Source organism: Hyaena hyaena, unplaced genomic scaffold (genome assembly GCF_003009895.1).
Source record: "Hyaena hyaena isolate Hyena2069 unplaced genomic scaffold, ASM300989v1 scaffold_91, whole genome shotgun sequence".
In the NCBI taxonomy this organism is placed as follows: domain Eukaryota; kingdom Metazoa; phylum Chordata; class Mammalia; order Carnivora; family Hyaenidae; genus Hyaena; species Hyaena hyaena.
In genome coordinates this window covers 1,009,012-1,127,923 of record NW_024080725.1, presented here as the reverse complement: position 1 = coordinate 1,127,923, position 118,912 = coordinate 1,009,012, and the positions used below count along the sequence as shown (strand labels likewise).

Here is a 118,912-nt window from a genome sequence, read left to right as displayed (position 1 = left end):
AAAAAAAAAAAAAAAAAAAAAAAATTTAAAAAAAAAAAAAAAGATATGTTTCTTGGGGGCGCCTGCGTGGCTCAGTTGGTTAAGCGTCCAACTCTTGATTTTGGCTCAGGTCACCATCTCACGGGTGTGAGTTTGCATCCCACATCGGGCTCTGTGCTGACAACATGGGGCCCACTTGGGATTCTCTCCCTCCCTCGCTCTCTGCCCCTCCGCGGGCATGCTCCATCCCCCTCTCTCATCTCTCTCAAAATGGATAAGTAAACGTTTAAGAAAAAATGTTTCTCACAGGGAGACGGGTGAGCAGTTGTGACGTGCCTTCATGGATCCGCTAAAAGTGAACACGGAAGTGACAGCCGTGCTCTCCTTATCTGCAGTGTAATCACTTTTCCCTCACAAAGGAGGGGAAAGGAAGGCTGGAATGAACTTGGGGTGCTGGATCCCCCCTTCTGGGCCAGCAGAGGGCCTGGCGCATGGTGGCCTCCGGGGAAAAGGAACTGGAGTTATGGTTCCGAGAGCCTGCCTCCCGCTTCCGCGACTCCCGCGGTAGCCACTGCCCCCGACCCGTTCGGCCACCCCAGCTTTCATTCGCCTCCGCATCCCATCGCTGCTGGGTGTTGAGTGATGGCGGCAGATCCAGCGAATAAAAATGTAGGGCGCCCAGTTAAATGTGAATTCCAGATAAACAATGAGTTTCTTTTTTCTTTTCTTTTCTTTTTCTTTTCCTTTTTTAGTGTAATATGTCCCAAAGAGCGCATGCCCTACTGGGACATGCTTACAGTAAAATGTTATTTGTTGATACTTGAAATCTAGTTTCAAGTGGGCGCCGTTGTATCTGGCGACCCCAGTTGTGAGGAGTTGCTGTGGCTGGTGCCTGGTGCTGCCGGTGTCTCCCTCTCCCTGGGGCATTCCCCACGGGGACTTGGTGGGTGAATGAATGATGCAAAGTGCTGCTTTGCACGGGGGCTGGGTTAGCCTTTAAGAACAGTAAGTGGGGGGGGGGGGGGGGCGGGGGGGCTCGGTCAGTTGAGTGACCGGCCATGATCTCGTCGTTTGTGGGTTCAAGCCTCACGTCAGGCTCTGTGCTGACAGCTCAGAGCCTGGAGCCTGCGCTGGATTCTGTCTCCCTCTCTCTCTATGCCCCTCCTCCACTGGTTCTCTCTCTCTCTCTCTCTTTCTCAAAAATAAATAAAGATTTTTTAAAAATTTTATTTAAAAGAGCACTAAAGAAATGGGTTTCACAGACCCAAGTTCCCTTGTGCCCCTATCATACTGACAGCTAGGAAATGGTCATTAGCAACATTTAATTGTCTAACGTATGTGAATTGCCTCAAGCACACTGTAGGTCCTGTCCCTAAAGAGTTTTGGTTTCATGATGGAAAGACAAATCCCAGAAAAAAATGTCAGGATCAATGAGTTAACGAAGAGCTCTTTTAAAACTGTACATATAGTCTGATAACAGCTACGCACAGAAAAAGGCATGGAGGGAATACATCCAAATATACTTGGATAATTATGGGTTGTTATAACCCAGATGCCGTCAGTCTTACGAGCTTCTGCAAATGAATGGAGTCACGTTAACAAACACAATCTAAACGGTTTCGCTGATGCGTTCACAGGGATTCATGACCCCTTGGCAATGACCTTTTGCCTCGAGTGATTCCTAGAGTTCCCAGAGGGATATTTTCCAGTTGCTTCCAAACCGGTCTGTAAGCTCGGGTGGCTCCCTGTGTCCCCGGTGTTTCTAGCCCCCGCTCGCTAGCGTGTGCCGTCCCCCAGATGCTTGGCGAGCCAGGGTCCTTACCGAGGCTGGGACCCTCAGGGGTCGCGGGGACTGCTTCCGTGCAGAGGTGAGAGAGCAACCCTGCTCTGAAGCCCCCGACCTCCACCCCGGCCACCACACCTCTGAAAGGGGCTCTCGGGATCAGCCGTTACTTAGCACCGGCTTCTGGCTCTCTGGCTGGCGGCCCAGGACTTATCCAAGAAGTCTTCGTGCCAGCACTAACTCTTGCACCAAGAACTTTCTGACACTGTCATCCCCCTAGTGACATTTTATTTTTAAAAAGAAAGATTATTACTGAAAAACATATACATCGCCCATTTTTCAATGTTACCCTCTGGAAAGGTGAATTCCAGCAATGGCTACGATGTACATGGACACAAAGGACCACGGGGAGCAGCAGAAAGCAAACGGGAGGGACTGACATCCTGGCAATTTTACCCTAGAATCAGGTACGAGTTGAGAGCTTTCTTCTGCAGAGTCTTCATCTCCTCCAGCACCTTGTCTCCTGTCTTCTCCACTGGCTGGGCTGGTCCTTTGGCCTCCCTGCATATCAAACACCGAACAAGGACACATCAGGGCATTTGGGAAGAGCTCCAGTCACCCACCCATGCCCTTCTGCCGGCTCAGGATTGCAGGGATAGCTCAGTGAAGGCTGGAGGACTTGTACATGTTTTTATGTATGATTGATAGCACGTATATATACATATGTACTCACACATATGTATATATATGATTGTGTATGCATAACTACCTGTATATATAAAAACCTATATTTAGCGATAACTTAGTTACCAGAGAAAACACTTGGCTGTTATGTGATTCAAACCTGGCTTCCAGTCTTAGCTACGCACGCGCGTTTCTTAGCTCAGCCAAGTTCCCTAATTCCGGCTCCGTTTCCAGGTGTACAGACCGTGGTAATTCCCACCTCCCGGTATTGTTGAGGGAAATGAGAAATCACTCCTAGACATCTCAGCACGATGTCTTCTGAATGCTGAGTCAGAGTTAGATGCTTCCTCATGTGTGTCAATAAAGTAGACGTGTAATCTCTCCACCTCTGACGATGGCCCCAGAAGTGGGGGGGAACCAAGAGCGGGGGTTCTGCACCTGGGTCACATGGTGGCTGGTGGGGGCCGGATTCTTGCTGGGAGTGGCAAGGGGGTTGCTGGGTAGGAGTTTCCAAATATCGGGGAGGGAATGAGCCAGTGCATTTGGTTGAAAGGACAGATGTCCGATGATTGTGTGCTCAGCTAGATGAGGTGCCTACGTCGGAGAACACAATATAAACTGGAGTGTTTCTGGAACACTTTCTGAACAGGGTAAAGTGTAAAGTTCTGGCAAATGCCTGGCAGTTTTGAGAAAGCAGAAATATGAAAATGAAGAATTAAAATGTTCCCTGATGCGTGTTATAAAAATATTAGTTGGTATCATTTAACGGAATCAATCTTAGGGGCTCCTGGGTGGCTCAGTGGGTTGAGCGTCCAACTCTTGATTTCGGCTCCGGTCACGATCCCAGGGTCATGGGATCGAGCCCCGCGTTGGGCTCCGTGCTGAGTGTGGAGCCTGCTTGAGATTCTCTCTCTCTCTCTCTCTCTCTCTCTCTCTGTATCTCTCTCTCCCTTCCTCTGCCCCTCTCCCCTGCTCATGCTCTCTTGCTAATAAAAAAATTTTAAAAATTTAAAATACATATGGGTCATGTCTCCCTTTAAAGATACTAATGGTTGAGTGATACCGTGAAAAATCTAAGAAGTGTCAACTGATGTGTCAGCAGCTAAAGTCACCCTCACCGTTTCTTGGACATTGTGCAGGATTCCCCTTAGGGTGCTCCCGGGGGCTGAGCTCACCACCAGGGCAGCAAAGAAGCTCTCTGGTTAATTACAGCTCTTGAGGGAGAACACGTGATTCTTTGCATCCATGAAAACAGAATTTCCCAGAGACCAAATAGAGAGCAGTCCTCATGGGAAATTGTACACCACTGATGTGTGCTTTCGGTTCCATCTACCTTCTGGTTGAGTGTGCCTGACGGTAAGGATGCAGGCGGCTCCTGCCTGAGGTTGAAGAAGGTGAGGAAAAGAACGAGTGGGGACAGAGGAGACAGAACAGCACCGAATAATGCTTGATATGAGCTGAGGAGAATTTGTGAACCAATGAACTTTCTAAAACCGTCTATGGGAGGAGCGCCTGGGTGGCTCAGGAGGTTGAGCATCTGACTTTGGCTCAGGTCCTGATCTCGTGGTTTGTGAGTTCGAGCCCCGCGTCGGGCTCTGTGCTGACAGCTCGGAGCCTGGAGCCTGCTTCGGATTCCGTGTCTCCCTTTCTCTCTGCCTTGCCCTTGCTCTGCTCATCTCTCTCATAAATAAATAAACATTAAAAAAAATAAAACCATCTATGGGGTATCAACCTGCTGGAATACTTTGCAGCCAATAAAACGATAATTATGTTGATCATTTTGACATGTGAAACATATACATAAAATAATTTGAACAGAAAAATAGGTGAATTTAAAATGCCACAATAGGTCTATCGAAAGTGGGTCAAATGTGTATTTTTAAAAAACTTTTTAAAGTTTATTTAGTTTTGAGAGAAAGAACCTCTCTCCTCCCATATCTGTACATTTTGAAAAAATTAGAAGCTAATTTGATGTGCAGAAATGTTTAGAGTTCACTGTTAGCTTATTTTTGTGGTAAAGTAGCTGAAATACATAAAAAAATACCACTTTGGGTGAATATATAAAGTAATAACTTCAATTTCATTTAATAATAATTTGATAATCAGGTGGCATTCAACGTTTGCTCTGTCATTTAAAGGGTGAAAAAGCACATTTAAGAGCATGTGAGCAGAGAGGTATTAGATATTACTCCATTCATGTGACAAGCCATTGTTTGTCCAGGGGCAGGTTTTAAACTAGTAACAAAAGGGGCGCCTGGGTGGCTCAGTCAGTTAAGCGTCGGCTCAGGTCATGATCTCACGGTTTGTGAGCTTGAGCCCCATGTTGGGCTCTGTGCTGACAGCTCAGAGCCTGGAGCCTGCTTCAGATTCTGTGTCTCCCTCTCTCTCTGCCCCTCCCTGGTTGTACTCTCTCCCTCTCAAAAATAAAATAAACACTAAAAAATTTTTTAAAAACAGTCTCTTAAAAAATAATAAAATAGGGGCGCCTGGGTGGCTTAGTCAGTTAAGCATCCGACTTTCGCTTAGGTCATGATCTCACGGTTTGTGGGTTCGAGCCCCGCGTCGGGCTCTGTGCTGACTGCCAGCTCGGAGCCTGGAGCCTGTTTCAGTCTCTGACTCCCTCTCTCTCTGACCCTCCCCTGCTCACGCTGTCTCTCTCTCTCTCTCCTAAAAATAAATAAGACATTAAAAAAATAATAATAATAAAATAAAATAGAAAAAAATGGGCTTATATAAACTCTCAGTCAATTGTTTGAAACCTGAAACAAATGCAACGCAAAGAGCATCTGTTTGTTGAAATCCACAAGACTTGACAGGCTGTGTCGTGTAACATGATAGTTTGTTGGTAATTAACTGATCAAAACAGGCTCTGTGAAATTCTATTGAACAGTTTTATATCCTAAATTTTCTTTTCCTAGAAACTGCTAAAAATTTCTCCGAGGAGTGTCAGTTGCTGGAGGCCTCTGGAGCCATCACAAACACGCCAAAGCGACTGCACACTAAGACATGGGGGGAGAGTTCCTTTGCAAAGGGGCAAGGCCTCCCCAAATACTCCAAAGTTACGAGACAAACTGAGAAACTTTTAACGCATCTAAGAAAGGGTAATTATCCGTAGAGTATGAGAGACTCACATAAACAACAAACAGATAAATGCTTCCTACAAAGAAGGCAAAGCGAGCCCCTCGTTAAAGAAGAAAAACAGGCGATAAGCATGGGAAAACATATAACGTCACTCGCAAACACAGGAGTTAAAATGAAGACAATGAGAAGGTCCTTTTTGAATCTATCCTGTTGCTAAAGAAGAGGAAAAAATGATGGTTTTCCATGTTACTCAGGGCATTTGAACGTGGGCAGTCCTGACCTCTGCTGGTAGGAGGTTGGTGGATGTATTCTGAATGGCAATTAGACTATATATAGTAAACCTTAATATGCACACTGTTCTAGCATTTGTGTTCCTAGGAATTAATCCTAAGGAAATAGTCCGGTGAGTTTGCAAGGAATTATGGCACAAGGAGGCTTACTACAGCACTGTCGCTAACAACAAAACACTGAAAAAAGATGGTTGGTTAAATAAATTATGGTGAAATATAATGTATACCCTAGCTTTAGAAATATATGTTTATGGTAGATTGCTAAGTAAAAGTGCAGAAGATGAAACATTGTGAATAATGTGATTAAGTTTTAAAAAATTCTTTAATGTTTTATTTATTTTTGAGAGACAGATAGAGACAGCATGAGGAGGGGAGGGTCAGGGAGAGAGGGAGACACAGAATCTGAAACAGGCTCCAGGCTCTGAGCTGGCTGTCAGCACAGAGCCCAATGTGGGGCTCAAACTCATAAGCCATGAGATCATGACCTGAGCTGAAGTCAGATGCTTAACCAACTGAGCCACCCAGGTGCCCCTGATTAAGTTTTATTAAAACATAATATGCAATCAATATGATTTATTAATATATATTAACATATCATATACATGGAGAATATAGATATTAAATAAGTAAATGTTTGGAAGATCATATAACAGAGTACACAAGTTACTGTCTCTAGGTAGTATTATTGTTTTTATTTTTTGTATTTCTGATTTTTTAATAATAAAAAAGGCATTTTAAAATTATTTTATTTTCTTGTTTTTATTTTTTTATGTTTATTTATTTATTGAGAGAGAGAGAGAGAGAGACCACATTTGAGAGAGCAGGGGAGAGGCAGAGAAAGAGGGAGAGAAAATCCCAAGCAGGCTCTGCACTGTCAACCCAGAGCCTGACACGGGGCTCGAACCCATGAACTGTGAGATCATAATTGGAGCCGAAAGCAAGAGTTAGACGTCTGACTGACTGAGCCATCCATGAGCATTTTTTTTTAAAGAGAAAAAGACTTTTTTTTTTAGAAGAGGCATTTTTTAAAAAAGAAAAGGCATTTTTTAAAAGAGAAAAACATTTTAAGCAATTTTTTTTTATGTTTGAGAGAGGTAGAGAGAGAGAGTGAGCAAGCAAGCGCGAGGGAGGGGCAGAGGGAGAGAGGGAGACACAAAATCCGAAGCAGGCTCCAGGCTCTGAGCTAGCTGTCAGCACAGAGCCCGAGCAGGGCTTGAACTCACGAATGGTGAGATCATGACGTGAGCCGAAGTCGGACCCCCAACCGACTGAGCCACCCAGGTGCTCCAAAAGAAAATGACATTTTAAAAGCACGCTTGGAATTTCAAACTTATAAACCGTATGAACTATATCAGGTTACTTCCATTACAAAAATGTTCATTGAAACCAATTTTTTGAGGGATGATGGTGTTTGTGTAGCACGTTGGCCCCTGACGGAGAGGCGAAGGGAAGCGCTAACGTTTGCTGAGCGTATAGTTCAAGTCCAGCAACTGGCAAGACGTCCTCACATTGGTGTCTCATTTAATCCTCACTCTGCCTGTGAGGGAGACTAGTTTCCGCACAGTCTGAACACCACGGTAAGCAACGTGGCTGGATCTCACGATGGTGGGGCTGAGACTCGGCCCGGGTCCCCTCCAGCTCCAGAGCCTGGGCTCCTTACACTGAATGAAACGCAGTCAGTTATGGATAAAATAACACAAGCACACCTGTGAAATCAGATGATAAGCAAATGGAAACATCGGGTTCAATTTTTAAATGTTCACTTACCAACCACATTTGAGGGCACGTAATTGTGCATAAAATAAGATACATGCAAACTTCTCTTTTCTTTAAGCGTGAGCTGTTGAGATTCAGACAACGGGACACTTCTGCACATCACGGAGGACACATTCTGTCAGAAGGCTGCCCCCTCCTAAGCATAAAGCATCTACTCACTTCTCCTTTTTGGTGTCCTTGTGATCCAACATAGGAAATTCGGCTTCGATCATTTCTGGAGTCAGTGTGACATCTACATTCTGTTCGCAGAGCTCACTGAAAAGGGAGAAGACGCTTAGCTGTAATGGATTTTCCTTCCCCAAATAAAATAGAGAAATATTGTGATCGTTTAAGAGTTACACGATTCTTGTGGCTTTCGAGCTTAGGTCTACCCACTTTTGTTGAGTGTATGTTAAAAGGAGCACAAGGCTCGGGCTGCCGGGGGGCTCAGTCAGTTGAGCGTCCGCCTCTTGATTTTGGCTCCGGTCATGATCTCATGGTTGTGAAACTGAGCCCTGTAGCTTGCCTGAGATTCCTTCCCCTCCCCCTGCCCCTCCCCCTGCTTGTGTGTGTGTGTGCTCTCTCTCTCTCTCAAAATAAATAAACTTTAAAAAAAAGATAAGCATAAGGCTGATAAATTGCTTTCCACCAAAAAACAATGGTAGGAATCATTATTTATAACCAGAGAATAAAAAGTAATTTTTAAAGCAGGGTGACAGACTTCATATTCTTTTCAAGGGCACATTTGAAAATGTTGGGGCGCCTGGGTGGCTCAGTCGGTTGGGGGTCTGACTTTGGCTCAGGTCATATCTCACAGTTTGTGGGTTCAAGCCCTGCTTTGGGCTCTGTGCTGACAGCTCAGGGCCTGGAGCCTGCTTCAGATTCTGTGTCTCCCTCTCTCTGCCCCTCCCCTCCTCGTGCTCTGCTTCTCTCTCTCTCTCAAGAATAAACATTAAAAATTAAAAAAAGAAATAATATATTGCTAAATAAGCTGTTAGTAAAAGAAGACATGAAAGGGATCAGGGTGATATTTATCTTGTGGTCTGCTCTCTGCAGGGCCAGGGGTCAGCAAACTTCCATACAGGGATTTGCAGATCATATGGCCTGTTTTACAACAACTGCTTTTCTGTATGAAAGGAACTATAAGAAATACATAAATGAGCAAGTGTGGTGATGTTACAAGAAAACGTAGTTTACGAAAAGGTGGCGGGCCAGCGTCGGCCATGGGCCACAGTTTGCTGAGCCCTGGCCTAGGGCTTTGTTGGCTCATGGTTAAAGCTGGATCACTCCACATATGGGTTCCAGCCGGTCCAGAGCAGGGAGAGAGAATGTGCAGGAGAAACACTCCCTCCTTCGAGGGTCCTGATCAGAAGCGGAATATCTCACATCTCCTCACATTCCTTGGGCCGGGGCCTAGTCAAATGGATAACTTCCTTACAAGGGAGCCTGGGAAATGTAACTTCTGGTTTCAACAACTCTGTTGCTTCAGAAGAAGAGAGTGGATTTTGTGATAGTGGCTCGGTGAAGAGAAATGCTTCTGAGATCAACAGAAAGGCCTCCAAGTTTGGAATGAGAAGCAGAAACACCATTCAGCACTGACAGACAGAAGTGGCACAGCAAGTCTGTGTGATGAAAAGGACCCTGGAAAGCCACAAAAGCTATCCCCGTCCCATATGATTGAAAACTCAGGATTCCTAAGCAGCCACAGGCCGGGGCTCTGCAAACACCATCTTCTTGCAAGTCGTTTCCTGTCTCTGAATTGGGGATGATTGGAAGACCTCATCTCGGGAAGTAAATGAGACTGTGTACCAAGTGCTGCGCCTGATGCACAGGTAGTGCTTTTGATGTTTGTTATAATTACCACCCTGTCATCGGCATCAGCATGAGCTCCTGCAGTTTTGACAACCCACACAAAACAAGTACTCTTATTCTCCCTTCACAGAGGCAGACACTGGGCCACGATCGTCCCCACATCAGTGCTGAGCGGAGCGTCGGCTAAGTTCTGGCCTCCTGGGCACCTCCCCAAGGCCTCTGAATCTCGGGCAGATGTGTCCCGTCCCGCCCGGGATGCAGCATCCTTAGCGATGGCCACAGACGGTGGTTTGCACAGAAGAGACTTCAAGCTTCACATCCAGACCTGGGTTCAGGGTTTCAAGTGCTCAGGTAATTGCCAACTGTCACTGCGTGTGGGCAGGTCCGAGTACTGGATATCTGCCTCAGATACTTAGGATTTCTCTAATGGATTCTTTACACGTAAGAATATTGAAATGGGCACAGTGACAGAAGATTCAAGGGTGTATTTCTACTGGCTGTTGGATGCTCAACAGTGAAATCAAACTTAAGCGCCTGGGTTTGGGGCCTATAGTTTTATTTTTTTATTAAAAAAATATATATTTTTTTAACTTTAGAGAGAGAGTGTGGTGGGGAGGAGGAGGGGCGGGGAGAAAGACAGAGAGAGAATCTTAAACAGGCTTCATGCTCAGCGTGGAGCCCGACGCAGGGCTCGGCTCGATCCCAAAACCCTGGGATCATGACCTGGGTGGAATTAAAGAGCTGGATGCTTAACCATCTGAGCCACCCAGCCACCTCCTCTTTATTTTTTTTTTAATTTTAGAGGGGCCTATAGTTTTTTATGCTTCTCCAAATCCTACCCTTTTTCAAGTACTAACCCAAGTCCACATAACCACTGAAGCCTTCCAAGGCCACTTAGCACCCCCTCTGCTCTCCGGCTCCTTTGAGCTCCTGGGGCACCTAAGGATTGTCAAACATGAAGCTGCAGAGACTGTCTGTTCCTGACCGTGAATTCAGCGTGTCATCCCCTCAGTAGGGTGGGTGGGCGTTAGCCTGAAGTCATTTGGGTTGGCACGGTGTGCTCTTCTGGAGTCAGCACCTAGTGTATTTTCGTAACACAGACCACGTTAGAAACCAAAGGTAAAAAAGTACCGTTCTGCTGTTTCCAATCTGTCTTCTTCTCGTAGGGCCTCAAGAATGGCAGGGGCATGTAGAGGAAGCATGACTGTGTTGTAGGGGTCCCAGCTGTGGAAGAATCACACAGTCAGCCCGGGATAAACGCTCACATTCACAGTCTAGGGATCCTGACATAACTTTCTAAAGCACTTTTACTTTACCACTGCGGAGGACTTGACCATTCTGTCCCTCACTCCTGAACCGCGCCCCCCCCACCCCCCTCCCACCCCCGTGTTTCCCTACAGACAAATGCAGGGGGCACAACAGGTACCAGTCAAATCCGCGAGAATGTGGCCAAGTCAGCCATTTCCCAGAGTTTAGAAACAGAACTTTCAAGCTGGTAGTATCTAAAATAATGTCATTTCCTGGGGGGCATGGGGTGGAATTTAGATAGTTCACTTTTTATTCTTTTGATTTTTAATGTTTTATTTATTTTTGAGAGAGAGATAAGACAGCATAAGCAGGGGAGGGTCAGAGACAGAGAGAGAGAGAGAGAGAGATACAGAATCTGAAGCAGGCTCCAGACTCTCAGCTCTCAGCACAGAGCCTGATGCAGGGCTCGAACCCATGATCCGTGAGATCATGACCTGAGCCGAAGTCAGATGCTTAACCGACTGAGCCACCCAGGTGCCCCTCACTTTTTATTCTTAATAATTTTTTCCCATCTTTGCAGTCTCCCTTTGTTGTTCTATTCAATTTCAAACCTTCCTCCAACCCTCTTATATATTGGTTGGTATTACACATTTAGAGCTTTATATAAAAATTTCCAGGTATCGAGCACATTAATATTAAAGAATTTTTTAACCTTTTTATTTATTATTGAGAGACAGACAGAGCATGAGCAGGGGAGGGTGAGAGAAAAGGGGAGACAGAATCTGTAGCAGGCTCCAGGCTCTGAGCTGTCAGCACAGAGCCCAATATGGGGCTCGAACTCACAAACTGTGAGATCATGACCTGAGCTAAAGTCAGACACTTAACTGACTGACCACCCAGGCGCCCCGAGCACATTAAAATAATTTAAAGAGGGAGAAAAAATACTGTTATTTTAGAAGTTGGGGAAATTAGGAAAATACATATATTCTGATTAGCATTAGCAAAACTGGAAGAGTAAGTCAGAAGACAGAGCTGGTTACTGATAAGGAAGGAGGGAGGTGGCCGGCGCGGACACTTCTCTGAGGATGCTGTTTTGTGTAGTTTTGAATTTGGAAAATATGTTATTATTCTACATATTAAGAAAAGGAATGAGAATAAATGAATAACAGAGGGAAGGGGGAAAACCCCAAAGGGAAAGCAAACTGAAGCAAATGATATTTTACATGACTTCCACAATCACAGTGGAGGGAAAGAAAGAAAGAAAGAAAGAAAGAAAGAAAGAAAGAAAGAAAGAAAGAAAGAAAGAAAGAAAGAAAGAAAGAAAAGAAAAGAAAAGAAAGAAGGAAGGGAAGGAAGGAAGGAAGGAAGGAAGGAAGGAAGGAAGGAAGGAAGGAAAGGAAGGAAGGGAGAAAAAGAAAGGAAAAAAAGAAGAAAAGGAAGGAAAGAGAGGAAAAGGAAAAGAAAGAACTAATCCAAGAAACTTATAAATACAGTAGTTGATGGTCCGAGCATAGTTTTGGTGGGATGTGGGCACAAGGCAAACTGGAAATAAACTTGAACTCCATTTATCATGCTTATTTATTGAAATGGTTATCGACGCAGCAATTCTGAAACTATCTTGGACGTACTAGGAAACTGAGTAATGAGCAAATGCGTTGGGAGCCAAGGTTCTCACAGTGGAAGAAGGGACAAACAAATACAGAATTACAGCAGGCAATAACTTCATGGATAAGACTGGTGTTAACAAGCATTGCTGCGAATTCATAGTTTCTAACATGTGTGTACGTGTGCTTATGTGCACACGTATATGTGCGTGCATGTGTGTGTATTTCCCCATATACACTCTCTGGCGTGTCTGCTAAGGAGGCCAAGAAACAAACCCCCCAACTAGCACTGTGCGCCCCTAGCACCCAGGTTTTGGTTTTAACACCATTTCTTACTGAAGGGGACCTGGGTGCCACCACCCAGGGATTAATTCTATTTACTGACTTCATGACAAAGGTCCTAACAGACGAGCCCACTCACTGCCAGTGTCACAGGGGATTCTGGACAAGAAAAGGGACTGAGAAGTGGGAAGCTCGGATCCCTCTGTCCGGAGAAAAGGCTGCTTGGGGAACATGGCCCGGCAAGCAATTTTCATGAGACCAAACTATCTGATTTTTAAATTCTGAGACCATATTCCTTTTACTTTTTTGTGTGTACTAATACGTTCTTCTGAAACTGGAGTGGTGGAGACAGTTGATGGTGATTGGGCGCTTTCTTTTGCTTTGCTTTGTTTTAATGCCTTTCTTGGCAAAGCAAAACTCAGGTGGCTGTAAAAATGGTTCTCAGAATTCTTCTAGATGTTTCACTCGTCTATAAAATCCAAAAGTTGAGGGGGGGGGGGCGCGCCTGGGTGGCTCAGTCAGCTAAGCAACCAACTTCGGCTCAGATCATGATCTCGTGATTCGTGTGTTCAAGCCCTGCATGGGGCTCTGGGCTGACAGCTCAGAGCCTGGAGCCTGCTTTGGATTCTGTATCTTCCTCTCTCTCTGCCCCTCCCCCACTCATCCTTTGTTTCTCTTTCTCAAAAATAAACATTAAAAAATTATTTAAAAAATCCAAAAGTTGAGGTGCTACTGGATTAGGTGATTTCTTCCACTGCTGCCTCTCACGATGTTTAGGGAGGTCCTAAAGATGCAAAAAATTCACCCTGAATTTATTAAAGAGCAGAGAAGCCAAGCGAGCTATTTTGATCATTATGGATACAAAAATGACTTGGAATAAAGAAGCAGTAAATAACTATATCGCATGGTCTTAACAACAGATAGTTCTCAGGAGCAAAAGAAACATCTCCTAAGTAATAGGTAATTTATTGAAGCAAAATGAATGCAAAGTTGAACTATCATTAATGGATCTGTAAGAACTTACAAAAGAATACCAGTAGTATTTTGTAACTGCCTTTAAAAATAAAACCGCGGTCTGGAATCTGACATCATGGAAATCCATGAGAAGGAAATGTAGAATCGTCTCTTGATTTTATAATCTGTTACGCAATTATGGTTTATTTTGAAACAAACTGGCCCTGCAGAGCACTCAGTTGAACTTCACAGAAGTTGAAACTAACAACTCAGAGTTGGAGGGTTTTCTTTAATTCATGTAGAATTCATGTTTAATTCATGGTTGATTCAAGCCCAGGGTAACTGCATTCTGGCTGCATTTTGAAAGAACAGCCTCAGGAAAATTTTCCAAGGACATTGGTTTGGGAAAATAAAAAAAAGGATTTTTCCTCCTTAACTCTTGAGACTTGTGCGTGCCAAGGGTTGGTGGACCATTTATCCATTGGTCATTTTGCTTATTCAGCCTCCTGATGGTACCACAGCCAGCTATGCCTCGCTTACTGATGACCTGAGCGAGGACAGCATCCTCACTCCACACCAAGGGAGGCAGTGCGTCGAGGTGCTGGCAGACCATCGCCATCTAGTGGCAGCATAGTCACTGCAAGATTTAGTGGCGGGGGTGGAAGGTAGAAGGGCCCGGAAGAATTATTATCAAGGATTGTGCTAGACGTTTCACATCATCATTTAACTTTGGTCTGCACAAGAGTCCAGGAGGACACCACTGTTCTCCCTGTTTCACAGGTGAGGGAATGATTGCTCAAAGGGCTTCAGTAATAAGTAACTCGCCCAAGGACACAGGGCAGGTGACCTGCTAATGGGTTACAAAGCCAGGTCGCCAAGGCGTTCATTCTCTCTACCGTGCCATTGCTTCTCCTCATTCTGGAGATTTCAGGTTTTAAAAATATGCTTCGGTGAAGAACAAAGATGCGGAGTTTATGTTGATGAAGTATGGATGAACCCACAGAAAAGGAACTAAGATTCTTGAGCGCCAACCAGATCGCAAATCCTAGGCTGGGTGGTTTTTTTTTTTTTTTTTTTTTTTTTAAATAGTACATGGAAATGCCTGGGGAAGTGTGGCTGAATGTTGCTTAATTCGGGACCAGCTTTTCTTCCGGCAATGAAGAAAGAAGTAAAATTCAGTGGGCTAGAGTCACACACGGGCTTTCACGGATCCCCTCGACTGCCTGGGGAGGGCGGGTGGATGGGTAAAATACACAGGGTCACTGCACATCCAGGGAGCTCTCTCACTCCTACTAAAATAAAAATGTCCAGGCTGAGCAGGGTTTTTACCACCATCCAATCCCCTGGTTTTAATGGACAAGAGGACGGGGAGCTGTGGCCCAGTGGCCCTGGCCCGGGGTGGGGGGGGTAGGGGGGGTGGGGGGGGCAGGGTCAGGGTCTTGAGTTACTGCGTCTGGGAAGATCAGGAAATCTGGGTGGAAGTCAGGGGGTGGTGCTCACCTGCGGATGCTGGATAATGGCAGAGGTCAGGTTTCCCTGGGGGTGGCCTCATTTTGGATCAAAGAACTTGAACTCGAATGGAAGGTGACTGCTGATAGCCATCATTGTGGAAAGCAGTCACATTCACTCACCAATAACCTATTATGCTTGTAAGGGCAATGGACTAGAGAAGCAAGTTCAGAGGCTCAGGACTGCATTACTGATCGGCCAGAGTCCCAGAGAAAAGGCACCAGCCTCCTTGTCTGAGGTCTTAGGGCTCTGAAGAGGTGCTAAATAAGCAAACGAGCGAACATGTGGTTACTCTACATTTCTTCTTTCTTTGCTCCAACAATATTCTCATTTACCCATCCTGTTTCTGCAGCTGGGGGACCTCACAGGGAATGCCAGGCTGGGGCAGAGAGAGTAGTACGTGCCCTGGTATTGGATAGGGAAGTGTTGCAAGCTCATCCCGGCAATTAAAAAAGGTTAAAAACCGGCCCTGAATATTTCAGCTGAATCATAGAGATTGGTCGTCCACGTTTATTGAAATACGGCCAATCAACCACTTGTGACATTCGTGGTTTTTTTTAACAAGTAGATTTCAATTATGATCATTCAAAACACGTGAATCAGCCATACATCATCCTATTTCTCTAACTAGCAAACTTCCCTCGTGCACATAAAGGTGAAGTAGGATTTGATGCATTATTGGCATTTAACTTTGAGGAGCTCAACCTCTGTAATCCGTAGGGCAAACGCGCCCCTGGGAGACAAACAGATGAGCTGTGGCTTACCGCTGTGTGGTGTCTGTCTTCGAGGTTTCAGGCAGGAACGAGATGGCCAGGGGCTGGAACTTGCGCCACTGCATCGTTCCGGGAATGATGTCCTGTAGGGAAAGCCCGCATAGGGTCTGACTTAGAAGGGAACTGTGTGGTGGGGTAAAGTCCAGGAAGGACTTCTGTTTCAGTCGACTGGCTTTTTTTGCAGTCTTGAAAGTTAACCTCCAAATTTTATTTATTTATTTTCAATGTTTATTTATTTTTGAGAGAGAAAGATTGCATGTGAGCGAGGGAGGGGCGGGATGAGGGGGCCAGAGGATCCGAAGCGGGCTCTGTGCTGACAGCAGAGAGCCTGACGTGGGGCTTGGGGCTTGGATTCACGAACCGTGAGATCGTGACCTGAGCCGAAGTCGGATGCTTCACCGTCCAAGCCACGCAGGCGCCCCAAACCCCCAAATTTATAATTTCATTAAGTTCGACTGATGTTTTCCGAGGCTAAAAGACAACTTCTCTAGCAAAGGGCACTAAACAATGCTGTACGGAACTTAAGTAGGGATGACGGAGAGCTTTTCTCTCGCATGATGCACTAGGCAGACAAGAAGATTGTCCTGGCGATGGAAGACAGATGGGTGACTGTGATACTTAAGCAATATTCAGAGTGATGGAGGCTCATCAAGGGGCATTCCGGGCAGGGCGAAGTGCCCGCAAATGCACAGAGATGCGAAGGAGGGCACTGTCAGGGTACCACTAGTGTGGCTGAGTGCAGGGTGAGATGGGGCCTGGTAGGAAGTGAGTCTGGACAGGCAGGCCAGGCAGGAAGGGCCTGGGGGACAAGCCAATGCGCTTGGAGCGCGCCCTCGGGCAGGAGGGACCACCGAGGGTCATTGCACCGGCAAACAACAGGACCCAATTTGTGTCAAGGGAAGGTTTCCAGGGAGGGCCGATTGCATGGTCAATCCTTGGGTTGAAGTAGAAGGAGGCTCACCTGTTGCGTGGGGTAGACACGGGTCCAGTGATGGACAGGTACAGGGAAGGAAGGAGAGGAAGGGACTAAGGAGCACATGGGTCACTGCACATGAACACAGAGAACAGAAAGGCAAGGGGGCAGCCAAGGAGGGGGAGGCGGTATGAGGTGTGGCTGGCAGACACGCAGGGCAGAGATCATGATCTGAGTTAGGGACTTCTTGACTTTGAAGGGCCTGAGGGCCCCCTATAAGAGATGTCTCTGGACATTCAGGTCAAGTTGGTCACCTAAGAGGGGAGGGAGTTTCCCAGGAGCCTCGGTCACATTACCACCTCGCCCTTTCAGATGTTTCTATCCTTGTCAGAGCCAAAGAAAGAGGAGATCAGGTTGTGGAGTTACGCCTGGCACGTGACCATTTTCTACATGGTTGAAACAGGGATAACAATGAAGAGAAAATGAATGGCAGACGCAGCTTTCATGGGTAAAAGAGGGCGATAAAGTTGAAAGAAGGGCCACACGCAGCCCAAGAGGTGGCTCTGGACAGGTCACTCCAGCTGTGACCCTCCCTCCTTGTCCCCTGCCCTTCCCCGGCCAGCCCCGCCAGCGCGCCCACCACCGGCATTACCGTGTGATGGAGAAACTGCTTTTGGGTGAGAGGAATGCTGGACCCGCTGTGGCACTCCTTGGTGAACTTGTACTTGGGGTGGGAGCACAGGTGGTAGTCTATCAAGGTTTCTGCGTAGGTCAGAGGATGCATCACAGGAAATAATCCTGGGCTGGGATTCTGCAGGACAGAGACAGAGACGGGGAGAGAGAAAAAAAAGTCTCTTTTGTTTACCAGTGTCTGAGTCAGGCACAGGCCAGGCGACAGCGAATGTTGTCCATGGCCCCCGCTAGCACTAACATTCTGGGTCCTCGTCAGCTCGTCTGGGAAAGAGAAGCAGAAGAGACGCGCCTGCAAATTCGCGGCAGCCACGGTCATTCATAAATGTCACTTTTCTGGTTTAAGAGCTCCAGTACACGCCGTGTGGAGCTTACTGAGTTCTCGTGGAAACGAGTCCAACTGAAATCATAGCTTAGAACAGCTTAAAGTTCTGTATTTATTTCTAAATTTGATGAATTAGGGGAATCTATTAGATAAGCAAACTGGCTTTAAAAAGCAAGTCAGCTTCTGGGTTTGGAAACAAAAATAGCTTCTTAAAGACTACTTTGAAGACAAGACAAAGGAGGATGACATGTGATAGATCAGGAAATGTCAACCTTTAACATCGTTCTGGTAATGTTTTTAATTCAGGAAGGCGCCATTTGCAAGCAGTATCTGGTTTTAAGGGAGATCCTGTTTTTTCCTCATTTTCCGACAGAACTAATGGAGGCCCGGAGCAATTATATCACAATATGAAAATAGAGAGCCTTTTACTGTCCCTTCCGGGGCTTGGCCAACAAACCCTACTCTTGTCCCCCACACCCATGGAGATTTGCCCTCCCGGTTGTTTAATTTCAGATGTTTAAGAACCACTAAGTTGACACTTGGTGTTTTTTGTATGCTCATCTGATTTTTTATTTTTCCTTTATATCTATGTATCTATCTATCTATCATCTATCTATCTATCTATCTATCTATCTACCTATCTTTAATATTTATTTATTTTTGAAGGAGAGAGTGTGTGCACAAGCAGGGGAGGGGCAGAGAGAGGGGGAGACACAGAATCCGAAATAGGCTCCAGGCTCCTAGCTGTCAGCACAGACGAGGGGCTGGAACTCATGAACTGCAATCTGATGACCTGAGCTGAAGTCAGATGCTTAACCAGCTGAGCCACCCAGGCGCCCCCTTTATACTTTTTTAAGTTTGTTTATTTAAAGAATCTCAGAGAGAGAGAGAGAGAGAGAGAGAGCCTGAGCAGGGGAGGGGCAGAGAGAGAAGGAGGCTCCAGGCTCTGAACTGTCAGCACAGAGCCCAATGCAGGGCTTTGAACCCATGAACTGTGAGATCATGACTTGAGCCGAGGTCGGATGCTTACTTAACTGACTGAGCCACCCAGGTGCCCCCTGTTTGTACGATTTTTAAAGATATTTTTTTACAAAACAACAAAGTTCCACATGGCTTATAGAAACACAATCTCACTGCCGAGAAACAAACGTGTCCCACAAAGAAGAAAATGCAGCTAGTCAGGTGGGGAGGGGTTGGAGGAGAGGGGAGTGGGGGGTGGAGGGGGAGGGGAGGGAGAAGTAGGGAGCACTAGCACACCCGGATGTCGGATGTCGGGGGTGGGAGAGCTGGCATGCTCTGTGGCCTGCTAATCAAATGTGGCCCGGACACGAGCGCTGCCAAGTGTATCCGCCTTTGGTGCGGAGAGGCTGACGTGCAGCTAGCTCGGGGGAGAAGGTGCGGAGAGGGCCCCAGCCCGTACTGGGGGGCACAAAGGAAGGCACAAAGGCAGCGAGAGGGAGGGTGCCCACTGATGGAATCTGCAACTCCCACAGCCTTGTAGAAACAAGCAAACCCCTCGGTGAGCACTTGCGGTTGAAGGAAGGGTTAGGGTACATATCTGCATATACTTTTTTGACAGCAGCAGATTCTTTTCTGGTTCCTCAAAGCACTGCGTGGGGTGGGGGCAGAGACGGAAGAGAATGTAAACATTGGGTTCTACCCCCTGGAGCTCAAGGGAAGACCTCTTACCCGGTCAGGGGCTGGAGGGCTGGAAGGGAACAAGGTGGGCGCCCTGGTGGGACAAAGCAGGGAGGTCTGAGAACACAGAGGAAGATGGGTGAGGAGGAAGGATGGTAAGGAGGGGGTGGTGGTGGAAGTGGGGGATATTTCGTGTTCCATCCAGTGCATTTTGGAAGGAGAACCCGAGGACACAAGACAGAGCAGCCCCCCAGTCCTCACTGGGCGAACCAGGTCGTGTGTATAATTACACCACAGGGATGCCCAGAAGTAGAGCAAGGAGAACTTTGGCCACCCCCAGCCAGGAAGTGGGGGTGACCGGCAGGCCTGGAGAAGGGACAAAGCAACACAGCCTCACCTCAGGGGTAAAGGGGGCGACTGAGGTGTAACAGGCTGATAACTGCCGACTCCCACCACCAGGGGTCACTCCTGACGAGACAAAAGTCCAATCAGGAAAGTGCCTGGGAAGAGACTCCAGTGGGAATTGGGCAGGAGGGAAGGAGACCTCGGCGGGGCTGGGCCCCAGTGAGACGAGGAGCCAGTGTGATGGGGGACGGGCTGGCCGCACCCCAGTCAGGTGGTGAGGAAGGCAACGGTGCTCAATGCCAGGGAGGGGACATGAGCTGCGTGGCCTTCAGGAGCCTCTCCTACACTGCCTGAAGCCACTGTGTGGCCAACTCTCTTGGTACGCCTTGGCCAAGGGTAATGAATGAAATGTTTTTGGAAATGGCACTATCACTATCTCTAATCGTCATACTTCAGATTCCCCCGGGTGGCCATTGTCCATGGAATAAGTGCTCTGAGTGGCTATCCCGTAATTATTTTAATTGTAATTTTCCTCAGACTGATGCATGCGTGTGGTAGCAACTCATCCGGATTTGTGATGAAAAGCAATGGGGCTCCTGAAGGCCATTTCTGTCCCCGGGCTCATATCCCAGAGGCTGTTTCTTTCCATTAATTCTGAGTTTTATGCCTTCGATGGCCATTACTCTAAACATTATGCCTATTCTTCCAATTTTGTATTACCAACCTCAGCCAATAGCCACTGATTCATTCCTATGCGAGATAAGGATTCTGCTCATGTACACAAATGCTAATTCTGAGCTTCTCCCTTCCAATTTTGAAGAACACGTTGTTATTTTTAGTTCTGCTCTGAGTTATCTTTGTGACTTGAAATGATGCATTTATACCCCTTTTTGTTGTTTCATGATCTTTTGCTGAGTATTTCAACTCCTCCCTCACATGAAATGAAAACATTACCATTCCTATGCTTTCTTGTACCCCCACCTCCTCCCTTCCACAGTCTTGCTTTTATGTCATGGAGATTGTTAACATCAACCAAGACCTCCATAAGGTTCATACGTTGTTTTTGAAAGTTGGCAAATGGGGGCGCCTGGGTGGCTCAGTTGGTTGAGCGTCCGACTTCGGCTCAGGTCATGATCTCACGGTCTGTGGGTTCAGGCCCCGCGTCTGGCTCTGTGCTGACAGCATGGAGTCAGTATCCTCATTTAGGATACTCTCCCTCCCTCTCTCTCTGCCCCTCCTCTGTTCACACTCTGTCTCTCTCTCAAAAATAAAACAAACATAAAAAAAAAAAAGAAAGTTGGCAACTAATAAACAGCATTTCTTTTCTCTTAACTGTGTAAATATGTTCTCTGCCAGGCCAAGTAGAAGCTCAGACTATAGTTTGTGTGTGTGTGAGTGTGTGTGTGTGTGAGTGTGTGTGTGTGTGTGTGTGTGTGTGTGTGTGTGTGTGTGAAGGTTCACTATTGGGTCACTGACAGAGAGGAGCCCCAGTAGCAAAGCTGATTGGATTCCATTTTTTCTTTTATTTGCCGGTTACTCTTAAAAATGACATCAAATTTTATTTCGGTTTCCTATTTGGGACAATGTCAATTTTTAATTGATTGTCTTCCCCCCTAGGGTTTATAATGGCTGTTTCTTTTGCCTGAATATTGTACCTTTCTCAGATCCTTGATATTTCTGCACTGTTAGCGTGTGGGGCCACCCTTTCCTCTAGACCGCTTTCCTAGGGCCCTTTACCTTTCCTCCCACAGGCTGAATGTGCCAGTATCATTCCAGGACCTCACTACAATGCTTTGCAACTGGTATTTCTTTCCTTTGCTTTTTGTTTCTTTACTTAGGGTTTCCAAATTCCTTCTTTTATAGCTATACTGATGTGGAGCTGACACGCAATAAACTGCACATATTAAAATTATGTAACTTGATATTTTGATATATGTTACATCTACAAAACCATCAGAAAAATAATACCTCAGGGGTGCCTGGGTGGTTCAATCAGTTAAGTGGCTGACTTTGGCTCAGGTTATGATCTCACGGTTCAAGAGTTTGAGCCCCGCATCGGGCTCTGAGCTGTTAGCCTGTGTCTCCCCTGCTAGTGCTCTGTCTTTCGCTCTCAAAAATAAAATAAGCATTAAAAAATTAAAAAAGAATAACGGACATCTCAATCACCTCCGCCCCCCCGCCCCAAATTTTCTCTTGCCCCTTTGTAAGTTCTCTGTCCTTCCTCTCTGATCCGTCATACCAATCCACCCATGCAGTCAGTAATCTGCTTCCTGTCTCTATAGATTACTTTAGATGTTCTAGACTTTTACACAAATTGAATCAAACAGTCTGTACTCTTTTTTTGGTCTGATTTCTTTTCCTCAACATAATTATTCTGAGAATCATCCATGTTGTTACATATATCAAGAGTTCACTTTTCTAGATTACAGAAAGAAAGAAAGAAAGAAAGAAAGAAAGAAAGAAAGAAAGAAAGAAAGAAAGAAAGAAAGAAAGAAAGAAAAAGAAAAAGAAAGAAAGAAAGAAGAAAGAAAGAAGGAAAGAAAGAAAGAAAGAAAGAAAGAAAGAAAGAAAGAAAGAAAGAAAGAAAGAAAGAAAGAAAGACTGTATGATCCAGTAACTCTACTTCTGGGTATTTATCCAAGGAAAATGAATACATTAGTTTGAAAAGATACATGCACCCCTGTGTTCACTGCAGCATTTTTCACAATAGCCACCATATGAAAACAGCCCATGTCCATCGATAGATGAATGGATAAATAAGATGTGGTACATATATACAAAGGAATAGTAATCATGAAAAGAATGAAGTATTGCCATTTGCAACGATATGGATGGACCTAGAAGGTATTATGCTAAATGAAATAAGTCAGACAGAGAAAGACAAATAACGGAATGATTTCACTTACATGTGGAATCTAAAAACCAAAACAAACAAGAAACCAGACTTTAAATACAGGGAACAAACTGGTCATTGCCAGAGGGGAGGTGGGCAGGGGGATGGGTGAAATAGATAAAGGGGATTAAGAGGCAGAAACATCCTGTTATAAAATAAACAGGGACGTCTTGGTGGCTCGGTCAGTTAAGCTTTCGACTACTGCTGGTCATGATCTCACGGCTCGTGGGTTTCAGCCTGCATCAGACTCTGCTGACAGCTTGGAGACTGGAACCTGCTTTGGATTCTGTGTCTTCCTCTCTCTCTCTCTCTCTTTCTCTCTCTCTCTGCCCCTCCCTCACTCATGTTCTATCTCTCTGTCTCTCAAAAATAAATACACATTTAAAAAATTTTTAAATAAATAAGTTATGGGGATGAAAAGTACAGCATAGGGAATGTAGTCAATAATACTGTGGTGACCCTGTACAGTGACAGATAGTGACTATACTTATTGTGGTGGGCACTGAGTAATATATAAATCTGAAACTAATATAATATTGCATGCCAACTATACCTCAATTTTTAAAAAAGGAGTTCTGCTGTCAGCTCAGAGAAGGCAAAGGTACTACTGTCTTCCATTGTCCCAAATCCAGGTTCATCCAACACCAGCTGCCTCCACCATGTGGCCCAAGTTCAACCCCAACGAGATCAAAGTCATATACCTGAGGTGCACTGGGGGGAAGTTGGTGTCACATATACCCTGGCCCCGGAGATCGGCCCCTTGGGTAGTTCTCCTAAGGCAACTGGTGATTGGAAGGGCCTAAGGATTACAGTGACACTGACCTTTCAGAACAGATAGCCCCAGATTGAAATGGTACCTTCTGCCTCCGCCCTGATTATCAGAGCCCTCAAGGAACCACCAAGAGACAGAAAGAAGCAGGAAAACAGTAAGCAGGGCGGAAATATCACTTTTGATGAGAGATTGTCAACATTGCCCAACAGATGCGGTGCCGACCTTTAGCCAGAGAATTCTCTGAGCCATTAAAGAGATCCAGGGGACGGCCCAGTCTGTGGGGCAGCAGTGATGATGGCTGCCACCTTCATGACATCAAAGATGACATCAATAGTGTTGCAGTGGGATGCCCAGCTGGGTAACAACAACAAAGGAGAATATCTCAGTAAGGGATCCTTTGGCAATCACCACCACCACCACCGTCACCACCAATAACAAAAAAGAGCTCATTGCTGTCTATTACTGAGGAGTATTCCATTATATAGTGATACTACAGCTTGTCCATTAACCTAATGGTGGACACTCTCTTCCAGGCTGAGGAACACATAAAGCTGCTGTGAGTATCCTTACGCAAGCCTCATGTTTCCGTTTATCTTGGGTAACTACCTAGGACCAGAATGGCTGGATCATACAGTAGGCATATGTTTTCTACTTTTTACCTCATTGTAAGCGATTGTCACACTGTTGTTCAAAGTAGTTGTACCATTTTACATTCTCACTAGCAGTCTTTTTAATATTAGATATGTTAATGAGGTATCTCACTGTGGTTTTAATCTGCATTTTTGCTGCTAATGCATTATTTTGAGCACCTTTTCATGTGCATATTTGTCACCTGTGTATCTCTGGTGGAGATCTTTTGTCCATTTAAAACTGGGTTGTTTTGTCCATTTAAAACTGGATGGCTCAGTCAGTTAAGCATCTGACTCTTGATTTCAGCTCAGGTCACGTATCTCATGGTTGTGAAATTGAGCCCTGAACTGGGCTCTGTGCTAGTTGTGGAGCCTGCTTAAGATTCTCTCTCTTCTCTCCCTCTCTCTCTCTATCTCTCTCCCTCTCTCTCTCCCCCCTCACCGCCCCCCCCCGCCTCTACCCTACTCAGTGGTACGCTTGAGCTCTCTCCCTCTCTCTCAAAAAATAATAAATAAATAAAATTGGGTTGTTTTCTTAGTATCGAGTTTTGAGAGTTCTTTCTATATTCTGGATACAAGTCTTACCAGATATGTGACTTTCATGTATTTTCTCCAAATCTGTGATTTATCTTTTCATTTTCTTAACAGTGTCTTTAGAAATGTTGGAATTCTTACTTTGGACAGTCCAATTAATCCATTTTCACTCCATTGATGGACTGTGGTTTTGGTGTTCTAAGAAATCTTTGTCTAACCCAAGGACACACAGATGTTCTTTTATGTGTTTTCTAGAACTTTTCTGGGTTTTGGTTTTATATTTAGGTCATGTTCCACTAATTTTCGTAAATGGTGTGAGGTACAGATTGAAGTTCTTTTATTTTTATTTTTGGAAAAATAAATGTTCTAGCATTATTTCTTGAAAAGACTATGTTTTCTCCAATGAACTGTCTTTGATCTTTGTCAAAAATTAACTGGACATATATGTATGAATGCATTTATTTCTTAACTCTCTATGAGAGAGAGAGAGAGAGAGAGAGCACATGAGTGGGGGAGAGGAATAGAGAGAGGGAGAGGGAATCACAAGCAGGCTCTGCGCTGTTAGTGCAAAGCCCAACGCAGGACTTGAATTCACAAACCATGAGATCATGACCTGAGCAGAAATCGAGTTGGATGCTTAACTGACTGAACCACCCAGGCACGCCTCCAGGTTTTTAATAGATACTCTTCATCAGGTTGAGATAGTTCCCATCTGTCCCTCACTTACTCAGAGTATATATCAGGAATGTACCTGTAGAGATGCTCATATTGTTTTTCTTTTATTAGTCTGTTAAAATGCTGAAGTACCCTGAGTTTTGAATGTTAAACTAATTTTGTGTTCCTGGCATAAGCCCCTATTTGCTCATTATACATTATTCTTTTTGTATGATGAATCTGATTTGTTAAAAATTTGTAATTTCTTGTTTGTTTATGTATTTATTTGCCTCTATGCTCATGAAGGATATTTGTCAATCCATTTCCTATAAGGTCTCCGTCTGGCTTTGGCATTAGAATAACACTGACTTCTAGAATGAGTAGAGAAGTAATCTCTTCCCTTTTCTGGAAGAGTTTTTGTGGATTTGGTATTAGTTCTTCCTTAAATGGATTGCTGAATTCTCCAGTGAAGACATCTGTACCTAAGAGTTTTCTATTTTTAAAATAAATATAGGGGCGCCTGGGTGGCTCAGTTGGTTAAACGTCTGACTTCAGCTCAGGTCACGATCTCATGGTTTGTGGGTTTGACCTCCAGGTTGGGCTCTGTGCTGACAGCTAGCTCAGAGCCTGGAGCCTGTTTCTGATTCGGTGTCTCCCTCTCTCTCTGACCCTCCCCTGTTCACGCTGTCTCTCTCTCTCAGAAATAAATAAAACATTAAGGAAAAGTTAAAAAAATTAAAATTTAGAGCTAGCAGAGTTATCTGCCTCTTCTTGAATAAGACTTAATGGTTTGTACCATTTAAGAAATTTGTCCATTTAACTTGTTGAACTTACTGGCATAAAGCTTTTCATAATATTACCTTATTTTTTAATAATCTGTAGAATCTGTAGTGATGTCACTTCTCTCAGTCCTGATATTGATTATTTATGCCTTTTATCTTTTTTTCCCTAATCAGTTAGATCACAGGTTTATACATTTTATTGATCTTCTCAAAGAACTAGTTTTTCTCTATTGTTTTTCTTTTTTCTATTTCATTGGTTTTCAATCTAATCTTTTTTTTTTTTAGTGTTTTATTTATTTCTAGGAGAGAGAGAGACAGCGTGAGCAGGGGAGGGTCAGAGAGAGGGAGTCACAGACTGAAACAGGCTCCGGGCTCTGTGCTGGCAGTCAGCACAGAGCCCGATGCAGGGCCCGAACCCACAAACCACGAGATCATGACCTAAGCGAAAGTCGGACGCTTAACTGACTAAGCCACCCAGGCGCCCCTAATCTAATCTTTGTTATTTCTCTTCTCTGCCTAGTTTAGATTTCATCTGCTCTCCTTTCTGAGTTTCTAAAAGAGAAGCTGAGGACATAAATTTAAGTCCTACGCTTACTTTCTAATGCAAGTGTATAGCATTATAAATTTCCCACAATTTTTTTTTTTGTTTCCATATTCATTAGGTTAAAATACTTTCCAAGTTTTCTTTTGATTTCTTCCTTGGACTACAGGCTATTTAATTTTTTTAATGTTTATTTATTTTTGAGAGAAAGAAAGATGGTGCATGAGTGGGGGAGAGGCAGAGGGAGACGGAGACCCAGAATACGAAGCAGGCTCCAGGCTCTGAGCTGTCAGCATAGGGCCCGATGTGGGGTTCAAACCCACAAACCACGAGATCATGACGTTAGCTAAAGTCGGCTGCTTAACTGACTGAGCCACCTAGGTGCTCCAATATAGGCTATTTTAAAGCATTTAAGTCAGCTTCCCAATTTTTTTGGTGGGGCTCTAGATATCTTTAGGCTCTTCTTTTCTGATTCAGTTTCATCGAAACCAGAAAAAATACTTCATATGATCTGAATATTTTCAATTTTATTGAGACTTGCTCTATGGTCTCAAATAAGGTCTATCGTGGCAAACCTTCTGTAGACACTTGAAGAGAATCTTCATTCTATTGCTTTTGGGTAGAGTATTCTAGCAATGCCAATTAGGTGAAGTTGATTAATAGTGGCATTTAAGTTTTTTGTTTTTTTTAAACATTTTTAAATGTTTTATTTATTTCTAGGAGAGAGAGAGAGAGAGAGTGTGAGCAGGGGAGGGTCAGAGAGAGAGGGAGTCACAGACTGAAACAGGCTCCAGGTTCTGAGCTGGCAGTCAGCACAGAGCCCGACGCGGGGCTCGAACCCATGAACCGGGAGATCATGACCTAAGCGAAAGTCGGACGCTTAACCGACTAAGCCACCCAGGCGCCCCGGCATTTAAGTTTTTTATATCCTTACTAATTTTCTGTTTACTTCTTCTATCAACTATTGAGAGAGGGGTGGTGTTGAAATCACCAACTATAATTGTGGATTTGTTCCTTTTTTCCTTTGCAGTTCAGTGAGTTTTTGTTTCATGTATTTCGAAGCTCTGGGTATTAGGTGGATAAATACTTAGAATTGTTGTGTCCTTCTGATGAACTGCCCCTAACCTTAGGTTCCTAACCTAAGGCATGCTCTAAGTATTTGTAGAATTAATGAGTTAATAAATAACTACTGATATTTTCCAAGGAAGTATGAGTGTGACTATGGAAAATTCTGGTAACCCCTTTAGACCAATTTCCTCTCTTTTAGAATGGGAGGGGGTGGTAATGGGTGAACCTTGGGGGGACAAGACATTGAAGAGTGTTTTTCAAACCTTGCTGTGGGGGACCCCACGGGTTTGTAGGGATACCTTCCTCAGGAGAGCCTTCTACCCCATGGCCATCCCAGCATGTAAGTAGGACTCTAAGTCATTTTACCTATTGCCTTTCGATGTAATATTTCAGCTGATGTGAGGACCGTAGAACTAAATCCTCTCAACCAATGCGACTGTGAGAAAATGTCCCATAGTGGCCAAGGTAGGAAAGCAGCACAGTTCAGAGGAAGGGCCCTGAGGCAAACAATCAGGAAATAGGCAGGTTACTGTCCTACCTCTCCCACTGGCTGACTGAGACACCTTTGGTGTGAGTGTCAGCATCTCTGCCCACGTTAGTGGTAGAGGTTCTCATTTGGAGAGTCTCCAAAGGAGACTTTCTCAACTAGTATCTAAGGCTGTTCTTGGTTCTATGTATGTGTGTTTGTGTCTTTAAAACATAGACCATAACTTGGGCAACTACTGTGGCATCTCACTGATGATCCCATCATTACACAGAACCTCACCAGATTTCCTGTTAGGGTTTCATCCCTTTAGGACTTGGGTAGCAAGAAATATAAGGGTAGGAGAGGGGTCACCACAGGGGCAGATTGGCATACGTGAAGGCCTGGGGAGGGAGGAAAGGGCATGAAGTTTGGCAGGGATTTATGCAGGGGCGCAGAGAAGGGAGTGTGGTTTTGTCATTGGCCTCACGCAGGCTTGAACTTCCTTTGGAAGAAAATGGGGAGCCAATGAAGAATGTGGAGCTGGACAGTGGCATGGCTAGGCTGTGCTTTGGGGTTGTTAATCAAGTGTGGCTACAGAAACAGAGTGAAATAGAAATCTGGGAGACAGAAGGGTGAGTATGGAAGGGATGCTCAAGGAAGAAATAAGGTATCCAGAGAGCTCTGAGTGATGAGGTTTGGGTTGATTTGGCTTTCTCTCTCTGTTGGGTTTTCTTTCTTCTTCTTCTTCTTCTTCTTCTTCTTCTTCTTCTTCTTCTTCTTCTTCTTCTCCTTCTCCTTCTCCTTCTCCCTCTTCCTCTTCTTCCTCTTCTTCCTCTTCTTCCTCTTCCTCTTCTTCTTCTTCCTCTTCTTCTTCTTCTTCTTCCTCTTCCTCTTCTTCTTCCTCTTCCTCTTCTTCTTCCTCTTCCTCTTCTTCCTCTTCCTCTTCTTCCTCTTCTTCTTTTTGAGAGAGGGAGAGAGTCGGGAGACTGCAAGTGGGGGAGGCAGGGAGAGACAATCTTAAGCAGGCTCCATGCCTACTGTATAGCCCTGACTTGGGGCTCGATCTCACAACCATGAGATAACGACCTGAGCTGAAAACAAAAGTCAGACACTTAACTGAGTGAGCCGCCCAGGCACCCCTCTTTCTTTTTAACAATCCACATGTACATGTGTGTATATATATAATTATATGAAATTAGAAAAGACAATGAAGGTATTGTCATAAACAGAAATAAATTCTGGAATTGCTAAAAGATGGGAACATTGATATTCTTCAAACAGTAAATGCTGGCAATCAATTTCAAAGGTGAGATACCGTTTCACGCTTGAAACTCCAAAGACAGAAAAATATTCCCAAATAACACTTCTGTTTTCTTATAGAGTAACTCTTGAAATAGAGGAATGTAAACATGAGACTTCAACGGTTGTCACTTACAAAAATGTAAAGCGGGTCATAGTCCGGAGACCTGGTTAAGGCCTCAGGTGGTTTCATGCCCAAGACCGAGGCCTTGCCTGGGAGCTGAGGTGCAGAGTCCTGCTTGGGCAGAGTTATGATGGTGGTGGCTTCATCCTGGGAAGGAACCAAGCAGTATGTGAGTCTTGACACGGGCACAAGAGGGGAAACATGAGAGCAATTCTTTTTTATTTTTAATGTTTATGTATTTATTTTTGAGAGAGAGACAGGGAGGGAGCGCATGCAAGTGTGCAAATGGAGGAGGAGTGAAGAGAAAGACAGAGAGAGAGAATCCCAAGCAGAATCCCAAGCCTGACTCAGGGCTCGACCTCACAAACCATGAGATCATAACCTGAGCCAAAATCAAGACTCAACCCTCAACAGACTGAGCCACCCAGGTGCCCGTGAGGGAGAAATTCTTAAAGGTGGGGGCTGTGTTACCTCAGCCCCTTGCCTCAGGGCCCGGGCAAGCTTTTGAGGTCTGTAGCTTGTGGATGACTTCTGGACACAGAATGGTTGATACCCTTTAAGTTTGTACAGCTGAGGAACCTGAGGTCAAAGAAGACAACTGATGAAATGTTCTCAAGACGCCCGTTACCAATTCATGGGATCTAATTCTCAGCAACAGCACTGCTGAGTTGCCTGGCACTAAAAGGAACATGAATACCTGGTTGTGGCCACCACCTTGTGCGGCCACTGTTAGTTTGGCCCAGCACTGGAGGGACATGGGCTCCAGTCCCAAGCCCTGTTCTGGGTCCCCACTCTGGGTCCCAGCACACATGTACATTTACCACGACTCTCCTCTACCACAGGGCTTATTGGTAGAAATACACCGAACACTGGTTAATAAACCGGTGATTTAAAATACTTATATTTTCAAAACCAGAAGTGGCCGTGATACCTCAAGAAAGGCCGACTGACTTCTGTTCACGTGATCTTGTGCTTTTTCTTAAAGTTTATAATATACATAATTCAGGTGGCTTCATGTACGCGTAATATATCGCATATCCCCGGAGTAAAGAGAAACCACATTACACCTCACACATACCATCAAATAACACCAGAAGAATACGCACAGTGTGCTCTAGTGTATCAGCTATAAATGAACGAAACTGATAAAATAATGCAGTTCAAATTCAAGAATAGTTTGTTCACTTCATAAGAAACCCGTTAGCTAATACCGTATGACAGGTCTGACCTGCAGGCTGAAGAAATAATAGTTCTGCTTGATTTGAATTTCCAAAGATTTAATTGGGACTGGTCCAAGGCCATCAGGAGCCTAAAATGCGGAAATTCAAAAAACATTGACACATAATCAACGTTGGGTGAAAGCGGCTGCGCGTCTATTCCCGTACATTCCGCCACCTTTCCCGTGACCGCAGTTGCTACTTGAGGCAGCGCTGGCCAGGCTCTCGTTCTTGTCTCATAGTATCTGTGATCCTTCTTTCTTTTCTGTTGTTTGTGGGAGCTGCAACATGCTACCCAGAATCCCCTGCAGCCTCAACCCGTTCAGTCCTCCTACTTCAAGGAGTCCTCTTAATGGAAACAACTCTCGGGGCGCCTGGGTGGCTTAGTCGGTTAAACGTCCGACTTTCGCTTAGGTCATGATCTCGCGGTTCGTGGGTTCAAGCCCCGCGTCCGGCTCTGTGCTGACTGCCAGCTCGGAGCCTGGAGCCTGTTTCAGTCTGTGACTCCCTCTCTCTCTGGCCCTCCCCTGCTCACACTGTCTCTCTCTCCTGGAAATAAATAAAACATTTAAAAAAAAAAAAATGGAAACAACTCTCAGGGCTCAGCCCTCTTCAGGAGCTGCCTTGGTTGAAGGGCGCGGCCTCATTCAAGGTCCTATGCCTCCCCACCCCCCAGGGCGGCCTGCCTCCAACTGCAACTTGGAGGTATCAGTGGTATAAATGCCAGCTCCTCTCGCCCTACCCCAGCTTCAGAGCCCCTCATGAGTTCAGCTGGAGCCCCCGTCCAGGATGACAGTTCTCTCTCGGTCCACACCAGCTCCCGCTGCTTCCCTTCCCCAGGGGCTGACCCCCAAAGCATGACCTTCCTGCATGCTGTCTGCCTCCGTCACCCAGAGGACCTGGAATAGTGCCTGACACACTATGGACACGCGGTAAATGCTGTATTTCACCTCATCAAAGACGCCATCATTAAATGGATTCGATGCAATGCTAATATGCCATCCATTAGAAGACATTTCCCAATTTCAAAGATGCTAGTATAAAAAAGAATTGATGAGATAAAGTATCTATGGAATGAATTGCAAAATTCATTATAAATGGGAATGCTGAGCATTCTGTCTTTTTTTTTTTTGGCAATTAAAGGTTTTTATTTTTTTATTAATTTTTTGAGCATTCTGTCTTTTATCAACCCCGAATGGAAGAGAAATCTTAGTAGGACTAAAGTGCCAGATGGAAGGAAGAGAAATCTTAGTAGGACTAAAGTGCCAGATGGAATGTGTAAGATGGGAACTACTGAAGAAAAATGAGATGGGCCCCACAGCACAGTGATCTCTTCATCCCTCTTGCCCTTTGCACCCCATTAATTATTAAGTGTGCTCATTAATGCTTGAAAATCACCAGTTTATTATTCCCTAGGAATTCCGCAGTCTGATCTTTTAGGTCATTTAATTATCTAATGCCGAAAACATGGAATTTCTAATGTCAGCCCTGCAATTCTTGAGTAGATTAACCTGCAATGCATAATATATGTTGTAGGATGTGAATGGCAAGTTTATTCTTTAAAACTAAAAAATTAATTTGCATGGGCACTTTCAACATCAATTTATTTAAAAAAATATTTTTAATGTTTATTTTTGAGGTAGACAGAGAGACAGAGCAGGAACGGGGGAGGGGAAGAGAGAGGGAGATAGAATCTGCAGCAGGCTCCAGGCTCTGAGCTGTCAGAACAGAGCCCAATGCGGGGCTCAAACCCACGAACCTGAGATCGTGACCTGGGGGAAACTCGGACCCTTAACCGGCTGAGCCACCCAAGTGCCCCTCAACATCAAATTAAACATGCCTTTTACTGTGAAGGACATGAACTTAGGCTATATTTTATTACTGGCCATGTGAGCTTGTGTCTCGTTTCCTCCTCCTCTGTAAAACAATAAGCCTGTCACACAGATTCGTTCAAGAGTAAATGAATTGATACAAGTGAGGCATTTCAGGCCCTGCTTGACTCATGGTAAGTGCAATGTTAAGAGTCAGTATCATTTTTATTTTAATGCATCATCATGCCCATAAGGCAAGAAAATGAACTGTCACACCTCTTGCCAGAGAGAGAGAGAGAGAGAGAGAGAGAACTGAGTCTCATGGGTTAGAGCATTAGATCGCGGGGCCACCTGTCTCTGGCCACTCCATTGCTCATGCAGCAGAAGGACCCAGGCGGGCGGGGCACACCCTCCCCGCCATGCCCCACCAGGCCAGGCCTTCTTGGACTCTCTATCTGCCCTTCTGTTCCCAGGCCCAGTTCCCTGGGCTGTCAGGAGGGGCTCTTGCTGGGTTCCAGGCTGGGGAGCACCCAGTGCAGATTACAGGGAGCTCCCCACAGGTATGTTAGGGCCAGGCAGGTGGCAGTAGGTGATCCCTGGTTCCCCACCGGTCACAAGTCCTTGGGCACGGGCGTTTCCTGGGAGCTCCTCACGAGGAGGTGAAGGGACAGAGCCTGAGGTCGGGTTTGCCTTGGCGTCTGCCTAACACGCACCTGCCCCGGCCCCACGCGGCCACCCCACGGCACCTACCAGCTCGCTGGAGCTCTGAGGAGGACTGTAGGATGGGAAGGCGAAGGGCAGTACTTTCCTGGGCGAGATGAGCCCAATCGAGCGATTGTCTTGACCAGTCTGAGGCAGAAAGTGTCTGGAGGCATTCTTGTCTGTGGGTGCAGAACCAAAGGGCGCTTTGGGGGAGCGCTTGGGGCGTCTGTATGTGAAGCTGCCATCCTCAGTTTCGTATCTGCCGCCCGCCATTTGGAAAAGGATACAGGTCTCTGCCTACAGTCCCATTTGTAGTTTTCTTTTGTGCCTTGCCTCACCCCCTTTTCCAATTTTTAAAACTTTCTCATTTTTTTTTTCACTTCCAAAAAACTATACTTCTTAATGAAAGGATCTCTAATGAGTAGTCTTTGTCCTTGTCAGCAAATAAAAAGATCACATTTATAAAAAGCAAAAAACATATGAAGGGGGCGCTTGGGTGGCTCAGTTGGTTGAGCGTCCGACTTGGGCTCAGGTCATGATCTCAGAGTTTGTAAGTTCGAGCCCTGAATCTGCCTCTCTGCTGTCATCGTAGATCCCGCTTCAGATCCTGTCTCCCTTGCTCTCTGCCCCTCCCTCACTCATGCACGCATGCACACGCGCATGCACGCTCGTTCTCTCTCAAAAATAAAACTAAACATTAAAACATTAAAAAAACTTTAAAAAACCCATATGAAGACATTTTACAGGAGTCCATATATAATTAACAGGTAAACTTCACAATGCTTTAAAAAAAGGGGCATCTGGATGGCTCAGTCGGTTGAGTGTCTGACTTTGGCTCAGGTCATGATCTCATGGTTCACGAGTTGGGGCCTGGAGTCCAGCTCTGTGCTGAGAGTCCAGAGCCTGGGGTCTGCTTTGGATTCTGTGTCTCTCTTTGCCTCTCCCCCACTCGAGTTCTTGTCTCTTTCTCTCAAGAATAAATAAACATTAAAAAAGTTAAAAAACAAAACAAAACAATACTTTAAGAGTTTCTTTATTAGAAACATCAATACTGGGGGCGCCTGGGTGGCTCAGTCGGTTAAGCGTCTGACTTCAGATCAGGTCATGATCTCACGGCTCGTGAGTTCGAGCCCCGCGTCAGGCTCTGTACTGACAGCTCAGAGCCTGGAGTCTGTTTCTGATTCTGTGTCTTCCTCTCTCTTTTAACCCTCCCCCGCTCACACTCTGTGTCTCTTTCTCTCTCAAAAATAAATAAACATTAAAAAATGTTAAAAAAAAAAAAAAGAAACATCAATACTGGAGATCAAAATAATATAGGAGGGGAAAAAAGGCATAATTTAAGAAAAATGTTTTATTTATTTTTGAGAGAGAGTGAGAGAGAGCATGCGCATGTGCACGGGCGGGAGGGACAAAGTATTCAAAGCAGGCTCTGCGCTGACAGCACTCAAATCACTAACTATGAGATCATGACCTGAGCCGAAGTCTGATGCCCAACTGACTGAGCCGCCCAGGTGCCCCAAAAGCATAATTTCTTTTTAAAGTTCATTTATTTATTTGAGAGAGACAGACAACGTGAGTGGGGGAGGGAAGGAGAGAGAGGGGGAGAGAGAATCCCAAGCAAGCCCTGTGATGCCAGGGCAGAGCCTGATGTGGGCCTTGAACTCGCCAAACCCCGAGATCATGACCTGAACTAAAACCAAAACCTGGACCCTTAACCAACTGCGCCCCTCAGGTGCCCCAGAAAAAAGCATAATTAAAGTACAATAAAATGTTGTGAAAAACCAAATACCCATCTGGATCTTGAAGGAGAGGAAGAATGAAGAGCTAGGCTTGGGGGCCTCAGGCTAGGGAGAGCCAGAAGGGTCTGGAAGGAGAGGGGCCTGCCCGTGGGTCTGCATGCAAGCTATAGATGGGGAAGACGGTCATGCAGCTTTTGGGCTCCCAGAAGCCACCGAGAGCACGGCTCCAACAGCCCAGTCACCTCGGGCATTCTAGGACTGGAATTCCTTTAAGTAGCAAAGATAATATAAGATAAAAAAGATTTTTGCGCAAATGCTATGCTGAGATAGCACCAGATGCAGCCCACCAGTCAGCAAGTACGGATACGGGCCATCCTGGCCTTTCTGGTGACCAGACAGAGCAGAGGCCGCAAAGCAAGACATCAAGCCACGGCCACCCCTCACGGGCGTTATGGCTTGGCAGGGCGGTTGGCCCTGCTAACTCTCAGTTGGGCATTCCAGCCAAATGTGGCAGGGAAGTCTGATTCATGTCCTGGGCAGGTGGAAAGGCGCCCCCTCCCCCAAAGATGTCCACATTCAGTGTGTGTGTGTGTGACTCCATCACCTTACATGACAAAAGGGACTTTGCAGGTATGATGCGGTTAAAGATTGGTTAAGAACTGGGTAATTCCAGGAACCATGTGAGGGGGACACCGGGGGGTTACAGTCAGAGGAGGTGTCACAGAGGAAGCAAGAGATCATAGTGGCGTGAGGAAGGGGCCTCCGGAAGCTAGAAAGGCCCGAAGAGACCCTCGGCTGGAGCCTCCAGAAGGGGCCAGCCCCACTGACACCTTGATGTTTGACTCCTGACCTCCAGCAATGTGCGATGATACATTCATGTTGTTTTAAGCCATTAAGTTTGTGTCATTTGGTTACAGTGGCCATAAAAAAAAAACCCTAACAGATGTGATTTATGAAACCGTTTTACCTCTATGCAGCTAACTTCATGACACAGAAGAATCACGCTCAGAGAAGTTATGGCCAAAGCATCGCTGCACTTGACCTCTGTGCTTTACCTGATACTACTGACTGTCTTCCTTGACTGAGCTTTCTGATTACGGTCTCTCTGTCCATGTTATGAATAGCACTCAGCATAATGATTAACCTTCGATGAACCATGACCTAGAATGAGAAGGGACAGATTCAAGTTATTAATTGGTACGTGCTCATTTTGATGTGCAAGTTGATTCACTTTCCCCAACCACGACTGAGGGCTGAGGCCCCACCTCTCGGTCAGAATTTACAGGGAGAATGCACGCTGCCCCAGACTGAGGCCACAGGGACTTCAAGGTCTCGACTATGTTGACTTGTCCAAATGCAAAAAAAAGACCAAGTTGTCATCTGTCCTTGTCCCACCCAATTTATGAGCCCTGTTTTTCTATTTCCAGAGTGGAAAGAATGACGAGTTCCGCATCCCTTCTTTTCCATGTATCTGACTGATCATGCTCCTGCCGTGTTATTTTCAGAGGGGAGGGACCGAGTAAACACATGGTGGTGTAGGAACGGGGCTGTGGATTTCGGGCAATGCTAACTGCGTATCACTGTGCTTTGCACCCAGAGCACATGTGACCGGAGGTGAGTGCTATCTGTGCACAAAGCGGTGGCTGAAGGGACCATTCCTTCCATAATGAATACCCCTTTCCATCCTGCAAAGGACTCTCATTTAACAAATAAACAGTATGAAGTGTCAGTGCTGTGGCCATTCTGATCCAGCTATTGCGGATACCATGAGATCAAACAATGGTCCTGCTGGCACAGAACTGACGTTCTAGGTGGGTTGTGTGCATGTGTTGGTTGCGGGGGGGTGGGGGAGGGACAACAATAAACAATTAAATGAATCCAGAGGATAAATACCACGAAGACGGTAAGAGAGAGTAAATGCACGAGGGCATGAGCGAGGAGCTAGGAAAGGGGTGCTCTGGCCGCTGGTGCAAGAAGAATTAGGAAGGAGGTGAGGCTTGATCTCAGACTTGAGGAGGAGGAGGAGAGAATGACCCTGGGAAGGGAATTCAGAGCAGAGGAACCAGTGAATATGAAGGTCCTGCTTCAGGAACAAAGGAGACCTATTTAAGGGACAGAGAGAAGTCCAATGTGGCCTTGGCCTTGACAGGAGTTGTGCACTTCATTCCAATTGCAATGGGAAGTCTCCAGAGGGCTTTACCAGGGGAGAGGTGTTGTCACCTTTAAGCTTTGGGAACACTAGTCTGGCTGCCACGGGGGCACTGGACGCAGGGAGAGCGGCTGCACAGGTCTGGAGGGTTGGGGGGACGATGGGGCCGTGACCGATCCAGGGAGATGGTAGGAGTCATCAGACTGGGGACATATTTATCCACTGAGCTGACAGTCTAGCTGGGGAGTGAGGGAAAGACTGAGCCGTCACTTAAAGCAAAGCTCATAACTGCTGACAATGCTTTTTCACACTGGAGGGCTCAGCCCGGAAGGGCCGTATGGTCCCACTGCTGGGGAAGCCAGCCAGCCTGGCCAGTCCCACTGTTGTCTGCCCACTGCCAGCAGCTGTGCCCTTGTCCCTTGACAGCTTCGTGCTGCCTCTTTCCACCACGCTCTTCCCCACTCTGGAGTATCTTGTGGTCACCTCTCTTCTGCACATATGCAGAGCCCCCCCACCCCCACCAGCCATGGTCCTCCAGGGCCCTGGGGAGGTCACCCATCAGTGGGTTCTGCCTCTCCCCCCATAGATTGTCATCAGTCCAGAATGAAAACACTGCTTGAGAGGCACCTGGGTGGCTCAGTCACTTGTGCCCAACTCTTAGTTTCAAGAGTCACAATCTCACTGTGAGTTCGAGCCCTACATCAAGCTCTGCACTGACAGGGCAAAGCCTGCTTGGGATTCTCTTTCCATCTCGCTCTGCTCCTGGCCTGCTCTCTCTCTCTCTCTCACTCTTGCTCTCTCAAAGTAAATACACAAAACTTTATTCTTTTTTAATTAAAAGAATTTTAACTTTTATTCATCTTTGAGAGACAGAGAGAGACAGAGCATGAGTGGGAGAGGGGCAGAGAGAGAGGGAGACCCAGAACCCAAAGCACTCCAGGCTCTGAGCTGTCAGCACAGAGCCCAGATACTGGGCTCAAACCCACAAACCGTGCGATCATGACTTGAGCCAAAGTCGGATGTTCAACCAACTGAGCCGCCCAGGCGCCCCAATAAACAAAACTTTAAATGAAACAAGACACTGCTTGAAAGATAACCTGTGACACAAACTTTTGGAGTCCCCACTTAATGTTTACAAAAACACTGTGACACATATCTGATTGTTACCCTCAGTTACAGATGAGGAAACCAAGGCACAGAGGTTGTATAACTTGTCCAAGATCAGAAATCTCATAAGTAGCGTCAAGAATTAGGGGCAGGCAGGGCGCCTGGGTGGCTCAGTTGGTGAACCATCTGACTCTTGATTTCAGCTCAAGTCATGATCTTGAGGTTGTGGGATCGAGTCCCATATTGGGCTCCATGCTGAGCGTGGAGCCTGCTTGGGATTCTGTCTCTCTCCCTCTCTCTCTCTGCCCCTCTCCCACCTCTCTCTCTCAAAATAAATAAACATTAAAAAAAAAAAAAGAATTAGGGGCAGTCGCCTTGTTCCAGAGTCCAAGTCTCAACCGCTGCTCTTGAGTTACGGCTCTGCTCTGCGAGGCAGCCACACACCAGTGCCTGGGACAAGGGACCCATGGGCAGCAGGAGATGCAAGAGGCAGCACGGATATCACGCCGTGCTAACTCTCACAAGGAGGACTGCTGCTTGGAGGAAAGTAGACAGGCGCTGTCCCAAAAGTCACGTGTGCACACATTGGGGGAGACAGAACGGCTTCTCAGTTGGAGGGTGAGGAGCAGAGACACGGGCTCGTAGCAGGGAACAAGCTGGTATGTTTGGAAGAAGACAGTACGGGGACCACACAGACGATGGAGGCGGGGCACGGGCTGTGCAGCTGGAGAGGTGTGGCTGCAGCCAGACCAGGCACTCGCCCGAGATCCCGTGTTTCTATCCTGATCATGGACAGCCACTGGAAGCTACAGTGTGCTGGGTGGAAGGCCACTGCGAGGGTGAAGAAGTCACAGCAGTGAGATGACACACCTCGAAGGGGAAGCCATAAGCCCAGATGAGACAAGATCCCACAGGAATTCTCAACGGTTTCCTCTAGAAGTAACTGATCAAAATCCAATTGTTCGAGAGTAACCATACATAGGACCCAGCAAATTTCACTCCTAGGTATATGCCCAAGAGAACTGAAAACACATGTCCGTAAACATGTGCGCAAATGGTCACAGCATTATTACTCATGAAAGCCAAAAAGGGAGAATGCCACAAATGTTTCATTTTCATGTGAAATATTCATTTTCATTTCATATTCATTTCATTTCATATTCATTTCATGTGAAATATTCATGAAAATATTCATTTTCATGTGACGAATAGGCCTAAGATGGTGCATCCACACAATGGGACAGTCTTCCAGGAAGAGACATGAAGTACCAATACAGCTTACAATATGGATGAACCTTGAAAACACACTGAGTGAAAGAGCCAGGTACAAAAGGCCATGTGCCTTATGAGTCCACGTTTATGAAATGTCCAGAAGAGGGGCACCTGGGTGGGCTCAGTCAGTTTAAGCGTCTGACTTCGGCTCAAGTCACGATCTTGCAGTCCGTGGGTTCAAGCCCCGCATCAGGCTCTGTGCTGGCAGCTCAGAGCCTGGAGCCTGCTTCCAATTCTGTGTCTCCCCCTCTCTCTGCCCCTCCCCGCTCACACTTTGTCTCTCTCAAAAATAAATATTAAAAAGAAAATGTCCAGAAGAGGCAAATCCATAAAAACAGAAACAGATCAGTAGTTGCCAGGGACCAGTGGATGGAGAGGGGCGGGCTCCTAATGGGAAACAGGTTCCCCTTTGAGGTGATAAAAAAAACATGTTCTCAAATTAATTGATTGCTATGTCGTACACCTGAAACTAATAAAACATTGTACGTCAGCTATACTTCAAAACATTTTTTAATGTTCTTAAGTTTGGCTGTACCACTCAGTAAACATATTAAAACCCACCAAACCATATACTTTACAAGAGTGAGTTTTATGATATATATCTCCATAAGGCTGTTATAAAAAAAGAAATTCACTGTTTGATTTCCTTGTGCTGAGAGCTACCCAAATGGAAATTTCCATCTGGTGCCGGGACTCACCTTGCGTGCTGCCTGTTGAAATCTCCTTTGTGCCCTGAACCTGTTTGTCCAAGTGTTATTAATGAGTGGATCGAAATTAGGATGGAATTCCTTGGTTTTCTGTGAACACAGAACATAGGCACATCTTACACTTAACATTTAACTCCAGGTGGGAGCATTTAATAACAATGTTGAGTTTGAGCCCAAAACAACTTATTATTTATTTGTTCTGCTACTGAATGAGCATTTATTCAGCACTTTTCATGTACGTAGCAATACAGAGATTTCTTCCTGGGGGGGAGGAGAAAAGTGGGATTTGAGATTTGAGTTCTAAACAAATTTACAATCTAGGGGCGCCTGGGTGGCTCAGTTGGTTAAGCACCCGACTTCGGCAGGGGTATGATCTCGCAGGTCCTGAGTTCAAGCCCTGCGTCGGGCTCTGTGCTGACAGCTCAGAGCCTGGAGCCTGCTTTGGATTCTGTGTCTCTCTCTCTGTCCCTCCTCCGCTCACACTCTCTGTCTCTCAAAATAAATTAACATAAAAAAAAAAGTTTAGAGTCTAGTTAGAGAAGGTCAAGCAAACACGTGCAACCCGGAGGAGGAAGAGAGTTGCAGAGAAATAGGTCGCAAGTGCTGGGTGCTGGCACCGCCCACACTGGGAGGAGCAGACTCTGTGCCCCGCCTCCCCCAGGGCAGAAGGGGGAGCGCTCTGCTCAGCCCTGCGCGCAAGCACCGCACAGTGCTCACACGTGGCCCAGTGTGCATGGACTGGGGAGCAGCGGGGACTGCGGGTGCACTGACAGCCAGACTCTCAGGCACCGTAGGCTCCTGAGCAGGGAAACACTATGAAGAGAAAGGCTTCACAAGAGAAATGGCCTCAGGGCGTCTGGCGGGCTCAGTTGGCAGAGTGTGTGATTCTTGATCTCAGGGTGGTGACTTCGAGCCCCACGTCGGGTATAAAAGTTAAATAAACTTACAACCAAAAAAAGTGAATTAGTCTCACACTGGCCCATGCAGTGGGCCGCGGGGGACAGGAGGACGGGCAGATACATGAACGAACAATCTGTTGGGTTAGTCGAGGGTGAGACATGAAGGCTGGAGCTCAGGTGTGGTTCTGTGGGGGCGCAGCAGGCAAGACTTCACGGCCAGATTCAATGTCGGGAGAAGGAAGGAGGTCGGAACATTCAGAGGTGGCAGACGCAGAAATAAAAATTGAGAATGGTGGGGGTGAGGAATATTAGGAAGAACTTTTTCCCTGTTAAAATTAAAAATTAGGGTTTAAAAAATAAAATAAATAAAAATTGAGGGTTTTAACCAGACACTATTACGTGACAGAGGACTCTCAGGCGAAGTGGCCACTGTCCCCTTTCTATGTTTGGGGACACTGAGGCACAGAGGCGAAGAGGGCTTTTCCGTGGTCCCCGACTATGGTGGAGCAGGGATCAGGATGCTGGCTTCTGACCTCTGGTCATGTATTCTTCCTGTCGTGCAGGAAGCAAGGAACAGAGGCCAGGGACCTACCTTGAGGACCTGCAGAGGGGCTCAGAGAGCAAAGAGAAACCAAAAAAGGAAACCAAGAAGGAGAAAGTAGTGGGTCAGAAAGGAGCCAAATAATTTAATGCCGTTAATTTCAAGGGAAACATTATGACTTTTGATGCTTCACTGGCAAAAATGTATCAAAAAACACTGTGAAAATGTAAATTAAAACATAAATGTAAATTAAAAATCAGTAAGCCTCTCTTAGTAGAAGCATTTTTTTAATTTTTGAAAAAATTTAAAAAAATTTTTAACATTTATTTATTTTTGAGAAACAGAGCGAGACAGAGCACAAATGGAGGAGGGGCAGAGAGAGGCAGGGACACAGACTCCAAAGCACGCTCCAGGCTCTGAGCTTTCAGCACAGAGCCTGACACCGGGCTTGAACTCACAGACCGTGAGATCATGACCTGAGCTGAAGTCAGCTGCTTAACCCACTGAGCCACCCATGTGCCCCTTAAAAAAATTTCCTTTAAATGTTTATTTTCTTTGAGAGAGAGAGAAAGAGAGAGACAGACCGTGAGGGTGGAGAGAGAGGGAGACACAGTATCCGAAGCAGGCTCCAAGCTCCATGCCATCAGCACAGAGCCTGATGTGGGGCTCGAACCCATGAACCGTGAGATCATGACCTGACCTGAAGCTGGATGCCCAACTGACCGAGCCACCCAGGCACACTTTAGTAGAAGCATTTCTATAAAATTATTCAGTGTTTTAAAAATAAGCATATAAAGGGGTGCCAAAAATTAGATCCCAAATAAAGGAAAGTTACTTACTTCTTCTAGATTATGAACAACCCGTTTGTGGTTGAATTCTGTCTTGAGGCGCTGGAATTCCTTATCCAAAATGGGATCTCCTCTATCTAGCTGGGTTTTTTAATCAAACAAAAATATTAACAGTGGATACAAATGCGCACAATGTCGTATCTCGTTAAAACTGATAGACCCATCCACTGATTGGCAGGACCCCTCCATGAAGTCTGGCCGGGAGCGAGTGACAGTAGTTTAAAGTGACTATTATAATTACACTCACTGTTTAAACACAGGGGGTGGGTGCAGACGCACGAATCCAGCGCTTTGTTTTCATAACCAGGGGACAGCAGCTCTGGAAATCATTTCCAAGACATTTAAAATTCACAGAAAGGATTTTAGAAAACCGTGTAACTACGGGAGTGCAGAGATTTCATTTAAAAGAAATGCAGCATTGCAGTAAAGTTTCAGGCTTTTCAGAGCAGATTATCTCAGCATCTGGTTTAACAAAGGCCGTGAGTCCACCCCCTCTCCTAGGTGGTGCAGGTGGATGGGACCTGCCCCTTCCCCGGAGGAAGCGTCCCCGAGGCGGCTCCCCTTCCCCACCTCCTGCTTCCCTGACCCCCAGGAGCCACGGGGCTTGGATTGATGCCCCTGCATATCCCTGCTTTCAGGGAAAAGGGGATGGTGCACACTGCAAAAACTTCCCGGTTTTTACCTATCTGTGTTTTTGATTAGAGTGACTTCTAAATCTAGCTTGGTTTGTGCGTACACTGTTTACAATCATTAAAAAAATTTTTTTTAATATTTATTTATTTTTGAGAGGGAGAAAGAGCGTGAAGGGTGCAGGGGCAGAGGGAGAGAGAATCCGAAGCAGGCTCCAGGCTCTGAGCTGTCAGCCCAGAGCCCGACGCGGGGCTCGAACTCACAGACCACGAGATCATGACCCGAGCCGAAGTTGGATGCTTAACCGACTGAACCACTCAGGCGCCCCTGTGTGCAATCAGTTTTGAAGACTTAACTGGAAAAGGAAGGTATTCTGATCCCCCACACTACCAAGAGAAACAAGACAATTGTATTACTGTCACCAACTGGTGAGCCATCTTGCTCTGATCTGCACGGATTGGGGAGCTGAGTCTGGGATGGATTTCGTGGGAGAGAGGCCAATCCTTCACCACAACTAAACACAAAATAAAATAAGCACCTTAAAGAAGGGAATGGCAAACAGGCTGTCAGCCAGAAGAGAGAGGACGGTGATGTGTTATATTTTTATTAAGACTCTACTTACTTACAATGCACATTTTGGAATTTACTCTCATTGGCCATCTCCCGAGTAGAAGCCCAGCATCTTGCTATAATACCTACTCCCTCTGCTCCCTCCACACCCCTTTCTGCCACATGCCACACCTCCAGGTGTTCCTTGCCGCTGGGTCACCTGCCAGGTCTGAGCTGCCAGAGATTTCCTGGACACACAGAATAGAGTGTCTACAACAGTCCACCTGCACTGGGGCTCGGGGTCCTGGGCAGTGGCGTTAGGGGTGTGACGGCTCCTTTCCTGCTCTCCGGGAACCTTTGCAAACGCTCGCTTCTCTCTGCCCGCCTCTCTTCAGCCCCTGCTCATGGCTGTCTCTGCAGCTGGACTTGCTTCCTGGATCACCCAGAAAGTCAAGGCCACGCGCAGTCTTCAACAGGCCCCTCTCCGCAGGCAAGCCTGCCTACACCACAGTCCTTCCTCGTGCTCAAGGTCAATCTTCCCCTCCAGCCACGGCCTCTTCCCGAACTTCTTCAGCCTTTTCTTCTGCGATTGCTCCTTGCGCTCGGGGTACAAACACGCTCGAGTGCATCAAGGTAGAAACCAACCTCCCTGACCCCTCATTCCCCTCTAATGGTCCAGGCCCACACTCCTCGCCCCTGCTCATCTCAGCTTCTCAAGAAACCATCGACTCACTTCTGTACATTCCTCGAGAGGCTGCAATTTGGCTTTTTACCTCCGCACATGTTCCAGCAAACGAGGGCCTCCGAATGGCCAAATGTGATGTGTTCTTCTCGGGCCCTGCCAGCCCCGCTCTGTCCCCATCTGTTTTCTCAGTGTAGTCCGGTTCTCCTGACCTCCTTGACCGTTTCCCTTCTGGCTTCTTCATCGTCCGCTGCAACCCCGCAAATCGGGAGCTTCTCTAGATTTCTTGTCTTGAGTTACCAGCTTCTTCCGCCATTCACTTTCCCCAGGTCACTGCGCTCCTCCCTGGTCTACTGGTCACCTATCTGCTGAGGCAGACTTGTTCCTTCAGCCGCCAGCTGGATGCCCTCCATGCCCCCCAAAACATGCCCCAAGTTGAACTTAAAATTTCCAGCAAGCATCGGGGCGCCTAGGTGGCTCACTAGGTTAAGTGTCCAACTTTGGGTCAGGTCATGATCTCACAGCTCATGAGTTCGAGCCCCGTGTCGGGCTCTGTGCTGATAGCTCAGAGCCTGGGGCCTATTTCAGATTCTCTCTCTCTCTCTACACCTTGCCCACTCACACTCTGTCTCTCTCTCTCAAAAATGAATAAACATTGAAAACAATCTTTTTAAATAATACAATAGAATAAAATAAAATCTCTAGCAAGCATCAAGGCGGGACACCTAGCAATCATCCTACCTTCTGCCTTTCTTTATCCTCTAATTACTGCAATTGGCACATGTTAAAATCATCCCTTGTTTCTATGCCCCTTTTGGACTATGCCCTTCTTGAGGGCAGGGAAAGTGGCTTATTCACCAGCACAGAATCTTATAGACCATGAATGTTCACTAAACACACTTGCCACATGAATGCAGTTGGGTTGGCCTGTCCACCAAATGCTGGCAGTTCCAGCCTTAATGGTCACATCAGTGTGGTCATGCCATGCCTGTATCACCTTGATCTTTAAAACAGTTAGAAAATATCATTAAAAAAAACCCCACCAAAAACAAAAATCAAGAGGTGCCTGGGTGGCTCAGTTGGCTAAGCGCTGGATTTCGGCTAAGGTCATGATCTCCTGGTTCGTGGCTTTGAACCTTGCGTCGGGCTCTGTGCTGACAGCTCAGAGCCTGGAGCCTGCTTCTGATTCTGTGTCTCCCTCTCTCTCTGCCCCTCCCCTGCTCACGCTCCATCTCTCTCTCAAAAATAAATAAACATTAAAAACATATTTTAAAGAAAGTATCATCCATTGTAAGGTGAACAGAAAACTTGACATATTGTTTTTAAAATCACATGCAGAGAAACTGATCTACCCATCAAGCTAAATTTAAATGCCAATCTCATAGGTGCCTTCCCTCAGTGCTAAGATTTATTAATGCAGTGATTTTACATTCTTTTGTCTACCTCAGAAAAAAGGAAGAAAAGTACGATAAATGTATTCAAATATCTGGGTTGGATTCCAATCAGGAAGAAGATGTAGGAGGAAAAATGCATTCTATATGAGAAATATATTCATAACTGACAAGATACCTGTCTTTCCCCAGTCCCTCCCACCCGATGCTGCCTCTGTATGTAGCACTGAGTGTGGGAAGCTCACACTCCCAAGCTTAAATACACGTGTTATAGCTGAATTATGTCCTTTCCAAATTTATATGTTGAAATCTTAACCCCTAGTCACATTAGAATGTGACTGTATTAAGAGATACAGTTTTTGAAGATATAATCAAGTTAAAATGAGGTCATGGAGTGGGCTTGCTCCATTGTGACTGGTGTCCATTATAAGAGGGAATTTGGACACAGAAAGAAACCGGGAAGGCACAGGGAAAAGAATGATCACTTACAAGCCACGAGGAGAGACCATCCCCTCTTGTCCCTTAGAAGGAACCAACCCTGCCAACACCTTAATCGCCGGCTTCCAGACGGTGACAAAATACATTTCTGTTGCTGACACCACCCAGATTCTGCAAGTCCAACCACCCCAGTCCAAGCCCCCGAGAGAGGAGGCGCAAGCAGAGCCCTATCTCCTCTGGCCCATGTGTGTCCTGTGCTTCAGCCACCACGGGCCTGTCCCCAGTGTGCCCTGCACCTGTCCTCAGAGAACAAGGTCTCTCATGCCATGGCAAGCCCAGGGGTGTGGCCCAGCCCCACCATTCCCGCCTCCACCCTCCCCTCCCCGAATCCACAGGCACTGCCTTGGCGACCCAGCCATGGCCCCCTCCCCTCAACCAGTTTCCTGCTCTCTGCTCAGCCCCCATAAGCATCTCTGACTTGGACCTGGAGTGGTGCCTGGTTGCTGTCTTTGTGTCCCTCTAACTTTGGCGCACAGGACAGACACACCTAAAGTCCAGAATTCCATCCTAAATCTGAGGCACTTCCCTTCCTCTGCATTGACTGCCTCTGTCCTCTGTGGCTTTTCAAAACCACGCCGTGTCTTCCAGAAGGCTTTTCAATTAAATGAGTTCTCTCATCTCTCTGGCTTCTAAATCCCCACAGTACACGGCCAGCCTTGATTTATGGTTAACAATTAACTCGTCAGCGGCTGCCTCCCCCCAACTTTAAGTTCTCTGTCTCCTGCTGTGGCATCTTGCGCAGAGCCGGGATTCAATCTGTTTAGTGCAATCAGTGACCCCAAGTTCACAGTGATTCTGACCTTGTACTTGGTGTTCTCTCTTTGCCGCTCTTCAATAAGGTCTTTTCTAAATTTAAAAGACATAGGATCTTTGCCGAGGTGCACCTGCCTAGGGAGAAAAAAAAATCAGCTTCCAGACAGGATCAGAATATTGTGGTTGACGTGGGGACGGAAGGTCTTAGCTGTACTCTACAACCGAGGAGGGGTGCTGAGATGTGGGAGGAGGGCCACGGGGGGGAGGGGTACTGTCGAGGCCACAGCAGCATGACTGAGATGAAGAATGTGTTCTACAAAATGAAGCTGCTCTTCTGGCAACACATGTTGACTATTTATAAATTTAAAAAATCTGGGTGCTCAGCACCTCTACTCACAAGGGAAATGCCAATCGTAACCACAACGACTGATGTGCTACCTCACACCCTCTAGGATGCAGTGACGACGACCATGACTTGCCAAGGGTGTGGACAAACACGGACTTTTGTATGCTGGAATGTGAAATGGTGCAGCCACCGTGGAAGACAGTCTGGCAGTTCCACAAAAAGCTAAACATAGAGCTAACCACGTGACCATGCGATTACACTCCTAGGTACATACCCAAGAGAACTGAAATGATGTGTTCGCACAAAAACTTGTACGGGAATGCTTACAAGAGCACTGCTCACAACAGCCAACAAAGGAAGGCCACCCAATGCCCATCAACTAATACATGGATAAACAAAACAGCCCACAGCCATACAATGGAATATTAGGCAGCCATAAAAAGTAACGAAGCCCTGATAGGTGCTAGGATGTAGGTGAACCTTGAAACCATGTTAAATGAAAGAAGCCCGTTATAAAAGGCCATATAGGTACGTATGATTTCATTTATTTTTTTAAATGTTTGTTTATTTTTGACAGAGAGAGAGTGTGAGAGCTGAGGAGGGGCAGAGAGAGAGAGGGAGACACAGAATCCGGGCTCTGAGCTGTTAGCAGCACAAAGCTTGATATGGGGTTTGAACTCACAAACCATGGGATCATGCCCTGAGCCGAACTTGGATGCTTAAACGACTGAGCCACCTGGCACCCCAGTATGGTTCCATTTAAATGATATGTCCAGAATAGGCGAATCTAGAGAGATATAATACTGGTCACCAAGGGCTGGGGGAGGGGCAGGGGAATAGGGAGTGCCTGCCTAATGGGTATGGAGTTTCTTTCTGGGCAAATATTCTGGAGTTGAGTAATGGTGATGGCTGCACAGCTCTGTGGATACATGAAAAACTTCTGCATTGTACACTGTAAAATGGCTAAAGTGGTAAACTTTGTGTTTTATGAATTTTACCACAGTCTAGAAAACTCTTGGATGGCTCAGTCGGTTGAGTATCTGACTTCAGCCCAGGTCATGATCTCACAGTTCACGAGTTTGAGCCCCATGTGGGGCTCTTGGCTGACAGCTCAGAGCCTGGAGCCTGCTTCGGATTCTGTGTATCCCTCTCTCTCTGCCCCTCCCCCATTCATGCTCTGTTTCTCTCTCTCTTAAAAACAAATAAACATTAAAATTTTTTCTAGAAAACTCTGGTATGTAGTGTATTGATGGTGGAGGCTGGCACATGTTCAAAATAAGTAGTAGCTATGACTTGAAGGAGAGTGAAGAGACCAGGAAGCTAAATACATATTATATGACCTTTGATTGGATGCTGGATTCTTCCCCTCCAAAAACAAACAAAATGGCCAGATAGAAAGGACATTATTGAGACAACTGTGTAAATCTGCATGTAGGCTGGTGATGATACTGTAATATTACAGTATCGACGTTAGGTTTCTTAGACGTGATTACGATAATGGTGGAGAATGTCCTTGCTCTTAGGAACTACATGCTCAAGTCCCTAGGAGTGAAGCCTCGTGACATCTGCAACTTGCTTTCCAACGGATCAGTGAAAGGTGTGTGTGACGTGTGCATCTGTGTGTGTGTGTGGAGACTGAGGGGACATCTGTGTGGCATAATGTCAGCAACTGGCGAACCCATGTCAAGTATATATGGCTGTCACTGGCAGGTTTAAAAAGCTTTCCAGAAAAAAGTTGGAAGAAAATATTAAGTGAGGAACACAGCATTCAAAGTTGAGTTCAGGGTGTGATTTGAGGTGTGTTATGAAGCATGGAAGGAAGGAAATACCCCAGTGCTAACAGCGATCATAGCGATTTTTCCCCGTTCTCTACACTTAAAAATTTTTCAGGTTTTCGACAAAGACAATGCGACCATTTTTTTATAACAGGGAAAGAGTATTTTAAGAAATGATCTACAGTTACTTGGCGATCTTCCCATTTAACAGAGGCCAGCCCACAGATAGAGACTGCTGCAGAAACAGAAGGTGCTTCCATGAGAAACTAAGGGTAGGTCCTCTGTGCAAGCAGGGTGGCCACGGGGGGCACCTGTGAGGGCCCTGGGGCTCAGCGCACCTTCCCTCTGTCTGGGAAGTGCGGAGGTGGGACGCGGATGGGGTGGCCTCTCAAAGACTTTCTGAGAGTCTCTTTTTTAGCTCAATTCAAGAGTTCCTAACTTTTACCTTCATAGAGTCTGTGCACACGGATGCATCTGGTATGATCTGGTGACAAACTGTGGGAAGGGCTCGATTTGGACTGCAGGAGCACAAGACAGAAGCTTCACCGCTGAGTTTTAGAACCTCCCCCGGGAGCCTCCTCTAACCCGGCCTGCACTGCTGGGCTCCCCGGAAGGCCCCTGGGGCACACTGCCCAGGGCACGGGGGGCTAATGCTGGGCCGAGAGTTGGGGCACCCGGGGGACAGAGCAGTGGCCAAAGGGAGCAGTGTCCTGGTCCTGCCACTGTCTGGTCACACTGAGGAAAGAACGTATCTGGCCACAATAATTGAGTCCTAATGGAAACTTCTAAGGTCCAGTGGAGGAGAGGGAATAATCAAACTTTTCAAAGGGCCCAAAAAGCTATTACATTTCATCATGTCTCATGTATAAAACACCATTACTAAAAACACTGTATTTTCACTTGATGTAAATAGTTACTCAATATTTACCACTTAAGGTGATTTTCCATCTCTTTGTAAGCGTCTTGTCTGACTTTCTGTTCAAACAGTGCTTCCTTCATCTGTCTTGTTTTTGAAATCTCGTTGCCTTGGTCCAAAACTGAGGGCAGGAGCAAACAACGATTATGCCACTAACCAAATCGGAATCATCCAAAGGCAGAAACACATTTCTACTAGCAAAACGTAACAGTAATCTCAGTTTTGTTGTTGCTGTTCATTAACAGTAAACGTGACAAGCAGTAATTCCTTCCTGTTCTGCCAGGGCTGATTTATAATGAATCAACTAGTTACCTTCTCTTAATTCTTTAATCTTCAATTTCCCTGGTTCTTGGTTTAAAACGGTTGCCACGGCAAATGGATTTGATAAATCCACTGGAAATCTCAAGTTCTGATATTCAATTTCCTGAGACCAGATCAGGAGGGAAAAGTCAGTATTTTGCTTCTCGATAGTTCCTTCCATCATGTTGAGCATAATGCGCACGTTACCTTAACCTTTGGGGGCTTTATTTTTGGTGGCAGGCGGTGGAAATTTATGTGTGTCATTGCCTTTTCTGGAGGAACATTTCCTTTCTTAGAAAGAGCGTTTAATGTTTCAAATTCTTCTAATCTATGGTTTAAAACAGATGCTAAATTAGTACATAATCCAACAGCTCAAGGTTCCTATTTTTTAAAGGATTTTTTAAAATGTTTATTTATTTTTGAGAGAGAGAGAGAGAGAGACAGAGACAGAGTGCAAGCAGGAGAGGGGCGGAGAGAGAGGGAGACACAGAATCTGAAGCAGGCTCCAGGCTCCGAGCTGTCAGCACAGAGCCCGACATGGGGCTCAGACCCACGAACTGTGAGATCATGACCTGAGCCCAAGTCAGATGCCTAACTGACTAAACCACCCAGGTACCTCTTTAAGGATTTTTAAGTAATCACTGCACCCAAAGTGGGGGCTCAAATTTACAACCCCAAGATCAAGAGTCACCTGCTCTACTGACTGAGCTGGCCAGGTGCCTCACAAACTTCCTATTTTTATGTTCCTTCTGGTAATACCATGACTTTTGGTCACTTAATGACTATATCTACACTGAAAATAAATTTATGTGCTAAAACAGTGGTCTACTGGGGTGCCTGGCTGGCTCAGTCAGTAGAACATGTTACTCTTGATCTCAGGGTTGTGAGTTCAAGCCCCACATTGGGCATGGAGCCTACTAAGAAAGAAAGAAAGAAAGAAAGAAAGAAAGAAAGAAAGAAAGAAAGAAAGAAAGAAGGAAAGAAGGAAAGAAGGAAAGAAGGAAGGAAGGAAGGAAGGAAGGAAGGAAGGAAGGAAGGAAGGAAGGAAGGAAAGAAGGAAGGAAAGCTTTATATAAAAAATAAATAAAACAGTGGTCTATTAAAATAAATGCAATGTCAGTATACAAGAGTATAATCATCTATGTCAAAATAGTCTACCAATGGCTGCTTTTCCTTACCTTCTCTAAGAACACAACAAGTGGTCAACATAACTTGCTGAAAAATGCTCTCACAGACTAGTGTGATTTGTTTCTAGGCTGTTGGGTTTCAATAGTAAATCTACTACATTAAAAAAAGAAATCTTACACTGATTTAGCTTCCTAGTAAAAGAGTGATTATGGCCACTGTGTACAGTAAGATTTTTTTTTTTTTTTTAGAGAGGTAGAGCACATGCGTACGAGCACACACACGTATACATGAGGGGGAGGAGCAGGGGGAGAGAGAGAGAGAGAGAGAGAGAGAGAGCATCTCAAGCAGGCTCCATGCTTAGCTTGGAGCCCAATGCGGGGCTGGATCCCATGACCCTGACCAAAATCGAAAGTCAGATTCTCAGTCAACTGAGTCACCTAGGGGCTCCCAGGAAAATCTTTTAAAAAGCAACTCAGATGAATATTTGAGATATTGTAGGTGTAGACAGTGCTGCTACCATGCCTCCCGAAGCTACCAGAGTTCTTTATTATGAGATGGAGTAGAACTGTGTCATCTTCAATGCCGCGAAGCATTGCTTTAAGCGACAATATGTGAACACTTGTTTAGCATAATTACTCATGCCTGTGATATTCCAGAAAAAGGAATATATTGACATTCATTCATTCTGACTGTCACAGTACATCTGCCGAGCCCCGACCCCCCACTGCACAGCATATGGGATACACCAGCAGTCTCAAACTTCACGTTGCCCACGTAAGAGCATCCCAAAAGGCCAATGGCCTGAGTGAATGTGTCCTTCGTCAAGACACATGCTGACCGACAGGCCGTGATGTTCAGGGCAGAGGCAGCGGGTTAGGGAGTGAGCTGCGGCCCCGTGTCCACATGTCATCAGAGCGCTGGTGTCACCTCTGCTATAAATATTGGGAAACAACACACAATCTTTGAGGGCATTAAAAATCAGTCTCCTCAAGCAATCTAATTGCTGACAATGGAAATGAAGGGGTCGAAGACAACAGTAAAGTTTAACAAGGACTTATTCATGGAACTTAAGTCCATCACACACCGTATTCTGAAATGACAAAAACCAGCAACAGTAACCTATGAATCTTTCAGAGAACACTGTGGCCAGGAAAATGTTTTTCCTTCACGATAGAATTTATATGTTCTATTACTATCCACAGTCTGGGGGGACATGCGGGTCTGGAGATGTAATCCTTGAAAATGTCAAGTGTACTATGTAAGATATTAAACTCCAGCTGCGTGACCGAAACGTGAGTCTGGAAATAGAATATGTCTGCATTTGCACGGTGCTTCTACCACATAGCACTCTCGTATATTTAAGGAAGCAAAAATCCACCCAAACAATGTCTTCAAGAAAGCCATTTGTCATCACAGCATATGACATGAGATGGCAAATAGCATTTTGTGTGGCCAGTTATCTAACACCAGAGAAATTACTGCGATCTTTTATCATCTCCAGTGCTACTTGTTTATTGCCAGGACGATTTTATTTCTACCGTGGTTACTTGCAGGATTTGGGTTCAGCAGACCACACTAACATCCTATAGCTGATGTAGGCTGCTTGGAATTTTTAGGAAGAAAATCATGACATAAATATATAATCATGGCATTCATTCATATTTTGACATAGGGGTGTTACTCTACTTTTAATATGCCTAATGTTGTTAGCATGTGATGTGTATCTATGCATGAATAGGAGAGAAGGAAACTCCAGCTATGTCTTGATCGTTTTCAAAATATCTGTGTGGATTTTCTAAGGTTAGTATTTATGCTGTGACAAGTTTCCTTTAGCTCTAATAAAAATCACACGAATTAGGAAAAACTTGTAATTTTAACCAGATATATTGGGATAGAGAAATATAAGCTTACAGTCAAATGGAAATGGAAGTTCTGAAAACATTTTGTTACAAAGTAGAACTTCATCTCATTTAACACCTTTACTCTGATCTGAAGGCTGATGATTCTTTAAAAAACGAAAAACAAAACAAAACAAAACACCTCCCGTGCGACACATTTTCATTTTTGCCTTATGTTGAAGTCACTTGTTATACATGACTTATTTTGGCTCCTGTGTTGTATTTTCAGAGTGTGGACTGTGTCCCATAGGGCTTTGCAATGGACACTGCACACAGCAAGCACTCATTAATTATAAGGTCATATTGGGTCATACTGGGGTTTAGTCAGTTAAAGTGTCTGACTGCAGCTCAGGTTGCGATCTCCCAGTTCGTGAGTTCGAGCCCGGCGTTGGGCTCTGTGCTGACAGCTCGGAGCCTTGAGCCTGCTTCAGATTCTGTGTCTCCCTCTCTCCCTAGCTTGTGCTCTGTCTCTGTCTCTCTCTCAAAAATAAATAAACATAAAAAATTTAAAAAATAATATCATATTGAAAAGTTGAAAAAAGTTATGCTGTTCCTGTCTTATGATTTACATTTAAAATAAAGTGTAGGGGCTCCTGGGTGGCTCAGTCAGTTAAGCATCTGACTTTGGCTCAGGTCATGATCTCGCAGTTTGGGAGTTCAAGCCCCACATCAGGCTCTGCACTGATAGCTCGGAGCCTGCTTGGGATTCTCTTTCAATCCCTCCTTCTCTGCCCCTTCCCCCGCCTCTTTCTCAAAATAAATACACTTTAAGTTAACATGTATATACATATACATGTATATACATATGTGTAATATACATATATGAAATGCATGCATAAGGTCACAACTCAACCAGCCCAGTAGTAGTAATCAGTAAAAGCAAGTATCCCTCAAACCAGCTTTTCTTGGTCATCTCTTCCTCTCTCAGCAAGAACAACTGCTGCTACAAGCCTAGAGCTATTTTATGCATTACTGTTCATTTTAAGGAGTATTTTATGAACGCTCATCGTCTTATGTACGGTTTCAATGGCATTCTGTTACAAGAAAGAAAGACAGAATGGAAGACATGGCGACCTGAGGACTTTTTTTTAACAAACTTCTAGGAGGAAACAAAAGACATTCCAAAGCAGCCGTACGGTAAAGCCATGTTGGGATAGCATGTTCCAGTGAAGACACATCCGTAGGGTTGGGAGTTGAACTGTGAGATCCACAGCTGCATTTTCATCTGTGCAGTCCCGTACTGAAATGGCGTGAACTTGACGGTCACGTTCATCTTCCCATTAGCTGGGATCAGTCCTGAAGGGAAAGAAATGAGACGACACGGTTCTTTCTCGCCTTGTGAAGCCTAGTCAAGGGGGCTGATACACACACAACCGTGATCTTCCCATGGGGAGTACAAATGTTCCCAGTGGCTCTAGACGGTCTTTTCTTTAAATCTGTGTGATTCGACTTCTACATGTTTACACTGATCTCGATCCTTCATAATAACTGGCTGTCAGTTATATAAATGTATACATATCCATCAGCATTAGTGAGTCAGACATGAGCTCCCAGAACTATAATCTGTAAGCTGATTACCAGTTGTCGATGTTAATGCTATAAGCAACAAAGGATAGCTAGGAACACACATAAAAGTTTCCGTCCAAGTAATTCAGTCTCCTGCATTTTGGTGTAATTAGATTCTCTCCTTCCAAATCTTTGGAATGGACAGTATACTGCTCTCTCTGAAGTCAAATATCCCACCTAACCTTATTTTTCTTTTGTATCTCCAGTACCAAAAGGGCTTAGAATATAGTAAGTGCTCGGGGTGCCTGGGTGGCTCAGTCGATTGGGCACCTGACTTCAGCTCAGGTCATGATCTTATGGTTTGTGGGTTCGAGCCCCGCGTCGGACTCTGTGCTGACACCTCAGAGCTTGGAGCCTGCTTCAGATACTGGGTCTCCTCTCTCTCTGTCCCTCCCCCACTCATGCTCTATCTCTCCATCTGTCAAAAACTGAATAAACATTAAAAATTTTTTTTAAAAGAATATAGTAAGTGCTCAATAACAGGAAAGAAAAAGAAAAGGAAGAAAAGAAAGGAGGGAGAGGGGGAGGAAGGATCAATGTAGTAGATACAAGAAGGGCTGATGTTCTCTCTGATTTCCACGGAAGGCTCTTCGGTGTGCCTTCTAGATGATTCCTTATGCCCTCACATATCTGGTCTTCGCACTACCCCTGCAGAGGCCTACACATTCCCTCAGAATTGCTTGGCGCACCCCCCTTCTCATCTATGCCCTCCTCTGAATCTTGTCCTGCTGCCTTCCTTGTTCTCTGTGCACAACCACATGGACCTTTGACTTGTCGATCCAAAGCCTTCACTAAGCACTTACTGTGTCCCAGGCAACGTTTCAGGCACCCAAAAAGTAGCAATAAACAAAACAAAGTCCCAGATCTCCCAGAGTTTACATTCTAGCTGGGGACAGAAAGCAAACAAGCAAATAGGTGAATATAACACATAAGGTCGTGCTATGAATACCAGCAAGAAAAATAAAGCAGGATGCGGGGCAGGCAAGTGAAATGAAATGCTCTATTTGAGGTAGAATGAGCAGGCGGCTTCTCTGGTGACGACATGTTGCAGCTGAGGCTTGAAGGAAGGGAGGGACCTTCACTCTAACCCTCACACATTGGGCTCCTGCGGCCTCAGGGTCTTGGCACTTGCTATTCCCTTTCGCGAAATTTTCTTTTCTTTTAGTTTTTGTTTGTTTTTAGAGAGACAGCAAGTAAGGAAGAGGGAAAAGGGGGAGAGAGAATCTTAAATAGGCTCCACGCTCAGCACGGAACTCGATGTGGGGCTAGATCCCACAACCCTGGGGTCAGGACCCGAGTCAAAATCAAGAGTTGGATGCTCAACCAACTGACCACCCAGGCACCCCTTCTTTTAGTTTTTTAATCCTACTCTCTGAAATGACCACGTTTTGCAGTCTGCCTTCCCCTAGCCTTAACTGTAGTTTTATAAAAGTAGGTGCCTGCTCATTACTGTGTTCCCAGCTCAATAAATACTAGTTGAATGAATGAATGAACCAAGTCTCATTCACTCACTCAACATATGAATCACATGAAACTCCCCTTGACTCCCCTTCCCTGGAAGCCTTCACTCCCTTAAACTTCTGTCCACCCAAGTGCCACCTGAACTGTTAATCTTCTCAAGTTTACAGCTCTCCCCCTGGACTGCAAGCCCCCAAGGCTGACGACAGGCCCCAAAGCTCATTCACCATCCTGGGATCCCTTGCTCAGTGCTTCAGAAATAGGTATGGGTCAACCTCCTGAGAGCAGAAGTCCAAACCTTTAAATGACATCCACCTGTGACCCAGGAAGTCACTGCAGGGCAGCGTGAATCAGCAGAAGAGATGGGTTCTAGTGGCTGACCTAGGATCAGCTGAACACGAACCCCCAGAAAGTGCTGCAGGTCCATACCTTGACCACCCACTCGGTCAGAAAATATACCATCTGACCTGCAGTCCACTGGGGGCTTTAGACTAAAAACATTCTACTGCTTCGGCTCCAGCTCATTAACTTAAAAAAATAAGAACAAGCTTTGGAGCAGGGATTAATGTTTGCCTTGACCTGGCTGATTTATTTTGAAGTGCTCCCAGCCCACACCTAATACATAAAGCACACTGGGGCGTAACCCGGGCAACCAGAGTGTACACTGCTTTGTCCATTAACAGGGACACCAGTTAGCACGGCTCTGTTACCGGAACTTGGTTGCGACTGATTGTCGTGTGTTAACCTCGCTCTGCTAGGTGTGCCTAGCAGTCCTGGCTTACTGCTTGGCAGAAACTAACGGTGGAAGAAAGGAGAGCAAGTTTCATGTTTTAAAAGTTAAGAAGCACCCTCCCCCCCCACCCCCATTACTACTTCATTTTAAAAAGCCCAAACCCAGATTTTATGGGTTCCGTTCAATCCGGGGCCAATTTCAGATCACTGTCCTTAACATCAGAGGCATAATGTTAAATAACTGGGCAGGGTGGGTGGGAGGCACATGAGAGAAAAACTGAGACATAAGCTAAAGGCTAAGAAAATCCTAGTCTGTCAGTAAGATGGGTATAATGAAGAAAATGTAGTGACACTGAAAAATACTATAATGATTCATGAAGTGACCAGAAAATACCACTGGATCTTTGCCTTGATTTTTGTTTTTTTAAATTTATTTTTGAGAGAGAGAGAGCGAGAGAGCAAGCTGGGAAGGGGCAGAGGGGGGGTGGGACAGAGGATCCAAAGCAGGCTCCATTCTGACAGCAGCGAGCTTGAAGCAGGACTTGAACTCACGAAACTATGACCTGAGCCAAAGTCAGATGCTCAACTGGCTGAGCCACCCAGGCGCCCCGACCTTGATTATTTATGTAAAGTATGCATAAACATGGCCAGTCACCCACAGGAGATGGGAAAATACATCCTTTGTTAGGGTGGTTAGGCCCAGGGTGGGGGTCATTTTTCTAAACATTTCTTCTTTCACGTCCATACAGTGTCATTATACAATATTGTTATACTCTTTAAATAACTTTTTATTTGAAATTCTCAGAAAGCACAGATCATCCTCCCTAAATTATCACAAAGTCACTTAAGCTCGCATGCTTGAAGCCTTAGTAAGTATTGGTCTTAATCTTCCAGGATTTAGAGTTTTACGAGCTGTGGGATTTTGGGTAAATTTCTTGATCTGTCTAAGTTTTGCACGGGGATTTAATGGTGCACCGTTTAAAACCTGTCCATTAAAAAGCGGTCGACAAACTCGGTGTTTTGGATTCACTGGATTGCAGGAGGAAGGGCTTTAAGACGCACCTCCGTAGGCCACACGCCACCCACTGGGACACGCACAGGCCACTGGCCACTGCACAGGGTATGCCGACAACACAGACCCTGACCCACTGGGCCCCGTACAAGGTCTGTGACGTGGCTTGTTACTTTACCGGAGGCTCCATTTTCTCAGCTGTGAAATGGGACAAGGTTTAAAGGAGAAAACAGTGTACATGGTCTGGTATAATTCTTGCTTAGTAAGGGAGTGTGTGTCCTATAAATGTGTCCTTCCCGGCATCTGTGCCAAACATAATGAGTAATGACTTATTCTGCATTACATATATTATATCATTAAAATGTCGGGAAGAGGGGGCTCCTGGCTGGCTAAGTTGGTGGAGCGTGAGACTCTTGATCTCAGAGTTGTGAGTTTGAGCCCCACGGTGGGTGTGGAGACTGTTTTGTTGTTGTTGTTGTTAAAGTTAAAAATAAAATAAAATGTCAAGAAGAGGAAGTATTTCTTGGAAAACCTTATACGGTCGACTGTGGAACAACATGAGGGTTAATGGCACTCACTCCCTGTGAAGCTGAATTCCTACATACACCTTTTTTCTTTTTAAGTTTATTTATTTATTTTGAGACAAAGAGACAGAGGGAGTGGGAGAAAGGCAGAGAGAGGGAGACAGAGAATCCCAAGCAGACTCCACACGGTCAGTGCAGAGCCCAATGGGGTGCTCACCGTGAGATCATGGCCTGAGCCAAAGTCAAGAGTCAGACACTCAACTGATGGAGCCACCCAGGCGCCCCTTCTACATACAAGTTTAACGCCCCCCCAAAACATAATGACTAATAGCCTACTGTTGACCTGAAGCCTTACCAATAACATAAATAATCGACACATATTTATCAGTTCTATGTATTTTATACCATATTCTTACCATAAAGCAAGTTAGAGAAAAAAACATTATGGAGAAATTCCTAAGAGAAAATATATTTACAGTTGTGCTGTACTTATTGAAAAAAATCTGCATCGAAGTGGACCCGCACAGCTCAAACCAGTGTTGTTCAAGGGACAACTGTGCCTGGCCCATCTGGGTTCTAAAAAAGGAAGAAGCTGGGGCGCTTGGGTGGCTTAGTCGGTTAAGCGTCCGACTTTCGCTTAGGTCATGATCTCGCGGTTCGTGGGTTCGAGCCCCGTGTCGGGCTCTGTGCTGACTGCCAGCTCAGAGCCTGGAGCCTGTTTCAGTCTGTGACTCCCTCTCTCTCTGACCCTCCCCTGCTCACGCTGTCTCTCTCTCTCTCCTAAAATAAATAAAACATTAAAAAAATTTTTAAAAAAATAAAAAAGGAAGAAGCAACGGCCTCATGATGGCAGGCCACTGGGATGAGTTTCCCAAAGCACCTGGTCTTTCTTTTTTGCTGCACGAAGGTGCCAAATGCAGGCGATTCTACAGGTCAGAAGACAAGGACTGGGCTGCCTCTGGGAAGATCGACTTTCAACCTTATTAATTTTGAGAGAGAGAGGCAGAGACGGAGCGCAAGTGGGAGAGTGGCAAAAAGAGACAGGGAGACATAGAATCCGAAGCAGGCTCCAGGCTCCAAGCTGTCAGCACAGAGCCCGATGTGGGGCTCGAACTCACGAACCATGAGGGCATGACCTGAGCTGAAGTCAGAGGCTTAACCGACCGCAGGGCAGATGCTGAAAACCAATTACCCTGGCACTTACTTTAATCTTTCATTCTCTTCTCCCTCCAGCAAGCCTTTGTGACTGAAACTGGAAATAATCAGTAAAGTGAGAGTTTTGGGGGAATCTTCCTTTTCCTCCCTGTCCACCAAATATCCAAGGATGCTTTCCGCGGGAGCAGGATCAGAACAGCCCGGGGGCCCCACCTGTGCTGGCGGGAAGCTGCGGAGCAGTCGGAGTTGCAGGACGGCCGGGGAGAGGCAGGCCAGGCCAGCAAGCCCGCAACCTGCTGGCAGGGAGGTGAGGGTGGCGCGCCCGTGACACGCCCCCCGACCGGGGCGCTGTCCTTCACGCACAGCACTTGCATTCCCCACGGCTCACGGGGACACAGGGAGCCACCCTGGTGGCTCACGCCCCCAGCCTCACAGACCCTTCGGCAAAGCCCGACCGCGCCACCGTCCACCCTCCGCCATTTTCACAGCCAGCATTCATCCAGGCCGACCTGGCTTCCCTTCCTTCCTTCCTTCTTTTTTTTTTTTTTTTAAATATGGACTGCCCTGTGAATTTGCACACGATCCTTGCACGGGGGCCACGCTGGTCTTCTCTGCGTCGCTCCCAGAAGCGAGCACTGGGCTTCCTTTCTGAGGGGGACTAGCTGCTGCCTCCTGGCGCGCCTCCAACCGCTCTCCCCTCAGGAGCGAAACGAGGCCGCGCCAGCGCCGCCTGCTTCCAACCCTCCGCTGGACTCCCTCCCGGCTCAGAACCAAACCCCGACTCCTACTCTCCTCGGGTCCCCGAGGCCTCTCCAGCTCGGTCTCCCCTCGGGCACACCCTCCAGACACCCCGGGCTTCCAAGCTCATAGCGTTGGTGGCTCCTGTGCTTAAAACCCTCTTCCCCCTGGTCCTGATCACCAGAGGGGGCAGTCACCTGGTCACATCCCCTTACTTTCTTTTTCTTCACAACCATTTCTACCCTCTGGACAGTGTCCTCCTCATGTGCCTGCGTCTCTCCCCGGAACTGGGACATCAGAGGCGGGGGCAGGACTGTTTTGCTCCCTGGGCAGCCCAGGGCCTATCACAGTACCTGATGTACAGCAGGTACTGAGTGCTTGGTTCTGGAACAAATGCAAACGTGGGGCCACAGGGCAGGAAGCAAACCCAGCAGCAGGCGGAGCAAGCCCAGCAGCATTTCCGGTAGAAGATGGTGAAGTGAAGCTATTTTAACTTGAATGAACCCTGCTATGAAACTCACCATCACACCAAGAAGCAAATGCGTAAAATGGAAGAGAGGGAAAGTCTTCCATGAATCCCAAAGCCCAAATCTTTACCCAAATTCGAGGCAAAGGGCAACTGAGCAATGTCTACACAGCTCTGAAGTGAACAAAGCTGTGCACCAAGACTTTTAGAGCCAGTCAAGCTGTCCTTCAAGATGATAGGCTACAGGGACATTGTCAAACACGCAGGCACTCTTGATATGTAGTCTCCAGGAAACTTTGGTTAACAAGCCGCTGGATTACACAATCCAGACAAGCCAGGAGAAAGAACGGACATGAAGAATTTAAAGTAAGGAAAACAGGGAGCAAAGAATGAGGGGACACCCTGTTTCCACTTAAATAGAAACTAAGTAACTGTGGCATTTATGGTCACAAGCAGAATGCAAAGGCTGTAAACCCAGATAAGGTAAGATAATATCACAAAACAGGAAGCCATGAGGAGCAGGGAGTGTGGGTGGGGGGAACAGTGCATGGATGCTACTTCCCTTCTCTGCACCCCCAAGATTCTAGCTGAAGTTGAAGCATGCAGCTGAAGGAGGCAATGGCTCTGACCTCAATCTCTTTTCTTTTTTTTTTAATTAAAAAAAATATTCTTTTATTATTTTGAGAGACAGTGCACAAGACATGGAGGGGCAGAGAAAGAGAGGGAGACACAGAATCTGAAGACAGGCTCCAGGCTCTGAGCTGTCAGCACAGAGCCCGATGCTGGGCTCGAACTTAATAACCATGAGATCATAACCTGAGCCAAAGTTGGATGCTTAACCAACTGAGCCACCCAGGCACCCCTTTATAATCTCTTTTCTTAATTTTAGCATAAATTTTAGGAATATCACTTTTCAAAAGTTTCTATTTATTTATTTTGAAAAAGAGAGGGAGAGAGTGCATGGGCACATGAATGGGGGATAGAAGAGGGAGAGAGAGAATCCCAAGCAGGCTCCATAGTGTCAGCTCAGAGTCTGATGCAAGTCTCTATCCCACAAACCGTGAGATCATGACCTGAGCCAAAATCGAGAGTCAGGTACTTAACGCTAAACTGACTGAGCCAGGTGCCCCTTAAGAGTATCACTTATATCAAGGGAGTTCATCAATTCCTTTGGCTTCACCTGTTGTTATTTTTTTAATCAAGATCAAGTAATGAAACACATTTTTATAACAAACATATTTCATTTTTATAAAGCCACTTCTTAAAGAAATATTTCTGTTTGCTCAGCCCACTATCTCCCACACTTATTTACCCCCAGAGCTTTTCTTTTATTCCTCTATTGTTGCTGCTGCCTGGTTTTGGGCAAATCTGTACCCTTCCCATACCAGCCCCTAGGGACCCACAGAAGGGCCTGTTCTATAAGGAAAGCTGGTGTTCCCTCTCAGTCTCCTGGAAGGCAGGCTTTTCCAGCAGGAGACAGGGTTGAGTCATGCTCTCCTTGGCCTCTCCCTGGGCCTCCCTGGGGCTGGCCCTTCTGGATGGGCAGTAAGGGTACAGAGTTTGGTCAAAGTACAGGAACTGGTCTCTGGGCAAAGTCCACTGAATGCTGTTGGTCAGCTGAGCTCAAACCAGCCCAGACTGACATGCCATCAAATGATCATCTTGAACAAGGGACACCTAGGGACCCCGAAGGCAAGAAGAATATACAAGGTCTGGCTGAGAGCTATTATTAATCTCCCTAACTTTTCCCTCACAAAAGAGCGTGTACCTAAAGTCTGAGTCTTGTGATACAATTCTAGTTGTCTTCCTTTCCTATTTCAAGGATCCTGTATCGTTACTCTTTCAGCTTAAGGGAGTGGTTGAGAGCTCAGGGTCTGGAGTCAGACACACCTTGTTGCCTTGGGCAAGACATCTGGCCTCCCCAAATCTTGGTGTCCTTGGCTGTAAAAAGGTGACGCTAAGAGTTCTCATAGGGCTGTAGGATGCAATGGAGCAGAGCACGCAAGGTGCTGAGGACAGCACCTGTCACTTGGTTAACAAGTAGCAAATGGAACATACGGACATTATGCCAGCTACTCTGTGTACAACCGCTGTCATCCATCAAGGAGATACCAAGTGCCAGGTGACACGAAGCACTGCTAAAATGTGACAGGGCAGCCTCAGGGCTGTGCATAAAGAATTGCCACTGGCCTGTCCAGCTTTTCTCGCTTTAATTAGTTACTACTGTAAATTAGTTACATACATCCTTAACTAAGGGGCTTTGGGAACTCATCTTTCATCTGCCATATTTACTGTTCCCAGGCATCTGACCTGACTCATAAGTCACCCGTAAGGTTGGTGCTTTAGAAAGTCACAGAAATGTTTGATCTTTTGATTTTCCTCTCGTAAATGTTCTATTCCAACCTGGCACATGGGCCCTGGATTTTCTCTGGTTTGCCAACCTGGAAGGTAATCAGAAGCATTTGGCCGGTGTATCTCACTTGTTTCTATCACTTGCCAAAGACACATCTGTGTGTCTCCATTTCTCCATGTATCCATAAAATCGGCATTCTTTTCTGGAATGAGGCTATTCACGATGGACCTAGCCACCAATAAGGAACGTTTTATGGGGGGCCTCCTTTGTGTGCTGAATATCCACAGGTCCTACTATCTTCCTGACAATCCTGATCTGTCCCTGCAAAGTTTTCTGCTGGGGATTGGGGGTCTTCTGTCTCACCCACAGGTATACAGTAAGGCGGGGAGAAGAAGAGGCAGCCTTCCCTATTCATATTCTTGTCTGGAAGGAATGGGTTTGCTCGGAGTCTCACCAGCCAGTGAGGCTTGTTTGATAAGATACCTTGGTCAGTGGAGAGGGAACATTTGGAGGAGAAAACGGCAAAAAAAAAAAAAAAAAAAAAAGACTTAACACTCACTTGCTGTTGAAACCTAAATGGGTAAATGCTGGGGTATGACCAGCACTGTGATGACAGGTCCCGAAGAAGTAGGAATGAATCCAACTGAGACCACGTGCTTGGACTAGGGGTCAAGTCCTTCTGGCCCACCCAGAGTAGGGGGTGGTGCACGGAGGTGCCTTGCACTTTGACAGGTACGGTGCACTGTTTATGGTGTCCTAACACTCGTCCAGGGGGAAGGGAAATTGTTCTTTGCCAAGATGTGCTCCCGGCTGGGTTGCTTATAATCAAAAAGTGTTATATTTGGGTCCAAAGTGAGGGCAGAGGCTCTGGGATTACCCCCAAATCTATATAAAGTTGTCATAAATTTGCATTTCATAAGAAAATGAGAAATATAAAATTATTTCTGAATGGCTGATCTATTCCTCATCATTGGGGAAAAAAGAGAACAAAAGCATTAAAACTTTCTGTAAGCATTCAAACTTCCTCGCTCACCTTGCTATTTTATGCCACCATTTACGATTTATATGAATTGCATGCATTCTTCTGAGTGTATGGGAAGCCAGGCAAATGTCCAGGATCTCCAAGTGCTCAGAGTAAACAAAGTCAACCTTTTTTTTTTTTTTTTTTGTGACATGTGGCTGTTCTCCAACACTGATAAGATCATGGCCAAAGGCATGCATTGCTGACTCTTCCAAGATTATCAACAGAGTAGGTCTTCTTGATGTTTTAATTGTATATGATTTCTTGTCAGCGGTATAAAGAAGGTTACAAAATCCTTCACTCCATGTCCCAGTCTCAGAAAGACCTTGGCACCATCAACAGACCCAGCTTCTGACAGCGGTAGTGCACACATGCATCTCCAGGACGCCCAGTGGGCAAATGGCTGGTTGAGTTAAAGTTAGGGGCACTATGTCCGATTCATATATTGTAAATGGAATTAGCTTTGTTCAAATTTTTTCATTTGGTGAGCACAAAGTGCCTGGAAGGCATGAATAAATAAATGACTCTTCTAGTTCCTAGAGAAGACCTTGCTTTAGAACCCCATGGACAATGGATATCTCCACTGCCTCTAAAGATGTGCTTAAAACACTGTCTATAACTATACATCCTAACTGTGTAAAATTAGCCCATGTTCTTAGCCTATCGGGGTCCAGTTTATAAAATGGGGGCAATAAGGACTTATGTGATCCATGACTGGCCGACTGTATAAGACCTAGGACTCAGGTAGGATGTCTGGCAAGTCAGAAAAGCCCAGAGCCTGCCTGGGCTCCATGCATCTGACCCGCATTCACCGTCCAGGCAGCCAGGGCTATCTATTCCAGGTGAATGGAAGTCATCAGTAAATCCCGTAGCCTCAAAGATGTGTAGCAGATGCATCAGGATGTTAACAAAATGGGAAACCAAAGCAAGAAGATGCCAGAGAGACCAGTGGGTCAGGGAATGCACTTGGCCTCATAAAATGGCTACAGAGGAGGCTGAGTGGTCCAGCCCAGAAGACCTGCTGGTACAGACTCATCAGCAATGCCATCCACATGATGTAGAACATTTAAAATCGTACAGGTGGGACCCCCAAAGTTCAAGAGCCCTGGCTTGCTCACTAATGGCTTTGCTTGCCTCACCCTCCCGACTTTCCTCCTGGTCTCTGTCCTGGACCCACTCCCCCTCAGTATCCTCTGAGTGCCTGGGTACTCAGGGCTCAGTTCTCCATCCACTTCTCTTCTCTAGCCACGCCTCCTCCCCAGGTGACATCACCTCCAGTCCCCCAGCGGTACGTTCCATCAGTACCTCGGTGACATCGAAATAGATGTCCCCAGCTCCTGCCTCCCCCTGGACTCCAAACTGGTATATCCAATGTCATTTCACTTAAAGGAAGAATTTAAAAGATAAGCAACAAACCAAGCACCAGAACAACCGGAAAGCCTACCAGATGGAGCAAAGAGCTCACGGGTCATCCATCTGTCTGAATTATGTAGCTGTACAGTTCATAACCTGAGTGCTCAAGGAAACACCTGCATAATTGTTAAGTTCATGTACACTTGCCATTCATCTGTGCTCAACAATTGCATGTATGTAGTCCTCCAGTTTGGAACAGGCTTTTTGGTAGATTAATATTCCTGATCTTGGGACAATAGTTCTTTGCAGAAGTATGACTTGGCCACAGGAACCTCTAGCTTTCCTCCAGATTCTCCCTTCCTTTTCCTTGCCATTGACACCAGCTTGGTTCAGGCTCTCAAGGCTTACACAACTTCATTCCCAACACAGTGATTTCCCGGCTCCCCGCCCACTCCTGCCTCAGTCACACCGACACACTGCAGCTACACTGACCTTCCTGAAAACCAGCCTCTATCACAACTATTCGGAAAGCTCGGTGGTTCCCTTCTGCCTATGGAGCTTAACAGATTTATAGACCATTGGGTGGGGTAGGATCTCATTGGTGAACCTTGACCAGTGATTGCCGGGCTTGCTGAGGAATGCCTGTATCAGAATCACCTGCAGGTGCCTGTTACCAGTACAGAAAAGCAGGCCCTTCCAGAGCAACCTAACACAAGTCACCAGGGCTGGGTTCCTTGGCTTCATAGTTGTCCCAAGTGCTGAATGTCTTGGGCACCACCCTACTCTAAGCCCCATCTGCTGTCTGAGCCTTCAGTGAAGGTGAACTGGCTACTTGATAAGAAACCAACTTCATATTTGAGCATCTCTGATCATGTACCAGGAGCCACCCAGGCCAAGGCCGTTCCTTTCTACACCATAGTGATTCTTGCTACTGACACACCTAGCCTGTCTCCAAGACCCTTCTCTAATTGAGCTTCTCCCCCTGCCGCCATCCCCCTTCCTGCCATGACCTGATGCCCTTTCACTAGGATTTATCTGGATCTGTCTTAGCACGTGGCTTTCCGGGACAGTCCCAGAGGTCCAGTGTGGTCCGATGGCCCAGGGGGGAAGAGGGTTCCCTCCTCTTTCTTGCCATAACCTCTAAGGAGAGTGTGGACTAAGATCGCAGGAGCTAGCTCACTTTACCAGCTGACCTCGTGTGTCAAGTTTTTATAACCTCTTTAGAGGTAAGGCAAAAATTCAGTTTGTATGTCATGAAGCACTGCACAGACTTTGGAATCAGAATGACTGCTTTCAAGCCCCACCTTTGCCACTTACTACTGAGTGTCCCTCAGTAGTGGATAAGTTGTTTAAACACTTGGCACCTCATTTCTATGTCTATAAAATGGAAATAATAATTATATCAACCTTACCTGGTCGTGGAGCAGATTATATGTACCGGTACATACACATATATGAAATGTATCTATACCTATCACTTAGAACAGTGCCCGGCATATAATAGTCACTAACAAAGGATTACTATTATTATTCTACCAAAAAGCTTATAGTGAGAACATCAACTCTCATTAAAAGCAGAAATATCATTTTGTTAAGTGCAATTTTGGTGAGCACTTATTCTCTCTTCTTTTTAAAGCCTAAAAATAATAAAGCTCCTCTCTGGAAAGAGAATCAGGTCCTGTTTTTTGCCATGTAAGTGGTAAAGCTATGCTGCATTTCAAAAATCTCAGAATGGCTCCTGCTTCTCTAGGAAAGAAATCTATATACGTTTCGTAATTTAGAAGCAATTCAACATTTCTACTTTGAACATTCATCCATGCACTTGCAATCAGGAAATTAATGGATCCCTACCCAGACATTAAAAAACAAAACTATTTTAGTGTTCGCAGCAGACTGCGGTGGACAGATTTTTAAGCCCAGACCCAAACATCAAGAGACAGAAGCTGGGAAGCAGAAATCACTTCAGATGCAGACTGCACTTTCAAAAAGCCCTGAGCAGTGTCAGGATCTGTGTCAAAGACGGACTGGCCACGCCACACGTGGGGCAAATTCACAGGAGCCTTCAATAACATTCCAAACGCTTGGCAAGAAACAATATTCCCATTTTAATTGAAACGGAGTGAAAGGGTGAATGCAAATCCAAGGATATACCAAGAGCCAAAATGAGAATAGGAATGGGTTCATTTCCAACTTCAAGTTTTGATCTTGAAAGAGATTCACCTGGACGCTACTACAAATTATCTACATGATCCAAATGACCTGGAAGTGTCCTCATTCTCCAGTATCCAATCCCGATTTACCATGAGTCAGGCACGTCAAACTTGCTATCGCTACACATGTGAAAATACAGTATTCAAAAGAAGATTATTCTCTTTTATAACTTGAGACCCACTCTCCAAATCCTCCCTGCTCTGAGAACTCTGAGGAAATTGGAAACTTGAAATCTTGATTCTCCTTACCTGATATCGGGTCAACAGTAAAGGCTTCATGAGATTGAATCAAAGTGATATGAAATTCGAAATCTATAGGACAGCTGCACTGTAAAGGGATAACGTATTTTTTGCTGCAAAAAAAAAAAAAAAAAAAGGAAAAAATTTTCTTGTTAACTAGTTCTTTTGATATCAAGGAACAGAGACTCAAGTTACATAATAAAGAACCACAAAAGGGGTGCCTGGGTGGCTCAGTTGGTTAAGCATCTGACTTCGGCTCAGATCATGATCTCATGGTCTGTGAGTTCGAGCCCCACAAAGGGCTCAGTGCTGACAGCTCAGAGCCTGGAGCCTGCTTCCGTTTCTGTGTCTCCCTCTCCCTCTGCCCCTCCTCCACTCATGTTCTGTCTCTGTCTCTTGTCTCTCTCTCTCAAAAATAAACATTAAAATTTTTTTAAAAGAGCCACAACAGTGACCATAGTCAGCGTGGTTGTAGTAATTCCTGGGTGCCAGCTACTGTACACATTTCCCAGACGCTAACTCTTCTGATCACATGAGGTGGTACTGTGATCATCCCCACCCACAGACAAGGCTCAGAGAGCACAAGTGTCCTGTCCGAGGTGACATGGCTAGTTAGCGGCAGAACCGAGATTCAAGGCAGGTCAACTGTGCCCAGTTTCCACACTCCAAATACCTCTGTCCTCGCTGCCTCTCTAGTACCCGTGGGTTCATCCTGTGGACACTCAGTCACAGGGAAAGGGCTTCTCTGCCACACAAGGGGCCCCAGGGAACCTAGGCAACACTGAATGGGCAGACCTTACACAAAGAACCCTGGGAAGCTCCCGGCCTTTGCAGAGCTTCGACCTAGACCGTGTTGAAGAAGCCACACTTCCGGCTGTGTGTGAAGGAAACACGCCAGAGACTGTTGGGTAAGAAGGGCAAACAAGCAGTAGAGGCACCTGGAGAGGGTGAGTGAATTCGGTAATGCTCCCTCAGCCAAGACCAGCCCAGCTGCTGACTGGGCCTGAGGTTGTCCCTTAGGGGACTACAGGAGTCGCTCCGGCTGTGCCATCGCTGAGAGCCCAAGTTTCTCCTCATGTCCTCTTCTCTGTCAGGTGGGCCAGTTTGGGAGATGAGCGAGGCACGGAGCAACCAAGTTCTCTACTGGTCCCCGGGCATCCTATGGATGCAGAGCTGGGCCGGGTTATCAGGGCCCCTTTCAGCAGCTGGACCTTGAACCCTTCCACTAAGAGACTCAGCCCTGCCCTCTATCCCCAGCCTTTCTTTCTGCCTCCTCCCTTCTCTACCTGGTAACTCCCAGGCCCTCTCAGGCCATCTTGCCCTCCTACTCAGTGGTTGGTCCTTACTTCTTAAGCTTTCGACGAGTGCCTTCCTGCCACCCCACTTCTCCCTCACGTCTCCCAGTCCTGGGAGAATATGACTGTAGTCGGGGTACGCGCCGGCCAGGCCAGCTAGTGTGCTGCCTTCTGGGCGATGCCCACCCCAGAAAGGTCTTTCTCATCAGGACCCACTTCCTTACCTGCCCAGCGCCAGTCTACCTGGGAGACTCTAGGTCCTATGAAGGGCAGAACTGAGTCTATGTGCTTCTCCAGCACAACCTCAACTAATTCCAGGCTCCTGCACAGGCCGAACACCCAACAAACACTTGTTGGAGCCAAGTACAATAACTCTTTTTCAGTAATTCTGGGAATACAGTATAGTTCAAATGTGGTCTTAAAAACTATGCCACGATGGGCACCTGGGCAGCTCAGTTGGTTAGGCAGACAACTCTTGATTTTAGCCCAGGTCATGATCTCATGGTTCGGGGGTTCGAGCCCCATGTCAGGCTCTACACTGACAGTGTAGAGCCTGCTTGGGATTCTGTCTGCCTCTCTTTCTGCCCCTCCCCCCCCCCGCCCCTTGCTCTCTCTCAAAATAAATAAAAATAAACTTTAAAAAAATTATGCCACGAATGTTTTTACTTGGGTTTAAGTTCATTACCTTTTAAAATTTCTGGAATATCTCAAATGTAAAGAAAAATATAGAGGATAATATAATAGAGGTCCCTCGGGGTGTCTGAGTGGCTCAGTCGATGAAATGACCGACTTCGACTCAAGTCATGATCTCGTGGTCCGTGGGTTCGAGCCCCACATCGGGCTCTGTGCTGACAGCTCAAGAGCCTGGAGCCTACTTCAGATTCTGTGTTTCCCTCTCTGCCTGCCCCTCCCCTGCTCATTCCCTCTCTCTCTCTCTCTAAAAAATAAATAAACATTAAAAAAATAGAGGTCCCTTTATCCACTGTCAAGCTCTCAAATCTTCTGCTTTGGGTAAATCAGTGTTTTATTTTTAAAGAAATGAAACACTGCAGAACACTAGAAGCCCCCTGCACACCTCTCCCCTCTCCTCTACTTCATTTTTCTCCAGGGGTGATCCCTACCTCGTTTCCACTGTCTACCATCCTCACGCATTTTTATAACATGGCCACGTGGGTACGTACTCACAAAATATATAATACTGCATTACTTGTTTTCAACAATGTCATTCCAAAACTTTGCTAATGTTCAATACCATCAAAATCTATCCATGACCCACACTTTTTAACCATGATACATGAGGTCCTGTTCATTCATTTCACTAGTGATGACTATTCTAGTGCATTACTATGTCACCCCTGTTTACTCTCTTTACACCCTTATAACTCTCTTGCTAAAGGGCACTTAGGTTGTTGGCACACTTTCCACTATGGGAACGCGGTGGTGACAATCCTTGTGTGCGACTCACGCATCTGTACCAGAGCTACTCCAGGTACGATGGACAGGTGGAATTGCTGGTTAGTAGCAAAGAAAAATTAGCAGCTTTACTGGAGACAGTCACCATGCTCTCCCAAGCCCTTTTACTGATATCTACCTCCACGAGCAGCCTAGGAAAGTTCCTCTCACTTACCAAGACAGGATTTTCAGGCATTTTAACTCCTCCCGGCCCAATGGGGGTGAAGCAGTATCTCATTTTATTTTCACGTTCATTTCTTTGAGGCTGATCTTCTATTTATATGCAGCCATTTGGGTTTCCTCGCCTAGGGACTATCTGCACGGACCCTTTGCCTATTTTCCTATGAAGTCATTCTGTTCTCTTGTTAATCTGTAACTCCTAGATATTAATTTTGTTGATTATATCTAGTGATATAAATTCAAGACCAGGATCATTATACAGAGTAATCTCTTCAGCCAGCAGTGAGATGAACCCTTCATTGGTTCTCTACCAGACTCATAAATTCTGACCTCGGTCAGGCTCTTGAGAAGCACCCAGTCCATCTTACCTCTCTGAGGTGCTTCCTAATTCTGAAACACAGGGCACATACGGGTCATTACATTTTCAAGGCAATTTGCCCTGAATAGACACTTGGGCCCCACTGAGCATCAGGTGACCCACAGCATTGGGGAGAGAAAAACAACAGCACAAGTTACATATGCCCCTTAAGAAGTGGGCAGCCTTGGGGCGCCTGGGTGGCTCAATTGGTTGAGCATCCGACTCTTGATTTCGGCTCAAGTCATGATCTCACAGTTCGTGGGATGGAGCCCCACATCGCGCTCTGCACTGACAGTGCAGAGCCTGCTTGGGATTCTGTCTCTCTCTCTCTCTCTCTCTGCCTCTCCCCTGGTCATGCTCTTTCTCAAAATAAATAAATAAATAAATAAACATTAAAAAAAAAAGAGTGAGTAGCCTTGGGTGATGGTCAATGTGAAGTCTAAATTGCTCAGACATGGTCTATGAAGACCAGGCCAGTGATTCCCACAGCCACATGAGCTGGATGGGGCTCCGGGCGTCAACCCCGTCACCTACACAGAGCTGCCCAGTGAGGTAAAGCAGGCTGCTCGAGAGTCTTCTGCTAAAAGCTGCCTGTTTGCATTTTCTGAACTAAACACACACACACACACACACACACACACACACACACACACAGACTGGCGGGGCTTTTATACATGCCCAATTTAAAGTTAATTTTAGAGCTCTGATAATTCCCATAGAAAAGGTGTATGGGTATTTGTTCAGTGATGATTACACGAAGCCAAGTTCCTGATGCATTAACCAGCCTGGAAAAACAAACAATTCCTTAAGGGCACAGAATTCCAAGTGCCCTGGTTCTGAAGGGGACATCGCAGTGCAAGCAATACATAATCCGCATTTGTTCTTACTGCAGCTCATCCCGTGGATGTTGAATTCACATGGATGGCCACCAGAGTGGCACCATAAGTCAAGGACAGTCTGGATGAATTTGGGTCACAAAGAATTTTGCCACACATAAAGTTTAGTTTATTTGGAAATTTTTCACATTCGAAAACCACAGAAGCCCATTAGATTCTAAGGGGACTTAGAAATTCTACACTAAATTCCTACACTAAATACCATTAAAACCATAAATCAGACTCTTAACTATAGAGAAACAAACTGAGGGTTGCTGGAGGGGAGGTGAGTGAGGGGGAGGATGGGTTAAATGGGTGATGGGGATTAAGGAGGCTCTTGTGATGAGCACGGGGTTTTGTCTGTAAGTGATGTACCTCTAAATGCGACTCCTGAAACTAATATTACACTGTATGCTAACTAACTGGAATTTAAACGAAAACTTGAAATAAACAAAAACAGAAAACTGATCTACACTAAAGAAACATGAATAAATATACGTATCTAAAAATTTTTTAATGTTTATTTTTGAGAGAGAGAGACAAACAGAGCATGAGAGGGAGAGGGGCAGAGAGAGAGGGAGACACAGAATCTGAAGCAGGTTCCAGGCTCTGGGCTGTCCGCACAGAGCCCGATGCAGGGCTTGAACCCTAGAACTATGAAATCATGACCTGAGCCAAAGTCAGATGCTTAACCAACTGAGCCCCCTAGGTCCCCCTACATATCTTATGCCTGTGGTGCCTGTGGTTCCTCACGCACAAAGAGGATCCTGAATTCTCCTGTAACTTCTAGGAAGGGGCCGGTTAAAATATCAAAGCAGATAGCAGTTAGTACTTTTGAAGTTAACCACAACTTTTATCCCTGTTACTTTGTTATTTAAACATTTTATCAGTTATGCTAAGTCTCTGTATAAATATATATTAAGTTCTTTAAAAGGGTATATAAAAATGTCAAGTACTTTAAAAGAATTATTCCCTATTTTGTGGCACCTGGGTGGCTCAGTCAGTTAAGCATTTGACTTTTTTTTTTAAAATTTATTGTCAAATTGGTTTCCATACGACACCCAGGGCTCATCCCAACAAGTGCCCTCCTCCATGCCCACCACCCACTTTCCCCTCTCCCTCAACCCCCATCTACCCTCAGTGTGTTCTCAGTCTGTAAGAGTCTCTTATGGTTTAAGCATTTGACTCTTGATTTGGGCTCAGGTCATGATCTCATGGTTTGTGGGTTCAATTCCTATATCAGGCTGGGCACTGATAGTGTGGAGCCTGCTTGGGATTCTCTCTGCTCCCCCAACCCCGCTCATACTCTGTCTCTCTGTCTCTGTCTCTCTCTCTGTCTCTCCCTCTCTCTCAAAAATAAATAAACATTAAAAAAATTTTAGAAGGCATTTCCTTTAATCATCCCATCAGCAAGAGAAGCCTAGAAAATTCCAAGACCTTTCATCATATGTTACCAGCCTCCTCTAAAGCATTGCTATGCACACAGAGACAAAAGAAGAAATCTGGGGGCTGATTGGTTATTTTTCTTTAAGCTTTAGGTGTAAATTGTTATATTCACAATGTGATCCCCGAAACAGAAAGAAATCAGACAACACGATGAATTGCCTGATAAACCAGACCTCCCCAACCCCCCAAAACAAACTGGCCACAATTTGAAAAGATATAAAGAGTTGAGGGTAAATTACATTTCAAATGTCAAAGCATGCCCTTTCATCTAAGATAATTTATGTTCTTATGAACTTTCATGTGCTGCTTATCTTATTTTCAAAGACACAATTAATCTCACTGGGATTAGAGCCCCAAACCAGAAGCGGAGTGGACCCATGTCTTTAATGATGTAGTCAAGTAAAGACCAGCACAAATTTCCATAGGGAAATGCTCAAGTAGTGGGCATTTAAGTATTTTTTACGCCTAGAGAATTAAACACCACCCTCCTTTTAGCCTAAGCTTAGACCAGAATTGGAGGAAAAGAACAAGAGTCAAAGAATCAATCGGGGCGGGGGGGGGGAGGGGGTTTCGATGTCTTTGTCTTGCTGGCCTGGCCTTTGAGCTCCTTTCTTGCCTTCAGTTCAAGTCTTTCCTCAACCTAATTACTTAGTCTTCCCTGTTGGTAAAACCCCCACTCCCTGCCCTCATTCATGGCTCTGCAGTTTAGGAAAAGGTGCAACACTAGGGAAAAATCAGAATTAAATGAGGTCACCTCTGTCTTCTTGGTAAAAGAAGTTAAGGCATTTCTCCAGGGGCTGGAATGGAACTGAATTCGGAAAAAGTTCCAGGTGACCATGACATGTGATCTGCCATCTGCAGAGATAATATGTGCCCTACTCAAATTAAAAAAACAAAAAACAAAAAACACTTAAGGGGCACCTGAGTGGCTCGGTTGGTTAGGCGTCCGACTTCGGCTCAGGTCATAATCTTGCAGTCCATGAGTTCCAACCCCGCGTCAGGCTCTGTGCTGACAGCTCAGAGCCTGAAGCCTGCTTGGGATTCTGTGTCTCCCTCTCTCTGCCCCTCCCCTGCTCATGCTCGCTCTCCACACCCCCAGACCCTGGGAGCCTCCATTTCTTCCACTCTCTGTCTCTGCCTATGCCTGCTCCAAGTACCTCCTATAAGTGATCTCATATATATATAAAACCTTTTAAAACCTAAACATTAACTTCACTTTAGAATGAGAAGGACAAATACCATATGTCTGCACATATAGGAGGATTAGGAGGAACTTAACGGAGGACCATGGGGGAGAAGAAGGAGGGAAATAGTGGGGGAGAGGGAGGGAGGCAAACCACTAGAGACTCTTGAATGCTGAGAACAAACTGAGGGCAGATGGGAGTGGGGAGGAGGGGAAGGGGGGTGATGGGCATGGAGGAGGGCACTTGTGGGGATGAGCACTGGGTGGTATATGGAAACCAACTTGACAATAAACTGTTTAAAAAAAAAAGAATGAGAGTATTTGGTTACATAAGAAATACGAGAGAAAACAGCACCTCGCAATCCACCAGAGTTGCAGACGGTGTGGGATAATATGGGGTAAGGAAGGGAATTCAGGGGTGGCTCCTCTGAGTCAGAGCAGGGCCTGTGGCCCAGAGACCAGGGACATCTGGCATCGAGCAGAGAGTCACATTCAAGGAAAAGGAAGCAACTAAATCGAGACATGGAGGGAGATGAAAAGCCTCCTGCAGACTGATTTTTCCTTTTGTTGAGAGAAATGCAGCGTTTATTCGGAGAAGATAAGAGGATACACTAAAAACTACCGCGAGGCCTTTTCTACTTTTAGAATAGAGGGAGAAGAACCACGAGCCGACTGTGTTCAAAACACACTTCCTCCGGGCTGAGTGTCCTGTCCTGTCTGGCCTGACACGGCCACCAGGGCCCCTGGCTGTCAGCTTACAGTCTTGTGGCTTCCCCACCAGCAATTACTAGGAGAAAAAGCTAATTTGGGAGAGGAACAAGAAATGAATGTCTAAAGCCAAGCAACTTAAATTCAAATAATATGGGTCTTGAATTGGTATTCCAATTCTTCCGAAGAAATTGGGGCATATTTAAGAGAAAGCAACTATTTAAGAAAAAAGCATCGCCATCCAGTTGGCTGGTTGCTAGTTGCTCTGTTCTAAATCCTTTGGCAAGCATTAGATCATCACATTTTAGACATCACATTAAAAGTATGCTCACGCTCATGTGTGTGCATGGGTGTGCGCGTGCGTGTGGGCCTGCATGTGCGGGTATCACAAACCTTTGAGGCAGAGCATGGAGAGCAACAGCAGTGGTGACTGGATGCGGCTGCTTGGATAGTGTTGGGTGTGAGATGTGACAGCTACATAAGCCAAGCAAGGAGGGGGAGTGCTCAAAAAAACTTTCGGTTTAGGGTAGCTCTCCGGACCAAAAACTCTCCACAGGAAGTGCTTTGGGCAGGCAAGGGAACTCCTTGTAGTGTATTATTAAATATCAGAATTAGGAGCTGGCCCATGACTATTTTTTGCAGAATTTAAAATGTAGAACATCTGGAGTGCCTGGGTGGCTCAGTCGGTTGGGTGTCCAACTCTTTTTTTTTAATGTTTTATTTATTTCTAGGAGAGAGAGAGAGAGAGAGAGAGAGCATGAGCAGGGGAGGGCCAGAGAGAGAGGGAGACACAGACTCTGAAACAGGCTGCAGGCTCTGAGCTGGCAGTCAGCACAGAGCCCGATGCGGGGCTCGAACCCACGAACCGCGAGATCATGACCTAAGCGAAAGTCGGACGCTTAACCGACTAAGCCACCCAGGCGACCCCCAACTCCTGATATATACTCAGGACCTGATCTTGCAGTCATGGGATTGGTCCCATGTCAGGCTCCACGCTGAGCAAAGAGCCTGCTGAGGATTCTCCGTCTCTCCCTCTCTCACTCTACCCCTCCCCAGCACCTGTGCGCATGTGCGTGCATGTGCCCGCACTCTCAAAACAAATAAACATTAAAATAAATAAAATGTTGGGGCGCCTGTGTGGCTTAGTCAGTTGGGCATCCAACTTTGGCTCAGGTCACGATCTCACGGTTCATGAGTTTGAGCCCCCGTCGGGCTCACTGCCGTCATCACAGAGCCCGCTTCTTCAGATCATCTGTGCCCCTCTCTCTCAGAAATAAAAAAGAAACATTAAAAATATTAAAATGTTCTACATTTTACTTCTTTATTTTTTTAAGTGACTTCACACCCAGCGCTGGGCTTGAACTCCCGACCCTGAGGTCAAGACCTGAGCTGAGATCAAGCACTGGACGCTTAACTGACTGAGCCACCCAGGTACCCCTAAAATGTAGAACACTTTCAAGTTCTTACTGCTTAGTCCGTGACACTAGCTTGGTAGTTTCACATAAGTCACAACATTTATATACTGTGGAGTTTAAGGAATCATTCCAAAGACTACAGAGAGGACCCTAAGCCACAGAAACACTCCGTCTTTAATTACTGCCCCTGATGCACACATTCATTTGCTCCCAGTGCTGGTGGTACATTTGTTCCGCTCCATCCCCAAGCCCCATCCAAACCAAGCGAGTGGTTTTCCAAGTAAATCTGTATAAAAACTAAGGGAGAAAAGCAGAGTATTACAATTTCCAAGCTGGGCTTCAATAAGGTCAATATTGCTTTCCCCATTTTCAGTTCTCTAGAATTTCTAGCACTTTCTCCAGGCGTCAGAAGTCTACGTTTCAACATTTTGTGAGAAAAACTTGAAGAAAAATAATTTAGGCCTTCCATTGACAGTTCCCTTTGTTGAAAGTCTCGAGTGGGTTCCCATGTCTGCTGAACAAAAGGCGGAAGCATTTTATGCCCTTTCATGATTAATACAGACCCCTATGGTTTAGGGGTGGGGTGGTTTTCTTTTCCTGCTGAAATTCATAGAGACTGGGTCAAGATATTAAGTCAGCAAAGGGATATTAAATCAAAGCAATTTCAACTGTAAACTGTGGTAGAATATTTCATACAGTAAATATTTAGGCTGTTAAGTGACGGCCATTTTTAAAAATCTGAATATCAATTTTGAAGCAATTTTGAAATATAGGTCCATGACTGCTCAATAAACCCAAGTAGGGGCCGAAATAAGTGAAAGCACAAGGGTGTCAATGAGCCCAAGTCGCCTTTGTCAGAATGTGTCTATAAAATCAAGTCAGCTCTGACTTTGGGATTTGAGAAACGAGTCCCTGAAGTGAGTAAGGAGTGTGTTTCCCTGGATGAGCTGAGAAATGGGAATTGTTCTCTTTGGGTAGGGAGGGCTTCAAAAGACCCTTCTGCAGATCTGGCCATGTGTAGCAACATGGATGGACCTTGAGGGTGTTATGCTGAGTGAAATAAGTCAGGCAGAGAAGGATAGCTACCATATGTTTGTACATATAGGAGGATTAGGAAGAACTTAACGGAAGACCATGGGGGAGAAGAAAGGGGGAAATAGTGGGGGAGAGGGAGGGAGGCAAACCACTAGAGACTCTTGAATGCTGAGAACAAACTGAGGACTGATGGGTGTGGGGGGGGAGGGGGAGATGGGCATGGAGGAGGGCACTTGTGTGGATGAGCACGGGGTGTTGTATGGAAACCAACTTGACAATAAACTATTTCTTTAAAAAAAAAAAAAGACCCTTCTGCGGATCAATTCTGTAGTCACTCTGACACTCTCTTTCTAATCCAGGTATAGCTGGTGGGTGGGCCCTTTACATAGAGGCTCATTCCTGGCACAGTTTGAAAAAGGACCCAACTGCTGTCTATGCAGTGCACCCACAGGGTCGATCTTTCCCGCCAGTGCTGGTTTAAGGATGCACCTTCGCCTGTGGCCCGGATGCTTTCAGCTCTAGGGCAGTGAGAAGACTAGGTGTCATTCAGTCATCCTAGTCTGACCTTGGCCATTCCCATGCTTTCTAAAAGGAGGCATGAGGGTCAGTTCCTATGGAAAAGCACCCTTTGGTAAATTCTTCAACTTATATAAAAGTTCCAGAGACTAAAATATCCTGGCTTTGGAATGGTGTGGCCAGGGGCCAGTTCTACCAGTGTTGTTAATGGGACCCTTTGGTCTACACAGCATCTGTATCACAGAGATAAACTCAGAGTTCCACTTGCTTTAGAGCAGCATGACTGCTTTGCCTACGGCAAGGTCCAGAGTGGAAAATGGGAAGTGACAGGGAATGCAGGAGAGGACCCAGGTGACTTTGGCTAGTCTATAGCACACTAGCCAAACGGTCAACTGAGTCAGCTTGGGGCATGGAAGACCAGTTGATGCCCCATGGAGAGATCAACTGGTCACTGACAGGGTTTGTCCCAGATTTCAACCTGTTATTTGGTACCAGGTAGGCGCCGCTAGAGAAACCACAGACTCTGACGAATTAATATGGCTTGTTTACAAACCACAAGAATGGAAAGGTACTAAATCTCAGCACCTAAGAGTAGCATGCTCTTGTTGACTTGTGTATATAGGAAGCGGAGAATCACATTTTATGGACAGCACTCTCAACGATATGACGTGATCACAGGATTTAATCAGCCATGGTTAGACTAGCTACAAAGCAGAATTTCAAACTACAAAATGGAAAGAGAGCTGAAAGTCCTCTGCGCCCCAGTGTTTGATTTAGAGATGCTGGACAGGACCCGGAATGCAACTTTTGGTTTACAGAAGCTGTCAAAATACGTTTTACCAGATCGTGAGCCACCACGGTTGTGTACGGGTAGCTGGCAAAGGTCCCCGTGAGATTTTATCCCAGCAAGGGACATTTACAACCATCAAATCCAGCCAGTGGAAATAGGTTTGATGAATATATGCGAATCTACTTCATGACCTTGTGGAAAATGTGCTGAAGGCTATCCAGTCCTCAGAGAGGCGCTACCCAGTCCGGACTTGCTGCTCCCCAGAAGCAACCTCAAAGCGAGAAAGCAAACTTGGTGGTGTTAAATGCAGACCTTGTGATTTCTAGCCATTTTGTCTGAATTGATTCAATATGCAAAGGGCAAACATATCCTCTGAGTCTGCCTTCTGTTGGATTCGTGTTTTCTTATCATCTTTGTCTTTCTGTATAATGGACAGTAATGTTTCTGTAGCTGTAGAAACGGCTGCTTTACTCTGACCTTTAGAAACACAAGTGCCCGCTAGAACTCTCACACATTGCTGGTAGAAATTAAAAATGGTGCAGTCACTTTGGAAATTAGTTCCGCAATTCCTCGAACACACAGAGTTACATATATCCTACGTATAACTGCACTCCTAGGTATACACCTAACACAACTAAGTACACGTGGCCACATAAAAACATACACACAGGGTTCACAGCAGCATTGTTCAAAAAGTGGAGACAATCAATAGCCATCAACTGACGAAGGGATAAATAAAATGTGGTACAGGCACACAACGGAATATTACTTGGCAATAAAAATGAATGAAGTACTGATACATGCCCTAAGTTAGATGAAACCGGGAAACATGACACTAAGTGAAAGAAGTCAGTAACTAAAGACCACGTAATATATGCTGCCATCAATATGAATGTCCATAATGGGCAAATTTATAGAGACAGGAAGTCAGTTAAGAATTTGCTTGAGGGGCGCCTGAGTGGTGCCGTCAGTTAAGCATCCAACTTGGGGTCAGGTCATGATTTGGTAGTTCGTGAGCTTGAGTCCCATGTCAGGCTCTGTGCTGACAGCTCAGAGCCTGGAGCCTGCTTCAGATTCTGTGTCTCCCTCTCTTTATGCCCCACCCCCACTCATGCTTTGTCTCTCTCTTTCAAAAATAAACAAACACTAAAAAAAAAATAAGAGGAATAAACTATTTAAAAAAAATAATAAATAAATAAATAAATAAATAAATAAACCTTAAAAATACATAAATAAATAAAGCATTTAAACTTAAAAAAAAAAAGAAGAAGAAGAAGGAGAGTTTGCTTGAGACTAGTTGAGGAAGTTTCAGGGGAAAATGAAGAGTGGGTAGTGGCTTTCCTTTTGGGGTAATGAAAATGTTCTAAAATTAATTACGGTTATGGTCACATATACTAAAAACTATTGAACTGTATATTTTATTTTATTTTTTATTTATTTTTAAAAATGCTTATTTATTTATTTTGAGACAGAGAGCTGGAGAGTGAGTGGGAGAGGGACAGAGAGAGAGGGAGAGACAGAGAATCTCAAGCAGGCTCCTCACAGAGCCCGACATGGGGCTTGAACTTGTGAACCATGAGATCATGACCTGAGCCGAAACCAAGAGTCAGATGCTTAACCAACTAAGCCATCCAGATGCCCATGAACTACACATTTTAAATTAGTAAGTTTTATGATATGCGAATTATATCTCAATAAAACTTTTTTTTTTTTTGTAAGTATAAATGCCAAGAGAAAAGAGCTTCTGCTCCTGGACTTACAGCCACACCCTCCTCCCTGACCTGCCCCTCTGTGCACTTGCCGTTGGGTCACTCTCGCCAGCCGGGTACAGTGCCTGTCCCCACTGTTCTGGAGCTTCGCACAAGCCCCTCAGCTGCTAGCCCAGCCTCTCAGTGTTGGAAGCCCACCTTCAACTTGGCCGCCACCTTCCTACTCCAAGCTTCTCATTCCAATTCCTCTATTGGAAAGCCAACCCAACCCATCTGGGTCTCATGGGTGCATAATTTAGATAAAAATCTCTTGGGCGATGATGATGATGGTGGTGATGATGATGGTGATAGCTAATATAAATCAGTAGCTATATGCTCAGCTCAGTAGCTATATGTTCTTACTACTAGTATTAAAAGCTTACAAATGTTGTTAAACTATTAATAGGTTCTACTTTAACGTGTTTAATCCTCAGAACAATTTTAAGAGGTAGAGACTCCTACAAATGGCATTTTACGGATGAAGATTCTAAGCGGCAGAGAGAAACTGTCATTTGTCTGGGTCACACAGCCATCACGAAGCAGAGCCTGGACTGGATTGCAGACAGAATGGCTCCAGAGCCATTAGTGGGTCTATGCTGTTAAACCCGACACTCTGTTGCTTTGTCTCCTGTCCAGTTTGTTTTTATTGCAAGTCCTCATCGGCCAGTCACGTAACAAAAATGAGTGAAGAAGGCTGCGTGTGAGGCGAGAAGGAGTGGTGGGACTGCGGTGAGCTGGCAAAGGCATTGCTCTCTAAAGAGGCGGCTTCATGGGTGCCTGGGTGGCTCTATCGGTTAAGCGTCTGGCTCTAGATTCTGGCTCAGGTCATGATCTCACGGTTCATGAGATTGAGCCCCACATCAGGATCTGTGCTGACAGTGAGGAGTCTGCTTGGGATCCTCTCTCTCCCTCTTTGCCTGCCTCTCAATCTTTCTCTAAGTAAATAAATAAACTTAAAAAAAAATAAAGAAGCAGCTTCTATTTTATCATTGAACTAACTGTGAGCATGCAGGACTATGGGCCCAGTATGGCTGGTTCTTTTTCTTTTTCTTTTTAATGCATTTTAAATGTTTACTTATTATTGAGAGAGACTGAGAGCATGAGTAGGGGAGGGGCAGAGAGAGAGGGAGACAGGATCTGAAGCAGGCTCCAAGCTGACAGCAGTGAGCCCATGAGAGGTTTGAGCTCATGAATCGTGAGATCATGCCCTGAGCTGAAGTTGGATGCTTAACCAACTGAGCCACCCAAAAAAAAAGAGCAAGTAAAAATCTAAATTTTTACATGAAATCTTTTGATTGTTAAATGTTGACAGCGAATTCAAGGTTTAAAAAGGCAAAATGAAACTGCAGGCCACCACAGTCTGGATGAAACCAAACAGGTCAGCAATTTAGTTAAATCAGAAGCTACAAATCGGGGGTCAGCAGGCCAAATTCAGAGTGGACGGATGAATGAACGAATGGATGAATGAATGAATGGACAAATGAATGAAAGAGTGGATGAATGAATGAATGGATGCATGGATGACTGACTGAATGAATGGATGAATGAAGGAATGAATGGACGAATGAATGAATGAAGCAATGACAAAATAGTTTTCAACAGACAAGATTTGGTGGACTTCTTTGCTCTCTTCCAACACTCTAAAACTTCCTTAGAAAGCCATGCAGGGATTTGCTTTTCCACGAGGCAGTACAAACGGAAAGACTGAGGCTGAGGAGCTAAGGAGGGAGCAGAGGAGGCAGAAGCGAGACTGCAAGCAGCCAGGCGCCCATCTCTGAGACACCATGACAGGTGCACAGAGAGCCGAAGGAGGTGCTGGCCTCAGTCGCCTGGGGTAGGGCGGGGCAGGGCACAGAAGCACCCGGGACAAGTGTAGGGTGCAGCATGGGACGCTCACCCCCTCTAGGCCCCCGGCCTGATCTCTCAAGCGGCCCCTGAAGAAACGGAAGGAGCCATGTTGGAGGTGTTCCGTGTGCACGGAGGTGGGGGCCTCATGTGGAGGCAGAGAAAGAGCAAGAACCCACCGCAATCCAGCACTGCCAGAGGTGGCCCCATGGGCTGCCCAGGTGATGAAATACTGGGACGGGAGCAAAAATGAGGCCTCAGAGAGATTGGAGATCACAAACGAGGTGATCGCTTCCCGTGGGCCTGAGCAGTGGCTGGGAACAGGTCCGCCCTTGGAGGGAGGAGTATTTCATCACTGGTAATATTTAGAATTGTTGGTGCGTGGTGCTATTCAAAAGGAGTCTGACTTCTAGAAGGTTTTGTCATCTTTAAACATTTTTCCACTGGGGCGCCTGGTGGCTCAGTCGGTTACCAGTCCAACTTCGGCTCGGGTCATGATCTTGCTGTTCTGAGTTCAAGCCCGGCGTCGGGCTTTGTGCTGACAGCTCGAGCCTGGAGCCTGCTTCGGATTCTGCATCTCCCTCTCTCTCTGCCCCTCCCCTCCTCATGCTCTGTCTCTCTCTCTCTCTCAAAAATAAGTAAACATCAAAACTAAGTAAATAAATAGATAAATAATTTTCCACAATGAACTCCCGTTATTGCATGTGGGCGAGATCGCTCCCACTACCTACCTCTTGCTGTGCCGCTGACAGGAGCCTCCTCCCCAGGCCCTGTTCTGTCCCGGGGAGGGAAGGCATCCTGGACACAGCTGACCCAGTGCACATCAGCCCTGCACTGTCCACTCACGGCACAGGCCACCAGGAGTCCCCAGACCACAGTCTGCCTGCTACTCATGACAGCTCCTATCCGCTGACCTGCTCCTAGACCCCACACCGCCACTCCAGAGCCAGAGGAAGCCAGACAGGGCACTGGCCAGGGGATGCATAAATCAAGGGCTAGTCTGCGGTGCTGTGGATTTCCAGCAGGCGCTGTTGGCACTCTCCTTCCCCTGGTACACCTGTCACCCTGCTCTGACTGCTGTTGCTTGGCCATTCTGGAAGCCTGGGTGCTCCCACCCCATCCTTCCCTCCTTTGCAGGTCGTGCCTTAATATACCATGTGCAATGAGTCCTTGTTTCCCCTTCTAAGACCCTCCTGCCTCACTTATATATTTCCAACCACTGCCTGTGATGCAACTGTCCCCGAGGTCCTGGGCACACCCCCTCCAGTTCTCTGCACCGGCTCAGTCACCAGAGTGAGGTTTCTGGAAAGTAGATCTGATCATGGCATTTCTCTGCTTGAATACTTCAGTGGTGAAATCCGCATTTCCCAGCAAAGCCTACGCAGCCATTCAGGCGCAGCCCCCTCCCCACTTCCTCTGCCTCTGGTCTTGCAACCCACATCCATCACATGTACGTTCTGGACAGGCCTACTCGTGCTGTGCCATTTCACTTTGTCCAAGGTACCGCCCTGTCCAGAGCACCTCTCTCCTCTCCTGTTCCACTCCTCTCTTCTGCCAGCTGATTTCCGGTTATGCTGGTACATCTTCAGTTCAGAGATATTCTCCTCTAGAAAATCATCTCTGAGCACCTCCCCCATCCCATCCCAAATGCCCTCACTTCCCACTGCACTGGGTTAGGTGTTCTTCCCCTGAATATACCACATCAGACATTAGGATTGTCTGCTTAGTCATGATCTCAGCTCTTAAGCATCTCTGTGCACTCAGTACCTAACATGTGCCTGGCACATAGTAGCATTCAGTAAACATCTCATGAATGAATGAATCCCTAATGAAGAACCCACCCAAACAGCACCTTCAACCCTCCAAGTAGCCTAGAGTGAACACAGAACATTTAAGGCGAAAGCCCTTTCAAATACTTCCCTCCTGTCCTGCTACTAGACGTTTTTAGATTGAACGAGGCATAAGACAGTTTGGATAGTTAACCATTGTTAAGTAAAGTGCATAAAGCTTTGGGAGGATACTGCCTGCTGCCAGCATGTTTGAAGGAAAAAAGGAGCGTGCTTATTTTTGGACAGATTTAAAAAAATTTCACACCATTATACACAGTAACTCAGTTTAATAAACTGTTTAGCTGAAATTTTCATTCTGATTATAAATGAAGGGCATTATGTACAAAATAGTTTGGGAAAAGCTTCTAGGGAAGTTGGTAGATTTATACATGAAAACCAGACTAATGTCTGCACTCTTTTTTTTTTTTTTAATTTTTTTTATGTTTTTTTTTTATTTATTTCTAGGAGAGAGAGAGAGAGAGAGACAGCGCGAGCAGGGGAGGGTCAGAGAGAGAGGGAGTCACAGACTGAAACAGGCTCCAGGCTCTGAGCTGGCAGTCAGCGCAGAGCCCGACACGGCGCCCGAACCCACGAACCGCGAGATCATGACCTAAGCGAAAGTCGGACGCTTAACCGACTAAGCCACCCAGGCGCCCCCTAATGTCTGCACTCTAAGCCATATTGTTTCCACCAGTTTATTAAACTATTGTTCTCAATACATTTTTTTAAACTTTTTTTAATGTTTGTTTATTTTTGAGAGAGAAAGAGAGAGTGAGCAGGAAAGGGGCAGAAAGAGAGGGAGTCACAGAATCCAAAGCAGGCTCCAGGCTCTGAGCTGTCAGCACAGAGCCCAATGCAGGACTTGAACCCATGAACGATGAGATCGTGACCTGAGCCAAAGTCGAATGCCCGACTGACTGAGCCACCCAGGCGCCCCTGCCATTGTTCTCAGTTCCTAAGCCCAGCTTATGATCCAAACAAAAATAATTTGAAATTTGTGGAGGGAAAAAAAGGAAGGAAGGAAGGAAGGAAGGAAGAAGGAAGGAAGGGAGGGAGGGAGGGAGGGAGGGAGGGAGGAAGGAAGGGAGGAAGAGAGGAAGGAAGGAAGGGAGGGAGGGAGGGAAGAAGGAAGGGAAGAAGGAAGGGAGGAAGGAAGGAAGGATTCAAAAACTAGGAAGTTAGATAGTTCCTACTCTTCTACCACTTTGATTTTTGTAAAAGTTGCTATAGTCACCCATTTAAAGGAAATAGCTATGTTTGGCCTCAAAATGCAGAGAGTGAGTGGCTCCTGCCAAGAGGGACTCACCCTTGCAGAGCAGTTAGTACTGACGAGGACTGGGTGAAGACAGAGAGGGTTGAAGAGGGAGAGGGAGGAAATACTGGGATAGAGTTCTGGCAAAATGTGCTCAGGAAAATAAATAGAGGACTGAAAAGCAAGGGGCCAAGAATGTATGTCAGTGAAAATGTCAAAATCTGAACGTACCCACTGCTTGGCAGTGGTGCAGGCAAAGAGGAATTCTCATGCCCTGCAGGTAGGCGTGTGAATGGGTACAGCCATTCTGGAAAACACAAGGTGTTACAATGTTAATAGTGAACTTGTGTTAGACCATCCACTTCTAGATGTATATGTTGGGGAAACTCTAGAACGGGTGCCCCCAGACCATATACAGGCATGTACACAGCAGTGCTGGTCAAAGCAAAGACACCTGGGTAGCTGAGCACCCAATTTCAGGCTCAGGTCACCATCTCATGATTCATGAGTTCAGAGTTCAAGCCCTGCATCGGGCTTACTGCTGTCAGCACAGATCCTGCTTCCTCAGCTCCTCTGTCGCCCCCTCTCTCTGCCTCTCCCTGACTCATACTCTCTCTCAAAAACAAATAAAACATGAAAAAAAAAAAACCCCACTAAACTAAACCAAAAAATTCATGGTCAATTTGGTGGACAGCACAATAGTCAACTCTAGCTATGGGAGTTAATACGGCAAAACCACAGAACCGTAACATTGAGTAGAAAACGCAAGTTGCAAGAGAACATACATCCAGTACGATTCCATTTATCTAAAGATCACACACTGGCAAAACGAAACAATGCGCTACTTAGGGGTGCACGTGTATGTGTCAAAACTATTAAACTACATCAAAGAAATGACTGTCACAAAATTCCAAGTAGTAGCTGCAAAGTTACCGGTAATGCTTTATGTCTTGAAGCCGGTGTTCATTATATTATTATTGTTTAAACCTGACAGATTATTATATATTCTTTTGTATGTATTATTTATTTATAATTTTTAAGGAGTTCAAGGGAAGAAGTATAGACAGAGAGTCAGAAGGTCATGGGAAGGTGTGTGGGCAGACGGGTGCGGCGCAGGGAGAAGATTACATGTCAGCTGAACTAAGGCAATCATTCCAGAATTAATTTGGGGATTTCACTCAAGGACGCCACATAGTACTAAAAAGGAAGGGCCCTGAGGGCTATACATATTGGTCTATAAGCGCCACCTCATCACAAAGTGTTCCGCGGGCCCTCTCTCTATCTAACCCTGCTATCTGGTCATCAGCAACTTGAATGCATGCTGCTCAGTGCTGCTGCAGGCACTTGAACTTGCGTTCCCCCCAAAGCATGCTGAAGCCAGTCTTTGCTCACCATCTGGGCCTATAGCGAGAGACGTCTAGTATCTGCGAGCTAGTGGGTGGATTAAAACCCTCCGGGGGCTAAATCTCCTCTGAGCTATAGTCGATGCTCTCCGCTGCCACCGTGCCTTTGCATGTGCTATTTCCCCACCTCAAATGCCATCCTCCCATTCTACCACACTATGGAGTCCTCTTTGGACAACCAGATTGTCACCTCCAGAGACGTGAGGAGTAACTACCCCCGTGTTTCCAGTAGGTTCCATCTTCTGGGCCTGTACGGGACCCCATACATGCCTCTAATACATATAGCAATTGATGTAATCAACTGATGATTGATCAACAATCAACATGATCTGTCCCCATTAGACTCCAAAGCATTCAAAATCAGAACCTTTGTCTATTTGCCTTTTAGCCATGGGTGATCTTCAAAATGTCAATCAATCGGGACTTCTGGGCAGTACTCAGAGTGGCTCTAAGGCTGGGGCCATGTCCTGCGGATGCCTCCCCCACCCCCAAAATTGCGAGGTTTTGACAATGTAGTTGCTGAATCATTAAGAGGTCACAGGGAGGGCAGGAAAGGGGCCAGGCAGCTGGGATGGAGGGACGGGAGCTCAGGACAGTATATATTTCCTGGCCAGTAGAGAAGTATTAACAACTGGCATGGCCATTCTATAGCTTTATCTAACAGCTCCATATCCATCTTTCTATATCTCTAGAGATATTTAGGTATTAGTAGTAAGGATTTAATAAATATTTACTGGAGAAAAAAAAAACCCACGTACATTACACTTGGAATCTTTAACTATTTTTCCAGTAAGACAGGGCCGAGGAATCTGAGACTTGGCTTGGACAGTAAATTTCTATTCTTGCTTCCCCATCCAGAGCAGAGATTGGTTAATGGATGGGCATGAGATCCAGGTTGGTCCAATAAGACTCAATCTTGGGACTTTTGCTCCAACATCTCCAACCCCTCTGGCCCCTCCTACCCGTCGCCAACAGCCACCCCGGGCTTCAACCCTGTGAGGGGGAAGCCTATTGGGAAAGAAGACTGAAGGAAGAGGAGCAGAACCAAGAAAAGGAGAGAGTCAGGTTCCCACAAGCTGACTTAAGCCCCTAGAACCAGCGATGCTTGAAGACCCAACTTGCACCTCTCAGTTAAATGGCCCAATAAATTCCCTTCCTTGCTCACGATATCATGACATGGGCTTTTGTTTTTGTTTACCCTTTCTGACTGTAAGTCCCGTCTAACTCAGCTAGAAAAGTCCAAATCTCGGAAAAATACAAATCTAAGTTTCTGTTAGACGTATCTCTTAACTTTTCGTGACCTATGACATTTTGGCCATTCATCTTGGTAACTCACCTTTCACCAAGGAGAACATTCGATAGATTTATAAATGGGGGAAAGTCCAGTGTGTTCATGACGGGATAGGCATGAATAGGAATAAGCAAAGTCTCATCTCCCTAAAATGAATGGGAAAGAAAGCGAAGTTTACCATACTAAAGGCTATAATTTTCAAAGATGAACTTGTAGGTACTTTATTTCTTCTGTTGCTTTCTATCACTAAAAAATATTTCCTTAAGAAACCTGAGCGCTTGAACAGAACATTAGAAATACTGGGCCTTCTTCGCTGCATCCAAAGTACAGGAAATTCTAAGCACATTTCATTGAAGTGATATTCACTTTTTTCCAGGAGAGAGGATGCCTTCATATAGATACAAAGACAGTAATCTATTGGCTTCTATTCCAGAAAATTATAAGGAAACACAATCTGCAGTAGCCTGAGAGAAAACGAAACAATCACGGCATCAGCTGATCCAGATGGCACCAAACAGTAAACAATGAACTGATGTAGGGCACATCTACTTCCAGTCCTGCCTAATACATGACCTTGAACAAGACCCTTAACCTCTCCAGGCCTTGATTCTTCCTTTGCAAAATGGGAATAATGTTGCCTTCACTTTAAAGGTGTTTTTAAGAATGAGGGCCGATGATGGCCTGGAAGAATTAAGAGCACTGCTTAAATGTAAAGTATTATTATTAGTGCCACTGTTAAGGAGCAGGAGATGATCAGTGGCACTCTGTGACATTTGTCTTCTTGGTACAGATACTCCTTCTGAAAGCAATACTCTATTTTTGAGTCTAGCTTTTTTGTTTTCTGTTTAAAAATTCAAACTCACTGGGGCACCTGGGTGGCTCAGTTGGTTAAAGCGTCTGACTTCAGCTCAGGTCATGATCTCCCAGTTCGTGAGTTCAAGCCCTGCGTCAGGATCTGTGCTGACAGCTCGGAGCCTGAAGCCTGCTTCAGATTCTGTGTCTCCCTTTCTCTCTCTGTGCCCCTCCCCAGTTCGTGCTCTGTCTCTCTCTGTCTCTCAAAAGTGAATACATGTTAAAAAAAATTTTTTAATAAAAAAAAATGGAAGCTCATTGATTACTAAAACATACTCTTCCATTTTTAGTTTTGAAAAATTAAATTTAGTTCACCTTAAGGCGTCTTGACTTGGAGAGCAACGGGAAGTGTCAGGGTGGGGGGGACAGTGTGAAGAGAGGAGTTGACAGCACGTGGGGCTGGCTCTGGCTGGAGGCCACAGGATGAATTCGCTGACCTAGAAGCGGCTCACAGGGACTCACAAGGCACAGCCATTGGGGGTCAGACCACACAGGCCTCCCTGCTGACCCCTAGGGCTGCCTCTGAGGATATTCCCACAGGACACCATCTGTTCCCTGGGATTTAAAATCGCAAGTGGGGGGGTGTTGCTAATTTTGTAACCTAGCACTTAAAGGAGTATGTTTAAGCTATTTGAAAAAGTCCTTATCAACTCCTAGCGCTACACAATAAATGAGGTTTCTGGACCAGGGCAGGCAGGAAACCTAAAGCAGATGACGCCTCACGGCTCTGTCCTGACTCTTCGTGGCTCTCACGTCGGGGACCCACGTGACTGGGCAAGGCCCCTCGTGCCACTCACACGGGCTGCCCGAGGGACACACACACTGGGCGAGAAACCTCACACTTACTGCTCCTTCTCTCTTCTTTCTTCCCTCGGGAGAGAAGTCTTGAAGTCCTCCTGGCCTTTATCCCCATAAAAACCAATTTTAAGAACACTTACCTTACAGTGAACCCGAATGCAGTCGTAATAGTACCGCCACTCATCCGGAGAAAATGTGATGGTGACTGTGAGGGACAAGCCAGGGACAAGGCAGTGCTCCTAGAAGGCAAGAAGTCTCTGGTGGGGACAGGCCCCAAGCACACAGACAGCAGGCCGCACCTGCTCCCAGGCCGACCTCCCACCCAGAAAGCCACAACCCAACAAAGAACACAGTGGAGAAGAGGCAACCGGGACATGCTTACCTTTTTCACATACTTGATCTGAAAGTATTTGGTTTGAGGGGGTAAAATATGCACATGTATGTCTTCATTGGAAATATTGATCAGATGCTGTGAGAAACAAGGATTAGGAGAAAACACTGTTTTATCTATCTGCATATTCACTTCCTCATTTATTTAGACTTTACCTTGTTCCTTAAGGGATATGAGGAGATAGAATTTATTGTTTAACTTTCTTTAAAAAAATTTTTTTTAAACATTTATTTATCACTGGGAGACAGAGAGAGACAGAGCACGAGTGGGGGAGGGGCAGAGAGAGAGAGGGAGACACAAAATCCGAAGCAGGCTCCAGGCTCTGAGCTGTCAGCACAGAGCCTGATGTGGGGCTGGAAGTCACAAACCATGAGATCATGACCTGAGCTGAAGTTGGACCAGCCCAACCGACTGAGCTACCCAGGCGCCCCTGTTTATCTTTCAAAAAGATTTTAAATGCATCATACCCCATTTAGAGAATAATAAAATAAACACAACACCATTTAAAGGATAATAAAGTATACCCGCGTGCCTTCTTCCCAGATTAGGGGCTTTACCAGAGCCTATAGCCCCCAGGCGGCTATCTTCATCTGCACATGGCCCTGGTCCCTAGTCCTGACCAGTAACTATGTGTGCCTTTTTGTTGAACTCTGTTAACCTCAAAAATAAAACTGCCAGGGGGCTCCTGGGTGGCTCAGTCTGTTGAGCGTCCGTCGACTTTGGCTCAGGTTATGATCTCACCATTTATGAGTTCAAGCCCCACATCAGGCTTGCTGCTGTCAGCCTGTCAGCAGAGCCTGCTTTGGATCCTCTGTCCCTTTCTCCCCTGCTTGCGCTCTCCCATAAATAAATATTAAAAAAAAAAAAAAAAAAACTGCCAGTCACCTTACCAACAAAACGGATTTATTCAGGAATGGCAGAGAACTGCACACCAGGATGTGCAGGCAACTGAAAAACCAGACACAAGTCCCCAGACTAGAGGAAAGGAATGCTCTCTTATGGAGGAAAGGGGGAAAGGGGGAGAGCTGATATAAACAAAAAGTCCATTGGAGTAAACTCCGTTGGAATCGGAAGTATAGGGGCTTTTCACTGGCTGAGCTATGCCCATCTCTCATTGGCTGGGCTGTTGCTGGGGCAGGAGGAAAACCTTCCTTCCTCCAGCTAAGACAGTAGCATAGTACCTAAAGTATGGCCAAGGACGTCCATCTCTTCCTATTGGGGGTGCAATCACAGAGGTGTGGTGGGGTGTGAGAGTTCCCCCTACTGGCTTCCCGACTCCCCTGGGAACCAGGTTGCCTTTCATGAATGAATTTCCACAACTCCATTTTAGCCCTGTGACTCAACTAAGAAGCCAGCCACCCAGCCAAATGCCACGGTTTCTGGAATTACATGCCACTGGTGCTGGGGGCCCAGCAACACTTAAGTGGTCAAAAAATCAGGAAAGAGGCCTGGGGCTAGGACAGCCTCCAACTCATCCCTGGGGCAAATGGGAAAGCAGCCCAGGTCAGGAATTCTCTGTCCCGTGAGACAGGACAGTATGGTGGATAAATTGACTTGGTCTCTGAGTACAGGCGTCTCTCCTCCCTCTGCCTGAGATGGGGCCAAGAATTTCAGAACCTGGGCACGTGGGCTTCCCCTGGGCCAAGAAACAGTCAAGAGGAGTTTGGTTTCCAAAGTGTCGGCCAGAGGCTGGGCCTGTCATGGGGCCCATTGCCCAAGGCCTCATGTCCACGGAAGCCCTAGATTAAAATTCAGATATTATTTCCTGATGAGGTTACAGTGGTGCTTGCATTTGTTAAAAGTTCTTTGTCACCTCTGAACATTCCTAAAGTGACCCTGTTTTGGCATATCTTTTCTTTTTAATACGCTAAAAGCCTTAAAAAACAGAGTTCTCCAGGCCACTCTTGACCTCGCAGGAGGCCTGCAGAGAGTCTTGGCGAAGATGTGGGCTCCCGGGGCCCTGCGCTCGAGAGGGGTCCTTTCAAGAGAGATTGAGGGAGGGGGCAGGTATGCTGGGACCTCCTGTTCATCACATGGAGAACCTGGGGTGGTGGGACCTGCCTGGGCATGGAGAGGTAGCCATACAGCCCCAGGGCCTAGAAACCTTGACAAAGAACTCAGTCCCCTGGGGCACCTGGGTGGCTCAGTTGGTTTAGCATCTGACTTAGGCTCTGGTCATGATCTTGTGATTCATGAGTTCGAGCCCCACAGCTGGCTTGCTGTGAAAAGCCCACTTTTCCTCTCCCCCTCTCTTTGCCCCTCCCCTGCTTGCACTCACTTAAAAATAAATAAACATTAAAAGAAGAAAAAAAAAGAACTCTATCCTCATGCTTGTCATCAAGGGAAGCCCTCGCACTGGAGTTCAAGAAGAATTGGGAGGAGAAGTGGTTATATGTGTCTATCACTTAAAAAAAATCCAATGAGGACAGAGCAACAAACAGCGTGTAGGTGCTGCTTTTAGTGTGTATCTCACGGGTGTTTAACCTGAAAAGAAATCAGTGATCTGCACTCCAGGAGTGCTTAGTGCACACTGCAGGATCCTAATCCAGAGTCCAGACTCCAGACAGAGGTGAATACTAACAGCATTTCCATCCTGCTCACCTAAACTGACCCTAGAGGGTCTTCGACATAAGCATCAGGGATGTTTGGGATATATGCACTAACCAGAAACGTCATACAGGCATTCCTGCTCTTATACAAAAGGCACAGGAGAATCTGGTGAGCCCAGGGCCCAGTGTCCTTTACTGTGACCTCCAAAGACGCAGGGCTCCCTTAGGTCCTGTGCTTTGCACCACTCTACAAAAATGTTGTTGGCCTGTTGGAAGGTTGGCTGATCTTCCCCACAGATGCGCCTGCATCTGCTGCCAGCAAACCTTCCCTGCAAGGAGCTATGGCTGGGCCTTTCTGGAGACTGCGAGTATGGAATTATTTTCTGCCTGCTAGCTAGTGTCTTCCGCATGCCAGAATTTCTTCTTGGACCTGTTTGCATTGCAGCAGATAAAGCTGGTCGCGAGGCTGCTGGGAGGGGACCTGTGGCTCCCACCTCCCATTGGGCTCAGATTGTCGATATGCACCTGGCAATGAGAAAGAACCTCAGAGACTTAGGTCAGTTTGCAGTAAGCAGCATCACAGGATCTAGAGAGGCCTCAGCTCTTCCAGGCTTCCCAAATGGTCCCAAGGGAGGAGACAGGAGACTGGACAGGCAGCCAGCACCTGTGGGTGAGGGCCCAGCCACAACTTGATTTTTAAAAAATATAGAAGGGGCACCAGGGTGGCTCAGTTGGTTGAGCATCTGACTCTTGATTTCGGCTCGGCTCACGATCTCGCCGTTTGTGAGATCTAGCCCCATGTCAGGCTCTACGCTGATAGAGCGGAGCCTGCTTGGGATTCTCTCTCCTCCTCTCTCTCTGCCCCTGCCCTGCTCGTGCTCCAGGTCTCTCTCTCAAAATAAATAAATAAACATTAAAAAAAATAGAAACCTGATGCTTCCTCCAACCTGAGTGTCATAGGGCAAATTCAAACATGTCCACCACTCATTTGGAAGTAAAGCCAATGATTTGGAATTCAGGAGATCATATCTGCATTGTCAAACAATACAGGTCCCATTCATGATAATAAGAGATGTGTTATTTGGCTATACATTGCAGGATGGGGGGAACCTTGAAGGCTGCGATAGGGAATTCAAAACTAATACTATTATTTCAGAAAGCCTGAAGGAGCTGTTAATTTATGTAAGCTAAGTCTGTACGGGCTAACAACTTTCTTTTGCGCTGACAATGGCCACACTTGTTGTCTCATGCGAAAACTGACTAGTTATTCATTTAACACATATAGTTTTCCAAACAAAACCTATCTGCAGAGGGAAAAAAAAAGAATTTAAGAGCTCTTTGTCTTGAGAAACCTCACTTCCAATTTTAAAGTTAAGTCGAAGCATTGATCTCCATAGAAATCCACGTAAACTGCTTTAAATCCTTTAACCAGATGTGGATCAATCTCAAATGTTAATGAACAATTTACTGCGGTTTTAAACCCACACGCAGTCATCCCATTCTTGGGAAGTTTGCATAGTTTCCTGTAGCAGAACCAAGATAAAAGCAGAGCCAGATTTTCCCCACAGTTGGCGAGGAGCTCAAGGTAATTGCCTTGGGCTTCCGGGTACCTCTACTCATGGAAACAGGAGGCCTGGCTCTCCCAGGGTCTCCCAGGATGTTATTAAGATGAAATCACTGTGTACTTTTATCTATTCCTCTTTGTCTGAATGTCTGCTAGAAGCAGTTTGACTGTTTCGACTTCACACTGTATTTACCCTCAATGGGGAAGTTCCCACCAAAGCACTCTCTTCCAAGAAAGTGAGTTCAATGTCATTCACCAAGGTTTACTGAGGGCCTTCTATATGCTAGGAATTGTTCGGTACAAAAGAGATGATCTCTCTTCTTCAACAGAATGAAGCTTTCGCCTCCCTCCCCAGACCCTACAATCCAGGTAAACCAGCTTGCACGCTAGTGTCCAAATATGCACCACGTACCCCAAACCTCTCCCAATGTCTTCCTTTATGCCCTGAGTACCTTCTTCCTGCTTCTCTTTACCTTTTGGACCATCTCAAGTGGCTTCTCCTCCTCACACTTTTATTATTTCTTTTTAAAGATTTTCTCTTTTAAGTCATCTCTACCCCCAATGTGGGGCTTGAACTTACAACCCCGAGATCAAGAGTCCCATGTTCTGGGGCACCTGGGTGGCTCAGTCAGTTAAGCCTCTGACTCTTGACTTCAGCTCAGGTCACAATCTCATGGTTCGTGAGTTCAAGCCCCATGTTGGGCTCTCTACTGACAGTACAGAGGCTGCTTGGGATTCTCAATCTCTTTCTCTCTCTGCCTCTACCTCTCCCTCAAAAATAAATAAATAGACATTAAAAAAAAAAAAAGTCACATGCTTTACTGACCGAGCCGGCCAGAGGCCCCCACAAGCTTTTTTTACATCATGAGCATCCTGGTCTAAAGATGGTCAACATCATTAGTCATTAGGGAAATGCAAGTAAAACATGCAAATATAAAAAAAAAATACAAATAAAATAGTGAATTGAATGGTGGCCTCAAGAAGCTATGTTCACATCCCAACACCAGGAGCCTGTGAATGTGACCTTATTCGAGAAAAGGATCATTGTGGATGGTATTAAGGACCTTGAGATTCGATCATCCTGAATTACCCAGGTAGGCCTCCGTCCAATGCACCTGTCCTTCTACAAGAAGCGGAAAAGACACAGAGTCAGAGAGGGCCGGGTGAAGGTAGAGGCTGAGAGTGGGGTCATACAGCCATAAGCCAAGGAACATCTGTCAGAAGCTGCCAGAGGCAAAACAACATTCTCCCTGAGAACCCTCGGAGGGAGCGCGGCTCGGCCGACGCCTTGATTCTGGACGCTGTCCTCCGGAATAAATTTCTGCTTTATTAAGATCCTCAGTTTGTGGCTATTTGTGACAGCAGCCACTGAAAACTAACATACCAGACCACCCAACAGTTCTCCTCCTGGGTATATATCCAAGAGAACTGAAAATGTGTCCACGCAAAAACACGCATGCAAGCATCCCTAACAGTGCTCTTCATAGTAGGCTCAAAGCTGAAACCCAAACGTCCATCTGATGAACAAAACATGGTATAGTCAGGGGCGCCCGGGTGGCTCAGTTGGTTGAGCGTCCAACTTCGGCTCAGGTCATGATCTCACAGTTCGTGGGTTCGAGCCCTGCGTCGGGCTCTGTGCTGACAGCTAGCTCAGAGCCAGGAGCCTGCTTCGGATTCTGTGTCTCCCTCTCTCTCTGACCCTCCCCTGCTCATGCTGTCTCTCTCTCTCAGAAATAAATAAAACACATTAAAAAAATTAGAGAAAAAAAGCATGGTATAGTCGTACAATGGAACAGTATTCAGTCATGGAAGGGAAGGAAGTATGGATATGCTACGAGCTGGATGAGTCTGGGAAACGTTAGGCCAAATGACAGAAGCCAGTCACACAATCATGTTACATGACTGCACTTATATGAAGCGTCCAGAGTAGTTAAATCTATACCAACGGAGCAACATGGATGGACCTTGAGGGTGTTATGCTGAGCGAAATAAGTCAGGCAGAGAAGGACAAATATCGTATGTTTGCACGTATAGGAGGATTAGGAGGAACTTAACAGAGGACCATGGGGGAGAAGAAAGGGGGAAATAGTGGGGGAGAGGGAGGGAGGCAAAACATGAGAGACTCTTGAATGCTGAGAACAAACTGAGGACTGATGGGTGTGTGGGGGGGGGGGGGGGGGGAGATGGGCGTGGAGGGGGGCACTTGTGGGGATGAGCACTGGGTGTTATATGGAAACCAACTTGACAATAAACTATTTGTAAAAATACATACATACATACATACATACATACATACATAAATCTATACCAATGGAAAGCAGGTTATTTATACATAAATAAATCTAAACCAACGCTGCCTGGCGTAGAGGTAGACTGGGTGCGGGAATAAGGAGAGTGAGGGTGCTGGCGGGTGGGGAGTGAATCACTCATTCATTATTTACTATAAACAATGAGCAACTATGAAAGATAATTATTTTCATTCTACCCTACGACCATTGAAGCAGCCGACCTAATACCAGGAAAAGTAAGCTTGGGCTTTGATGCTGTGTTCTCAGAAATTGTCTTCGTTGGTTGATGGGGGGATTTCCTACTCACCATTTTAAATTCTAACCCTTTTCCCGAGGCGAAACACTTGGCCCCTAATGGACTGCTCTCCGGATTCATTCCCTCTACCCACTTTGAGGCACAAGGACTCATGCAAATGGCATTCTTTTTGTCGGAGACGCCTGGTAGAAACCTAACTCCACTTCCTGACAGCTTTGCCATTTGTCAGCCTCTTCTCCTTGCCCTGAGCAATCCAACCCAATAGTTGGGATTCGTTCTTAAAATGATCCACTCTAAGACATGGCTCCTAAGAACCCATTACATTTAAAAGTAGAGACCCTTGTGGTGTCTGGTGACGGAGCCAGAGAGGGAACATCGTGTACAAAACCAGAGGCTCAGGAGGCTCTGCCCCACTCTCAGCACATGCGGAGAGGCCAATGGGGCTCAGATCCAGAGCCCAGTGGGAGTAGTTCTGAGGTGTCCTGCTCAGTGTGACTTGAGGGGACTGATGTGAGGTCATCGAGGTCGCAGAGCAGACTTAAATGTTCAGCTCCCTAGAGGCACAGAAGTTAGGAGTGCTGTAGCCCCCCGGCCCCGAGCCCACCGCAGCCTGAACACGCAGTCAATGAAGGGGACCCACGAAGCTCTGTGGTGGACTGACGTCCATCCTTTCAACTGTCCCTTCTGAGCCTGTCCAGTGGAGCTGACCCTTGCCACCAGACGCGGCTAGAATCTCTCTGGCCAGAATGGCCGATTCAGGCATGGGCATCAGACCCAAGCAGCTGAAACAGAGCCCTCACCAGAGCCTTTTAGGAAAGGGATACCCCTTCCCTGGTGGTGTAGGCTTGGAGCAAACACGCGCTGGGTTAGAGGAAGGCAGCCTAAAAGTCAAAGTCGGTCTCTATCACTTACTAGCTATGTGTTCTGAGTCAACTATTGAACCTTCTGGAATCCTGTTTCCCTGTCTACAGAATGAGACTAACAGGACAACCTCCACCGAGCGAGCGTAAGGACAAACTTGAACCACGGCAGACACAAAGCACGGTTCCTAGCCCCTGAGAACGCCTGTTCGAATGACACCTGTTAGCAATGACACCTGTTTGAAAAGGATGCCGTGAGGAGCCTTCGGTGGCGGGGAAAGTAGCTCGTCCGAGGACACCTGTGCAACTTTAACATTTCTCATCTAGAACCCTCTTTCTGGCCCAACGGACATTCGCGCTTCTGCCGATTATGCTGCTCTTTAAATGGATAAGTGATATAAATGCAGAACATTCATGTCATTTCATTACTATGAGGAATCATCCCACTGGAAAAATACCTACCAGAATCTGTTGGTTTTGTTCTTCTACTTGGTAGCCTCCAAAATGCACTATGCCGGGTTTTGCCTGTATGAACTGATTATTCAGAAGTTTTGCATAAACCTCTATAAAAACAACGTAAATAAGCACATCATGAGATGAGACGTAACAGGAAACATTAAATAAAAGAAGATCCTGTTCATGTGGGCTCTCCTTAGGATATTTTAAGCCAATGAAAGCTTCAGACAGAGGAGACAGCTGTCAGCAGGATTATCGATCTATTCCAAATGAACTTTACTGCTTCTCCCTGTTTTGACATGTCGTTTAGGAGATATTATCACATGTACTGCTGATTGCTTATTGAAATAATCTACTCTTCACATTTTGTGCAAGGCTTCAAACTAAAATGAGAGCTTGTAAAAAGCAAGTGCCTTACCTTTGCTGCTCCGTTCAACACCAAGATTACCTATTACGTAATAAATATCCAAACACCAAGTGTGTAGTTTTTTAATGTGTGTTTAACTGTTATTATTTCATTTCCTCTGAATAGAATTACAGTGTGATAGAATGATCGTAAAGCTATGAATAATCATTGCGCTGGCCAGTAAAATCTCAAACTGTTATTACTGTAATGTAAATGTCTTTTTTTCTTTTTTCCTGTTTTGAGAACAAGGTTAAGACAGCTGATCTCACAAAAGTGTCCAGGTTGGGGCGCCGGGCAGCTCAGTCCCTTAAATGTCTAACTAACATTTTGATTTCGGCTCAGGTCATGATCTTGTGGTTTGTGAGTTCAAGCCTTGCGTTGGGCTCTGCGCTGACAGTGTGCGGTCTGCTTGGGAGTCTCTCTCTCCCTCTCTCTCTGCTCCTCCCCTGCTTGCTCTCTAGCTTTCTCTCAAAATAAATAAAAATTTTTAAAAAATTTTAAAAACTGTCCCTTTCCCACAGAAGACATCCAGATGGCCAACAGACACATGAAAAGATGCTCAGTGTCACTCATCATCAGGGAAATACAAATCAAAACCACACTGAGATACCACCTCACATTGGTCAGAATGTCTAAAATGAACAAATCAGGGAACAACAGATGCTGGTGAGGATGTGGAGAAACGGGAACCCTCTTGCACTGTTGGTGGGAATGCAAACTGGTGCAGCCGCTCTGGAAAACAGAGTGGAGTTCCTCAAAAAAAATTAACAATAGAACTCCCCTATGATCCAGCAATAGCACTGCTAGGAAATTACCCAAGGGATACAGGAGTGCTGATGCATAGGGGCACATGTGCCCCCATGTTCACTCCCCATGTTCATAGCAGCAGAATAGCCAAAACATGGAGGGAGTGTCCATCAACTGACAAATGGATCAAGAAGATGTGGTTTATATATACAATGGAATACTTCATGAGAAATACTACATGAGAATACTACATGGCAATGAGAAAGAATGAAATCCTGCCACTTGCAGCAACGTGGATGGAACTGGAAGGTTTTGTGCTTAGTGAAATAAGTCAGGCAGAGAAGGACAGATATCTTATGTGTTCACTCATATGTGAAACTTGAGAAACTGAACAGAGGACCATGGGGCAGGGGGAGGGGAAACAGAGAGGGAGGGAGGCAAACCACAAGAGACTCTTAAATACAGAGAACAAATGGAGGGTTGATGGAGGGGGGTGGTAGGCGAGAAGAGAAAATAGGTGATGGGCCTTGAGGAGGGCACTTGTTGGGATGAGCACTGGGTGTCATATGTAAGTGATGAACCACAGGAATCTACCCCCAAAACCAAGAGCACAATGTATACACTGTCTGTTAGCCAACTTGGCAATAAATTACATATTTTTTTTTAAAAAGTGTCCAGGTCTCCACAACTTTTCCCAGCTCTTTATTCAGGCAGGAGCTGAGACGTGTAGGAGGCACTGGGAACCCACCACACCATTGTCTCTGTGCCTTTAGCGCTTATGCCAGGCGTCTGTTTATAATCCTCACTCCAACCCTACGTGGCACGTATTATTTCCATTGTGCAGATGAAGGGGCTGAGACTCAACAAGATGAAGCAACTTGCCCATGGCTGGTAGTTAAAAATCAAGCCCAGGTCTGCTTCCAACTGTTAGCCCACCTCCTTCAATATGAATGCACCATCCAATTTCTCACCAAGGATGACCTTTCACCTTTGGCTATATCCAAACGCCGTGAGCCACAGACACCCTCCCCCACTCCTTCGCCCACCACGATTCTGGTGGTAAACATCTGGAGGGAGTATGAAATGGTTGGTGCTCTTGCCCCTCACCTGGGGGAGCTGATACTGTAATCAGCATTGGGCCAAAGTGAAGGGCTAGAATGGGGTAAGGACGGTCTCCCTGGGGATGGGTGATCTCTGTAGGTTATTTGATCACTTCTTAAGTATTGAAATGAACATTATTTGGTAATTTTTTCAAAGATTTTTTAAAGTAATCTCTATACCCAAGGTGGGAATCAAATTCACGACCCTGAGATCAAGACTTGCACACTCCTCTGACTGAGCCACCCAGGTGGCCCATTCGGAAAAAAATTTTTTCAAGTTTATTTATTTATTTTTGAGAGAGAGAGAGCGAGAGAGCACATGAGCACTAGGGATGGGCAGAGAGAGAGAGAGAATCCCAAACAGGTTCCACACTCACTTTGGAGCCCAACACAGGGCCTGATCTTGCAACTGACTGTGAGATCATGACCCGAGCCGAAACAGAGAGTCAGAAGCCTCACCAACTGAGCCACCCAGGTGCCCTTATTTGTAAATTTTTAAAATTCTGAACATTTTGTTTTGTTTTTAGAGCCACAAATAGGTGTAAGATAGGCATTTCTCTGCCAATGCCCCAAAATAGTTGAGTATATTAATCTGCACTCAGTAAGTTCCACAGTAATGAGGGCCACACCCAAATACTGCATTTCCAGCAGTTGTGATGGACACTGAGAGATGAAAGGGAAGCAACCTAGTGTGACAGTAGAGAGCTAGACGTGGGGCTACCACGACTGAACACCACCTCCCCACTCAGCTGTGCCGCCCTGGGGAATTCATTTGACCTCTCTGATTGCTTCCCCAACAGGAAAATGAAAACAGAACGTTGATGTTGTGCGGATTAAGTGAGAAGAACGTAGGCCAAATGATGAGCCTTTCCATCATCACTAGAGGATCTACCAGGCTTCCCATGGACATGGAATGGAAGGGGCGTGCAGGGCCAAAGGCAAGAAGGTATTAAGTGCATGTGGTCTTGAAGGAGCATGAGTAATAGTGTGGCTGGAGCTGGGGATGAGGGTTACACAGCATTGGTGGACCTGGGGGGCGGGGCTGGGTGGGCAGGTTCACATCCACAGCAGAGGGGGCCAAATGCCAAGAGAAAGAGTTGCAGCTCTATTCCATTTGCAAGGCAACCTCGAGACCATCTGAGCAGGATAGGGACAGGGCCAGCCATGATTCCACGAAGGAGACCTACCGACGACCGAGACGGGGTGTGAAGGGCAGTGGGGAGGAGAGCACAATGTCCTAGTGACCTGCTAAGAATGAGGAGCAGGGCACTGGGGACAGATAGGTAAGATATTTGAGGAAGTGGAAGTCGCAGAACTTGGTGACTCATTTACACCACAAGGATCTATCACGTGAGCAGATGGGCCTAAATAGAACCATTGTTCTTAATGATAAAACCTACTATAAGCCCATAAGACCAAATGGAGAAATCAGCACCAAAAATTTCTTCATGCTTTCTGGACTTTGGATCCTCTGGGATCCAACTTACTTGATGGGATCTCAACTTACTTGATTCTAGAAGGTGATTAGGTACCTCGGTTCTTTTCTTAGGCTCCTCCACGAGGCTCTTCAAAAGGACGGGAGAGATGGTAGTAAATGGTTCTTCGGCATTCTTTAGTTCTCTGTTGGGGGGTTTCACCACTGCCATTTTATCATGAAAAATTGAGTCTCCTTTTGGAGCCAAAGGTCGTTTCCTGGGAAGAAAACAACAGCAGTATGAGAAACCATGCACATTTTTTTCCCTCAGTCCTTAACAAACGTACCTCTGTGACTGTGTGGCTTACTGTGGCCCAGGCCCTCCCTGCCTCCGTGTCTGTGCCGGCCACTCCATTCCCACGTGGGGCTGTCCCATTAATCGTGCGTCACACATTACAACCCAGTCTCCTGCCATTGCTCAAAACCCTTCTGTGGCCCTCGATTCTCAAGAGCTTTTCCCAAAGTGTAGTCCTGAGATGCTTTGGGGCTATTAGTAGGGCGCCTTAAGGGAAAAATAAGGGTGCTCACAGTCAAATAAAGTTGGGAAATGTTGAAGTAAATAGTTAAACAGGCCTCTTCTGAGATTTCTCCACATCCGTTTCTTAGTTCCATGTGACCATGAAACCCTTTAACATTTGGAGACACTACTTATAAGACACTAGCATTTTTGAGTCACCTTCCTGGGCACGTGTCTGGGGTGAGGAGGAAACGGGGTACCCCATAGACCTCCTCCACCACCAGCAGGGGGCATTCCTAGGGCTCTGTCCCAGGACCTAGGGCCTTGGTTCACGCTGACCCTCTGTCAGACTTGCTTTTTAACATTCATTTTAACTTCCACCCTCTTCATAAAGCCCACACTGGCCCTGGCACCGTTCAACATCCGTTAGCAACTACTGCCTCTACTACTCATTGGGTATAAATGATATATTGTCATGTACACGATTTATTGCCATGTGCAAGCCTACACATCTTGATGTCTTCTACAGCTAAATCTCTAACCCTGGAATCCTGGGTCAAGCACGCTTTGGGGGCTGCTCTGTGATGCCTCTGAGACTGACTGTAAAATCAGGTCTAGAATTTTATGTGCTTGCTTCTTTTTTTTTTTTTTTTTTTTGAGAAGGCTCATAGCTTTAGATTCCCCAGAGTCCACAACATCAAGCAAAATACCGAATGTGTTTCCCAATCATTTTCTGAACATTTCTCCTTTCCCCTTACCCCGCTCCTCTCCCCCAGCATCTCTGAAGATTCCCTACCCCTCAGCACAGCCTCTACCTCGACCGCTTCGTCGTTCCCTTCCATCCCTTCAACACCTGCTTCAAGTTCACGTTCCAGCCCCTCGCCTGGTGGGGGGGGGGGGGTGCTCAAATTCCCGCCAACCCGTTTTCAGGAGAGTTCCTGTTGCTCCTATTCCGCTCACTCCAGGGTGAACTTGGCTCTGGTCACACACACCCCCCAATCCCTGGTCACCTCGGCCCATCCTCTACCCGGCAGGCTGTCTCACTCGAGCCAAATGCCTGCTCTCCTCAGTGCCCCTTCACTCCATCTCCAGCTAGGGGTAGGGGTCGACCCCAGACCCACGCACTACCCACATCCTGACTTAACCTTTCAGGTCCGACCTCTCCTCTGACCACCTGCCCGGGGTTCAGGCAGCCTCAGCAGCTCAGCGGCGGCCGAGGGTCCCCCCACCCGCCAGCCCCAGGTCCCAGGCCGCTCACTCAGGAGATGGTTCCGGGGCAGGGATTCGGCCAGCGCGTGCGCCAGTTTCACCTTGCGGCGTCGCCATGACAACCAGGACGCGCTCCCGGGGTCAGCGGCCGGACGCGACCAAACTCCCCGGAGAGGGGGTGTGGAACCGGGCGGCAGCGGCTTGAGGTCCGGAGGCCGCAGGTGACTTCTGGGGACTCAAAGCGAGTCTGTGGGACCTAGGCAACAACAGAGAGAGCGACTTTGGAGGTGCGAGGACAATGGGTTTCCGAAGGGAAATGGGAAAGTCATAAAAGTACAAAAACGTACAAACTGTAACCTTGCGAGAGCAGAGGGCGGGAGAGCGGCTGGCCCTAAGGGGCGGGGCCTCCCAAGCTCAGAGGGCGGAGCTTCCCGACCGACTTTCATTCACCGGATCACTTAATTCTTCAATATGCTTTGTTTTCCGTTTTCTGTTACGGTAAATTTCAAACATATACGAAGGTAGGCAACTAATACGGTGAAGCTTCAACACTCTTCTGTAACAACGATCAGATCACAGCCAATCTTTGTTTCGTCTACACCTTTCCCCTACTCCTTGAATTATTTTGAAGAAAATCTCAGGCATCATTTCACCCATAAATATACCTCCAAAAGAGAAAAACTCTTTAAGAAAACATAACCACAACGCCAGTACCTTAAAAAGTTACAATGATTTAACATCTTCACTTACCCAGTACTCAGTTGTCCCACAAATGACTTACATGCTATATTTGAGTTGCCAGGCTGAATCAGAATTGGAATAAAATCCACACATTACAATGGACTGATTTGTCTTTGGGTGTCTTTTAATCAACATATTCTCCCTCCATATCTTCTTGTTGTGGTTGCAACTTACTGAAGAAACTGTTTCTGTTCTGATACTGATATTTAGGAGTGATACACCATGCACCTGGACCTGCCCCTCCCCCGTCCCTCCCCCTCCCCTCCCCCACTTCCTGCCCTGTCTACTCCACCCTGATCCCCCATGGACATTATTCCTTACACACACAGCTTGGGCTTCTGTCTTCCCAGGAGTTGTCCTTGTGTCGTTTTTTTTCATTGTATGACCTGACACTTTATGGCTTCTTATTGATAAGAAATTATAGTATGAATCCAATAGGAATATCTGCCTTTCCCATACCCACATCACTTGTGTTCTATGTGGTTTCCCCCCTACAACACACACACACACACACACACACACACACACACACACACTGGGAATATTCACTTTTCCCATCTTCCTATTTTCCAATCCCTCCCCCCCACCCCCCGCCATCATCACTGATTAAAAATCTGCCCATCTTTCAAGGCTGGTGCTAGAGATGGCCCATCTTCTACCCTCTGCAAAGTCCTCTGAGCCAGGACTGTCTCCTTCCTCTGGGATCCATACATTTTGTTCTATCATCTTTGTTGGCACTTTCTTTTTATATGTTGTACCCGTTATTACTTGTGTGTCTTAAACTGTGAAATTCTTATCAGGAGGGGACTGTGCCATATCTTCGGATCGCCCACAGCCCTTGACACAGATCTTTGTTTATGGTGATTACCCAGTAACCGTTGGCCAAGTGGATGAAAAAAAAATCCATCTGCTTATACAGTAGGTTGTTTTAGTTTTTTCTGTTTTGTTGCCCCAACAAAGTTGTAGATTTTAGATCAAATGCTGTGTTGCCCAGTCCCAGACCTTTCCACTCCCAATTGAATCATCAAATGCTTGTTTCCATGCGGTTGCTAACGGGTCTTTGGTAACGCTTTGTCATTTGTTTAATTTTTTTCCTTCGGTAAATTTGCCAAATTCCCTATTTTATATGTAGAGATAGACATAAACATAGATATATAGATGTGGATATAGACAGACTATGGAGGTCTCTGCATAAGTCGCCAAAGTGCATATTATAGTGCAGTGGACCTGGCTGCTTGTCCACCCCCACCTTTCAGCTCTCCTCAGGCTTCTCCCCAGCCCCTGATCCCCAGATCCCCACTTCTAGCAGTGGACGCCCGTTAGTCTATGCCAGTCATGGAGCCCTCTGTCCTCTTGTCCATGGCTGATTTCCTGTTGAGTATGTAACCCAATTCTGGCCACAGAGACATTAGGGTAAGACTTCTGGGGGACCCCTGGAAAATACATAAATAGAGAATCTTTCATAAGCGCAGTATCTTTCTCTTTCTGGACATTGTGGTATCCAGAAGTGATTCCTTGGAAATACAGCAGTCATCAGAGGCCAGGAGGGGCCTGGGCATGAAGGTGAAGCTGGTGAGGAGGATGACCAGGACAAGGAGACAGGAAGACAATTCTGGACCTGCATGACATCATCTCACCTCTGCTTGTCTGGTGCCCGCATCCCATGATCTCCTCCTTCCAACTGAAACTGTTCTGACACACAGTGATTTCTAAACACTCATTTCAGGTCACCCAGACCCACTGAATCAGAGCCTACATATAAACAAGATCCTCCAGAGATTCACAGACACGTTAACATTTGAGAATCACTAAACTAATGACCTACAATGATAGCCGTTTTCGATGATCAGTTATTTAACCGATTCATTTATGTATTTCACATTTATTTCCCCGAGAGTTTGCAGTGAGCAGAATGCAAAGGTATCCCAGCCTCTGCCAGACTAAGTCAATGAAATGAGCATAATAACAGGCACAGAAGCTATAAGCGATAAACTTCAGAAGCACAAGGAATAGCTCACCTCCTTGCTTAAAACTCCTAGGTGGCTTCATATTGTACGGAAGAGAAAATGCAAAATCCTTAACACACCTTTCAAGGATCTGCAGGAGCTTGCTTCCGCCCTTCTCTCTGCACCTTCTCTCATCGCAAGCGCTGGGCTCCTTCCACATCCCCTGGTGTGCTGGGTTAAAGCTGGCTGAAAATTCTGACACTCCTCTGGTGGAGAGGTGGGGTCTCCGGCCCTGTCCTTGAATCTAGGTGGGTCTGTGACCGCTTTAATTGCCCAGTCCAGGCCTGCCTGGATTTCAGATGGCAACATTGGTAGGAAATAATAAAATGGTTGTTATTTCAAGCCTGCAAGCTTTGGGATAGATAAAGCTGTAGCAATACATCACCAGAAACTTGGCCAGTTCCCGGTCAGCCTAAACATCCCTTCCTTAGAGAGGCTTTTCCTGGCTTCCCCTTCTGAACCAGGCCCTACCCCAACCCCACCACCCTCTTTCCCAGCCCTAGGTGCTCTCTCTTCAATGCACTTACAGCAGTGAGTGATCCCAGACCAAGGGGCTTAGCTCTCCAATGTATGTCTTCCTGAAGTCTCCCTCTTCTGACGTCAGCTGATGGCTGACTCGTTCACCATTGAAGACTTATCAGCTCGCACACTGGTAGGATCTCCAAAATATTTGTAGGGTCAGGTCATTAATGAGTCATGCCAACAGAGATCTAAATTTCTACATGCATATACATGTATGCGTATTTATATGTATGTTTATATTTACATATATTTGGAATATAAATGATATACGCATATAGTTCAAAATTCCCACACATGACCCGGTCTTGCTCACAACACGGTCACTGGATGCCAAGGGCAAGTGTCCCAGGAGGGAGCCAGGCATAAGCTAGCCGTATGACCTAGCCTTGAAAGTTGGGCCATACTACTTCCACCTCATTCTGTCCATCGAGGCCATTCTCAAAGACCCACTCTGGTATAAGAAGAGGGAACATAGACTTGTAGGGGCCAAGGGCAGGTCACTGTGAAATGGGCCACTTTGTCATGAAGATTATTTTGAATTAAAAAGCAATTATATGACACCTCTATGGCTCATAATCGTATGGTTAAGCATCCGATCTCGACTCAGGTCACAATCTCACAGTTCACCAGTTCAAACCCTACATTGGTCTCTGTGCTGACAGCTCAGAGCCTAGATCCTGCTTCAGATTCTGTGTCTCTGTCTCTCACTGCCCTTCCCGCATTTGCACTCTGTCTCTCTCTGTCTCTCTCGCTGTCTCTCTCTCTCTCTCTCTCTCTCTCTCTCTCTCTCAAAAATAAATAAACATTTGAGGTGTCTGGGTGGCAAAGTTGGCTAAGCATTCAACTTCCGCTCAGGTCATGATCTCATTGAGTTCATGCATGAGTTCAAGCCCCATGTTGGACTCTGTGCTGACAGCTCAGAGCCTGGAGTCTGCTTCAGATTCTGTATCTCCCTCTGCCCCTCCCCAGATCTCTCTGTCTCTCTCAAAAATAAATAAACATTTAAAACAACATTTTTAAGCAATCAAGGGGCACTTGGGTGGCTCAGTGGGTTAAGTATCCTGCTCTTGATTTCAGCCCAGGTCATGATCTTACTATTTATTTGTGGGATCGAGCCCCGAGTTAGACTCTGCACTGGCAGCCCAGATCCTGCTTGCAATTTTCTCTCTCCCTCTCTCTCTCCCTCTGCCCCTCCCCTGCTTGGGCACCACATGCACCCCCTCTCTCAAAAGATATAAATAAACATTTAAAAACATAAATAAATGAAAAGTAATCAATACCCAGAAGATTCAAGAAAAGTTCTCTATCTCCCCCTCAATTGCCTGAAAAGAATGTAGATAAAGGAATTTCTATAGGAAGGGAGCTATCACCAAGCACAAGTACCTTATACTATGACCTAGGTACGGCAGACAGAGAGGGAACCAGCAAGACCTGCGTGATCAAAGTCTTCTATGCCCCCCTGTTTCTAAGGGGCCCAGCCAACACTTGTTTACAACAAACATTTATTCTTTTTCAAATATGAATTGCTTTTCTTCCCTTTGAAGTCCCAGACCCCTCTCCCCCCACTCCTTAGTTCAGAATGACATACATAACTGGTTGTGCCTATCTTTGGACTTTCTTGTCTGCCTGGATTCCCTGAATCTAGGTCATTAAATTTTATTTTCTCCTTTTAATCTGTCTCATGTCCCTTTGATTCTTAGTCCAGCTAGAAGAACCTCAGCAAACTGAATACGTGCTTCCTCCCAAACAGACTCTGCCTCTCAATAGAAGAGTGTCAACATCTTAAGTGATGAGGTTTGGGGTTGATGGTGGTGGGGGTCCGGAGCCAATGGCCAAGAAAGAATTCTTGAAGACGTCTTTGGTGCAAAAAGGTGATTGCATTAAAGCACAGGGGACAGGACCCGTGGGCAGAAAGTGCTTCAATGGGGTTGGGAAGACTGACTGGTTATGTAGTATGGATTTGGGGAGGTAAAGTCAAGGGGGGGGGAGGGGTGCTCCAGAGGGACTTGAATATGCTAAAGAGGACTCCAAGCTACCTGAGGCCTTGCTATTGTCAAGCTCAAGTTGTTTTCCCTCCAGGAAAACATTAACATCGGGATGGTAGGGGGTCCCTGGAGAAATGTTATGCTTTGTATTTGCCTAAAGTATCTGTCAACAGGCTGCAGGTTATGAGGAAATTTAATTTTCCCCACCATATCCTTCTTGCTTTTGTTCCCCGTCACATGGAGAGGTGACGGTGGGGCTCCAGGAAACGGAGTCTATAGGTTTCTGCAGATTAGGCTATTGATACGATTCCACTTTCTTGTCATTTACTAAGATATTTGCAAACTGATGGAGACCCATGTCCTGTGTGAGTGTGATTGTTATTGATTCGCTATTTGTTTTCTTTCCTTTTCTTTGTCCTTGAGCATCCTGGAGTGCCTGAGGAATATCACACACATTCCTGGGGGGCGGCAGGTGTGTGCAGCTCATCAGCTTCCCTTCTGCTGCCTCGTCAAGAGGGGACCACATTCTCTGTCCCTCTGGCATTGACCATGGATGGGACAGTTCAGAACTGCTGGAGCCATCCTGCTACCGGCCTGAGTTTATGCAACTCAGAGGAGGAAGGAGCAAGAGAACTGCGTGCAAACAGAGCCTGAACCATGCATCCGTCCACCCCGAAGGACATTCTGTCTCTCGACTCTGTCGCATGAGCCATTACCCAGCCTTATTGCTACGTCAGCCAGTTTGAACTGGTTTGTCAATCATCTGCAGCCAAGCGCATCTTAACTTGTATAGCCAGATGCTTTAATTGCACTGATTTTTTTCCAACCTCATACTGCTGAAAGACTGGTATTCTCTGGCCCATTACACAGATGAGGAAACTGAGGCCTGGAGGTTTAAAGTAACTGCCCGAGACCACAAGGCTGGCTGATGACTAAGTCAGGATTTGAATCCAGGTTTGTTTGCGGCCGGCATTCTTTTCTGTATGCCAAGCCAAATTGCCTAATCAGGCCGAAATGTGGGGAGCCTCTGAGAGGTCGGGCTGTACCTCATCTTTCTTGGCTCCATCCAGAGAAGATAAGGCCTCGGGAACACTAGCAACATTGTCTTTCAGATTTGGTTTTATTTGCTCTCTTTTATTTGATCTGTTTTAATGAGAATATTTCATATAAATGTTTAAAAGGACGCTGACAAATGGAGGAGGAAAATAAGAAAAGTAAAGGGAAAACTGCTTTCCTGAGAACGCCGGCCCACATTTCCAGAGTGTAAACAATGAGCCCGGACCATAAAAAGCTCGTTAAAATGTCAGGGTTCTACCTTTGTACTTCAGCACTGAATGGGAAGTCAAGCTCGCCCCATTATTTATGGCTCATCAATAATACATTAGCTCGGCTCCAGAAAAGCTCACATTCAAGAGGGGACAGACCTCTTTGTTTGGTTTATTGAGCAGCTGACAGGGCAGAGCAAGTTTATGTTGCTGGTGTGTTCGTTTGGTGAAGGCCTTAAACCCGGACCTGCAGGGACAGTCAACTCCTCACTCCTCTGCAAGGCTCTCCTCGCCCCTTGTCCCTTACCCCAATCCAGTCCCTTCAGCTCACATGTCACTTTCCAAGGGCGACTTCCGTAAGTGAGTACCAGGGGAAATTGTTACAGGTGACAGAAATGGATGAGTGAGAGAATGGATTCAAAAGTAAGAAAAAGGTTAAAAACGTATCTATTTATCTTCTAATAGATAATATCAAGAAAGGTTTTAGTCGTAGTCGCCTCTAGGTGCCAGAGAATGGTGTTAGGATTTTGTCTTTCTTTGTCTCTGGGTTCTCCGCTCCCTGTTGGCTTCATTTCCGGCCAAGATGGCTTCATGACATGCGAGGGCCGCCATCTTGCTACTAGCTTGAGTGTAGTGCTCACGCCTAGGTTTTGGTGGTGCCACTCCTACCGGCCCACCATCAGTCATGAAGGTGAGGGGGCATGAGGCAAGCCGGAACCCTACCAACCACCCCGACCCCCACCCCAAGGTGGGGTGTGTGTGATATTCCTCAGGCACTCCTGGCTGCCAAAGAACAAAGGAAAGAAAACAAATGGTTGGGGCGCCTGGGTGGCTTAGTCGGTTAAGCGTCCGACTTTCACTCATGTCATGATCTTGCAGTTCATGAGTTAAAGCCCCACGTCGGGCTCTGCGCTGACAGCTCAGAGCCTGGAGCCTGCTTCAGATTCTGTCTCCCTCTCTCTCTGCCCTTCTCCCGCTCACTCATGCTCTTTCTCTCTCTCTCCTCTCTCTTTCTCTCTCTCTCTCAAAAACAAATAAACATTAAAAATAAGAAAAGAAAGCAAGTGGTTAACTGATAGAGATCACAATCCTACAGGACATGAGTCTCCAAACAGTTTACAAATGTCTCAGTAAATGACAAGAAAAAGACAACCTTATCAATAGTCTAATCTCCAGAAACCTATAAGTTTCCTGGAGCCCCAACATCATCCCTCTATCGTGACCTGGGGAACAAAGGCAAGAAGGAAATGGCGGGGAAAATTAAATTTCCTCGTAACCTGCAGCCCGTTGACAGATACTTGAGGCAAATACAGAGCATAACATTTCTCCAGGGACCCCCTACCTTCCTGAAGTTAATGCCTTGCTAGAGGGAAAACAACCTGAGCTTGACAATAGCAAGGCCTCAGGTAGCTTGGAGTCCTCTTTAGCATATCCAAGTCCCTCTGGAAGCCTCCTGCTTGACTTTACCTCCTCAGTTTGATACTATATAACCAGTTATCCTTCCTGACTCCAGTGAAGCTCTTTCTGCCCATGAGCCCTGTCCCCTGTGCTTTAATAAAATCACCTTCTTGCACCAAAGACGTCTGAAGAATTCTTTCTTGGCCAGCAGTTCCAAAACCCCATCAATGAGCCCATCCCTGAACCCAGTCGCTGTGGTTAGTTGGTGGTGGTGCCTCTCCTTGCCCACCAGGACTGGGTCATATCCTCACCCCTAGGCAGCTGTTGGTGAAAGTCCCACCAAGCCACACGTCTGAGAGCGGGGGAGGGGAAGGGAGATCCTTATACCAAAAGAAGAGGGATTAGAAGCTGGCCCGACATTACAGATGTCTGTTAGATTGAACTTTATAAAGCTATCAATATTCAAAGATATTTACCTGCAAGAACGGTGACTGATATGACTCAGCCTCGTACCTTAACCCCCAAGGCTTGGCTCTGTCCCTTAGAACATGGTCCCATGGAATGTGCCACAGTTTACAACATCATCCACTGTACATTCTGGAGTTGCTCGCTCTAGCTGACCCGCTGGCTTGTGAACTGTGTGGTTATGTAAGCCTCTCAAGTCTTGACCACCAGCTCCGTCATCTTGCCAGGCCTCTCGGGAGGGGTGCAACTGAGTCCCACGGGCTCTGTGCGCAGGGGTGAGGTTGCCATGGGTAGTTTCCCCAGACCTCTGTCATTTTGGCACAGCCACCTGGAAGAGAGTAGGTGCTCAATGACTATTCATCAAACAAACGTACTTAATTAGTTCTCCAACAAGTGTGTATTGCTTTTGGGAAAATGCGAAGACACAAAACAAAAAAACAAAACAAAACGAAAAATTCCCAACCTAATTTCTTGTTGGAGAAGTCATTTGAAATAAAATCTCTAGCTAACCAGGTAAGCCCTCTCCCCCAAATGAAGAAAACACTGAATCAGTTTTATTACTAAGCATTAGGCCACTGTAATGCACATCGCTGACAATCCCCAAAACAGATGCCAAAGACAAATAAGAAATCTTACCCTTATACGGAGCCCAGGAAGATACAAGTGCTTACACACAAGTTAATTGTCTTTATCCAAAGGAACAATAAAACTCCTCATATCTTTTGACAAGTGGGAAATTACAACTTGGAGCTAAATGTCTGAGCCAATCTTCACAGGGACAGGGAGCCCGGACACCATTGTGACTTGATGTCCACATTTCACGGAGATGTATCCATGGCCTTCAAGAAAGGCATTTCTGGGAAGCAAAACTGGCAATAGGCTTATTTTGCTCTTAAAAAGACTTACATCCATCTCGAAGAGATGGAGACTTCTAATTATAAGTTTTCTAAAGGAAATGCTAAGATATGGGAGAGGAGAAAAGATCTCTTTCACTTTGGGCTCCAGGGAAATGTCTAAATTTAATTTTCAGGGGATTGTATTGTAGGGGAGGAAAAGTCTTTTCCCCCCTACACTCCAAGGTTCAAGGGCTGAAGATTGCTAATCAATCTGATAAAAGATATATTAACGAGGGCAAAAGCAGATGAGCTGGCATTTCAGAAGGAAATGAGATTCAGGAAGGCGGTCAGATGATTGAAGCGTATATGCCATTTTAGGGTAAACAAAAGAAAATGGGGTTGGGGTCGTCTGGGCCGGAAAGGCAAGTTATGGGAAGGGGAGGGGAGAAAACATATGGTAAATAAGGTTTGTCCAGGTATGTAGATAAGAGTCTCCCAGGTGATTATCTTGGGGCATAGCTCTTTTTCCAATGTGGAGACTTTTTTACAAATGGAAACTTCCTTTATAAATGTAAACTTCCTTTACAAAAAAGCATATTTGTACTTTATTATTAGGTAGTGGGAGGTGGGAAAACGAGCTTTTCCTGTAGCTGCTAGTTCTCAATGGCTTTTGGCTCAAAATAACCCTTAGTCTGGGGTGCCTGGGTGGCTCAGTCATTTAACCCTGTACGACTCTTGATTTTGGCTCAAGTTCCTGAATTCAAGCCCAGTGCTGGGCTGTGCACTGACAGCGTGGAGCCTGCTTGGGATTCTCTGCCTTTCTCTCTCTTTCTCTCTGTCTTTCTCAAAAATAAGTAAATAAACATTAAAAAAAATTCTCACACATAGTTGGTACCCTTCAGTATTTAGCCTTACACTTTGCCTCACTGGGGTGAGAAGAATACCTGTATGAAATCAATGGAGAAAGAGTTACCCCAGAACCAAATGCAGGGTCTTCCATCCTCAAGGTAACTTCTTTATTATTATTTTTTACTTGTTTAATGTTTATTTATTTTTGAGAGAGAGAAAGAGAGAGACAGAGTGTGAACAGGGGGAGGGGCAGAGAGAAAGGGAGATACAAAATCCGAAGCAGGCTCCAGGCTCTGAGCTGTCAGGGCAGAGCTTAACGCGGGGCTTGAACTCATGAACTGTGAGATCATGACCTGAGCCAAAGTCGGACACTTATCCGGCTGAGCCACCCAGGTGCCCCAGGATAACTTCTAAATTACTGTCACGAGAACATGAACTTCCAGTGTTTGGGATGGTCATAACTTTGGTGTGTATGCCCCACTCTACCTGCAGAGGTCTAGGAGAAAAGGGTTAGAATCAAGACACAGAAAGTCATCAGAGTCAAAGAGAGGACACCTCTCATGTGGGCTGTAATGAAGTTGAATCGGTGTATAGTATGGTATTTCCCTGCAGTCACCATAATGGTAATTATGGTCTCACACATTCTTCCAGAATCTTCTCACTCCTCCATAAAGAGGTTGAGTCTATGCTGTCTTCCCTTGAAACTGGGCACGCTTTCGTGGTTGTTTGGATGTCAAGAGTGAGCCCTCTTGGGGCACCTGGGTGGCTGAGTCAATTAAGTGTCTGACTTGGTGTTATAACCTTGCGGTTCTTGAGTTTGAGCCCTGCATCGGGGACTCCATGCTGACAACGCGGAGCCTGGAGCCTGCTTCAGAGTCTGTGTCTCCCTCTCTCTCTCTGACCCTCCCCCTGCGCTCTCTCTCTTTCTCTCTCTCTCTCTCAAAAGTAAATAAGCACTAAAAAAAAGAAAAGAGTGAGCCTTCTTGCTCAACTATAGACTGCAACGGTTGTGACCAGAAATAGACAAGACCCCTTAACTCTCCTAAACCCATTGTGCTTATTTCTTATCACACTTTCTTGAGGTTTTGACAAGGACATTTTGAGATAACCGGAACATTCCAACCACCAGCTTAGAGCAACAGAGTGCCTAGAAGACCACCCCACATGTCCCCTTCCCCTTCTGTGACCCTCTGCTGAGCACATACTGACCCCCACCCATGACCACACGTTCTTTGCCTACTTTCTTGCACACACACACCCCAACCTCTCTCTATAAAACTCTAGTGTCCGGGGCACCTGGGTGGCTCAGCCGGTTAAGCGTCCGGCTTCGGCTCGGGTCATGATCTCACAGTTTGTGGGTTTGAGCCCCGCATCGGGCTCTGTGCTGACAGCTCAGAGCCTGGAGCCTGTCTTCGGATTCTGTGTCTCCCTCTCTCTCTGACCCTCCCCTGTTCATGCTGTCTCTCTCTCTCTCAAAAATAAAAAAAAAAAAAACATTAAAAAAAAAACAACAAAACTCTAGTGTCCATCTTTCAGGCAGAGGTTGGTTGTTAAGGCTTAAGTTTGCCACCTCCCCCTGCTGCTGGCACCCAAAATAAATTCCTTTTCCTTTCTCTTTCCAAGCCCTAGTCTCTGGAGTTATTGTCTTGGCTTGCCATGAGTTTACCTGAGTTTGTTCAGCAAAAGTGTTGGCAAACTCAGACAGGAGCTGTGCTTTCCAGCCCCTTCAGGATCCCACCAGAACAAAGAGCGGGCCCCAGCAGGACGCCAGGGCTCATTTGTTCCTCTCCTGAGTTAATGATTGTGAAAATTGGTAACATGGACAATACAAAGCAACAGAAGGAGCACTGTGTGCTTTCCAGGGCTGGCTCATCAATTACAATACAGTTTCCGCCTGCTCTTGCTCGGGATGGACACCCTTAGGGTCCTGAACCACTACCTGAAGCTGCCTGTCGCTGAGACCACTCTGTGTGAAGAAAAAAAAATCCAGAGTTTCAGTACCAGCAAGCCTACCTCCCGACTGTGTGATTTTGAGCCACAGTCTCATCATATCTCAGTTTCTTCATCTGTTAAATGGGTATAATGATATTTCCAAGTGGGGTTGACGCGGTTTGAAGGGCTGGGGTTTGGAGCTGATGGCTAAGAAAGAATTCTTGAGACATCTTTGGTCCAAAAAGGTGGTTTTATTAAAGTGAAGCACGGGGATGGGACCTGTGGGCAGAAAGAGCTGCACTTGGGTTATGAGGAGTGACTGGTTATATAAGATTTTCTATCCTACGGAGGGGAGGGTGATGTTAAGGCCCCAGGAAATTGAGTTCTATCTGTTTCTGGAGATTGCCTTATTTTCTTGTGAATTATCAAGACAGTTGCAAACTGATGGAGACTTGAGTCCCCGCAAGCATGTGATCTCTAATCAGTTAACCACTTATTTTTCACTTTTCTTTGTTCTCGGGCAGCCCAGAGCACCTGAGGAATGCCACACGAATCCCATCTGGAGGGATTGGTGGGGGTTGGGGGTTACCTTGTGTGTTACCCTCAGCTAGCCTTTGCTGCCTCATCAGGGTCATTTTCCCTTGCCTCATCCCTCCCAAACCCATTTCCTACTTTTCCCATCCAGTAGGTAGACTATATGGATAGTTTCTCTCTCTTGATTGTCTGCCTTGTCTCGGGCATTGGATCATGTTCAGCCAATGGAAAACATCTCCAGGGGACCAGGGGGCGGGGGAAGAGAGGTCAGGGCATTTATCTGACCCCTTTGCCAGGGCCACAGTTTTGCCAGTGGCTGCATTATTCTATGGTTAGGCCCCTGTGGGTGAGTCTAAGCTCTTGTCAGCCCCTGGGCCACTGCTTTCTGTCCTTGCTGCTTGTTAAAGAAAACATTACTCTGACAGCTGTTACAATGGTAAGGAAGACTTCATTCAAGACTCACAATAGTGGTATTGCAAGAAGGGAGAGAGACCACGCCCAGCTTGAAACATAACAAGAACAAGTGGGGATTTATGGCCAAGAGCAGGGTGATGGGGCAAGGGATGGAAGATCACTAAGAGGAGACCCCCAGAGTGGTGGATTGTCGCCAACAGGATTTCACAGGATTCTTCCTGAAAGCACGCCAAGATTGAGACACCAAGGTGGGCCAGGATGAGGAACTTGATAAGATATCAAGTTTGGTCAGCCAGTAAGCGTTGCAGGGATTCTCACTAAGCTGAGGATGGCCAGACTCTTGCTGAGTGTGGGCTGGGCAGAGCCAGAGCCAGAGGGCGCCAAGGTCAAGTTCTAGTCGAGAAAAGGGCTCTGAAGAGCTGAGCTCAAGCTTTATCAAGGAGCGAGAGAGTCATTGCCAACCTTTTGGCCCACTGTTGCTGGTCCCTGGCACCTCGCTATCGCTTCTTGGTTCCCTTAAGCTTGCCCGCACTTCTGTTCCTTTAATGGTCCTTTCGTTAAATTCTCTTCAGTGAAACCATTTGAACAAAATGTTCTCCCTCTCTTGCCAGACAGTGGCGGCTGGGCCTGCCCACCTCATGGGGTTTTGAGGGTCAGATGAGATGGTACACGCAAAAGCACGGTAAGGAAGTCATCTTTTTAAAAATATTTATTTATTTGGAGGAGAGCGCAAGGGAAGAGGGGCAGACAGAGGGGACAGAGGGTCCGAAGCAGGCTCTGGACTGACAGGCTTGACAGCAGCGAATCCCCACGTGGGATTGGAACTCACAAACTGTGTCTGACACTCAACTGCTCAACAGCCACCCAGGTGCCCCAGGAAGTCATCTTCATGATTGAGAGGAACCCTAGTCCAGGGCAAAGGGCAAAGGGCAGAGGCTTTGCGCTCAGTCCTGGGGTTAAACCTTGCCCCCCTGTCCCTTGTTAGCTGTGTTATTGGAGGTGAGTGCTTACCTTCCCTAAGCCTCAAGCCGTCATCCTTTCAATCAAGGAAAGTGAATATCCGTCATCTAATGGCAGAGGATTGGCTACAGGACACATCCCAGATTCCTAAAAGGTTCTCTCGCACACGACAGGTACTAAGTACATTGTTCTTTCGCCTCCTCTTCCCTCCACTCCAGTTACAGAGTTGTTTTCTCAGACAGGCTTTGCAAAGCCACTAACTATATCTGTGGCTTGTAAATGGGCATCTCACCAAGCACTTTAGACTCTTTTCTCAACGCTCAGAGACACGCAGCCTCCCATTTCAGGAAGAATAGCTTGCTGCGGGGCAGAATTTATTAAATTGCCTGGGACAAATGTTGTTTTGCTTTGTTACTGGCAATCATGAGGCTCTGGTATAGAGCACAGATTACATTTTTGTGTACTGTTTTCTTGACTTTTTTTTTCCATCAAAAAAGCATACATACAGTGGGTACAGAAAATCTTCAGGCAACATGAAAGTCTAATCGGTAAGAACGGCAAGTCCTTATGGCACTTTCTGATGCACATTTAGAGTGTTGGGGTTTCAGGGGCCCAGGAAGCAACCTTCTTTCCAGCCTGAATCTTGAACCATTTAAGAATGAAGGTGAAGACAGAGGTGGCTCAGGTAGTTTAGCGTCAGACTCTTGATTTCAGCTCAGGTCATGATCTTGCAGGTTTGTGAGTTGGAGTCCTGCGTCAGACTCTGCACTGACAGTGTGGAGCCTGCTTGGGGTTCTCCCTGTCTTTCTGCTCCTCTCCCCAGCTTGTGCTTTCTCTCTCTCAAAATAAATAGATGTTTTTTTA

General features: G+C 46.1%; 1 protein-coding gene across 3 annotated transcripts; it reads right to left on the bottom strand.

Annotated features, from left to right (window-relative positions):
* Window positions 1–2,033: 2,033 nt before the first annotated feature.
* Window positions 2,034–104,221, bottom strand: CFAP221 (cilia and flagella associated protein 221). Of its 3 annotated transcripts, none has more exons than XM_039234872.1 (24): window positions 104,191–104,221; window positions 102,509–102,693; window positions 98,755–98,855; window positions 90,767–90,853; window positions 90,525–90,623; window positions 88,780–88,880; window positions 68,123–68,226; window positions 54,422–54,581; window positions 50,467–50,587; window positions 50,272–50,383; window positions 49,972–50,080; window positions 46,970–47,057; window positions 42,411–42,500; window positions 40,123–40,221; window positions 35,952–36,057; window positions 33,206–33,336; window positions 30,656–30,736; window positions 29,899–30,006; window positions 29,440–29,574; window positions 17,320–17,478; window positions 15,746–15,837; window positions 10,516–10,608; window positions 7,753–7,848; window positions 2,034–2,323 (listed from the first exon to the last, which is right to left on the bottom strand). In XM_039234872.1, exons 2-24 carry the CDS (start codon window positions 102,645–102,647, stop codon window positions 2,215–2,217), a joined length of 2,520 nt encoding a protein of 839 aa, XP_039090803.1. In that variant the 5' UTR covers window positions 102,648–102,693; window positions 104,191–104,221; the 3' UTR covers window positions 2,034–2,214. The 3 variants fall into 3 exon arrangements, with proteins under 3 accessions (XP_039090803.1, XP_039090804.1, XP_039090805.1); XM_039234873.1 differs by lacking the exon at window positions 104,191–104,221 and adding an exon at window positions 104,078–104,115; XM_039234874.1 differs by lacking the exon at window positions 104,191–104,221 and adding an exon at window positions 103,748–103,766.
* Between the last annotated feature and the right edge of the window lie 14,691 nt (window positions 104,222–118,912).

Excerpts from the sequence above, each read along its gene's own strand:
- CFAP221 (XM_039234872.1), bottom strand. The coding sequence starts at position 102,647 with ATGGCAGTGGTGAAACCCCCCAACAGAGAACTAAAGAATGCCGAAGAA. Across the intron at positions 68,227-88,779 it reads AATGTTCTCCTTGGTGAAAG|CAAAAAATACGTTATCCCTT; the intron begins GTGAGTTACCAA and ends TTTTTTTTGCAG. Across the intron at positions 2,324-7,752 it reads AAGGACACCAAAAAGGAGAA|GGAGGCCAAAGGACCAGCCC; the intron begins GTGAGTAGATGC and ends TTTGATATGCAG.